Source organism: Odocoileus virginianus, chromosome 29 (genome assembly GCF_023699985.2).
Source record: "Odocoileus virginianus isolate 20LAN1187 ecotype Illinois chromosome 29, Ovbor_1.2, whole genome shotgun sequence".
In the NCBI taxonomy this organism is placed as follows: Eukaryota; Metazoa; Chordata; class Mammalia; order Artiodactyla; family Cervidae; genus Odocoileus; species Odocoileus virginianus.
This window is the reverse complement of record NC_069702.1, coordinates 26,048,034-26,192,212: the sequence shown is the minus strand read 5'-3', so window position 1 is coordinate 26,192,212 and position 144,179 is coordinate 26,048,034. Positions and strand designations below refer to the sequence as shown.

General features: G+C 40.5%; 1 protein-coding gene and 1 long non-coding RNA gene across 4 annotated transcripts; one reads left to right on the top strand and one right to left on the bottom strand.

Moving 5' to 3' along the window:
• Nucleotides 1-61,306: 61,306 nt before the first annotated feature.
• On the bottom strand, nucleotides 61,307-108,587 carry BTC (betacellulin). Of its 2 annotated transcripts, XM_020904118.2 has the most exons (6): nucleotides 108,196-108,587; nucleotides 84,525-84,623; nucleotides 71,785-71,902; nucleotides 65,840-65,986; nucleotides 63,698-63,808; nucleotides 61,307-61,651 (listed from the first exon to the last, which is right to left on the bottom strand). In XM_020904118.2, the coding sequence occupies exons 1-5, from the start codon at nucleotides 108,257-108,259 to the stop codon at nucleotides 63,700-63,702; spliced, it is 537 nt and encodes a 178-aa protein (XP_020759777.1). In that variant the 5' UTR covers nucleotides 108,260-108,587; the 3' UTR covers nucleotides 61,307-61,651; nucleotides 63,698-63,699. The 2 variants fall into 2 exon arrangements, with proteins under 2 accessions (XP_020759777.1, XP_070314396.1); XM_070458295.1 differs by lacking the exon at nucleotides 84,525-84,623 and having other exon boundaries at nucleotides 108,196-108,586.
• LOC139032046 (uncharacterized) lies at nucleotides 61,646-65,846 on the top strand. 2 transcript variants are annotated; one of them, XR_011484594.1, is made up of 3 exons: nucleotides 61,646-62,575; nucleotides 63,000-63,052; nucleotides 65,038-65,846. It is a non-coding gene; the product is annotated as an uncharacterized lncRNA (long non-coding RNA). The 2 variants fall into 2 exon arrangements; XR_011484595.1 differs by having other exon boundaries at nucleotides 62,971-63,052.
• Nucleotides 108,588-144,179: the final 35,592 nt, after the last annotated feature.

Here is a 144,179-nt window from a genome sequence, read left to right as displayed (position 1 = left end):
ATCTGGAGAATCGTCCAGACTGTTGTGTACACCAGTTTGTTCTTTTTCGTTGCTGCATAACATCCCATAGAATGACTGGACCACACTTTCCTCATCCATTTACTGATTGAAGGACACCTGATTTTTCCATTTTGGAGACATAAAAAATAAAGCTGCTATAAACATCCAGGTACAAATTTTTGTATGGAACGAAAATTTGTTATTTCTCTTGGATAAATGCCCAGGAGTACCATTGCTGGGTTGTATGGTAGGTACATGCTAAGCTTTTTAAGAAGCTACCAAACGGTTTTCCAAAGTGGCTATATTATCTTACACTCCCACAAGCAGTGTCTGAACCATCCAGTTTCTACACATAATTGGCAGCATTGTTGCTATTATTTTAGTTATTCTGATGGGTAGATATTAATATCACATTGTGGTTTAACTTGGCAATTAGCTGATGGCTATCAATGTCAAATATCTTTCCATGTGATTATTTGCCATTATCCACTTCAAAATTGTCTTAACATGTCTTTAGCCCATTTCTTAATTGGCTTGTTTTTAACTGTTGAGTTTTGAGAGTTTACATATTCTAGATACTAACTCTCTGTCAAAGATATGGTTTGTAAATATTTTCTTTCAGTCTATAGCTTGCTTTTAAGTTTTTCAATGTGGTCTTTACAAACAAAAAGTTTTAAATCTTGAGGAAGTCAAATTTATCAGTTCTGCCTTTGATGGATCATGTTTTTGGTATCAAGTCTAAGAGTTCTTTGCCTAGTCATAGATTCTAAATAACGCCTCTTGTTTTTTTTCCCCTTTTATGTTGCACATTTAAACATGTGATCCACTTTGAATTAAGTTTTGAATAACATCTTAGGTTGAGGTTCATTTTCTTTGGCACCTAAATATTGAATTACTCCAGCATCACCTGTTGAAAAGGCTCTCTTTCTCCCATTGAATTTTGCACCTTTGTCAAAATCAGCTGGGCAGGACACAGCAACAGTGAAAAGGCAACCCAGGGAATGGAAAAAAATACTTCCATATCTGATAAGAGGTTAGTTTCCAGAACATGTAAAGAGCTCCTACAACTGAATAGCAAATAAAAAACAAAAAGCAAGCATCTGGTTATAAAAATGGCCGAAAGACATGAATAAACATTTCTCCAAAGAAGATATAAAAATGACCAACAAGCACAAGAAAAGATGCCCAGCATCTTTTTTGTATTAGGGAAATACAAAGCAAAACCATACTGATATGCCACTTCACACTCATTGGTATAGTGTTTTTTCTTTTTTCAAGCTTTGGCAATTATGTGGAGAACTTGGAAGGTTTGTACACTGTTGGCACAAGATGGGAATGTAAAATGGTGCAACCACTATAGAAAACAATATGTAAGTTCCTCAAGAATTTTAAAAATACAATTACCATATGACCTAGAAATTCCACTTAGGGATGTGTACCCAGAAGGATTGAAAGCAGGAACTGAGACAGATATATGTGCACCTTAATCACAATACCAAATAGTAGAAGCAACTCAGATGCCCCCAAAGCAAGTGTATTCATCTAAATCTTTGAGGATTTCCACCAATATCTTTTCTCCTGGTTGTTTTTATTTCCATCTATTATATCTCATTTCTAGTCTGCCAAGCAAATTCAACCCCCATCCCTGATTTTAATCCCCCTATTAAAAGGAGTAACTTTAGAGAGTTTCTGCAAACAATTGGCAAATAATTTTCTGAAACTTATTCATAGTTGAGAAAAAACAGAGAACATATATCTTCATTTTATTTTTTCTTCCAGTTTTATTGAGATATAACTGACATACAATATTGTATAAGTTTAAGGCATAAAGCATAGTAATACATATATATCATACATATATCATGAAATGATGACCACAATAAGTGAATATTCATCATCTAATATAGACACAAAATTAAAGAAAAAGGAAAACTTATGTGTGGTAAAACTTTTGGATTTACCCTCTTAACAAATTTCATATATAATATAGAGCAATGTGAATTGAATTAATCATGTTATATATTTTATCCTTCATGTTTATTTATTTTATAACTGAAAATTTGCATCCTTTGACCATTTTCCACTAATTCTCCTTCTCCCTGGCCCACATTTCTGGGAACCACAAGTTTAATCACTTTGTCTAAGAGTTTGTTTGTTTTCCTTTGAAGCATAGATGACTACAACACTACATTAATTCCTGGCACGCAGTATACTGGTATTTCTATCCATGACCAAATGATCGCCACAATACTCCAGTTACCATCAGTCACCCGTTCAAAAATGTTACATCATTACTGACTATATTTTCCACACTGTACATTTTGTGCCTGTGACTAATTTATTTTGTAACTGTAGTTTTGTATTTCTTAATCTCCCTCACTTATTTTTCTCATTCTCCCGCCACCCTTCTCTCTAGCAACCACCTGTTTGTTTCCTGTATTTTTGACTCTGTTTCTGTTTTGTTATGGTTGTTCAATTGTTTTGGTCTTTAGATTTCACATACAAGTGAAATCACACAGTATTTATCTTTCTCTGTCTGAATTATTTCACTAATCATGATAATCTCTAGGTCCATCCACATTGTCAAAATAGCACGATCTCCTTTTTTGTGGCTGAGTAATATTCCACTGCATATACATACCACTTCTTTTTCCATTCATCTATTGATGTGCACTTCAGTTGCCACCATATCTTAGCAATTGTAAATAATGCTGCAATGAGCATAGGGGTGCAAACATCTTTTCAAATTAGTGTTTTCACTTTCTTCAGATAGATACCCAGGATTGGAACTGTTGAATCAAATAGTAGCTTTGTCTTTAATTTTTTGAGGAACTTCCATCCTGCTTTCCATAGTGGCTGCACCAATTTACGTTCACACCAGCAGTGCATGAGGGGTCCCTTTAGCCCACATCCTTGCCAACACTAGTTACTTGTTGTCTTTTGACAATAGTCACTGTGACAGACATCTGTTTGTGTTTTGCATTTCCCTGATGATAAGTGATATTGAGCATTTTTTAAATGGGCTTGTTGGACGTCTATATGTCTTCTTTGGGAAAAATGTCTCTTCTGGTTCTCTGAGAATTTTTTATTCAGGTTGTTTGTGTTTTTTTAATGTTAAGTTGCATAAGTTCTTTGTATATTTTAGATATGAACTCCTTATCAGATATATTATTTATAAATAACTTCTCCCATTTGGTAGGTGATCTTTTGTTTTTATAATATCTTCCTTTGTTGCGCAGAAGATTTTTAGTTTGATAGAGTCTTTTGTTTATTCGTGCTTTTGTTTCCCTTGCCTGAGGAGACATAGCCAAGGATATACAGTTAAGAATAATGTCAGAGCATCTTTGATGTTTTTTTCCAGGAATGTTATGGTTTCAGATATTACATTTAAGTCTTTAGTCCATTTGAGTTTATGGACATTATGAGAAACTAGTCCAATTTGATTCTTTTGCAATGTAGCTATCCAGCTTTTCCTTTTTTTAACTCTTGCCAAGGAGACTTTAAACCGATTTTGCAGCCACGTGTTATTTGCATGAGGATGCAAATGGACTTGGGAGGTGAGTTTTCTTTCCACACTAGACTCTGAACCTACCAGGGAACAAACAGAGCTAAGAAGTCCTCTAGCAGAGACTTCCTAAGATGGACAAAACTCCACACCCTTTAGAGACATGTGTACCTAAATTATTTATCATGACAGTCTTTAAGGCTCATTCTTATGACAGACTACACACCAAGCCTTTTAGGGAGTAGAAAGTTTCCTGGCAACAGTGAGGCCCAGGATTCAGGCAGCAATCCTGGCGGCAGGGGCAGCCAGTTAAAAAGGATTCTCCCAAAAAAAGGGACTTTTACAGGAGAGATGTGAGATTTCATATTCAACAAAAGCCATTCTGCTGCTGTCTCTTCTTTTGCTAACCATGGGCTAAAAATACCAAGTGAACATCAACAAACCTGCACACCTTATCCATCTCTGTCTTCAGAGGAATGCCAGAAACCCTGCAACCCCTCCAGGGAAAAGTCTGACCAGGCAGGAGAGCTCCAGGGAGTCAAGAAGACGGGAAGGAGGCTTGGAAATCAGCCCAGACAAAGATTTCCTCAACAATGTAAAAAATGCTTTTCTGGCTCAGCTGGTAAAGAATCCTCCTGCAATGCGGGAGACCTGGGTTTGATCCCTGGGTTAGGAAGATCCCCTGGAGAAGGGAAAGGCTGCCCACTCCAGAATTCGGGCCTGGAGAATTCCATGGACTGCATAGTCCATGGGGTCTCAAAGAGTTGGACACGACTGAGTGACTTTCACTGAAAATGCTATTGAAATCTCTGTGCCATCTCTTCATCAAAAATAGAAGAAACTTTGTGGGCAATTTCAGAAGCATTTTTACATCCAGAGTCTCACTTCACCAAGTGTAACAGTGGGGTTTTTTGGGTACTGACTTACACATAGTAAGAAACAGGCGAGAAAGCTTCATTAGACCTAGAACATCTAGGAACTCCGAAGACCTGGAAGATCTAGAAACTCAGAAGACCTGCAATGGATAAACCTCTAGTCATCCATCCTTCCAGTGTTTTTCAGTATTAAATGCTTATCACATGTGTCACACGCTTTCAGCAACTATCTATAGTCTTTTGGGGAGCTTCCCAGGTGGTTCAGTGGTAAAGAATCCACCCGCTAATGCAGGAGATTCAGGAGATGCAAGTTCAATCCCTGGGTTGGGAAGATGCTCTGGATAAGGAAATGGCAACCCACTTCAGTTTTATTGCCTGGGAGATCCCATGGACAGAGGAGCCTGGCAGGCTACAGTCTGTGGGGTCAAAAAGAGGGGGACACCACTGAGCCATTGAGCATCACACACAGATGCAGTCTTCTTTCTCTAGAACAGGGGATATACGTATGAACAATTTGTAATAATACACATTTGCATACATAATAGAAAAACACATTTGCATGTTATAATAGAAAAGCAGAAGGCATAGTTAATTCTACAGGGAATGGGCTTTGAGATGGTTGTCAAATAAAATTTTTTTTAAGCTGTCTTTTAAATACTGTTTTCTTTTGCAGGAAACTTTAGGACTTTATGTCCTTATTGAATTATCCTCATCTTTCATTCCCAGTTTATCTTTTGTTAATTCCCATCTACTAGGACCAGTTACCTCTCCTATTGAACAGACTAATACCAAGAATGTCCTCAATTTATCATGGCTTAGTTGATCTCACCAGACCATTTCTCCTGGGACTACTGCTCTGATTAATGTAAACGTGGATTTTCATCATCGCTCCTCTGTTGTTCTAAAAGATGCATCCCAAGTGTCAGATGGCTATAAAGGACTCCACCCTGCAAGAATCATCTTCTTTAAGAAGTAAATAAAGGAAGTAGGACAACTATTTCATACATGGTGAAAAATCTAGTGTCTTCAAAGTTTAGAAGGAGAAGGGGACTGAAATTTTTCCCAGTCACATTTTGTGCCCATCTGCCACTGAACGCTTGACACCCTGTCCCACTCCCACCCTACCCCCACCCCAGCATCCCATCTCTGTCCATACGCCCTTTCCCGCACCTGTTTACTCACAGACATTTCTCTGCTTATTGAAGTTCTCAAAGTACCAACAAAAGTGTGAGTACCAAAGGAATCTACATCTCCATGTAGCAGTTTTAGCCATCAGCCTATATCCGCATTAGCCTCATGCATATGTGCTAAATCATTTCAGTCATGTCTGACTCTTTTGTGACCCCATGAACTGTAACCCACCAGGTTCCTCTGCCCATGGCATTCCCAAGGTAAGAACATTGGAGTTGGTTGCCATTCCCTTCTCCAGGGGATCTTCCCAACCCAAGAATCAAACCCATGTCTCCTGCATTGCAGGTGGATTCTTTACCATCTGAGTCACCAGGGGGCCTACATTAGCCTCATTCTTTCTCAAACATTTCTTCTGCATTCTTGCCACTAGCAACCATTCTTTCCTCTCCCCTTCCTCCATGCCTCACCATTTCCTGGGAAAGAACTAGGTTGTCAGGAACCTGAAGCTTACAGTATCTCAAGGGCCCTTTTTAAGACAAGTGTTACAAAATTATGAATACAAAATTAGATTTGGGGCCTTAGAAAATACACACACCAATGAATCTAAGCTTTCATCATCCCCTGCTCATTTCCACATTGCTCTGACACCACGTTTCTTCCCGGTGTCCAGAAGACTGCCAGCCTCCAACACTTCAATCTGTGCTGTTTTTCTTATGAAGGACCAAGAGAGATCAGCTTTCAGAACTTGAAAATGTTAGACTGTATTTTGCTAAATAGCATAATTTTCTCTCCAAATATTTTAAAACCTGCAGCTTGTAAATGAACTTCAGTGTTTCACTTGCACTGCACTTAGCTAGCATATGAACTCTCAGTGCTGGATTCTCTCTGTCTACTTAAAAGTCACCCTTCCTCTCGACACGTGTCCACTTCCAAGACATATGACTTTAGGTTTCAGCTAGAATGTACCTTCCCTAGATTGAAAGATCTGGGATGTATAACTAGATGAAGTTTCACAGTTCCTGCTCATGGATGTGAATAAACTGAGCGACGGCTGATGTGCGCTCCAGTCTTTGGTTGAATTGGAAGGAGCAGTTAAGGAAAAGAAGCCAAATCCTCTTTTGAGAAATACAAAATTCAACATCAGGTTGGGGTGAGATATCATGACCTAATCAGTCAATTCTAAAACTGTCTTCCAATAGCCTATATTTCAGGGCAGAAGCTGAGCTTCAGTGATGAGGAGTGAATGGAGCTATCTGTGGGACTAAGCGGTAAGAAGCCTCTGAAGGAAATCTGTGCACAAAAGGCAGGTAAATTGCCCCCAGCAAGGCCAGGTCTCATAAAATCTCATGAGGAGGGTACCCTCATCTGTATCTTATTGATGATAATAAGAGCCATCACTAAAATAACTGCCAATTAGAACTTATTTCCAGCAGAAACTGTGTCAAGTTCTTTGGATAATCCATGGGCAGTGGACACTTGAACAACGTGGGTATCGACTGCATGGCTCTACAAACACAGATATTTTTCCAATAGTGGTTACTACAGGGCTGCATGACCCCTGACAGGTTGAATGTATGAATACAAACCCAAGGATATGGACTGCCAATTGTAAAGTAATACATGGATTTTGGACCAGGTGGGGATCGGTGCCCCTAACCTCCATGTTCCTCAAAGGTCAATTGTAATTTTCATCTCAGTTCTGAAAGAGAGATGTTACTATGCTCTTTGTTAACCAAGAAGTGGAGTCCCTTCTGGTTCAGACAGTCTACAATTCTTCGCCAATGGAATCTGGTATTTCCTGTGGGTCAGAGTGGCTGGGATTAGGTCATTCAGTGGTAAAGATCTACCTACCAATGCAGGAGACACAAGAGATGAGGGTTCAATCTCTGGGTTGAGAAGATCCCCTGAAGAAAGAAATGGCAACGCACTCCAGCATTCTTGCCTGAGAAATCCCACGGACAGGCAAAGAGTTGGACGCAACTGAGCAACTGAGCATGCGTAGTGCGTCAGAGACAATGGCTCTTTGTTTGGCATCTCCACCATTGCATGCCATGTGTATTGAAAACGGAAAATAGTCATGAGCTGCTATACACGTGCCTCACACCGAAGGGCCAGAATGGGAATGTGGGAGGTAAACTAGGGCATCGGGGGTAAGCCTGAGGGGTCACAATAGTCATCTCGGTGAACACTGCCTGCGTCAGGGAGTAACAGAAAACACCAGCAGTCCTATCACTACAGCTCCGGGCAGGTACCACTCTGCACCTTCTTCTTCTTGTTCTTTTTTTTTTTTTCCAATTCTTTCTTTCTTTACATTCACCCTGGAGAAGTAAAACTGTGCAGGGGATAGAGGGCAGAAAAAAAAAAAAGAGAGAGACTATGTTCCTCTTTCCCACAGAAGTCCCCAAACTAAAGGTCATTACTCAATTACTGGGGAGCAGGGAGGATTTTAATTGAATATGAGATTGAAGTTTTGATTGCTCTGCATTGCTAAGATCTGAAACTCAAAGTCACCAAAAATGACCATTTTTTAAGTGCTGAAGTCAACTGAAAATATGTGGGAGTTGTCAGAAATGTCATCTAAAGTATGAAAGGGAGATCAGAAACAGAATGTCTGAAGGAAGCGGTCAGGGCAAACTAAAATCACTTTCTGTCTGTGAGCTCACTGACTTTAGCACACTTAATAAGCTGGTTGCATTTGCTGTTATTATTAAGACTGGACATGGGCACATACTTGAAAGCAAAGAATAAAATGTGCAGAAACAGTAAGGGGATATTTTAACCAAGATGTGCCCAGGATGTAGGATAAATATGGGGTAAAGGGGAGGGCTGTGAGCTTGAGCAAGGGAAATATTTACTCACAAAGTTATGAAGACAGGTTGTGGACCTGCAGGAACACATGGAAAATGCCAGGCACAGCAACAGAGCCCCTTTCCCATACTGTCTTAAGGCAAAGGCTATATTAGCTAAAGGAGGAGGATGGACAGATGTCTGCTACTAGGAACTAGCTCTTTGGTTGTGATTTTTCACACATGGAGTTTACCCAGAGAAAATAGTGTGTGTGTGTGTGCTCAGTCCCATCCAGCTCTTTGCATCTCCATGGACTGTAGACCACCAGGCTCCTCTATCCATGGGATTTTTCCAGGCAAGAATACTGGAATGGGTTGCCATTCCATTCTCCAGGGGATCTTCCTGACCTAGGGTTCAAACCTGGGTTTCCTGCATTGCAGGCCAATTCTTTACCATCTGAGCCACCTGGGGAGGAGGACAATGAATAATAAGGATTCTCACTGGGAAAGACAGAGGGGCTTAGAGTCCTTTCTGGCTCACATAGGCTTTGCAATTCTTTACCAGTAGGATGTGGTACTTCCTATGGGTCAGAGATGGCTCTATGTTTGCCATCTCCATATTCATATATTTTGTATATTAAGACAGATCTTGTGTCTTCTGTTTTATGGGTCACCAGAGCATGAGCTACATTCAGACTTGATGGAGAGGACTATATATCCCACAAGGGTCCTGAACTTGGAGCTTGATTTGGTAACTAGAGGAGACAGTGGTGTGGTCATCACTGGAAGAGGGAGAATGTGTTCAATGATGAGGAGGAAAGGCTCTCAGGATGTTGGGTAGCCAAGGAATGGGCTGAAGCAAATATTTTAAAGATCTACCTAAGGCTATTTACCACATCCTTCTCCCTGACCCTCTCTAACACTAAGGCTGAAAAGTGAAATATCTACCTCCAAGACATGCTTGCAACTTGGAGCGACTGAATGATCTGGCATTGGCCACTGAGACATAAGCAGAAGTTACTCATTGAGACTTCTAGAAAATATGATTGATTTTTAAAGAATGGATTTAGCTGCCATTCTCTTTAGCCCTTCTTCCTTTTTAGCTGACCCTTTCTTTTTTTCTTCTTGTCTAGATTAGATGTGCAATACCCAGAGGCAGGAGAATGGGGTGACAGAGGATGAGATGGTTGGATGGCAGCATTGACTCAATGGACATGAGTTTGAGCAAACTCTGGAAGATAGAAATGAAGAGGGAAGCCTGGCGTGCTGTAGTCCATGAGTTTGCAAAGAGTTAGACATGACTGAGCGACTGAGCAATGTAACAACCTGGAGTCACAGCAGCCACTTTAAAATAATGAAGATGGAATTTTAAAATGGTGGAAAAGAAAGATAGAAGGAGCTCCTGTGACATTAATGAACAGCTACTCCAGATCCACATATCTTGTATGAGAAAAACAAACTTTCATCTGGAGAAACTACTGTGACTGAATTTTCTACCATTCTTATTTTAATAAATTCCTAACCAAAATAATGTGATGAAATGCCCTATAGCCATAAAACTATAGAAAGAAGAATGCTTATCAAAGTGCTAATAGATTTTTAATTTAAAAAAAAACACCTGTGATCAAATGATTTGGGAAACATCAAGTTAAACCTAATTAAACAGCTTGCTTTAACCAAGTAGATACAACATGCTGCTTTTACGAAACTAACCACAGAGTACCATTTCATTGTCTATTTTAATCCACTAATTTTCCTAGAATAAACTTTGTGAAATTCTGTTATATAAAGTATCAATAATATAGGAAATGGCTAATGACATTGCTAAACGGAAAAAAGCAATTTACAGATCAAATGTATTTCTTTTCACTAAGGTTAAGTCTAATGAGTAATTTTAATTATTGATCTACTTGTTTTCCTTTTCCTAACTCTCTAAGTAAGTTATAACTACTATACATTATTTCTATAATTAAAAAATAACAATTAATACTTTTTCCCAGTAGCATTCTGTTTACTTGTATGGAATGAGTAGAAGGGTGCTGAACTCTTAAACATCGTAATAAGTAACAGATCTGCATTCCTGCAATTTGCCCACCTGGATAGCATGGCTATTCTATTGCCTCACAGCTCAGCAAAATAGTCTGTTTGTTTAAAGCCTGCTGACTGAGCACATGACCAGTTGGGGAGACGGGAAAGTAAGGAATTTAAGGGGTAAGGCCCAGGTCAGACTATTTTATGGCATCAACAGAAGGCTTCTGAGAAGATGGAAATTCTTCAGTTTAAGGATAACCTTTTTTTTTTTTAATTAAACAAATTTCTTTCTTTATTTCTTTTTAATAGCCTTTATTGAATATGTTGAAATGTTCCTTCAGTTTTATGTTTCAGTTTTTTGGCTGAGAAGCATATGGGATCTTAGCTCCCCAACTAGGGATCAAACCTGCACCCCCTGCATTGGAAGGTGGACTCTTAACCATTACACCATGAGGGAAGACCACATAAATATAATCTAAAGAAGGTCCTCACAGGAGTTGCAATTGGATAAGCTCCCAGTGAGTATGGATGCTTCCAGTTCTGTCAAAATAGTGAACAAATATTAAAGAAGGAATTAAAGAAAACTAAAATCACCAATATATTACTCCTTCTGCATGTATTTAACCATAGAAATTAATTCAAAAATATCCTTCCACAAAAATAGCAGTTATTTATAATTTATTTGGATAATGATTGCTTTTCTGTCTCTTTTTGAGGGGGGGACAATTCCAAAAAGAATACAATTATCAATTATCAAATCATTTTGCTATGGGAGCCATTAAAAATTGAAATGGGATCCAAGAATTATTGGTGGCTCAGCCGGTAAAGAATCTGACTGCAATACGGGAGACCTGGGTTTGATCCTTAGGTTGGGAAGATCCTCTAGAGGAGGGAATGGCAACCCACTCCAGCATTCTTGCCTGGAGAATCCCCATGGGCAGAGGGGCCTAGTGGGCTGCAGTCCATGGGGTGACAAAGAGTCAGACACAACTATACACAGTACACAATGTACGTATATCAATTTCAATTCCCTCATTTTGATAGTTGTCTTGTAGTAACGTAGGAAATGTCCTTGTTAGGGCTTCTAATGGCCTAACATTAGTCAGGTGGCACTAATGGTAAAGAATGCACCTGCCAGTGCAGGAGACATAAGAGACGCAGGTTTCCATCCCTGGGTCTGGAAGATCCCCTGGAGGAGGGCATGGCAACCCACTCCAGCTTTCTTGACTGGAGGATCCCATGGACAGAGGAGCCTGGTGGGCTACAGTCCATAGAGTCACAAAGAGTTGGACTACAACTGAAGTGACTTAGCATGATCATAGGAACTATACCTTAACATATTAGGGAGTGACAGGGAATTGATTTGAAAACTTTCTCTCAAAAGATTCAGTGAAAAAAGTTCTTTTTTCTCTGAAAAGTATTGTCCTTGCAACTTTTCCATAAGCTTGTGACAATTTCAAAATATAAAATATGTATTTTTTAAAATGGCAAAAGAATCAAACATACTAAATTTCACTCTTCACTCTTTTACTCTGTGGAAAGGCATCCTTTACAATACAGTTCTTTCTCTATTTTAAAGTCTATTTTGTCTGGTATGAGTATTGCCACTCCAGTTTTCTTTTGATTTCCATTTGCATGGAATATGTTTTTTCATCCCCTCAATATAGTTCTTTCCAGTGAGCACCTTGACAGCATCGGTATTTCTCGGAGGCTAAAAACACTTTACTATCTAAATAACTATTCTCACCAATGAAAATACTATATACTCAAAAAATAGTGAAGATCGCTACTTTTATTTTTATACTTTTATGATATTTTTATATTTCCTTTATATTTTCCAAAATGCTTTCACAAATCTTATATCATAGGGTTTTTATCAGATTGGTAGGCAACTTGGAGGAGTTGAAAAGAACAGGCCCTCCACCGGGGATGATGTGCACTGTGATTTCAGCTCCATACATCCAAGCTATGTGACCTTGGGAACACCAACTAAACTCTTTGAAAAAAGAGTCCAAAATCCCAGTCCAAGATGAGATGTCCCACCTCAACCACTAGGCAAGGGGAAAAAAAGGCGAATTTCTGCTTCTTCCACCTTTCATTCTATTCCATTCCTCCAGGAAATGAATGAGGCTCACCCATATAGGGGTAGAGGGTTGTTGATATTGCTCAGTTGCTCAGTCATGTCTGACTCTTTGTGACCCCATGGATTGCAGCACGCCAGGCTTCCCCTTCCTTCACTATCTCCCGGAGTTTGCTCAAACTCAAGTCCATTGAGTCAGCAATGTCATCCAACCATTTCATCCTCTTTCGTCCCCTTCTTCTCCTGCCTTCAATCTTTCAGCACCAGGTTCTTTTCCAATGAGTCAGCTCTTCACATCAGGTGGCCAGAGTATTGAAGCTTCAGCTTCAGCTTCAGCATCAGTCCTCCCATTGAATATTTGAAGGTGTGGGCCGGCAGTGTCTTGCTTTGGGGACGGGGACACTGGAAGCAGCAGTCCTGGAAGGCGCCTGTTGGCGTAAGTTCTTCTGGAGGTCGCCTTTAGCCCTACCGTAGAGCCTGTAGATTTGGGACTAGGTCACCTCAAGCCAATCAGCTAACAGGGAGGGAGCACAGCCCACCCATCAGCAGACAATTGTGGGGAGAGGGGAGGCTGCAGTTTACCGAGTTCACCAATTCAGATGCTAATCCCATGTGGAAACCCCCTCACAGACACACCCAGACACAATGTTCAATCTGGGCACTCAAGGGCCCACTCATATTGACATATAAAATAAACCATCACATAGCTTGAAGCCTACTCTTGAGGTGGACGGTGTAGAAATCCCACCAGAGTGAATGAATGTACTCTAGTTTCTGTACCCCATCCTCTAAATCAAATAGAAGAGACTCAGCTAAGGCATACTCCTAGGCTTCTTGGGACTATTATCTTAACAATGAAAATCAATAGAAATTGTTTTAATACTGAGAAATGAATAGTGACACTTTTCCAGGTTATACTTACAGCAGTAATTTATTAAAACAAAAAGATCAATTTATGTTTGATCTTTCACTTGATGAAGGGAAGTGAGTAACTAAATCCACTGCTAATTTGGCAAAAATTATCATTAATGAAGATAATATAAAACTCAAAACACATGAACACACTAAGATATCAAAAAACACTGACTAAAGAGTGCTGTCAATTCAAAACTATTTGTGTTCAATCATGGAAGAAAAACACTTGAAACATTGGGGATATTTTTTAAAGCCAGTTTAGTGCTGTGTGTGTATGTGTGTGTGTGTAATACTGGGTTTTTTTTCATATGCTGTTTTATGAGAATATTACTTGTGAAACCGGCTGTTTCCTGCTCTCCTAACTCAAACATTACACTCCCATTTAAAGACTATATTAGGGCAATCATACCCAATTGTGATGAAATTGCTAAGAAAAATGCAAATGAAGTCCTTGTGGCAACACATAGGCAGACTGCACTACCCTTGAACTGCCATGACCCATGGAAGAAGCAAGGAGAAAAAGAAAGGAGAAGTTATTCCAACTCTAAAACCTACAGCTACCTACCCTGTCTGTCGTGAATTGTCCACAAATGTGGACTATTGGTTTTATTGCTACTTACTTTGAACATTCACAACAGGAAAAGTTTTATCACTTGATTAATGCTTCCAAATGGCTTAATTGAAAAAACTTTTCATGACTCAAAAATGGAAAACTCCTGAATTAGAAAGCCTCGTTTGCATTTATGTGTCTATTGGTGCTGTAAATGATTTCTCAAGTCGGCATTAACATTCCAAGCTAAGATTGCTCACAGAGAATTCTGAAATGCTTTCTATATTTGGCAGAACTGCATCAGAAACCAAAATATGCCCATTTAATTTTAAGAAAACATACCATGCTCTACACGTAATTCCAGCTCCCTCTTCCCTTTGCATTTTTCTTCCGTAGAAAAAATTGCTCTCAAGCTATTTGGTCTGTGGCCAGAAATCTCCCAAAGACCTGTGGCTTCCTAGGAAAATGAAGATCCCTCACCAAGGACCTGGTCCAGAAAACCAGGCATGCAGAGCATCCCTGAGGTTCTTATCCTCTCCCCCCTCACCTGATCTTCATCATGAAGAGGAAACAGACTCACAGATATAAAGGACAAATTACTGGTTGCCATTGGGAAGAGGGAAGGGGGAGAGGGGATGTGTGGCTAGAAGATTAAGAGGTACAAACTCTTAAGTATAAAATAAGCTATAAGATTTATTGTACAGCTTGAGGAGTGTAGCTAATATTCTTGCCTGGAACATTCCATAGACAGAGAAGCCTGGCAGGCTACAGTCCATGGGGTTGCAAAATAGTTGGACAGGACTTAGAGACTAAACAATATTTGGTCTTCCCAGGTGGTACAGTGATAAAGAATCCACCTGCCAATGCAGGAGACACAGGAGATTCAGGTTTGATCCCTGGGTCGGGCAGCTCCCCTGGAGAAGGAAATGGCAACCCGCTCCAGTATTCTTGTCTAGAAAATTCCACGGACAGAGGAGTCTGGTGGGCTACAGTCCATGGAATCACAAAGAATCAGACACAACTGAACCACCACCACCACCCCCATAAATAGAGTATAACCTTTAAAAATTGTGATTCACTATATTGTATACCTGTAACATGTATTATTACTGTGTACATCAACCACATCAACCATACTTCAGTTAAAAATAAGAAGCACTCAAATACACAGAGGTGTCAAGTAAACTTTCCAGAATTAACTGAATGTGCAATGACTGCTAATTGTCTCCCAATATCACCCCACCCCCTTTTCCTTTTTAATTCCTGAGTACTGGCTAAGTGAAAACCTAACCATGGGTGGACTTCTCCCATCTAGGTGGGGATCATGTAGCCAAGTGTTGGTAAGCAAATCATGAGTACGAGCTATTTTTCCAAAGAACTTTCCCACCTTAAAGAAGCTTAAAACCTAATGGGAAAAGATTTGTGCAGAAGGAACTCAAGGCAAGGGGGGACACACTAGTGCCTCGGGGAAGGCACTCTGCCCTACCCCCTCTCACGCTGGCAACCCACAGTGTTTCCGGAGCACCCACAACTGCGGAGTCACAACCATCCTCCCAAAAAGTAACAATGAAGCTTATTTTCACTCCTGTCTCCTGCCTGTTTCATAATCTTTCTTCCCGTACCAGTTACCCAGAGTCATCATTCTGCTACAAGCCTCATTTGCAAAGGTACCCCGTGTCCACATTCCCATCAAAATGTGTGTCAATGTCCTTGTTCCTCAGGTTCTTACTTCCTGAAAGACCTCAAAAGGTTAGTTTGAGACCAAGTGTTGACAGGATAGTAAGTTGCTTCTTTTCTAATGATAACAGCTAACACTGATTAAACATTTACTATGTACCAGGTCCTGTTCTAAGTTCTTTATATGTGACTCACTTAAGATTCACTGCAGTCCCATAGGAAGGTACTGTTAGTAAGGAGTGGTCAGTATTTGAACCTTGGTAATCGGATTCTTGAGCTTCCAGACTCTGTTCTCAGCCACCACGTTACACAACTTTTAGTATTTTGTCTGTCACCTTTGGAAATAAGAGTCTTGAATGCTAAGTGATATAATCATAGGAGTTAAAGATGCTTTGGCCAAACCATCAGGGAGAAGAATTTGGTGTAAAAAAGTCTCCCCACTTCAGACTTTGAAGACAAGAACCTTATCGGTTATGTGTCAAATAAGCCCGCTGTCCTCTTCATGAGGTTAAATGAAAATTCTTTAGGAGACAAAAGATAGCTTCTCTCATCTCAAGTGCTTACTACCTGAAAGACATCTGCAACAATTCCATCTGTTCTGGGATGGTCTGGTGATTCTTTCCGGGATGAGGGGGCCCCGTGATTAGGAAGAGAACCTGTCTGGTGCCATTCTATAGGATGGCAGTATTTCCTGAAGTGAGGAGTGCCATGATCGCCTCCTCTTCACCCTAGCGGTGAGAGAAGAATTCCTCCCTGGGAATACGGGGACGGTCGGATATACAACATCTAAGATTGGAGAGAAGAGACCTCAGCCTCCATAGCATTTCACTTGGGAACAGAATCAACAAGCAACGCTTGTGGGGGGCAGCCTCAGTGGGGAAAGATTTAAGGTGACCCCTGGTTCCTGTAAAAGATGTGACTGGCTTATTTTAACAATTCTAGAGGCTGAAGCCTGCCAGGGAGGCATAAGCAGGCTCTGTGCCTGGTCACTGTAATTAGGAGGGTTGTTTGGTCAGGGGACTTCTTCCACAGAGCAGGGGGCAGGGCATGTGGTTAGACCATCCAGTGCCTCCCAGTTTCATATGCCAACACAGCACAAACACAAAATCTGACTTTCAGACCTTAGACCACAAGAAGAGAAGGCAGTCATGGTAGATAGTAAGGTGGGCTCAGGGAATTCACATAATCACATTGAATCACCTGGCGAGAAAGTTACTGCCTTTCCAAGTCTCATTCAATCCTCAGACTGTCAAGGACAAAGTCTGGGGTTAATGCGAATATGTGTTTACCATCCCTCTAACACTTGTTAAATTCTTTTTTCAACAAGAATGAAGCAAGCGCAGTACCGGTTCCCTGGTGAGCTAACACTGTCTAGTCAGAAGTTGGAAATATTTCCTTTCCACTGCATTAATATTTGTTGTTTACCTTCTGCTTCTAGTGGGTGATACTGATTTTCCAATGATGTGATAGAAATCCATCTTAAAATGAATATAAATTCAAAATGCAAATATTAAAATGCCAATAATAATATTGAATAAATGAATCTACAAACAATAATACAGACAGAAGTAGAATTATTAAGCAAATTGTCAACATTTAGGAAATAATTCTTTATGTCTTGTGAGTTTCCTGGTCCATCGACTCTGGGCACAGTGTTAATGACCCTTGATTTAAAAAAAATTTTTAATTGATGTACAATGTTGTGTTAGTTTGTGATATACACTGAAGTGGTTCAATTTATATATATTTATATTTTTTTCCAAGATGGTTTATTATAAGATACTGAATTTAGTTCCCTGTGCTATAATGTAGGACTTTGCTGTTTATTTTATATATAGTAGTTTATATCTGCTAATCCCAAATTCCTATTTTATCCTTTATTCACTTTCCCCTTTGGTAACAATAAATTTGTTTTCTATGTCTGTAAGTTTGTTTCTATTTTATAAGTAAGTTCATTTGTATTATATTTTAGATTCCACATATAAGTGATATCATGTGATATCTGTCTTTCTGTCTGACTTGTTTCACTTAATATAATAGTCTCTAGGTCTATCCATGTTGCTGCAAATGACATTGTTTAATTCTTTTTCATGGCTGAGTAGTATTCCATCATGTTTATATACCTCATCTTCTTTATCCATTAACTGTTGTTGGACATTTGAGCTGCTCCCATGTTTTGCATGTTGTAAATAGTGCTATTATGAACATTTGGGTCCTTGAATCTTTTCAAATTATTACTTTTTCCAGACATATGCCAAGGAGTGGGATTTCAGGATCATTTGAAAGCTCTATTTTTATTTTTTTAAGGAACTGCCATACCATTCTTCATAGTGGCTGTACCAACTTACATTCCCACCAATAGCATGTATTTTCTCCACACCCTTTCCACCATTTATTTGTAGACTTTTTGATGATGATCTTTCTGATAGGTGTGAGGTGATACTTCATTGTAATTTTTGACTCACATTTGTCTAATAATCTGTGATGTTGAACATCTTTTCATGTGTCTACTGGCCATCTGTATGTATATAAGGGCAATATTAATTGAATCCATAAATGCTGGGCAATGACACTGTCTGAAGAAGTTCTTTTAATTCCAGACATTCAAGGTCTAAATATCACTAAAAAAAGTTTACTTGAAAAGACTAAACCCTCGCTATATGATTAGTTAACAGCAAATAAATACACACACACTTATTCTGTCTCTCTCTCACAACACATAGGAGAAGTTCAAGTACATGTCAGAATGGAAATAAAGATTAATTAGGAATAACAGGCATCAAGTCCCTGCCTTGGTTCTAAACCCAATGTTCTTAAGGCTATACTTTTTACTTCTTTGCCATAAGTTCTTTTTCCTTCCAGAAATAGAACTTCACAGCTAGACAGACGTAGGCTCAAAAATTCTGATGGTAGTAACCACTTGCCAGATAACCTGGGCAAATTACTCAGCCTCTCTGTGACTTATTTTCTCATCTATAAATGAAAGTTATTTGAAGAGATTCTAGAACTAATTCTTGAAAAGGGCCTAGCAGGGGCCCTAGCAGCAACACTAAGTCCTTGAGAGCTGGCAAATGCAGCCAATTGCTCAAAGTTCACATACTAAACTTATATTGCCTCTCTGCCTGGACTTTACATGACATCAAGTGTTTCACTCCTTATAGGTTTCATACTTGCTGCTGCGGTAACATGACATCCAAGGACCCTGTAGAAAGCTGTCTCCTCCCCTTTGCCAATGCTTCCCAGCAAAATTGCTGTTGTTTAGTTGCTAAGTTGTGTCCAACACTTTGCAACTTCATGGCCTGCAACACATCAGTCTCCTCTGTCCTCCACTGTCTCCTGGAGTTTACTCAAATTCATGTCCATTGAGTCGGTGATGCTATCTAACCATCTCGTCTTCTGCTTCTCCCTTCTCCTTTTGTCTTCAATCTTTCCCAGCATCAGGGTCTTTTCCAGTGAGTCGGCTCCTCTCATCAAGTGGCTGAAATATTGGAGCTTCAGCCTCAACATCAGTCCTTCCTATTCAGGGTTGTTTCCTTTAGGATTGACTGGTTTGATCTCCTTGATGTTCAAGGGACTCTCAAGAGTCTTCTCCAACACCACAATTCAAAAGAATTAATTCTTCAGGATTCAACCTTCCTTATGGTCCAGCTCTCACATCCATACATGACTACTTGGAAAACCATAGCTTTGACTATATCGATCTTCATCGCAAAGTGATGTCTCTGCTTTTTAATACACTGTCTAGGTTTGCCATAACTTTCCTTCCAAGGAGCAAGCACCTTTTAATTTCATGACTATCGTTACCAATCATAGTTATTTTGGAGCCCAAGAAAATAAAATCTGTCACTGTTTCCACTTTTTCCCCTTATATTTGCCATGAAGTGATGTGACTGGATGCCATTATTATTATTATTATTATTATTATTATTATTATTTATGCTGAATTGCAAACCAGCTTTTTCATTTTCTCTTTCACCCTCATCAAGAGGTTCTTTAGTTCCTCTTCACTTTCTGCCATTAAAGTGTATCATCTAATATCTGAGGTTGTTGATATTTCTCCCAGCAATCTTGATTCCAGCTTGTGATTCATCCAGCCTGGCATTTCACACTGATGTACTTTGCATATAAATTAAATAAACAGGGTGACAATATACAGCCTTGTCGTGCTCATTTCCCTATTTTGAACCAGTCTGTTGTTCCTTGTCCAGTTCTAACTGTTCCTTCTTGACCTGCATACAGGTTTCTCAGGAGGCAAGTTAGGTGGTCTGATACTCCCATCTCTTTAAGAATTTTCCACAGTTTGTTGTGACCTGTGCAGTCAAAGGCTTTAGTGTAGTCAATAAAACAGAAGCAGATGTTTTTCTGGAACTCCTTTGCTTTCTCTATGATCCAACGAATGCTGGCAATTTGACCTGTGTTTCCTCTGCCTCTTTAAAACCCAGTTTGTACATCTGGAATTTCTCTATTAATGTACTACTGAAGCCTAGCTTGAAGGATTTTGAGCATAACCTTGCTAGTATGTGAAATGAGTGCAATTGTGCTGTAGTATGAATATTCTTTAGCATTGCCCTTCTTTGAAATTGGGTGAAAACTGACCTTTTCGAGTCTAAAAGGTATTTTAGAAAAATGCTTGCTCCAATTACAGAGGCAATGAGAGGAATCTTGTCAATCTGGCTATAGATAGGACAAAGTCTCCCTCCTGAACTTTTATCCAGGATGAGCAATGTGACCAGAGCTAGAAGCTTCTCAAGGGTCCACAAGAAGTTTTGAGACTGGGAAAAATATATTGGTACCAACACAGAGAAATAAAAATCTTACTAAATCAAAATGGACAAAATTTAGTTGAATAACCACAGAACTTAATATTGTACTGTAGTGGGCTGAATAGTAGCCTCTGACATATCAAATCCTACTCTCCAGAAGTTTATAGATGTTAGCTTATTTCAAAAAAGGGTCTTTGTTGATAAGACTAACTTAAGGGTTTTGAGATGCAGGTATATTCCTATATTATCTGAGTGGGCCTTAAATGTCATCACTCTTGTCCTTCTAAGAAAGAGATAGAAGAGTATATACCCAGGGTCTTTCCTGGGTCAAGTGGTTAAGACTTCACTTTCCAAAATCCCATGTCTCAAAGCAAAAAACCAAAACAAAATAGAGAAGTAGTATTATAACAAATTCAATAAAGATTTTAAGTGTTCCACATTAAAAAAAAAAAGTACACCCATAGAAAAAAACAGGTGAAAGTGAGGGTAGTGATTAAAGTAACACAGCCACAAGCCAAGGAATGCTGGCAGCCTACAAAAGCTCCAAGTAGCAGAGTGGACTTCTCCCTGGAGTCTCACAAAGGGAGCGTGACCTTGCCAACACCTTGACTTTAACCCAACGAAACACATTTTGAACTTCTGGCCTCAGCAACTATAAGATAATATATTTCTAATATCTCAAGCCATCCAATTTGCTATGGCAACTCAAAGAAACCCATTCATATGCCAACATGTCATACACACCTCACTCTCCTATAAACAGTATAAAGTTTATATCATAAGACCATCAGTTCTTAATAACACTCAACTTTATAAAAACTTTTAAAATCAGTTTTATAGCCCAAAATACATCATTTGCAAAGTGGATATATTTTAATATAATTGGTATGGGAAAGAAAGGAACTTCCAAAAATGAGTTCCTAAGAATGTGAGCATCTGAAAATGTCCCTGGGTTTATGGGTCCTGAGATGCTCCCTAATTACTCAAAGATGTTCTAGTGGCATCTTCCAGGATAAGTAATTGGGATTAAAGTCCAATTTACTGTTCCTCCCACTCAAATATGAAAATAGGGAGATCAAACGCACATGGCTAGAGGAAAAGAAGTTAAAGTAATTTTGATTGAGAATAGCTTTTCTTGCCCAGGCTTATTGTTAATTAACAGTTTCATAAAGATGGTCCAAGTTATAAGATACATTTAGGTCACTACCACTAGAACAATCTGGGCTTTGTCTGTAGCTCAGAATGTGTGTTTCCTTTCCATAAGCTGTTGCTCTCTGGGAAATCTTGAGGATTGGAGGATTTAATGGTTTCTCTGGAATGGTTAGAAAATATAATTGAACACAAAAGGCAGAGTGATTTTTTTTTAATTAGAGTTAATCGCTTTACTATGTTGTATTCATTTCTCTGTGCAACAACATGAATCAGCTATCAGTTCTGGTCAGTTCAGTCACTCAATCGTGTCTGACTCTTTGAGACCCCATGGGCTGCAGCACACCAGGCTTTCCTGTCCATCACCAACTCCCAGAATCTACTCAAACTCATGTCCACCAAGTCAGTGATGCCATCCAACTATCTCATCCTTTGTCATCCCCTTCTCCTCCCGTCTTCAATCTTTCCCAGCATCAGAATCTTTTCCAATGAGTTGGTTCCTTGCCTCAGGTGGCAGAAGTATTGGAGTTTCAGCTGCAGCATCGGTCCTTCCAATGAATATTCAGGACTGATTTCCTTTAAGATTGACTGGTTGCATCTCCTTGCAGTCCAAGCAACTCTCAAGAGTCTTCTCCAACACCACAGTTTAAAGCATCAATTCTTCAGTGCTCAGCTTTCTTTATATTCCAACTCTCACATCCATACATGACTACTGGAAAAACCATAGTTTTGACGAGATGGACTTTGTTGGCAAAGTAATGTCTCTGCTTTTTAATATGCTGCCTAGGTTGGTCACAGCTTTTCTTCCAAGGAGCAAATATCTTTTAATTTCATGACTGCAGTCACCATCTGCAGTGATTTTGGAGCCCACAAAAATAAAGTCTGTCACTGTTTTCATTGTTTCCCCATCTATTTGTCATGAAGTGATGCGACCAGATGCCATGACCTTGGTTTTCTGAATGTTGAGTTTTAAGTCAACTTTTTCACTCTTGTCTTTCACTTTCATCAAGAAACTCTTTGGTTCTTCATTTTCTGCCCTAAGGGTGGTGTCATCCGCATATCTGAGGTTATTGGTATTTCTCCCTGCAATCTTGATTCCAGCTTGTGCTTCATCCAGCCCAGCATTTCTCATGATGTACCCTGCATGTAAGTTAAATAGCAGGGTGATAATATACAGCCTTGCTGTACTCCTTTCCCAATTTTCAACCAGTCCATTATTCCATGTCTGATTCTAATTGTTGCTTCTTGATCTGCATACAGATTTCTCAGGAGGCAGGTCAGGTGGTCTGGTATTCCCATGTCTTAAGGAATTTTCCACAGTTTATTGTGATCCACACAGTCAAAACTATTGGTGTAGTCAGTAAGGCAGAAGTAGATGTTTTTCTGGAACTCTCTAGCTTTTTTGATGATCCAACAGATGTTGGCAATTTGATCTCTGGTTCCTCTGCCTTTTCTAAATCCAGCTTGAAAATCTGGAATTTCATGGTTCGAGTACTGTTGAGGTCTGTCTTGGAAAATTTTGAGCATTACTTTGCTCGCGTATGAGATGAGTACAATTGTGCGATAGTTTGAATATTCTTTGGCACTGCCTTTCCTTGGAATTGGAATGAAAACTGACCTTTTCCTGTCCTGTGGCCACTGCTGTGTTTTCCAGATTTGGTGGCATGTTTAGTGCAGCACTTTCACAGCATCATCTTTCAGGATTTGAAATAGCTCAGCTGGAATTCCATCACCTCCACTAGCTTTGTTCATAGTGATGCTTTCTTTTTTCTTCTTTTTTTTTCATTTATTTTTATTAGTTGGAGGCTAATTACTTTACAATATTGTAGTGGTTTTTGTCATACATTGACATGAATCAGCCATGGATTTACATGTATTCCCCATCCCGATCCCCACTCCTGCCTCCCTCTCCACCCGATCCCTCTGGGTCTTCCCAGTGCACTAGCTCTGAGCACTTGTCTCATGCAACCAACTTGGGCTGGTGATCTTGATAGCCTGGTTTCATAAGGCTGGTTTCACCCTTGATAATATACATGTTTCGATGCTGTTCTCTTGAAACAACCCACCCTCGCCTTCTCCCTCAGAGTCCAAAAGTCTGTTCTGTACATCTGTGCCTCTTTTTCTGTTTTGTATATATGGTTATCATTACCATCTTTCTAAATTCCATATATATGCATTAGTATACTGTATTAGTCTTTATCTTTCTGGCTTACTTCACTCTGTATAATGGGCTCCAGTTTCATCCATCTCATTAGAACTGATTCAAATGAATTCTTTTTAATGGCTGAGTAATATTCCATGGTGTATATGTACAACATCTTCCTTATCCATTCGTCTGCTGATGGGCATCTAGGTTGCTTCCATGTCCTGGCTATTATAAACAGTGCTGTGATGAACATTGGGGTGCACGTGTCTCTTTCAGATCTGGTTTCTTTGGTGTGTATGCCCAGGAGTGGGATTGCTGGGTCATATGGCAGTTCTATTTCCAGTTTTTTAAGAAATCTCCACACTGTTCTCCATAGCAGCTGTACTAGTTTGCATTCCCACCAACAATGTAAGAGGGTTCCCTTTTCTCCACACCCTCTCCAGCATTTATTGCTTGTAGACTTTTGGATAACAGCCATCCTGACTGGTGTGTAATGGTATCTCATTGTGGTTTTGATTTGCATTTCTCTGATAATGAGTGATGTTGAGCATCTTTTCATGTGTTTGTTAGCCATCTGTATGTCTTCTTTGGAGAAATATCTGTTTAGTTCTTTGGCCCATTTTTTGATTGGGTCATTTATTTTTCTGAAATTGAGCTTCAGGAGTTGCTTGTATATTTTTGAGATTAATCCTTTGTCTGTTGCTTCGATTGCTATTATTTTCTCCCAATCTGAGGGCTGTCTTTTCACCTTGCTTATAGTTTCCTTTGTTGTGCAAAAGCTTTTAAGTTTCATTAGGTTCCATTTGTTTATTTTTGCTTTTTTCCCAATATTCTGGGAGGTGGGTCATAGAGGATCCTGCTGCGATTTATGTCAGAGAGTGTTTTGCCTATGTTCTCCTCTAGGAGTTTTACAGTTTCTAGTCTTATATTTAGATCTTTAATCCATTTTGAGTTTATTTTTGTGTATGGTGTTAGAAAGTGTTCTAGTTTCATTCTTTTACAAGTGGTTGACCAGTTTTCCCAGCACCACTTGTTAAAGAGGCTGTCTTTTTTCCATTGTATATTCTTGCCTCCTTTGTCGAAGATAAGGTGTCCATAGGCTTGTGGATTTATCTCTGGGCTTTCTATTCTGTTCCATTGATCTATATTTCTGTCTTTATGCCAGTACCGTACTGTCTTGATGACTGTGGCTTTGTAGTATAGTCTGAAGTCAGCAAGTTGATTCCTCCAGTTCCATTCTTCTTTCTCAAGATTACTTTGGCTATTCGAGGTTTTTTGTATTTTCATACAAATTGTGAAATTATTTGTTCTAGTTCTGTGAAAAATACCGTTGGTAGCTTGATAGGGATTGCATTGAATCTATAGATTGCTTTGGGTAGTATAGTCATTTTGACAATATTGATTCTTCCAATCCATGAACACAGTATATTTCTCCATCTGTTTTGTGTCCTCTTTGATTTCTTTCATCAGTGTTTTATAGTTTTCTATGTATAGGTCTTTTGTTTCTTTAGGTAGATATACTCCTAAGTATTCTATTCTTTTTGTTGCAATGGTGAATGGTATTGTTTCCTTAATTTCTCTTTCCGTTTTCTCATTGTTAGTGTATAGGAATGCAAGGGATTTCTATGTGCTAATTTTATATCCTACAACTTTACTATATTCGTTGTTTAGCTCTAGTAATTTTCTGGTAGAGTCTTTAGGGTTTTCTATGTAGAGGATCATGTCATCTGCAAACAGAGAGAGTTTCACTTCTTTTCCTATCTGGATTCCTTTTACTTCTTTTTCTGCTCTGATTGCTGTGGCCAAAACTTCCAACACTATGTTGAATAGTAGTGGTGAGAGTGGGCACTCTTGTCTTGTTCCTGATTTTAGGGGAAATGCTTTCAATTTTTCATCATTGAGAGTAATGCTTGCTGTGGGTTTGTCATTTATAGCTTTTATTATGTTAAGGTATGTTCCTTCTTTTCCTGCTTTCTGGAGAGTTTTAATCATAAATGGATGCTGAATTTTGTCAAAGGCTTTTTCTGCATCTATTGAGATAATCATATGGTTTTTATCTTTCAACTTTTTAATGTGGTGTATTACATTGATTGATTTGTGGATATTAAAGAATCCTTGCATTCCTGGGATAAAGCCCACTTGGTCATGATGTATGATTTTTTTAAATATGTTGTTGGATTCTGTTTGCTAGAATTTTGTTAAGGATTTTTGCATCTATGTTCATCAGTGATGTTGGCCTTGTAATTTTTTTTTTTTTTGTGGCATCTTTGTCTGGTTTTGGAATTAGGGTGATGGTGGCCTCATAGAATGAGTTTGGAAGTTTACCTTCTTCTGCAATTTTCTGGAAGAGTTTGAGTAAGATAGGTGTTAGCTCTTCTCTAAATTTTTGGTAGAATTCAGCTGTGAAGCCATCTGGTCCTGGGCTTTTGTTTGCTGGAAGATTTCTGATTACAGTTTCGATTTCCTTGCTTGTGACGGGTCTGTTAAGATCTTCTATTTCTTTCTGGTTCAGTTTTCAAAGTTATACTTTTCTAAGAATTTGTCCATTTCTTCCAAGTTGTCCATTTTATTGGCATAGAGCTGCTGGTAGTAGTCTCTTATGATCCTTTGTATTTCAGTGTTGTCTGTCGTGATTTCTCCATTTTCATTTCTAATTTTGTTAATTTGGTTCTTCTCCCTTTGTTTCTTAATGAGTCTTGCTAACGGTTAGTCAATTTTGTTTATTTTTTCAAAAAACCAGCTTTTAGCTTTGTTGATTTTTCCTGTGGTCTCTTTAATTTCTTTTGCATTTATTTCTACCCTAATTTTAAAGATTTCTTTCCTTCTACTAACCCTGGGGTTCTTCATTTCTTCCTTCTCTAGTTGCCTTAGGTGTAGAGTTAGGTTATTTGTTTGACTTTTTTCTTGTTTCTTGAGGTAAGCCTGTAATGCTATGAACCTTCCCCTTAGCACTGCTTTTACAGTGTCCCATGGGTTTTGGGTTGTTGTGTTTTCATTTTCATTCATTTCTATGCATATTTTGATTTCTTTTTTGATTTCTTCTATGATTTGTTGGTTATTCAGAAGCGTGTTTTTTAGCCTCCATATGTTTGAATTTTTAATAATTTTTTTCCTGTAATTGAGATCTAATCTTACTGCACTGTGATCAGAAAAGATGACTGGAATTATTTCAATTTTTTTTTAATTTCTCAAGGCTATATTTATGGCCCAGGATGTGATCTATTCTGGAGAAGGTTCCATGTGCACTTGAGAAAAAGGTGAAATTGATTGTTTGGGGATGAAATGTCCTATAGATATCAATTAGGTCTAGCTGGTCCATTGTGTCATTTAAAGTTTGTGTTTCCTTGTTAATTTTCTGTTTAGTTGATCTATCCATATTTGTGAGTGGGGTATTAAAGTCTCCCACTATTATTGTGTTACTATTAATTTCCTCTTTCATACTCGTTAGCATTTGTCTTACATATTGCGGTGCTCCTATGTTGGGTGCATATATATTTATAATTGTTATATCTTCTTCTTGGATTGATCCTTTGATCGTTATGTAGTGTCCTTCTTTGTCTCTTTTCACAGCCTTTATTTTAAAGTCTATTTTATCTGATATGAATATTGCAACTCCTGCTTTCTTTTGGTCTCCATTTGCGTGAAATATTTTTTTCCAGCTCTTCACTTTCAGTCTGTATGTGTCCCTTGTTTTGAGGTGGGTCTCTTGTAGACAGCATATATAGGGGTCTTGTTTTTGTATCCATTCAGCCAGTCTTTGTCTTTTGGTTGGGGCATTCAACCCATTTACATTTAAGGTAATTATTGATAGGTATGGTCCCATTGCCATTTACTTTGTTGTTTTGGGTTCACGTTTATACAGCCTTTCTGTGTTTCCTGTCTAGAGAAGATCCTTCAGCATTTGTTGAAGAGCTGGTTTGGTGGTGCTGAATTCTCTCAGCTTTTGCTTGTCTGTAAAGCTTTTGAATTCTCCTTCATATCTGAATGAGATCCTTGCTGGGTACAGTAATCTAGGTTTTAGGTTATTCTCTTTCATTACTTTAAGTATGTCCTGCCATTCCCTTCTGGCCTGAAGGGTTTCTATTGATAGATCAGCTGTTATCCTTATGGGAATCCCTTTGTGTGTTATTTGTTGTTTCTCCCTTGCTGCTTATAATATTTGTTCTTTGTGTTTGATCTTTGTTAATTTAATTAATATGTGTCTTGTGGTGTTTAGCCTTGGGTTCATCCTGTTTAGGACTCTCTGGGTTTCTTGGACCTGTGTAACTATTTCCTTCCCCATCTTAGGGACGTTTTCAGCTATTATCTCCTCGAGTATTTTCTCATGGTCTTTCTTTTTGTCTTCTTCTTCTGGGACTCCTATGATTCGAATGTTGGGGCGTTTCACATTGTCCCAGAGGCTCCTGAGGTTGTCCTCATTTCTTTTGATTCTTTTTTCTTTTTTCCTCTCTGCTTCATTTATTTCCACCATTTTATCTTCTACCTCACTTATCCTATCTTCTGTCTCCATTATTCTACTGTTGGTTCCCTCCAGAGTGTTTTTGATCTCATTTATTGCATTATTCATTTTTAATTGACTCTTTTTTATTTCTTCTAGGTCCTTATTAAACATTTCTTGCATCTTCTCAATCTTTGTCTCTGGGCTATTTATCTGTAACTCCATTTTGTTTTCAAGATTTTGGATCATTTTTATTATCATTATTCTAAATTCTTTTTCAGGTAGATTCCCTATCTCCTCCTCTTTTGTTTGACTTGGTGGGCATTTTTCATGTTCCTTTACCTGTTGGGTATTTCTCTGCCTTTTCATCTTGTTTAGATTGCTGTGTCTGGAGTGGGCTTTCTGTATTCTGGTGGTCTGTGGTTCCTTTTTATTGTGGAGGTTTCACCCAGTGGGTGGGGTTGGACGATTGGCTTGTCAAGGTTTCCTGGTTAGGGAAGCTTGCGTCGGTGTTCTGGTGCATGGAACTGGATTTCTTCTCTCTGGAGTGCAATGGAGTGTCCAGTAGTGAGTTTTGCGATGGGTCTTTGTGTTAGGTGTGACTTTGGGCAGCCTGTATGTTGATGCTCAGAGCTATGTTCCTGCATTGCTGGAGAAATTGCGTGGTATGTCTTGCTCTGGAACTTATTGTCTCTTAGGTGGTGGTTGGTTTCAGTGTAGGTATGGAGGCTTTTGGATGGTTTCTTATTACTTAATGTTCCCTGTAGTCAGGAGTTTTCTGGTGTTCTCAGGTTTTGGGCTTAAGTCTCCTGCCTCTGGATTTCAGTCTTATTCTTTCAGTAGTCTCCAGACTTCTCCAACTATACAGCACTGATAATAAAACTTCTAGGTTAATGGTGAAAAGATTCTCCACCATGAGGGACACCCAGAGAGGTTCACAGAGTTACATGAAGACGAGCAGAGGGAGGAGGGAGATAGAGATGAACAGGAGGAAAAAAGGGGGGACTCAAGAGGAGAGAGACAGATCTACGCAGTTCTCTGTTCCCAAAACGTTCTCCATAGCCCAGACACCCACAGAGATTTACAGAATTGGATTGGGAAGAGAAGGGGGAGGGAGGAAATAGAGGTGATCTGAGGGAGAAAATGGAGAGTTAAAAGTGGGAGAGAGTAATCAACACACTCCTGAGTAAAAATGGGTACTGAATATTGGATTCTTAAATGTCCAATATTGATATCAAATACTGAAAAACAAAGATTAGAAATCTAGAGTAGAGGTTAGACTCTTAAAAATACAATATTAAAAACAAAAACACAAAAAATTTTAGAAACATATATGAAGTTCGGTTTAAAAATAGGGCCTCTTTTTTTTTTTTGCAAGGTTATAGTGAAATGAAAATGAAAATTAAGGAGTAATAGAGGACTTTAAAAGAAAATAAGAGAAAAAAAGAAAAAAAAAGATTTTTTTTCTAATAAAATAATAGTAAAAATATATGAAAATGAAAGTTAAGGAGTAATGGAGGAGTAATAGGGAATTTTAAAAGAAAATAAAAGAGAAAAAAATTTTTAAAAAGAAAAGAAAAAAAATTTTTTTAATTAAAAAAAAAAGTAAAAATATATCTAGGAATTTCTCTGGAGCTGTTGCGGTCAGTGTGGGTTCAGTTCAGTTTCAGATAGCTCCTCGTTCCAGCTTACACTTCTCAATATCTATAGGCCCCTTCTGGTGTAGTCGGTGTTACCTACAGCGATTTTAATCTATTGCACTGGTCACTTCTGAAGCGGTTCCCTTTGTTTCTTTGGCTTCTGTTTGCCGGTCTCTTCAGTGTCTAATTTCTGCCCTGACACAGGCGGACGGAGGTGGTCTCTTGTTTAGGTTTGCTAGTTCAGTCCTGCTGTGGGGAGGGAGGGGCGCTGCAGACAGATATCGCTGTGTGTGGGTAGCGCTCACCATGTTCCGGCCACACTGGGTTTGCCCCACTCACGGGTGTGTGCTCTCCCCATCTACACTGTTGAGGCTCCCGCTGCTCTATATGGAGCGTGCCCTGCGTTGCATGCGGTTCCAGTTTTCGGGTCCTCCACAAAAGCGCGGACTCAGTTGGGCCTGCGTTTTGGGCCTTCCCTGCCGGAGCAACTCAGGCAGCCGGGAGCTTGACGGGCGCACTCTCCCCGGGTGCGGTGCGCCTTCTCCCCTCCATGACCCCAGCCTCAGTTTCCGCCCGTGCCTGTCAGGTGCGTGCGCCTTGTGTTTAGCCGCGACCCTCCCAGTGGATGTCGACCATCCAGAATCTCAGGAAGTCTTTGGTTAGAAACTGGGAGCCTGTTTGCCGTTTGGTAGGGATGCCGTCTCTGGGGCTGTGTTTGCCCCTTTCCCCTCCCCGCTGCCTCCTGCCTCCGGCGGGGATGAGCCGGTCCGCAGCCGGCTAGCTCTTCTCTGGGATCACTCAGTTCTTCCTTTGTTCTGCAAACGGGGCCCGCAGTGTGTTTGGGCCGGTTAATTTTCTCTCTCTCTTGCTATCCCACAGTTTAAGTTGCTATCTCACGTTAGCTCCCTCCGATTGCCCTCAGGGCATTCGGGCCTGGTCCTTACCCTAAGCAATGCCGCCTGCTCCTCTCTTTTCTGCCCCCACTTGCTGGTGGCAGATGCGGGTGTCTGGGGTACTTTTCTTCTGGGAGTTGCTTTTAGGCATGTAATCTGTGGGTTTTATTTATTTTTCCTCCCAGTTAGGTTGCCCCCTGAGATTCAAAAACTTCCCCCAGACCCGCCAGTGAGAGGGTTTCCTGGTGTTTGGAAACTTCCTCTGTTACGACTCCCTTCCCAGGACAGGTCTTCATCCCCATCTCTTTTGTCTCTCTTTTTATCTTTTATATTTTGTCCTACCTCCTTTTGAAGATGAAGGGCTGCTTTTCTGGGTACCTGATGTCTTCTGCTAGCGGTCAGAAGTTGTTTTGTGAAGTTTGCTCAGCATTCAAATGTTCTTTCAATGAATTTGTAGGGGAGAAAGTGGTCTCCCCATCCTATTTCTCCACCATCTTAGCTCTTCCTCATGGTGATGCTTTCTAAGGCCCACTTGACTTCACATTGCAGGATGTCTGGCTCTAGGTGAGTGATCACACCATCATGATGATCTGGGTCGTGAAGGTCTTTCTTGTACAGTTCTTCTGTGTACTCTTGCCACCTCTTCTTAATATCTTCTGCTTCTGTTAGGTCCATACCATTTCTGTCCTTTACTGAGCCCATTTTTGCATGAAATGTTTCCTTGGTATCACTAGTTTTCTTGAAGAGATCTCTAGTCTTTCCCATTCTGTTGTTTTCCTCTATTTTTTTGCATTGATCACTGAGGAATGCTTTCTTATCTCTCCTTGTTATTCTTTGGAACTCTGCATGCAGATGGGTATATCTTTCCTTTTCTCCTTTGCCTTTAGCTTCTCGTCTTTTCTCAGCTACTGTAAGGCCTCCTCCGACAACCATTTTGCCTTTTTGCATTTGTTTTTCTTGGGGATGTTGTTGATCACTGCCTCCTGTACAATGTCATGAACCTCCATTCATAGTTTTTCAGGACTCTATCAGTTCTAATCCCTTGAATCTACTTCTCAGGTCCACTGTATAATCTTAAGGGATTTGATTTAGGTCATACTTGAATGATCTAGTGGTTTTTCCTACTTTCTTCAAGTTAAGTCTAAATTTGGCAATAAGGAGTTCATGATGTGAGCCACAGTTAGTTTCCAGTCTAATTTTTGCTGACTATATAGGGCTTCTCCATCTTTGGTTGTACAGAATATAATCAATCTGATCTTGGTATTGCCCTTCTGGTGATATTCATGTGTAGGGTCTTCTCTTGTGCTGTTGGAAGAAGGTGTTTGCTATGACCAGTGCATTGTCTTGGTAAAACTCTATTAGCCTTTGCCCTGCTTCATTCTGTACTCCAAGGCCAAATTTGCCTGTTACTCCAGGTATCTCTTGACTTCCTACTTTTGCATTCCAGTCCTCTATAATGAAAAGGACCTATTTTTTGGGTGTTAGTTCTAGAAGGTCTTGTAGGTCTTCATAGAACCATTCAACTTCAGCTTCTTCAGCATTACTGGTTGGAGCATAGACTCAGATTACTGTGATATTGAATGGTTTGCCTTGGAAATGAACGGAGATCCTTCTGTCATTTTTAAGACTGCATCCAAGCACTGCATTCTGGACTCTTTTTTTGACTATGAGGGCTACTCCATTTCTTCTAAGGAGTAGATATGATGCCCAGAGTAGTAGATATAATGGTCATCTCTATTAAATTCACCCAATCCAGTCCATTTTAGTTCACTGACTCCTAAAATGTTGACATTAACTCTTGCCATCTCCTGTTTGACCATTTCTAACTTACCTTGATTCTTGGATCTAACATTCCAGGTTCCTATGCAATATTGCTCTTTACAGCATTGGACTTTACTTCCGTTTCCGGTCACATCCACAACTGGGCATTGTTTTCACTTTGGCTCCGTCTCTTCATTCTTTCTGGGGTTATTTCTCTAGTCTTCTCCAGTAGCACATTGGGTACTCACCGACCTGGGGAGTTTATATTTCAGTGTCATATCTTTTTGCCTTTTCATACTGTTCACATGCTGAATCATCTGTTTGTGTATACACATCTCCACTCTTGAACCTCCCTGCCACCCCTGCATCCCAACCAAGTCATCCCTTTCAAAATCAGAAAACAGTAAGAATAAAGGGGACGACTTAAATCACATTCAATTTGTATTTATGTTCTAAAATGAAAATCTGGGCCCTGGTTTCTTCTAATCAGTGCTTAAGTAAGGAAGTGAAGTCTCTCAGTCGTGTCTGACTCTTTGTGACCCCATGGACTGTAGCCTATTAGGCTCCTCATCCATGGGATTTTTCCAGGCAAGAATACTGGAGTGGGGTGCCATTGCCTTCTCCAAATCAGTGCTTACTTACCATCAAAGTTTCCTCCTTTACTTTGAGTCCCAGACTTTGTCCAAGGTTTGCTGGTGAAGAGCTTGGTGACATAAAGTTAGTTCCTTTAACTCTACATGACTCCTCTCTGGAATCCTGAGGGCTGTGAAGCGCACCTTACGTTATGGCTTATTAAGGTCTCCATCACAGTGAAACTGAGCAACGCAATTTCTAATGTAACTTGCCATTTTCACAGCAGCATTTTTTTAGCTGAGACTAATTTAATTTGTAGTCTCCCTTTGGCTTGCAAGATGACCCAAGGAACCTTGTTTTGGCTCAGGATGAATTCTAAGTAAGTGTAAATCTTTATTATTCTTATCAAGCCCTTGCACGTGGCCTCCTATTCAGGCAGAGAATAATCCACACAGTTTGGAAGCTTACATATGGTGAAATGGGATTTATCTTTCTAGAGTCTTTCAGTTTTATCATGCCAAGCACCCTTATGTTTACCACTGAATGTAATAAAGGTGAGGCTCATCCAGCAGAGAATTCAAAATACACAGACTCAGCCTTGTGTCCTTTCTAGTTCTTTCCTCTCACCTCCCTAGCTAGTTATGAAACACAACGCATCCCCCCTCCCCAAAAAAAAGTTTTCAAAATCTGTCACAGATCATTGTTGTAGAAAGTCCTCCAAAAAGTACTGTTGCCATGGAGATAGATTCCTATCATATCTTTCTTTTCAACTAAAGCATGACTGGAATATTTTTAGCTGTGGACAGTGAAGTCTGTTTATTAAAAGTTGTTATTAATTTGAGCAAACAAATTTCTGTGGGTTTAAAGCAACTGTGAATCACACATATCCATGTTGGCTAGAATCTTTTTTTTTTTAATTTGAGCTTCAAAATTTTTTCACTATGTGAGTTATCTCCTTCCAGAGCTAATTAGTAAAGGAAGTAAGACAGGATGAGAATAGAAATTTGAGCGAAGTGAGGGGGAAAAAAGGGGAAAACAAAAAGACAGGTTAAGTATTTTCCTTGGGATTGAGAGATCTCGATCACATAACAATGGTTTTTCACCCTGCTCTGAGGAAAAACAGCTTCACTGACTTAAGAGAGATGCTTAAGAAGAGAACTGGGTTTCTCAGTAAATCATGACTGGTACCCAGTCCTGCAGTTGTCAAAGGGGCCTTGGACCAGCTCGGTGAATTCTGTGATGCACTTGGAGGAGTTTGGAGGGTTCCAAGCATGGCCTTAGGAGCAGCCTGGGGTCCCCACCCCCCAGTTTTTAACTGGTATATATATGCATTCACCCACATAAGATTTTGCTACAGAGACATAGGATTTGGGGCAGGAGGTTATTGTTTTGTTTTTTAATTTGTTTAAAAAAATTGAAAAATGAGACTGGTTAATCTCAAATGAGATTCAAATGAAACTGCTTTAATAATAAAGTATATTGCATATATTGTATAAACTGTTGCTCTATCGACACTTTATTTCAACATTCATTACTTCTAGTCCTCACAATAATTCTGCCGGGGAAACAATGTTATTTCCTTTTTACCGATGAGATCAACAGCTACACATACTCCCCCTCCCTTCTCCAGGGGACCTTCCCAACTCAGGGATTGAACCCCGGTCTCCTGCATTCTAGGCAGATTCTTTACCATCTGAGCCACCATGGAAGTTCTGCCTTTTTACAGAGGAGATCAACAACTACACATATTCCCCCTCCTCTTCTTTTATTCACATGGTGATAAGCTATAGTTGAGTGAATTACAAGGAAGCTGCCTCCATGACCAGCGCTTCTACTTTCCCACATAGTTTCAATATTTTTCTCAGTTCTAAATTCTTTATATATTTACTGTTTCTTTCTCAGGAAACAGGATACAGAGAACCAGTCCTTAGATTAACTCCCCTCACTAAGGGTGAATCAGTGACCTAAGACGACCCTGCACACACAGACTCTCGTATTTCCTCAACGTTCATTCCTTCAAGCTTTCTGTGGATCAGGCCCTGGAGATACAGCAGCAATCAAAGTCAAAGCTGGCCCTGTTCTTGAGGGGTTTCTCATCTGTGCCCCATAGCACAACTCTAGTCTTTTCAAGATAGTATCAAGAGCTTCCATGCTGACTTCCAAGAGCAAAGTGATCACTTCCAAGGGTCTCCTCCATGTTTTCCTCAGTGAGTCCTTTGGTTCTCCTTGCAAAGAACTGCAACTATCATGACACTTACTAAGCCATTAGTTGAGTGAGTGGTTCAGTCACCAAGAAGCCTGCAATGCCATCTCTTTTCCAGCTTTAAGGCATTATCAGTCAGCTCTACAGTGCTGGGCAGTTCATTTATGAAATGGCCCCTATAAAATAAAATAATAGTTAAAATGTGAATGGCCTGAAACTCTTCCCCTGTTCTAACATCTAAGAATTTTGAAAGTCACATCAAAGTTCCAGAATGGCAAGAATTTTTTTTAAGATAAATTGATCCATTTTGGATTAATCTCCTATTTGTTGGAGATGGTCCAGACATAACAGATCTATTATTGCAGCATCTTCAAATCTGAAAGTGTTATTAATGATACTGAGAGCAGTCTCCTCAATTTACAGATAAGGAAAAGACCAGAGAAGTAAAGTGCCTTCCTTAAGGTCACAGCTCTAGTCAGGAAAAGCCAAGAAACAAACCTGATCCAGTGATCTTTTAACAACCACAAAATGTTACTTTGCAGCTCCAGGTTCATCTAGAATTAGTGTCACATTTAGTCCTGTAACACAGTCAAGCTAGGTAGTCTTTCTTCTGATAGTCAGTTGCATTGCATGAAGCATTTTAAAAAGGATATAAACTGTGTCTCATTATTATGTGTCATAGGCAATATTGCCTAAAATTAAAAAAATTTCCCAGAAACATACCTATCATGGGAGCTTGCCCACCCCCTTCACTTTCCAAGTCTGGATCCTTCTGTGTCTAAGGGCCTATATCATAGTAGAGGCTGATTTTACTAACTGTACTCAGATTCAGCTTGGCTAAGCCAAGAGCTAAGTGTTAAAAATATAATGTGTGTGGTCATTTGCTCAGTCATGTCCAATTCTTTGCAATCCCAGAGACTACAACCTGCCAGCCTCCTCTGTCTGTGGGGTTTCCCAGGCAAGAATAATGGAGTGGGTTGCCATTTCTACTCTAAGAGATCTTCCTGACCCAGGGACCAAACCTGCATCTCTAGTGTCTCCTACATCGGCAGGTGGATTCTTAACCACTGAGTCACCTTGGAAACAATATTTTTAATAGTCAGTTTAAATGTAGCTTAAACAAAAGATCTTCAATGGGAAACATATTATATAGCATCTACTTTTGTAACCAACAAAAGCTATAATCCTGAAAGTCAGATGCAATTGTAGCTTGATGTAAAAATTTGAAAACAGAAAGAGTAATCCAAAATTGTCTCTTTCACTAAAGTCTACTTAAACCGACTATGTTAAATCATGTCTGCCTCAATGGAACAATCCCCCACTAAGAAGACAATTTTTAGACCTAACTCCATCACTGATAATCATCTGAATTGGGGCAAATCAATCCTCTATGGTTCCCACTTTCTTTTCGGTACATGAAGAAAAAAGAGAACTAGAGTTGATCATCCCTCAGTTCCCTTCTAGCCCTAAAATGCTAAGCTCGGGGGGTGGGGGGGGGGGGGGGGGGATGGGGAGTGAGGCAGGTTACGTACTCAAATGCTAAAATGTGAAACCTAACTCTGAGCATAAATCCGGAATATATGAGGGTTTGTCCTATGAAAAAGTAGTTTTTGTGTTGTAAATTCCTGAAATCTATACCCCTTTAATCCCAGTCAGCATGTCTGTGCTGTCATTTCTGTTGTTTCTGGCTCTTTGTGACATATGGGCTATAGCCCACCAGGTTCTTCTGTCTATGGGATTCTCCAGGCATGAATACTAGAGTCAATTGCCATGTCCTCCTCCAGGGGATCTTCCTGACTCAGGGATCGAACCCACGTCTTTTACATCTCCTGCATTGGCAGGTGGGTTCTTTACCACCAGCACTACCTGGGAAACCCAAACAGTAGGCAATGTGTTGCCACTGATGCTTAGCCACTTCATATGTGTTCAAATTCTATAAGCTGCTGCTGCTGAGGCTAAGTCACTTCAGTCGTGTCCAACTCTGTGTGACCCAATAGACGGCAGCCCACCAGGTTCCCCCGTCCCTGGGATTCTCCAGGCAAGAACACTGGAGTGGGTTGCCATTTCCTTCTCCAATGCATGAAAGTGAAAAGTGAAAGTGAAGCCGCTCAGTCGTGTCCGACTCTCCACGACCCCATGGACTGCAGCCCACCAGGCTCTTCTGCCCATGGGATTTTCCAGGCAAGAGGACTGGAGTGGGGTGCCATTGCCTTCTCCAATAGTATAAGCTACCAGAAAACAAAAAATAACGACTGTATCAGAACAGCTATTTGCCCTGAGGAAAAAATGTAACAAATGTTCTTTGTCCACTGTTAGGTTCACTGCTTCTCAAGGCAAAGCCCTCAAAGGACTCCATCAGTATCTCCTGAAGTCCTCATTAACAAGCAGAATCCTTGCTTGCCCTTTCCTTCACCTAAAAATTAAAATGGTGACTATAGCAGGGGTGGGGGAGGCTCTGTTAGCTTGGCTTCCCAGGTGGCACTAGTGGTAAAGGTCCCACCTGCTAATGCAGGAGACAAAAGAGACTCAGGTTCGATCCCTGCGTTCGGAAGCTTCCCTGTAGAAGGGCACAGCAACCCACTCTGGTGATCCTCCTGGAGAAGCCTGTGGACAGAGGAGTCTGGTGGGCCACAGCCTGTAGGGCCACAAAGAGTCGTACACAACTGAAGAGACCCAAGCTGCCATAGTAAAATACCACATACCAGGTGTCTTAAGGAGTAGAGAGCTATATCCTCACAATTCTGAAGGCTGGGAAGTCCAGGATCAGTTTGGTTTCTAGCACAAGCTCGCTTTCTGGCTTGTAGACGACTGGCTTCTCACTGTGTCCTCACATGGCCTTTCCTCCATGTATGCAGGTAGATCTCTCTCTCTTTTCCTCTTTTTATAAAACTACCAATTCTATCAGATTAGGAATGTACCTTATGACTGCATTTACCCATAATTAGTTATCTCCTAAAAGCCCTATCTCCAAATAGAGTCACAGAGGAAGTTAAGGCTTCAACATATGAATTTGTGGAAGACATAATTAAGTTCAGTTCATAGCAGAGGAAGAATCTGCAATTTTAACAAACTCTCCAGATTATTCTTTTGCACACTAACATTTGAGAACCACCGGCTAGACATCAAGAAGAATTAACTTTCTGTCAAACAGCAAAATTTGAGATCATATATCCTTCCTTATTTAGAGATTATAATGAGTAGATGAAGGAAAAAAGAAGAAGAGAGAGAGAGAGGCAAAGACAAGACAGAAATAGAGAACCTGCCAAGTTAAAATGAGATTTATATAGTGCTTGTTATTCAAAAACTTATGAACTAACTAAAGACCCACAATGATGAGGATATGTCAAAGGGTCACAGGTGTCAAGTCAAAGAGCTACCACAGCCAAAGCTAGAACAACCTAAGCAACAAAATAAGCAGTAATATTGGATTATAACCCAAAGTATGAAATAAATATCCATGAATCCATACTAATATGGTTCAGTCTCTAAGTTGTGTCTGACTCTTTGCAACCCCATGGACTGCGGTGCAACAGGCTTCCCTGTCCGTCACTATCCCCTGCAGTTTGCTCAAATTCATGTCCACTGAATCGGCTGTCTAACCATCTCATCCTCTGCTGCCCCCTTCTCCTTTTGACTTCAGTATTTCCCAGCATCAGGGTCTTTTTCAATGAGTTGGCTCTTTGCATTACGTGGCCAAAGTATTGGAACTGCAGCTTCAGCAACAGTCCTTCCAACGAATATTCAAGGTTGATTTCCTTTGGGATTGACTGGTTTGATCTCCTTGCAGTCCAAGGAACTCTCAAGAGTCTTCTCTAGCCCCCTAATTTGTAAGTCTTCTTTATGGTCTGACTCTCCCATAAGTAAATAATTAAATAATTTAAAAATAATTAATAAGGGGAGAATAAAACAAATATTCCATGCAGAAGAACTGCAAATAATTTATGTAGATACTCCACCCTCAAGTTAGTGGAGTGTAACTTCTCACCCCTTACATGTAGAATACACATAGGACTTCCTTCCAAGAGTGTGGTATGGAAAACATGAAAAGAGAAGTGACTTTACCATGAAGCACCTGGGAAATATTACCTCAGCCAGATGATCAAGGTCAACATCAGCAGTGATAAGTCATGTTGATAGGATGTACTACTGATACAATGTGATGAAAATGGTGCTTTACTTCTATGTTTTTTTCCTCTGATAACACATGATCCTAGTCTAATCCTGAGAAAAATATCAAATATATCCCAACTGAGGGACATTCTATTACAAAATACCTTGCTCCTCCAGACTTCCCTGTTCATCAAAAACAAAGAAAGGCTGAAAAACTGTGATGACCAGAGAAGCCTAAGGAAACATGATGATACAATATAATGTGGTATCCTGGATAGGAAATTAGAACAGAGAAACCAAGAGAACACCAAGCAAAGGCTAAGGAAATTTGAATTAAATATGGATGTTAGTTACAGCAATATATTAATATTGGTTCATTGCTTATAATAATTGCATCATATTAATATGTTAATTAACTATGAGGAATAAAATGAGAATTTTCTGCACTATCTTCACAACTTCTTTGTAAATCTTTATTTCATTTTAAAAAAAGTTTATTTTTAAAAGTGATTTAAATAAATCAGACTGTAAATGTGAAGAAATTTTAAGAACATTTTAACTTATTAATTTTTATCTAATATTTAAAGAACTCTTTCAATAGGAGTAAAGCAAGAATTCTGCATCAAAAGGGAAAATAAAAGAACTTACAAATAACTGTAATACCTCTTCAATCTCAAAAGCAGAAAAGAATAGTAAGTTGCAAAAATCATATGAAAGTGTTTCCTCTATAATAGATGCCATGTTCCAAGTGCACTTAAAAATAGCAAGGCATAGCATTTATTCCCTTGACATCTGTCTTCCAAAGAGTTCAGTGTTTGAGTGTCAACTAAAAACGACTCGTGAAATTTTTAATTAAATCAAATTTACTGTGAAATTATTGCCCAGATGCAACTTTATTTTGATCTTATCAAGTTACTTCTTGATTATTGAGCCTTTAATTAGAGCCTCCAAATATAACAAATGCCTGAAAAAGTAAAATTTTAAATTGCAATTATAATCCACTAGTAGAATTATATATTGTTTTCCTTTGCCCAGTTACGGCACATGGTAAGCATCTAGTAAAATATTGATTGCATGAATGAAGTTATTTCTTACTGCTCATTCAGCACACTAAGTTTGTCCCTTGGCTATCACATGGGTGTAATCAACCGTTGGTTTGTTAGCTTAGATTTCTTCTAAACGCATCAACTCACAGCATAATACTAATCCTCTCTGGGATGCCTGATTTTTGCAGATAGAGATCTCTGTTCACTCTGGATTTGTGTAGTTGTGTGAGTGTCTGTTGGTGTGTTGGTTAAATTCAGAAGGTGGAGAGAAAAGCTGTTACAGCACATGAATTTCCTACATTGTCTTACAACTGCTACTTATTTTCTTTTTTTTTTTTTAATTTTTTTTTGGTCTTGTTTGACCTTATTTAATGCTATTATTGAAGATAGAAATGGAACTCCATCTATTCATGTACATTCAACCAACATCAATGAGTTTCTACTGCAAAACAGACCATCTCAGCATAATGGTTTAGTTCAGAAACCATTTTGTTTAGCTTGTGATTCTATGGGTTGTCAGAGATTAATGAGGATTTTCTTTGCATCAAATTTTATCCTAAAGGAAGGTAATCCAGTAATTTTGAGAAGAAGCAAATCACAAAACATAAGAGTTTTTCAAATCTCTGCATAACATTTTCTAGCACCCCATTGGCCAAAGCAAGTCCCTTAGGTAAATCTACATTTAAGGGTGGTGAAAAAAATTCCACCTCTTTATAGAAGAAACTGCTAGATGTTGTGGCCACTTTGTTTTCATCTACCACAGTCCATTCCCAATGCAAACTACACTGACCTCCCCATAATTTTTCCCGAAATCTGATCCAATTTGGTATCAGTTTCAAGATCTGATACCTTGCAATTTGTATCCTGTTCAAATGTGGATGAAATCCTCGAGTGTGGCATCTTGAGTGCACATTTTCGTCATTCAGAGACCTTTAAATTTATGAGAAGATAACTTCTTTTGAAACACCTAGCATGCAATGAAAATACAGGGACAAAATGACCATAACAGATACTCTCATTTAAAAGTGGAAGGAACACAACAACACATCAGTCACTTTTCCATAGCAATTCTGAAATCCATCTAAGAATATATTGTCAGATTTCCCTCCTATGGGGAAAAGGAATGATCCCTGGCTAGAAGGCAACTCTGTTCTCAGGGAGTGTTACTTTGTCCATTGTTTATGTCTCTTGCTTCCACTCCCTACACACTCCCCTACATCATCTGAGATGCCCTTCATTTTCCATATGAAATTACATATTTGCAACTAAGTAGCTTTCTCAGACTGCTTCCTTCCTACTTATAAAAATTTGGGAAGCTAGCTAATTTTTATTTTGATTTCGGACTATCATTGTCTCTTCACCTAATGTAGGGTTTCAGCAAAGACTACTCGAAGAAGCAATGTTTAAATGGAGACTTGAAGGATGATGACAATTATACTCGGCACAGAAAGGAGTAAGCAGTAAAAGGAGAAAATTATAAGCAAAAGAAATAGTTTCTGCCTGTGAATCATGCTTTTGAACTGTGGTGTTGGAGAAGACCCTTGAGAGTCCCTTGGACTGCAAGCCAGTCAATTCTAAAGGAAGTCAATCCTGAATATTCATTGGAAGGACTGATGCTGAAGCTCCAATACTTTGGCCACATTATGTGAAGAGCCAGCTCACTGGGAAAGACCCTGATGCTTGGAAAGATTGAAGGCAGGAGGAGAAGGGGACGACAGAGGATGAGATGGTTGGGTGGCATCACAGACTGAATTGACATGAGTTTGAGCAAGCTCTGGGAGGTTGTGAAGGACAGGGAAGCCTGGCATGCTGCAGTTCTTGGGGTCGCAAAGAGTCAGACATGACTGAATGACTGAACAGCAACAACAATGAATCAAAAGGCCACAGGCAAGTTCCTTGAGCTCAAATTCAGAACCTAATTCCTTCTACATGTGTGCATGTTCAGTTGCTTCAGTCCTGTCCAACTCTTTGCGACCCCATGGACTGCTGCTTGCCAGGCTCCATGGGATTATCCCAGCAAGAATACTGGAATGGGTTGCTATGCCCTCCTTCAGGGGATCTTCCCAACCCAGGGATCGAACCCTCATCTCCCGTGGCTCCTTCACTGGCAGGCAGATTCTTTACCACTGGGCCACCTGGGAAGCCCGATTCTTTCTCTACACCTAGGCAGTAGTACCTACACCATAGAATTCTCAAAGCTTTAAGAACAAACAGAAATAAATTAGATTTTATTTGTAAAGGGTTTGATACTATATGTAGGAAATTACTAGTAAGTACTTCACAAATATTTTCCAGTGATGGTAACAATCTGGAGCCTGACCTCCTGCATAAGAATTTGCTACTTAACTAGTTGTGTGATCTTGGCCAAGACATTCACCTTGCATCCGTCACCCTCCTCTGCAGGAAAACAGGAAGTACTTGCACATAGGAATGCTGGGAGCATCCCATGAGTTATAGACGAAGCATTCAAACAATTTCTAACATATGATATGCGTTATATGAATGTTAGCTTACATTAGGAATAAAGAAACCCTGAAAGAGTCCTATTAGGCATTTAGAAATTATTCTATGATTTATAAGAAAGTTGAGACTAGAAAAGTGTTAAGTACTTGCCCAAGTTCATTTAGCTAAAAAAATTCCATGGATTGAGATCCAAACACACAATTTTTGGTTCCAGCCTTGCTCCATGATGCTTCCCTAAGCTCCAGTAAGAATTGCCTTCTTGGAACCTCAAGAAACAGCCCTGGGCTAATTGAGATAATATTACCATTGGTAATATTGTCCCTTGGTCTTTTCAGTGAAGATTTTCCTGAGATGTTTCTGAGCTGTGGAGAAACAGGTGAGAATTCTAGGCACTCTGAATTACTTTGTGTCAGAATACTTTAACCATAGCACTAAGCAAATTATGCTTATTAACAGGAAAGAAGTCTCAGATTTGAGTATGAGAAATAAGATGTGTCGAGAAAAATGCACTGGTCCTTGAAGGACCCTTCATCTTTTTAAAACAAAATGAGCGCATTTCAACTTGAAGAATAAATTGTCAAGATACCCTTAGGTAGTAAGTCTCCAGTGTCAAAATGCTGATGGAAAAATATTGCCGCAATGTTGAGATGCATGCCCAAGTCTGTCTGACTCCAAATCCATTGTACCTCTCCCACCAACACTGCCAGCAGAGATCATTTGCAATTGCTCTTCCTATTGCTCCTGGGAAAAGGGAAAGGGAGGTGGAGGAAGGGCTGGCGTAAAAGAACTGAACTGCACAGAAACCAAGGTTAGGGATGGCTTTAGGATTCACCTGGTATATCTCTGAAAGGGAACTGTGAACTGTGGTTCACATATTCATAGCCCAGATAATTGAAAAAAAAAAAAAAAAAGAAAGAAAGAAATGTCACCTAGGCCAATCAAATCCTTAATATTCAGCCTTATCTCTCTATTCGCCTTTGGTTTGGTTTCCATGGCAACCTATATTTATTGGGCAAGTCTCCGTGTGTATTTGCTGAAGGCAGGTGATATATTTTGCTCAGCCTGGAGGGTGGGAAACAGTCTAGAGAGAGGTCATTTTAAAGAAAAAAAATCTTTTTTTTTTTTATTTTGTGGGAGTACGTTAGGCTAACGTCTTTAAAAATAGCTGATGTAAGTGTTTCAACTTTGTGGTAGGCATTATCTGAAAGATGAGTTAAATTCAAATCAATTATAAGAAGAGGAGGAAGAAGTGGGAGAAAGAGAGTAGATGAGAGGGAGGGTAGGAGGGAAGAAGGAGAGAATAAACACAAGAATGGTGTGGGGATCTTCTCTGAGGACTCTAGCCCAATTCTAATGATTTCCACTGCTTGCCTTCATATCAGGATGTCCCGTGTCCATCCACTCCTCTCTCCCTCTCTCTCATCCTTCTTTACCCCCAACTTCTACCCCTGTCACTGCAGTGAAACAGAAGAGAGAGGCTGGCAGGATTGCTGGAAAGTCATGTACCCAAGCCACCACCACCTGGACAATATTTCCATGGATCTAGAAACACTGCCTTCCCACATCACATGCCTCCAATTATCTGCTTCTCTGCCTGAAGGCTTTCTCCAGCAGCACAGGAGATTTCTTTACCTGTGAGCAGGACCACCCAAAAGTACAAGGGATTTAACCCTCAACCAAGGAGCAAAGATGTTTGTAGACAGAAACTCAACCCAAGTCTTCATGGGACTCTTCTGCGGGGCACTCCACATGGTTCCTTCATGGATCCAAATGGGATTAATCTCACTGTCCACAACAGAAATTCTCTCACCAACATGCCCTTCTGAAGCTTCTTTCATTTCTCTACCTCATTTTCTCCCACTTTCTCATTTGTATATTCTAGAACTATTAATAGTTCCCAAATAAACAGTTGTGGCCAAGTGCTCATCTTAAAGTCTTTTTAGGTGAAGGGAAAATAAAGCACTAAGTTATTCCTGTCTTGGCATTAACTTTCTGGGAAACAGTATTAATAATTTAATCCTATTGATATCAATAATTAAAGCAAAAGGAAGTTGATATTTTTGAGGATCATCACTGTCCCACTGGGCTTCACAGGTGGTACTAGTGGTAAAGAGCCTGCCTGCCAATGCAGGAGACATAAGAGACACAGGTTCAATCTCTAGGTCAGGAAGATCCCCCGGAGGAGGGCATGGCAACCCACTCCAGTATTCTTGCTTGGAGAATCCCATGGACAGAGGAGCCTGGTCAGCTATAGTCCGTAAGGTCACAAAGAGTCGGACAGGACTGAATGACTAAACTCACACACTAAGAGCTGACTCTTGCGAGCTTTACTCCTCTTGTCTGCAAAGGGGTAAAAATTACAACTTTCTATATTATCTAGAAAACAGATCAAAACCTCTGACTTTTTCTTAGTTTCATCCTTAAGCCTATGCCACCACAGGTCACCCGCTCCTGCTTATATCTTTCCTCTTTTCCTTTGGATTTCCTCCCAATGCACTTTCTTTGTTCTCTTCCCATCTCTGGCCTTTCTTTCTGTTTCAAGGCTGGACCTTTTTTCTTCTCAATTGGTTTTAAGATTTACCCAAACTTTTCCACCTTTATTGCTATGAAAGTTTTTAATACTTGATGGAGTAATAGGTCACTTTGAAGGTCTGATAAACCTAAAGACCTCCAATATAGGAAAATGCATGTGGGTATGTATGGGGGAGGGGTGTTCATTTTATTTTTCTCTTTCTGCCCCACTGAGAACACTAGCCTGCCCCATCTTCCCTGTCCATGAGAGTCAGCTACTACCAACCAGGAATCTCAGTTTCACTGCAGGCATCAGTTTCTTTGTGGTCTGGATGCTGAGTTGAGAGCTAGTCACTAAACCATGTGGCCTATTGCAGAAGAGTAGGTAACTCTATGGAGACTGTGATGGACCATCTGATCAGAGGCCAGGTGGAGGATAATGGGTAGAAGCCAAGAGATATGAGAAGTCAAATCATCATTAACAGGATGGTTGCTGCTCCCTGGGATCACATCAGGGCCATTAAATAGGAACATGTGGTCGCCTTCATAGGAATACAGCATCCAAGGCTGGTAGAATATATCACAGTCAGGCCAGGGAACATGCCCCCAACAGCCCTGGATATTTCTCCCAGAACAACCCAAGGATCTATGTGGGGCCAAAGTTCCTTTCCTTGCCCACTGCACACCACCTTTGTGAAAGAAACAAGAAGAGATGGCAATTCTCTGAAAGCCTGTTTTGTATTCCAAGCGATGCAGAAAATTTCTGGAAGAAACTGTTTACATTATACAGTTGGACTAAGTTTAAACCAGATTGGATGTTTCATTAGCTTGTTTTCCCACTTCCTAACATATGAGTGCTCAAGAGAGAAAAAAATCATCAGTAATGGACTGAATTAATTTGTGAGATTTTTTTTTTCCTGGAACAGCCAATTTGGAGTGTGAATTGCATTTTTTTTTTGTACTGTAGCACACAAATTTTAATTCCTTTTCAAAGATTTCATAATGTCTCTGAGGGCTATGATTCCTGCTCTACATTTATGGTGAAATACCATCCACTTACAGAAATTCCACCCCCTTGCAAAATCTTTATTTTCAACCCTTGTGTATGATTTAAATATTGCAACCACTAGCAAGACATCTTAACTTGGATGTTCTATAGACAACGTGGAACCCAATCAGTGTATACCGGATCTTGCCTTTTCTCCCTAAAATCAGCTCCCACCTCACCTGGCTCTTGCTGTCATGCACATACATGGCATTTTTTGTGTTCCAACCTCCCTTGTTCACAGCATAAACTGCACCTGTCTCCTCCTTTTCTCATTTGTTCCCAACTGTATTTAATGTCAGGCATTAATTGTTTTCTTTTGAAGTATGATCTGAGTTTTACCCCTTGCTGCTCCACTTTTACAATATTACTGCATATTAATATACTGCAAATCCTCCCATCTTCCCCTCCTGACCTTGGCATCTGTGCTCCTTTATCCATCTCCAGTGCTTATAGATGCTTTTCCTTGAGATTATAACTTCATTATCTCCAGTGCCTATAGATGCTTTTTCTTGAGACTATAACTTCATTATGTCTTTTCCCTGCTCAAGGCTCATCTTTTTCTTGACCTAGACTTTCCTTGACATCCAACATTGCTTGCTGAGTTCTCTACAAAGATGCTCCCAGAGTCCTCAAAATACCATTTTTGGAAACTGAATTCATTATGTTTACCTACCTCACCAAACCTCCCCCACTCCTTGCCCCTCCTCCGATCCATATCCCAATCATACCAAGAGCTGCCAGGTCATCAGTGAAGAGCTATGATACCATTCTTCACTCTCACTCTCTACTCTTACACATCTCCAAATTCAACAGGTCACAAAGACCATGTTCATTCTCTCACCGAAATGTCCTAAGTATTTCACAGGCTTTATATTTATGCCTCCCACTTCTAGCTCCTGTCATTTCTTCTGCCTTATGTCGCTCAGGTTTCCAATTTATTGCTCACAACCCTACAGAATTCTCTCTCTAAATGATATGTATTTTCTTATCACTTGTCTGCTCAAAGCCTTTTGTCTTCCCCATCCAGTGAAATCCAATAATACTTAGCATGACATATCAGGCCACCGTGATCTTGCCCTTCCCCTGTCTGACAGCCTCATCTTCAAGTATATTTCCCTCAACACCCCATATCCACTCTTCATTCTAGGGTGGCCAGATTTAGAAAACAAAAAATACAGGATTCTCAGTTAAATGGCAATGTTTGGAACATACTTACATGAAAACGTTATTTGCTGATCATCTGAAATTCACATTTGACTGAATGGCTTCCTCTTATCTGGCAATCTTGTCCACATAGCCTTTTCCAATTGTGCACCACTTTTATTTTTGTGATCTATGTGATCTTATCTGTAATTGTTGTCACCTTCAAGAGCAATCCTTCCCCCTTCCCTCTCACATGTTGATTTTTCCATCCATGAAATATACCTCCTGAAATATGAACCTTACCTATAGCCCTGTAGTGAAGTGGACTCCACCTCCCCAGCTCCTTTCCCCAGATACTCTTTATTTAAGAGAAAAGGCTTTGTGATATAACTAAGGGGATGGGAATGGGAGGCAGAAATGTTTGCTCAGCAAAATAGTGCCATGTTATGAGTCTTCAAGAAATGGAGTGATAAACTTATTAATAAAAGGGATACTCTCTTGGAGGGGCCTGGTGGAGGGGCATTGCTTCTAGTGGCAAGGTCTGCTTTGTTAGAAGTTTAACAGGGGAATGTTGGAAGCCCTTCATATTTCTCCTCCTTGTCTAAGGAGGAGGCAGGAAAGAAGCCAACAGGCACCAAGGCAAAGCCCAGAAGTTTTTTCTTGTGTAAAGACACAGGCATTCAGTGGATAAGACTGCTAAACTTGTGAGACTGCAGAGGGACCTGAGGAGACTGAAATTTTTTGTTTGTTTTTTGTTTTGTTATGTACATATATGGGATTTTTGGTCTTTTTTTGATGTATAGTTGATGCATAAGACTACGTAAGTTCCAGGTGTACATCACAGCAATTCACAACTTTCAAAGGTTGCATTCCACCTACAGTGACCACAAAATGTTGGTTACATACCCCGTGCTGCAGAACACACCCTGTAGCTTATTTATTCCATACATAATAGTCTGCCCCTCCCAATCCCCCTTTCCTGAGCCTCCCTTCTTCCTTCCCCATCTTGGCAACCACTAACATGCTCCTCACATTGGTGAGTCTGTTTCTCTTTTGGTATATTCACCATTTTGCTTCACCCTTTAGAGTCCACGTATAAGTGATATCCCACTGCATTTGTCTTTCTCTGTCTGACCCGTTTCACCCAGCATACTGCCTTCCCAGTCTATCCTTGTTGCTGCAAATGGCAAAATTTCATTCTTTTTTAGAGCTGAGTGTGTGCATGTTCAGTTGCTCAATTTGTCAGATTCTTTGTGGCCCAAAGGACTATAGTCCACCAGGATCCTCGGTCCACGGGATTTCCTAGGCAAGAAAAATGGAGTGGGTTACCATTTCCTTCTCCAGGGGATCAAACCCACATCTCCTGCATTGCCAGGTGGATTTTTTACCACTGAGCCACCAGGGAAGCCCTTTATAGCTGAGTAGTATTCCATTATATATTATACATCACATTGTCTGTATCGACTCATCTGTTGATGGATACACATTGCTCCCATATCTTGGCTATTGTAAATAGTGCTGCTATGAACATTGGGGTACATGTATCCCTTCAAATTAGCATTCTTATTTTCTTTGCATATATACCCAGGAGTTGAACCACTGGGTCACATGACAGTTCCATTCTTAGTTTTTGAGAAACTTTTATACTGTTTCCCACAGTGGCTGCACCAAGTTACATTCTCATCAACATTTGTTATTTTTGCTCTCTTTGATGATCTGACAGGTGTGAAGTGATATCTTATTGTGGTTTAACTTTGCATTTCTCTGATTATTAATGATGTTGAGCATTTTTTCCTGTGCCTACTTCTGCATTTCTTCCTTGGAAAACTGTCTCTTTGGGTCCTCTGCCCATGTTTTAATTGAATTGTTTGTTTTCTTGATGTTGAGCTGTATAAGTTGCTTATAAATTTTGTATATTAACCCTTTATCAGGCATATTATTTATTAGTATTTTCTTCCATTCAGCAATTCATCTTTTTGTTTTTCCTATGGTTCTCTTTATTGTGAAAAGTTTAAGTTTAATTAGGCCTCATTTGTTTATTTTTACTTTTATTTCCTTTGGACACAAATCAAAAAAATCATTGCTATAATTAATGTCAAAGATAATTCTGCCTATGTTTTCTTCCAGAAATTTTATAATTTCAAGTTTTATATCTAGGTCTTTAATCCATTTTTTAGTTCATATTTGTATGTGGTTAGAGAATGCTCCAACTTCATCCTTTTACATGTAGCTACCCAGTTTTCCCAGCATCACTTATTAAAGAGACTGACTTATCTCCATTGTATAGTCTTGCCTCCTTTGTCACAGATTAATTGACCATAAATGTGTGGGTTTATTTCTGGGCTCCCTAGTCTGTTCCATTGATCTGTGGGTCTGTTTTTCTGCCAGCACCATGCTGCTTTGATTACTGTATCTTTGTAGTATAGTCCAAAACCAGGGACAATGACGCCTGCAGTTCTGTTCTTCTTTCTCAAGACTGCCTTGGTTATTCATGGTCCTTTATGCCTCTACACAAATTTTAAAATCATTTGCTCTAGTTTTGTGAAAAATTCCCTTGGTATTTTTAAAAGAATTACAATGATTCTGTAAATTGCCCTGGGTTTTGATTAGAAAAGAGGAATTATATCCCCGAAAACAGGGAAGGGAGAGGGTACTTGAAAGGAGAATACTGTGAGGTGGGGAGGGGAGTGGAAAGAAAGAATTAGGGGATAGGAGTTCCTCTGAAGGCCCAGCATGACACTGATTGGGTCCAAATTCCTCCCTACCTGTTCTTAACCTGAATAGTTTCAGAATAATCACAAAAATCTCTTCAGAGATGAAATGCGTACACCACAGAGGGTGTTCAGCACAGATTGCTTTGGGGAAAAGGCAGCACTTGGAACTGGAAGAGAATGAGTAACCCTATATCTTCTGGTCACAGGCTGACTGGTCTCCTCTTCAAGGTGGGCTACTGAGGTCACTCCAGAACATCTCCACACGGTGACCCAGAAGGAAAAGAGTTAGTTTGATCTCAGCCTGAACCATTCTACAGGAAGCTAAAGACACACTCCAAAGATACAAAAATATTAGAAAATAAAAAATGGCTAAAGGTGGTCAAAGACAGAAACTTCCAATTATAAGATAAATAAGTCCTGGGAGTGTAATATTCAGCAAGGTGACTATAGTTAATAATACTGTATTATATTTTTGAAAATTGCTTAGAGAGTAGAATTTAAAAGTTCTAATCACAAGAAAAATGTTTCTGTAACTACGTGAGATGATGGATGTTAACTAAACTTACTGTGGTAATCATTTTGCAATATAGAGATAAATCATTTTACTGTATACCTAAGACTAATTCAATGTCATATATCAATTACAGCTATAACTTTTTAAAAACCTTCCACATAATAGCTCTTTACACGGTACTTAATGCCCTGTGCCTCATCTACGGGGAAGAATGACTTATTGAGGATGGCACTGGGTGACCCATTGGGAAGTAAAATTACATTATTAACCCAGAGTGAATGAGTGTGCTGCTAGAAATTGCTCAAATATATTTCTCTTCCCTCCCAGGAATAGGCAGGACTTTGTGATCCTAAACCTCTGGACTTTTTGGCTCAGAAGATTATCAGCTTTTGTTTGACCACTGAAAAAAGTTGCTAGAGGAATGAAAGATCAAACCAATGAAATCATCAGCCAGACTTTGTGTCTCTATTCCATTCAATTTTATTGCTTAATAAAAATAAAAAAAGAAACAGACCTTTCATATGAAGGTGTTGAAATGGTGGAAGCAGCCCAGTTGCTGGGGAAAGTTTATGGAGAAGGGGATAATCATGAAACACGACCCCCTTGGTGATTCAGATACTCCAGGAAATGCTGACAAACGGATACCTGTAAGGACAGGACATGATCTGAGAGCTATAGAAGGTTGTCCATGACTAAGGCATGGAGGTGCTGAAGGAGATACTTGCCTTAGAGCAGACCAATCTAACCTGGGCAGGGAAGACCCCGCTTCTGATGGATGACAATATAACTCTGAGGGACTGGGGACCTCCTTCCTGGACTGGGTATGTATCCAGTGTTGATGAACAATTCAAAAAGAGGGAGGGAAGTTTGTTTTCTCCAAAGTACAATTGCATTTCAAGTCACCATCAGTGAAACCTCCTAATTGTCTTTTGTATCCTTCCATTCCATTCTGGCTTTCCTAAACAGGAGATAAAGGCCATAACTAACAAAGTTTTTTCTTTAAACCGTCATATCCTCGTGGGCTGAGCACAGGGCAAGAATCATTAAATATGCGTGTGTGCATAAATCAGGGCTTTCCTGACGGCTCAGCAGGTAAAGAATCCTCTTGCAGTGCAGGAGGCAGGAAGGTTCAAAACCTGGGTAGAGAAGATCCCCTGGAGAAGGAAATGCAATCCACTCCAGTGTTCTTGCCTGGGAAATCCCGTGGGCACGGGAGCTTAGCAGGCTACAGTGTGTGGGATGGCAAAGGGTCGGACATGACTGAGCACACACACACATGTCCACAAATCAACTGCAATATAGCAAGATCCATCATGGCTTTCTGAGTGCCTACTCTGCCGTGACTATGACCAGCTACATGATTTGTGGGTTCTGGTGCCCAATGAAAGTACCAAGCACCTGTGTGGAGCCATTCTGAGAACAAGGTCCAGCGTGTTGCACAGGTCAAATGCCCATAGAGCCAGCTCTGGCCAGGAGTTTTCATGAGCAGTGTTTCAGTTATGTTTGCCACCAACATGTGGTGCAGTGGGTATTACTGTATCAAATGTACAGATTAAGAACTGTGAGCATGCGTGCTCAGTTGCTTAGCCACGTCTGACTCTTTGTGACCCCATGGACTCCAGCCCACCAGGCTCCTCTGCCCACGGGATTTCCCAGACATGAGTACTGGAGTGGGTTTCCATTTCCTCCTCCAGGGGATCTTCCCCAACCTGGGGACTGAACCCGGGTCTCCTGTGTCTCCTGCATTGCAAGTGTATTCTTTACTACTGAGCCACCGGGAAGCCCAGGTAATGTATGTGTTTTGTCCAAACACCTTTCACTAGCAAGGAATAGAGTTCACATTTAAACTCAGTCTAAAGATCTTATTAAATCTCTAGAATGATATTGGGAATAATGAAATGTAAAATTCAGTAAGTTGTAATGGAGATTTTGTAGTTGCTTGTTTATGGAAAGTTGCATGGAGAGCTGCTGAATTTAGTTTCTTCCTCTTCCTTTTGTCAATAACCAGCTCTGGGATTAGGGTGAGGGGAGTGAGCCTAACACTTGCTCTAGACCAAAATTAAAGGAGGTGCTAATGAACACAGGATCGAAGATAAATAATGTGCAATGCGATTTTTTTTAATCAAAATCCGTGATGAATAAACTATCTAAATTAGAATTAAAGACCAACTAACAGTGGTTATTTATTTTACAACCTTGCATTATTATGCAACAGAAACACCCTGCCTTCAGTCAGCCTGCAGTTCCAGGCCTGCTGCCATCAGATCCCCAGCAGGACAAGCTCATGAGCACTGAGAGGGGCCTGTGAACAGAGTGGGCAATGCAGACCTTTATCGATTAGTAATGTGTATTCACATGAATAGTCATGCTTTGTTATTACAGTTTTCATTATATTTTTTTTCTTGATTCGAAATGTAAAAGGATGTTTTGATAAGTGTATATAGGGACTCACATTTTTCTTTTTGCCCCAAGCCTCAATATGTCACTGTCAATAATCTAGTATATAACTGCTGAAAACTCACTGTACTCTTGACAGTTTACACAGTGCCTCTGATTTATGGTATACCCCATACAGTATGAAATGAGTACCACACACCCACTGACCATAGACATTATAAAGAACATTTGGCCCATTGGGAAGCATCCATTCCATTTGGAAGCAAACATTCCTTCTAGTTGGATGTACACTTGTCCTGTTCATCACCATCATCCATACAAACATTATGTCAGAACATTTAAAGAAGCATATTCTCCCCTCCTTAATCAATCATGGATTCCCCGATGCTCTCATCTGCACTAAGCCAGGCACTCGAATTTCTGTCTTCTGCATCCCACTCATTCTTCTAGCCCTAGATAAATACCACCTCTTCTGAGAAGTCTTCCCTAGTCCCTAAATCCCTAGTCCATACTGGCAAGGCATTGTTTGTATGTATAAAACTTTCATCTTTGCTGCTATAGAGTAAAATTCTGTGGGACGGGCTAAGTCTAGTTCATTCTTTTATCCTGATCTCTTGGCACCATGCTATGCATAGAGCTGTGTTGAATATTCACTGGATGAAGAAATGGAACTTATTTGGCTTTTTATTATAACTTTGTGAATATGTCTTTTCTCCTATTTGAAAGAAATATACTGTATGTTGTTCTCCTTTCTACTCTCCCTGCACTTAACAACACTTTTATGCATATTCCTGTTGTCAGCTTCTGGCAATATTTAATCAGTTGGATTAGGATCTGAAGGTAGTTTACAAAAATGACAAGTTTGATTTTAAACATGTACTGATTCACATGAGGTGATGATATTGCTATGAAAAAAAGTTTTGTTGCTGAAATAACATTTTCAGTGTACTGGAAAGTTTTATAACATTGACATCTACCGAATGTTGTTTTAAAATGACTATTTCTTCATTTTCATGAAGGTAAATTTCTGCCCAGTCCATGCCTAAATAGTGACAAATTCCAGATAGGTGAGGTTTAAATTAATTAAGTTCCATTGATTCAATGCACTCGAGCAATGTGGAGTCAATCTGGGGTATCAGAAAAATATTCTTAAATTAAAACTATTTGTATTATGTTTCATTATTTGCAAAAGCTTTTGGAATAGCCAAGTACTTTACAGGGTGTTTATTTCCTCATATATTTTGTGGCTCAAAGAATTATTTTATCCCATCAAGTTAATTACTGTCCAGTAAGAGTATTACGTGCGTGCCTTGAGTTAGTATGCATGTCCTGTTGCTCAATCTATCCATGTTTTAGTCAATGTCCTTTCTTATTTCCAGATATTTTAACAGGTTTACGAAAAGTCAGCTGAGCCTGTTTGACCTGGCTGAGACGCTGAATTTTAAAAACAAGTAAACATATTCAGCTGGTTGTTGTAGAACCCTCTTATTTTATTCCTGTTCACTTTTCACTTTTTAAAATGTCTCAAAGTTTTGTCAGCCACATAGTCTTAGGGGGAATTTATTGAGCTAATTGGCAGACTCTAGAACACATTTCTGTTTCTTTCCTTTTGGAAGGTAGATAATTTCAGTTGTACTTTTATTGCGAAGTCTGAGATACCAAGATAGTGCCAGCAAAATGTTTAGTCTAGCGACTGGAATATTTTAAGCATTCTCTAGGTAAAGGTTCAGGATTCCCTGGTGGCTCAGTGATAAAGAATGCTTCTGCAATGCAGGAGCCGCAGGACACACGGTTCAGTAACTGAATTGGAAAGATCCCCTGGAGGAGGGCATGGCAATCCACTTCAGTATTCTTGCCTGGAGAATTTCATGGACAGAGGAGCCTGTCAGGCTATAGTCCCTAGAGTCTAACGAGTTGGACACAACTGAAGCAATTTAGCACACATACATGCAGGTAAAATTTCAAGTAATATTAGTTATTATTAAAAAGATCAATATTAAGGATGATAGTGGTGATGATTCTGGTGTTTTCTGACCACTCTATGGAAAGCAAGGAATATACCTAAGAGGCAAGTGACAGTGATTTACTAGTAATGTGGTCTGGCAGGGGACTAAAGCTTCCTGAGCCTTAAGTTCATACTTGTATAAATGTAAAATATCATGCATATAATGTGCATGATAACTCTTACTGTGCAAAAACATGGTGAGTAATCAATAGGAGAGGTTATTCCCAGGCCCGGACTCAAACTATACTCAATTCAAGTAATGTTGAGCTCACAAGTAGTAAAAGTCCAAACCCACTTTCAAAAATAACAAGCTTAACTCAGCATAGTTTAAAAATTATTAGCCCTTTCATTACTTTCAGTAGCATTGTAATAATTCTTCCTTAATTCTTCTCATGGGGTACTTTCAAGGAAGAATACAGGGAGAGAAATGAGCAGTTGCATATGGCCAGTCACTGAGTTGGAATCTTTAGCTAAACATGGCTTGTTCAGACAAGAGTAGATTGACATTCCTGGGGATCATGAGCTCTTGAAAATACAGAGAGCTTTTATTGTATCAGTGCAGCAATGTAAGTTCAGAAAAGAACTCCTTGTTTTCCATAAGGGTGATCAGAGAACATCGGTATCATTACCACCATCATCCTTAGTATTGTTGATCTTTCTAATAATAACTAATATTACTTGAACCTTACCTAGAGAATACTAAAAATATTCCAGGTGCTAGGCTAAGCATGTTACTGGCACGGTCTCATCTAATCCTCTCAGCCTACCTTATTTATTATTTATTTTCACATTGATGATGAAAAAATTAGTAAGGTTAAGTAACTTGCCCAGGGGTTCATAGTCAGTTACCTGGGATTGAAGCCCAAATCTGTCTGAATTATGATCTTGTGCTCAGAACCTTTATAATAGCTCAGAAGCAAGTTTCTCCCAACCCTACGCCATTTACAGAGTGATCAGGACCACTGGTTTGATTAGAGTTCAGATACTGTGGTGTGCAGCTGAAGCTATGAGACAGAGTGACTGTACACAATACAAGATCAGGTTATCTTCAAGAGTAAAACAAGACCAACCAACAAACAAAAAGCACTGTGCAAATTATTTTTTAGAGTTGCTAGTTCTGGATCATTGGGTAAACAAATATTCCTAGGGTATTAAAAAAAGAATATGCTAGAAACAGCTTATTAAGATTAGTTTACACATGGCAGTAATATAAAAATGGTTTTATAGAGTAAGTCAGAAAAATGTTCTCTCTCACTTCTTTCTAAAACCAGCATATAACAAAGTTGTCATCCAGCTTGGATCACAGAGCTTCAAAATATTTTATTATTCTGCACACAGCATGCAAGAATAATTATACTTTCTGCAGCAAGTAACACTGAGTTCTGTATCTGTGAAGTTCTGTTTTGTTTTTTTTTTTTTTTTTACTTAAATAAGCTGAAAAAGGAGAAAAGGGAAAACACCTACTGAAGTACTCCTGTTGCATTTTTTCCCTGGTAACTGAAACTCGAGTAAGAAAAAGAAAAAGTGGAGGAAAATATCCTTGGAAACACGTTTAACTAACATTTCCTTTATAATACAAGTACTGGCTGTAATTGTTGCATAAACGTTCCTAGATACCCACATTTTGAAATTTCTAATAGTGCAAACATAATTTCTCTCTTGAAAAATAATTACTGATTTTTAGAGTTATATCATTTATTTAGTTTTCTAATACAGAATTTCAGACTACTTCAGACACCCAAAGTTGACAGGTCCCAAGGTTGAATGGACTTGCAAAAGTACAAACTAGCTGTTATTATAAGACACACACTCTCAGGATCCAGTCACATTAACAAAGAGACAGGAATAAACTATTCGCACAGTATGTTCCAGTGTCAGTGTTCAATTGCCAAAGTAGGTCACATGGGAACAGGTTTCTTTGCAGAAAAATACTTTGAGGCATAGAAGAGTCTTTTAAGAACAGATGTCCGAATATAGCACCCATATTCATCAAACATAACAAAAAAGATTGTATAAACCAAGATTCTTGCACTGAAGAAACATAAACTTTTTTTTTACTTTTTTTTTTATAATAATAACTGTCAGGAGCAAAAACATACATAATTTACTTGGGGGTGAAAAGAAACCTGTTTCTCTCACCATATACTGAGTTCTGGGAATGCTCATCTTGAGTTTTCATGCTCCAAGACAGTGGTATAGGTTGAAAGTCTAATGATAAGTCCTCTAGATAATGTAACTTCTTGGGTAAGTCCTGTTTTAAATTCAGTGCTGTGAAGGATTATATCCGCTACAACATAAACTAGTGACCCTGAGGTCACTATTTGTCCACTGATGAGGTCCCAGGATCTAAGGTACTTGGGATTTAGTAAGTACTTAACAAATATTTTTGAATGAATGAATGATAGCAATGCCCCAATATACTTAGGTTCTCATAATGTAGTGTATGCTGACTATATTAAAATGAAGGTTTCATTAAGGCAATAGCTAGGTCTTAAAACCATGGGCACTAAAATGTGTCCTAGACTTCCTTCATAAAATTTGGCACAAACCAGGGCCTTTTCCAAATAGCAGATTATCTGACGCAGAACATTTTACTCTACTCTCTATGTAACAATAATATAGAGTGGAAATAATCCACTTCAGGAAGCAAATCAAAAGCTCTCCATCTCAGCTCATTGCTACAACAGTATTGGAAGCAGAAACATCTCACCTCTCAGCACACACGCCCATATACTTTACCCTGTCACATACAGGACATTTTGAAACAAGGCATGAAGCCTTCGTTCTTTCTCTTCTCATATTCCCTCATAGCAACACCCACTAGTCCCTCCACTGCTAAGGCTTTCCAAGAAATTCTGTAGAATTTGTTAAGAATCCAAGAACTATTTGGCCTTACCTGGGATATGGGGTAAAGAGCTTTATTCTCAGAGCCAGTCATCAGTTCAGATGTAATTTCCCTCCAGAATCTTCCATGATTCCTTCTCAACTGGCTAAGTCATCCTCCTCTCTGATCCCATAATACCTGAGCCTCTCTTAGACCGCCAACTGTATTGAAATTATTGCTGAGTAGCTGTTTCCTCCCACTAAATTGTAGACTGTCCAAGGGCCCATGTCCTATTCCTCCTTACATTTGTCACAGTGGGTGGTGCAGTACCTAGAATACAGGAGATGCCCCATCAGTGCTTGCTGGACTGTCTACTCAGTCTCCACGCTCCCCTGCAATCATTATCCCGAATGGCTATACAGTGACAAATGGAATATCTCTGCTAGAAATGCTTCTTTAATTGAAGGCATTATTTGATAGTACCATCTCATAAAGGACGTCATGTCTGCTTTAAGAAACTGTCATCCGGGATCTCACGATACACTGGAGTTAGTCAAGATCTTGGTTCCAAGTCATAGAAATCCAAATAGCACTAGCTTAAGCCAAAGGAGGAATTCATTACAAAGATACTGACAGGTCTCATGGAGGCTACACACAGGAACTGAACAAAGCTAAACTCCGAGATGGCATGGGACAGGAACTCAGACTGTCAGGAAACTCGCCTCTCACCTCGGTTCCTCTTTCACCAGGTTCTTTGCTTTTCTGGTCCTCACGGAACAAAACATGACTGTCAATAGCTTTGAATTGCACATCTGTATACTCCAAGAACCCAAAGAAGGATAACTTTATTTCAAGTTCCCAATTTCCCTGGAAATGACTCCAATTGGCCCAATTCCATTAATTGCCCACCTTAGATCAACCAAATACAGCTGTTGCTCATGATCAATTGTGTCCAACTCTTTGCAACCCCATGGACTGTAGCTTACCAGGCTGCCCTGTCCATGAGGTTCTCCAGGCAAGGATCCTGGAGTGGGCTGCCATTCCCTTCTCCAGGGGATTCTCCAACCCAGGGATCAAACCCACGTCTCTTTTGTCTCCTGCATTGGCAGGCGGGTTCTTTACCACTAGCACCACGGAGGTGAGGTTAAAAATATGGCCAGGCTGCTGAGTAGCCAGTCTCATAAGTGTCTGCCACATTTTCAAATTCTTCAGTTTCCAAGGAAAAAATATGGTCAGAGTAAACTATTTCAAAGGTATTCATGATAGTTGCTATAAAACACAAGGTTTTGTAAGGCAATAATGCTCAATTTTATTTCTATTAAAAATGTGTGGTAACAATAGAAAATTCCTAAGCAAATATATATTTGCTTTGTTTTAAAAATAAATTTATTTTATTACACGATAATACTGACAGTTTACATAAATGAGGTCATTCAGTATAGGCAAAAAAAAATTATAAAATACATTTTAAAAACATAGGAAAATCTTTGAAGTTCTTTCTTGGTAGTTCAGATCTACCAAATTTCAATAGACACATTTTAGCATCAAAACAAAATTTCCAAGCTTGAATTTCCTTGAGAGATTCCATTGGTCAACCAACCTCGGTTAAGGAAAGAAGAAACATTTAGCATTTTAAAAAATTTTAAATGCTCTAATGAACATTTGTTTCAAGCACTCTTAGTAAAGACTGAGAAAGAGAAAGCATGAAGAAACTCAGAAGCAGCTTTTGAAAAGAGTGTATACAACATGAATCAGGTGAAATTGATCCTATTTCAAGGATGGTCATTGTTTGACCTAGTTCTTACTGATATTTGAGCTGTTTCTGTGTTATACTTAAGCACGGCCTCATTCTCACTTGAAATACGGCATGTTATAAAAAAGTAATACAGAACTTCACCTTTTCTCTGAATTCTCTGCTTCATTTCAGGCATGAAGTCTACACTGCAAATTAGAATTTACAAAGATTCTGGAAAAGCTGCTTTGCCGACAGGCACAACAGCCAAATTGTAGTAATTTGAGGACATCTGCCATCAGTTTTTATAAATGATCCACCCAGTCAAGGTAGGAAATTCCATATTCTATGGAATTTTGACTAAATGTGCATTCTGCTTTTTCAGATTTAAAAAGAATCTTTATTAAATGTAATATGGAGTTGAAGGAGCATTTGGCAAGATGGTCCCAAGTAACAGCTGACTATGGTCATAATTTGATTGCACTAAAATTCATCTGAGAGCAATCACAGGTACTGGTTTCTTGTGTACTAAGTTACTTCAGTTGTGTCTGACTCTTTGTGACCCTACAGACCATAGCCCACAAGGCTCCTCTATCCATGGGACTCTCTAGGCAAGAGTGCTAGAGTGGGTTGCCATGCCCTCCTCCAGGGGATCTTCCCAACCCAGGGATCGAACCTGTGTCTCTTAAGTATTCTGCATTAGCAGGTGAGTTCTTTACCACTAGTGCCACCTGGGAAGCCCCAGAAGAACAAAAATGAGGATATGCCTCATACATCTCTGCCTGGGCTCTGCTGTGCTGTCCCTGACCATTTACCCCAGGATGAATAGCCTCTTCCAGTGCTTTATCTATCCTTTAGCAAGCATAAACATTTATCTGGAGCTTAAAGATGGTCATGCAATTACTTTCCATCTCTGTCATTTTCCTAACTGTGGGACAAATCTGTTTGCTTTATTTTTTTTTTCATTTATTTTTATTAGTTGGAGGCTAATTACTTTGCATCATTGCAGTGGTTTTTGTCATACATCTGTTTGCTTTAGAAATGTAAAAATGTATGTATATCACTGAGAATTTACAAAGGAGCAAAGAAACATAATGAAAGTCAAGCCCATAGAAAGCATGATGGTAACAGTATCGTATATCCAGGACTATGCAACCTGAGTTTCTGCAGGAAAATGTACCAGTGCCTCAGTCATTGCACACACAGTTTAGTGTAATGTCTTGGGTTATATTGTGCATTAGGTTGCAACAACTCCAGTGAACAAAAATGATGGTTAAGAGCAAACTTTGAACTTGGCTAAAGATTGGTTCCAATTTCAGCTCCACCAATTCCTAACTCTATAAATCAGGGTTAGATTATGTAACTTCTTGTGTTGTGTTAGTCACTCAGTCGTGTCTGACTCTTTGCGACCCCGTGGATTGTGGCCTGCCAGGCTTTTCTGTCCGTGGGATTCTCCAGGCAAGAATACTGGAGTGGATTGCCATTCCCTTCTCCAGAATATCTTCAAGACCCAGGGATCAAATCCGGGTTTCCTGCATTGCAGGCAGATTCTTTACCGTCTAAGCCATCAGGGAATGTCCTTTAGCTTCTTAAGGTCTGTTTCTGTATGTGAGAAATGAGGATCATAGGTTTTTGAAAGAATTAAAGGAAATAATGTATTTCAAACTCTTAGCACATAGTAAGTGTTGGATAAATGGTAATTTTATTATTAATGCAATTCCTAAGATCTAAACTCCTTCCTACTCTTTTTTTGTTTGGCTAGTAATTTTGGTGACAAAACTTAACTGGAAGTTTATTAAAATGTCCCTGCTTAACTGGGTGCTTTTCCCAAATACTATATAATAATAAAATTACTCATTATTATTATAAAAACATAGTAAACAACACAAATTAACATTACCGACAAAAAGTAAATACATTATTTAAAATTCATTTTGCTAGCTGTTTCCTGAGACACACTCTGTCCATTTTCAAATGAGTAAGAAGATACTTTGTAACTTGTCATCAGCCTGGAGTAATCTTCAGAGACTATAGGAAAAAGGAAAGAAAAGAAAAAAAAGAAAAAAGCAAGTCATTAAAAAGAAACTTATTATGTAATAAAAAGAAAAACAGACACACACACAAACTCAAGCAGGAAACCGTGGGTACTCTGTGGGTACCACTGTCAAGTTTATTATTAACCTATCTGAACCTGTATTCATTTTGTTCTTCAAAACTTGTCCTCCTCAAGATTGAGGAATATACAAGAAAAGGGGGGAATTGTAACCGAGCAAGACCCTATGGGGCCTTCCTGAGATCTGCCTTCACCCATATCCTCTGCTTCATGTACTCTCTCAAGTACCTAATTAACAGTATTTGAGGCAAATTTCCTGACTTATTTTGGCGATGGGAAAACCTCCCACCAAATGGAAGAAGTTACCTACCTGATGACCCTGAACACATAGCCCCAAGTCTCCTGGAACCTTAAAACTGATAATGTTAATCCCTATGACACCACCCTGCTGCCTCATCATCAGCCATTCAGAGAACTGCCAAGTTGATCACGTACCCAGCCATTCCACCTCCCACTTGCCCTTTAAAAAGGCTTTGCCGAAACCCTTAGGGAGCTCCAGGTTTTTCAGGGCATGAGCCACCTATTCTCCTTGCTATCTCATAAAACATACACACACACCAAAAATAAAACAAAACCCTCCAGAATCAGTATTTTTGTTTTCAATTCATTCATGTCATTCTGATAATAAGCAAGAAGAACATTATAATTTCTCGATAATCATTTACTGTATTCTATTGTTCTGCTGAGCGATTCTGGAAAAGGAGACTTTGCTGGGCAAGCTACGGAAAGCCACCATTTTCTCCTGTTGGATGAACAAGGCAGCGTGTGGCCACGGTTGCTGCTAGCTTCTTCTATGACCTAAAAGGACTTAGCCAAGGATGAAGCCAACTCTTAGAATGGTAAGCAGAAAGGCAGAAATAATAGTTCTCTGCATGAGAACTCTGGTACAAGCAAACGTGAACGTTCTCTTTCCTCTGGACTGCCAGTGCATGTGAGGCAATACATCGCCTTTATTTGAAGCCAGCTTGGTGGGGTTTGATGCCATTATAGACCAGATTACCCTGCCTGACTCAGCCAGCTATGTTCCATCTGCCCCCTGGAGCCTTCCCCTGCTCAGTTCTCCAAGGGGAGCCCAGACTGCAGCCTGACCTATGGACTGCTTCACATGGGCTCCCCTGCCCCCCTGAGTTCCTGTTGGGTTTGGCTAGTGAAAGGTACTTGCTGAAGATCTGAAGGCAAGAGGACAGAGGTTTGGGGATATTCTTCTCCCGCTCCTGCCTCCTTCCTTGTTCAGGTGCTGACCATGGCTATTCCCATCCATAGCTACAGCTCCTGCCTGGTGGGCCCGAGAGCACAGCCAGCTTCTCAATGGCAAGGTAAGTGTTTTTCAGCCCTTTCAGGCCTAGGTGGGGGACAGCCTCCAGCAGTTGCTAGACTCTGGGAGACTCAATATTCCTATGGGTTCCCTCAACCCTGCCCTCCCAGCCGCTTCATCAAAATGCCTTTGTTGGATCATCTGAGAGAATTTGTGACTCCTGCTGGGATCTCAAATGATGGAGCATTTAAAAGAGCCTTGAACAGTGCTTGGAATGTGGTAAATGCTCTGTAAATGTGGTTATTATTAAAACACTGCTTTTGCTATTTCCTTTCAAAGTGAGATGTCTAAACTAAAATTTTTATTTGTGTCCCCCAGTGAAAAATATATCAAATATCTTATAATATTTTATAAGAATATAAAATCACCACCACAACCATGCAGAACTAGAAACCAGAATGATCTAAGTGCATCAGAAAAACTGTGTAAAAGTCTATATCCTATCTCTGTGGTACCATGCAAAAGAAAGATATGATAAAGTCTTTTATTTGGCTTCAGATTCAATGAAAAAAATGTCAATTTATTTTTAGATGATTTTAAACATAATCAAATTCCAATCAATGATTTACTGGATGCCATGAAACCCCACTTCACTAGGCAAATGTCATCTAAAGAGCTCCCCATCTACTAAGTTTATCATACTTACCATTAAGCAATACTAGTCTCTTGAATATCATCATTTATAGGAGTTATATCTTTACCCAGAGTTCCCATTTCTTCTTCCTTCTTTCTTCTTTTCCGACGTTTCCGAAGAGGACTTGGAAAACAAAGTGTTAGAAATTAGCATGGTCCTTTTAGTTAATGAAGTCACAAAATTAAACATCAAGAAAGCCTATGATCTTATTTCCAGACTGGTAAAAATGTACAGGTTCATTAAAAAAAAAATTTAGGTTCTCTCTTAACCCATCCCTTTCTCTAGGCTCAAATAGCTACAATAGCAAAAGTACAGAGAAAATGTAGTTATAGCTACATAGGAGGAATATAGTACTTGATTGTGGATAGAGCTTGTTGAGCACAAGAAAACTTTTCAGGCCAAGTCATTTTATAGAATAGACTGATAAGCATTATTTAGTATGTAAATAAAAGATAGTACAAAATGGAAACTGACATAAAACTAAGAGAATGAGGGTAATCTCTGAATATGTTAATTAAGTTTCTAGATAAATTATTTAAGAAATGTATTAGATATTCTGTAGTGCAGTTCAGTTTGCTTAAAATATGATACAAAATGAATGCAATAAAATAGAGCATTTCCCCACTCTGCCGCAAACTTGGCATTCGAAAATTCCTTTTTGCCATAAAGGAAGTAAAATGTTACAAATATCTTTCAATTTTATATCTAGAAGGAATCCTACAGATTATTTGTAAACGAGAGTTTAATCCTCTCATTTTACAGAAAATAAAATTAAAGTTTGAAGAGATTAAGAAGTTTGTCCAAGTTTTCAAAAGTGTTTGATGGCACAGCTGGGACGAAAATCTCTGTAGACAGCTGGTAGCTGTGTTAACGCTTTTCTACCAAGAATGCTTAAAGAAAGGAATCATGTAACACCCTCCTGTAATGAGAACCACGGTCCAAAGTACAGTTTAGGAGGCTTCTCAAGACATGAAGGTAGCATTTTAAGAAAATGCTTTTTTAGCATGCTTTGCGGGAGTCCTGGCCTGATAAAAAATTTGATGAGTTTCCAAAACTAAAGCATTGTACTAAGCCATTCTGTCTCACAGAAAAAAAACAAGGATTTTCTTGATTAACAAAGTTGAGGTATATAATGAAAAATAGAGACAGGAGAAACAGTGCAGGCACCTTAATAATAAAATTCATTATTTTAATGTGACTAATAAAAAATACTTTTGTTTCTGTCTTTCAAAGTTTTTGTGCCATGGTACAGTTTAAGAAAAGTATTGTTTAAACTATTAACAAACTTACATCAAAGGTGATGGACTCTAGGGCTAAATAATTGACTTTTTTTAATTTCCTTGGACTACAAGGAGATTAAACCTGCCAATCCTAAAGAAAATCAACCCTGAATATTCATTGGAAGGACTGATGCTGAAGCTGAAGCACCAATCCTTTGGCCACCTGACGTGAAGAGCTGATTCACTGGAAAAGACCCTGATGCTGGGAAAGATTGAAGGAAGGAGGAGAAGGGGACAACAGCTCAAACTCTCCTTGATAGTGAAGGACCAGGAGGCCGGGCGTGCTGCAGTTCATGGGGTTGCAGAGAGTTGGACCTGACTTGGCAACTGAACAACAAAACTGACATTTTTAATTGATATATAATTGATGTATAACATTTTATTCATTTCAGGTATGACTTGATATTTGTTTATATTGAAAATGATCACCACAATAAGTTTAGTATTTAATATCCATCTCCACATTTACAAAATTTTTCATTCTTGTGATGAGAACTTTCCAGATCTCCTCTCTAAGAAACTTTCAAATATTCAAGACTGTATTATTAACTATAATCACTATGTGTACATTACATCCCATGACCTGTTTATCTTATAAGTTTATACGTTTGGGTCGCCTTCATCCATCTTGCCCACTTCCTCTTTCTCAGAGGCTTTATATAAATTTTAATTATAATTACGCTTAGAAAAATGACAAAAATCATGTTATGTATTTATTATAAATGCTTCAGAATAAATGATGGGGAACTGTAAAAAGTAATTTAAATTTTTAAAAAGGGAAAGAGAAAAGGCAGGAAGGAGGGTAGGAAATAAGACAGGAAAGGAAAGATAAAAGTTCTTAGACTTCCTTAAAATTAAATTTAAAAATACTTACTGACAGCATGTGCAGATACTGACCACCAAAATGATAAAAATTACCATAACTGCTATCAAACAAATCACCAAAATCTGCCCTCTGTCTCCTCTTAGGTAAAACAAGTCAATTCTCTCACATCTGGCCCCAGCATAGCCTTTATCACAGCTATAAAAATAGAACAAAAACAGGACAACAAGGTCAAAAAGTAAAAGACTTTTAAGAATCTCTACTATTTCTTTGTTGAAGAAGTTAACACTTTTTTCATTACTTGGAATTAACAAAGGGTACAATTCCTTTAAAAAAAATGTGTTTAAGCTGTACAATCACTGTGTTCATGAGAAATTTCATTCTTTGCTGAAAACCTGTTATCCTTTGAACGTCATTAACAATATGTCTAAGATAAATAAATGGGGAGGGTAACACTAAAATCGACCTTGAAATTTTAGATTCTGAGTTTGAAAGGGAGGGGGTGATAAAATCCCCTATACAGCACTCGCAAGTGCTTAAATATCCCTGGACAGGGAATTCAAAAATCCCCAGGATTTCCCATTTCATCAGAGGGTGATACAAAGAGTTTCACTGTGCCTGAGTTCTCCTATTATAAATTATATTTAAAGGATACAGTTTTATATGATCAAACATGGAAGGTACAAAAAGCTCTGTAAATGTTATTTTATAGGATTTCTCTCCACATACCTTCCCCCACCCCCTGGCCTCTCTTTTGATCTTCCATGCATCAGTTCTGGTTCTAATGTTTGTAGGAGTCGCAGATTAGGTAAGTCTCTTCCATTCACCACCTCCCCAGCTGCATTTCCCCTCAAAACACAATAGATGTCCTCTCCAGTTCCTTTATCTGATTCTCTAAAGCCACAGTTTCAGATCTGTGCACCATTCCCTATGTGCTTAGGAGCGCGGTCGTGTCTGACTCTTTTGGGAACGCCATAGACTGTAGCCCACCAGGCTCCTCTGTCCATAGGATTTTTCAGCCAAGAATACTGGTGTGGGTTGCCATTTCCTCCTCCAGGGTATCTTCCCCACCCAAGGATCAAACCTGTGCCTACTACATTGCAGGGAGACTCTTTACCCTCTGAGTCATCGGGAAGACCCACCTTTCCCTCTGCTCTCTAAAGGCCCCGCTGCTGCATGCATGGTCATGGTAAAGTGAAGGCATCAGAAATCAGCAAGCTCTCCAAATGCCCCAATCCCCCCTCTCATTCTCTCGTCAACTTCATCAATACAATCCCGAGTTGACCTCAACGTAGCAGATGCCCCCTGTCTGAAGTTACAGAGCCATTTGACCAAGCACCACCTAAAATTCAGTAATCTGGGGACTGTCCATGGCAGTCATTGACTTGTGTCAGATGCCTAAAGGATGCATAAAAAGTTTGTCTGAAGATATTTGAAAACCAAAATGATATGTTGTAACATCACTACTTTTGGCTATCAAATATCTTCTCTTTTTTTCTCCTCAGGCTCATTCCAAACACAAAGAGATACTGGTCGTATACATAATTATTTAAATCTCAGAAAGATGAAGCTCTGCTTCTTAAAAAGATGGCTGTGTAATTTCATTTTTTGTTGTCTTTGTTTGTTTAAGAAGGTATCTATTGCCAAGCCACTCTAGAGTCTATATCTGAAAAAAGACAAGGCAGCTTTATTTCTCAAATAAGGAGGTCCCTGACTGATGATATTGTAGCTGCTACAATGATTAAAAAAAAAAGAAAAGAAAAACTAGCTTGGTCACAGCCATCAGTTGAAAGATGAGGCTCTATGTAAGCAAAGGAGAAAAAAACCACCTGAGGCCATCTATTGTAAAATGACCCCAGGATGTATGAGGGAAAATTGCTTCCTGCAAGATAGCTAGGCTCTTCATCGCAAGGTCAAAATAACAGGAAGAGAGCTTAGAAATATCTGAAATATCAAAAAATCTCTTGCACATAGAACTGGAAATGGGGGGGAAATCACTTTTAATTGCAAGTGTGGGAGGGAGGTTTTAATGGGTTTTTTTAAGGTTATAATTAAAATCTACAAACATAGTCTCATCTAATTAGCTGGAATGTTTCTCTAACAAATTTACTAAATATGGCATTTTTAAACAATAACTTTGCCCATAAAGTACATGGCAATTACTTGCTACTCTTTTAGAATGCTTTCCTAATTATAAGCTCTGGGTTCAGTTACTCACCCATGCTTTAAATGAATTTCTCAGTAAGCAGTCCTTCCTATAAGTTTTAACCCAGTGAAGCTATGTAGAAGGTCAAACCCTTACACAGCTAGTTACAATGACTCATGTTATTTCATTGCTCATCTAATTAATAACGTATCAGCTAATGATCATTTCAGTGGGAAAGGAAGAGGAAAAGGGTGAAAGATGCTAGCAAATGTTTAATAAATGCTGAGCAGATGAACGAGTTTTTATTTAATAAACATTTCATAAATTAAAAATAACATTTAAAGATGCTATGACCCTTGAGGACTCTGGGATCTCTGTTCTGAAATAATCACTAGGCACTATTGTAAGAACTTTATAAGTATCAACTAATTGATCCTTATAACAACCTTTGAAATAGTATTATTAACCCCTTTTGGAAGATGGAGAAGTTGAGATATAAAGAAAGTAGGTGAGTGGGGGCTAGGATTCAAACACAGGAAGTCTGGCTCCCAAGTTGTCCAACCACATGTAACACTGCCCAGGGATCAAACTCTCATTTCCTGAGGCTCCTGCCTGGCAGGCAGATTCTTTACCAAATGAGCCACTGGGCTTCCAAGGTGGCTCAGGGATAAAGAATTCACCTGTCTCCTGCAAAAGACTTGGGTTCGAGGGTTCAGTCCCAAGGTTGGGAAGATCCACTGGAGAAGGAAATGGCAATCCACTCCAGTATCTCATCTAGGAAATCCCATGGACAGAGAAGCCTGGCTGGCTACAGTCCATGGGGTGGCAAAGAATCGGACATGACTTAATGACTAAAGAATAAGTGAGCTGTGCCATCTAAAATAAAAGTTATGTATCTGGAAACAAATCATCCCCATCCCCCCTCCCCCTCCCCCAAAATACTGAGAAGACTAAGAAGGGATTGAGTTATTTGAAACACACACTTTGGTTTTTTATATAAAGACAGGAGTCCACAACTCCCGTGATCCCAAACAAAAGGAGAAATTTCTGGTTTCCTAAGACGGCATAATTGCCAGTGGCAAGACAGTTTTGCCTGAATCTGTGCTACACCAAATCGCCTAAAAGGTGAAGCCTAGTTGAATAGCTCCCATTCAATTCAATAGTACATTTATGGAACATTTACTCTCTGCTGGGTACCACAGTAAATATTTTTGCTTGAAGTATTATTTTGCTTAATTTTCAACACTTGAAAGAAGGATATTATTATCTTCTTTTATAGATAATTAAACACCCAGGAAAGGTAACCAACTCATTGCTAATGCTGCTCATAGTTGGTTGAAACAAAATCTTAGGTGTATTTTACTCCAAAGACGCCAATGTTCTTCCTCCCCACCACCCCACTGCCCTCCTTGGTTTTATACCATTTCACCACTAAGAAGGTGTTCCTGGTTCAGATTAAAGCCTTGGAATTGACATTCAGCACAGCACTAGATCAAACCCGGATCTCTTGCTTTGCGGGCAAATTCTTTACCTCTTTATTGTCTGAGCCCCCAGAGAAGCCCCCAGTGGTAAAGAACCCATCTGCCAATGCAGGAGATGTAAGAGATGCCATTTCGATCCCTGGGTCAGGAAGAGCCCCCGGAAGAGGAAATGGCAACCCCACTCAGTATTCTTACTGAGAGAATCCCATGGACAGAGTAGCCTGGCAGACTGCAATCTATAGGGTCTCAAAGAGTGGGACATGACTGAAGCGACTTAGCATGCACGCAGGCACAGCACTAGATGAACTGTGACAGAGTGACTTGTTCATTTATGCATCAGATGTTTCTTGAGCACCTAGTAAATTCTAGGCCCTGTGCTTGGCACTGGAATATGAGAATGAATAAGCCATCATCCCTGCCCTCTAGGAGTTCAGTCACAGAAGCGAGGTTCAGAGAAACCAACAGTGATACTCCAGGGGGAAAGACCTTTTCATTGAAACGTGACGAGATCACTGAGGAAGAACATCCAACTCAAGTCAGTGCAGGGATCCAGGAGGAGCTCATGTTTGAGCTGTATTTTAAAGCTTCAGTAAGAATAAACTTTCCAGACTATGAGAATAGCTTGTCTAATAAACCCTGCAAAGGAATGTAGGATTTCATAAGAACATTTGAGAATGTGGTGAGAAATATGGCTGGAAAGTCAAGCCATTCAACTATACTTCAGTGAAAACATATATATATATAACCAAAAAGGTCAGTGAGAGGAGTGATTCAAGATGATATTAGAGAGGAGACTAGAGACCAGATAATCTACTGAAAGGTATGATTATTCTGGAAACAAGTAAGAAGAGACACTTATGGTTCAAAGTATGACCATGACTTCCTTTACATATGAAAATGTCAGCTCTCCCTGAATTAGTCTGTTAATTCAATATAATCCTAATAAAAGAAAAACAAAATAAAACAACCAAAAAGGTTAAGGCAGCATCAGAGGCGCTTTAACAAAACTCTGACTGAGGGAGACAGGCTGGGTAATTCTGCTGTTGTTTAGTTGCTAAGCCATGTCCAACTCTTGGTAACCCACAGGCTGCCAGGCTCCTCTGTCCATGGAATTTTCCAGGCAAGAATACTGGAGTGGGTTGCCACTTCCTCCTCTAGGGGATCTTCCCAACCCAGGGATTGAACCCTAGTCTCCTGCATTACATTTAGATTCTATACCACTGAGCCACCTGGGAACACCAGCAGGTAGATTACACCTGTGGTTTTCGTTCTAGAAAGCCACAATATTAAAGAACAATACATGTACAGACATAGGGACCAGCAGGAGAAATGTACTGGATTAAGAGGCATTAATCTTTTAAAAATTCATTAAATTCTCCAAAGCCAGTAAGCAAATAAATAAAATCTTTAAAAATCAGCTCTATCTTTCCTAACACATGTAAGCACATTTTCCTTATTTCCTTACATTAGGTTTTTTTCTTATTCCCCTCTAAGTATTACCTATGTATATTGTTTTCTTAATTGAATTAAATTATAATCAAACTTTGAAGAAGTCCACAACTCTTCAATTTCCCCACTATAGCAGGGCTTGGAATCACTGTCCTGAGATACTTGTAGGGGCGGGGTGGGGGGAAGAATACTGGGGCAACTACACAGAAGAACATAAGCATTCTATGAACTTTAGGTCAAAATTATATTTTAAAAAAAGTCACCTTGTTCTTTTACGAGGTAAGGTCTCAGCACTTTAGCAAGACATCTTTAGCAGAAAATAAATATTTAAGATATGCAGAAAATTTGTTTGTGCCTGAGTAAAATTAAACTTGGACTCAATCTAGCAAGAGTTGGAAAGAGAACTCTCCTCCCAGTCTTCTGCTGTACTAAACAGACTTTATGGATCTCTAAAAATAGGACTGATTTCCATGCACTTAATTGACACCTGCAAAAGTAGCTTTGAATTTGGCAGAAATTTCCTTCATATTTACATTCACAATGAACCACCTAACAAATGCCAGAAGAATGTGTTCGAGTTTGAACCACACCAGGGTTTATTTGAGCTGAAAAGCACCCTTAACACTAGACAGACACAGTTTTGCTTGCTCAAAACAGCAGAGGAACATGAGCCCACCCCTGCAGGCGATCTGGACTCCCGCATGCTCAGATTTCAGCAAGAAAGTGTGCGTCAGTTTCTCCGTAAGTCACCGCCCCTAAACAAGTGGGGCGGGGTTTGGGGGGGGTTGGGTAGGGCCAGGGAGAACTGTGACCTGACAGATGGCTGGGTTAGCTCAGACTTTCCGCTCCTGTCACCTCCCCCCACCCCAAGCCAGCTCCAGTCTGTACCCCTTGGCTTGTAAGCGCCGTGCTCCACTTACACGCAGGAGGGCGTCTGCTCGGCCAGCACGAAGCGACATCTCCCTTTAATGCAGTAATGCTTGTATTGTTTGGGGCACCGAGAGAAGTGGCCTCTTCTCTTTGGTTGGGTGGTGGTAACTGGAGAAGGAGAAATGACTCAGTAATCAGCTCACTTCAAATGCACATTTGTAAATGTAATAGAATTACATTCCTACCGGTGTCGCCAGTGTTTCTGCAGAATATACTCCAATTTCTCATCGCTCCTTCCCTCCACACTGGGATATGTCAGGCTTTGGGGACCAGAAACTTGCCCTAGAGATTGGCTATTGGGGAATGTGATGGGAATGTTTCAGATTTTAACTAAGATTTCTGTTCAAATGACCTCTCAGTAACTGCCGCGGTGTTTAAAGGGTAAACATAATTGTGATAGAAGAGAAGATTGGGAAGATTGTCAGAGGTGTGGGGCTGATGGCACTGAAAAGAGAGGAGGGTTTTTGTTTGTTTGTTTGTTTTTACTTTCTTCTTTTCCTTTTTTAAAACTTAAACACAGCACTTACTGAGTGCCAGATGCTGGTCAATATGCTTTTTTTATATAGATAGTCACCCCTTGGTATCTGAGGAGACTGATTCCAGGACCCCAGCTGATACCAAAATCCAGAGATGCTGAGGACCCTTATATAAAGTGGCATTTACAGTCAGCCCTCGGTATCGCCTGGTTGGATCTGTGGTTGCCCGCATCTTAGGATGCTAACCGGAACCCGCAGATTGGGGTGGGGGTGGGGGGGCTGTATCAGCTCATTTAATACTCATAACAGCCTTGTGAGGGAAGCACCATTCTAACTCCTATTTATGCATGGGCGCAGCACAACACTGGGAAAGACTGAAGGCAGGAGGAGAAGGGGCCAACAGAGGACAAGACGGTTGGATGGCATCACCGACTCAGTGGACGTGAGTTTGAGCAAGCTCCGGGAGGTGGTGAAGGCCAGCGAGGCCTGGCGTGCTGCAGTCCACGGGGCCGCAAAGAGCCAGACACGACTGAGTGACTGAGCAACGACAAAGCACCGCACATAGAGGCTAAGTTACTTTCCCAGATCCCGCAGCTAGCGCGTGGCAGAGCTGGGACGCGAACCCAGGCAGGCTGTGCATTTGACTGCTCCACTCTGCCAGGCAGGCCGCAGTCACCTGCCCTCTGCCTGAGGCACCCTCAGGTCCTGCTTCTCTGAATCGAGATTATCCCTCTCATCGGACCCCTGCAGGGCTCTTCCCGTCTGAACGAGGGAAAGACTGGAAGCTTCATATCCAGGATTTCATTCCCTATACTGACTTTTTTCTGACCTCTTAGAATCTTAATTGCCTAATTTTTCAATTAGGGAAATAGCGGGGGATAATATGGAGCAACTTCTCCATCATTTACCTGTAGAAAGTTTCCATAAACAAGGGCTGTCAAGAGAAACACTAAAAAATGCTAACTAGCTGTTTCATGGGTTGATTCACAACAAACGCCTGCCCACACCCAGAGAAAACAGCTAACTAGCCAGCTGACCCAGGGTCGGACATTCGATTGTCATGGTATGACCAACAGCTCGCAGGACTCAGATACCTGTGAAATCAGAAAGTCTATGGTGGTCACGACAGAAGGGCATTGCACATTAGGTTTGGTATGGCACCTGTCACCTCGATGACGTTAAACAATCCTTTTAGAGATAGCAATGACCACTGAACTTTTAATTAATATTGTGAAATGAGTAAATATATAGCCACCCAGGGTCACCACAAAGGACACTCGCAAAGGACTCTGGCTGATGGATACAGACGAAATTCCTGGGATGCCAGGCCACAGAGTTTCAGAGGGTGGAAGAACATTGCAGAGGAACTGGCTGACCTGGTTTTGGTCGGTGACTTGATTACCAGTCATGCTGACTGCTTGTATGTGCCAGACATTTGCTCCCATGCCTGCCAGTCAATGGACTCTGATTGAAATTTCTCCCATAAATAACTGCAAAATATCTCAAAGGCAAAGATCTGTGTATTTTGGCAAATAAATTGATCAAATGAAAATCAACTTCCATTCATTGAGTATTTCCTCTTTCCAGAGGCCTGTAGTAAGCGTTAGAAAACATCAAAGAAATAAGAGATACCCTATCTAACTAGCTACATTGGCATGATAGAACAAATTTAATTCAATAATAAGCAACAAACCAGTGAAAACAACCATAGTAACCATGTAAACAGTGTGGTACACTGGAAATAGTGGAAGAAACGCTGGCTTAAGAGGAAGGAAATCAGTGTTTCATTTTCAGCTCTGCCTTACATGAGCCATATAGGTCCAGGCAAGCTAATTAAGCTGTCTGAGCCTCAGTTCCATGATCTGGAAATTGAAGATGACAACATCTACCTTGCAGTACTTGGATGCAATCTCAAAAACAACAGAATGATCTCTGTTCATTTCCAAGGCAAATCATTCAATATCACGGTAATCCAAGCTTATGCCCCAACCAGTAACGCTGAAGAAGCTGAAGTTGAACGGTTCTATGAAGACTTACAAGACCTTTTAGAACTAACACCCAAAAAAGATGTCCTTTTCATTATAGGGGACTGGAATGCAAAAGTAGGAAGTCAAGAAACACCTGGAGTAACAGGCAAATTTGGCCTTGGAGTACGGAATGAAGCAGGGTAATGGCTAACAGAGTTTTGCCAAGAGAACGCACTGGTCATAGCAAACACCCTCCTCCAACAACACAAGAGGAGACTCTACACATGGACATCACCAGATGGTCAACACCAAAATCAGATTGATTATATTCTTTACAGCCAAAGATGGAGAAGCTCTATACAGTCAACAAAAACAAGACAGGGAGCTGACTGTGGCTCAGATCATGAACTCCTTATTGCCAAATTCAGACTTAAACCAAAGAAAGTAGGGAAAACCACTAGACCATTCAGACCTAAATCAAATCCCTTATGACTATACAGTGGAAGTGAGAAATAGATTTAAGAAACTAGATCTGATAGACAGAGAGCCTGATGAACTATGAACGGAAATTCGTGGCATTGTACAGGAGACAGGGATCAAGACCATCCCCATGGAAAAAAAATGAAAAAGGCAAAATGGTTGTCTGAGGAGGCCTTACAAATAGCTGTGAAAAGAAGCAAAGGAGAAAAGGAAAGATATACCCATTTGAATACAGAGTTCCAAAGAATAGCCAGGAGAGATGAGAAAGACTTCCTCAGCGATCAATGCAAAGAAATAGAGGAAAACAACAGAACAAGAAAGACTAGAGATCTCTCCAAGAAAATTAGAGATACCAAGGGAACATTTCAGGCAAAGATGGGCTCAATAAAGGACAGAAATGGTATGGACCTAACATAAGCAGAAGATATTAAGAAGAGGTGGCAAGAATACACAGAAGAACTGTACAAAAAAGATCTTCACGACCCAGATAGTCACGATGGTGTGATCACTCACCTAGAGACGGACATCCTGGAATGTGAAGTCAAGTGGGCCTTAGAAAGCATTACTACAAACAAACCTAGTGGATGTGATGGAATTCCAGTTGAGCTATTTCAAATCCTAAAAGATGATGCTGTGAAAGTTCTATACTCAATATGCCAGCAAATTTGGAAAACTGAACAGTGGCCGCAGGACTGGAGGAGGTCAGTTTTCATTCCAATCCCTAAGAAAGGCAGTCCCAAAGAATGCTCAAACTACTGCACATTTGCACTCATCTCACACGCTAGTAAAGTAATGCTCAAAATTCTCCAAGCCAGCCTTCAGCAATATGTGAACCGTGAACTTCCAGATGTTCAAGATGGTTTTAGAAAAGGCAGAGGAACCAGAGATCAAATTGCCAACATCCGCTGGATCATCAAAAAAGCAAGAGAGTTCCAGAAAAACATCTATTTCTGCTTTATTGACTACGCGAAAGCCTTCGACTGTGTGGATCACAATAAACTGTGGAAAATTCTGAAGGAGATGGGAATACTAGACCACCTGACCTGCCTCTTGAGAAACCTGTATGCAGGTCAGGAAGCAACAGTTAGAACTGGACATGGAACAACAGACTGATTCCAAATAGGAAAAGGAGTACGTCAAGGCTGTATATTGTCACCCTGCTTATTTCACTTATATGCAGATTACATCATGAGAAACGCTGGGCTGGATGAAGCACAAGCTGAAATCAAGATTGCCGGGAGAAATATCAATAACCTCAGATATGCAGATGACACCACCCTTATGGCAGAAAGTGAAGAGGAACTGAAGAGCTTCTTGATGAAAGTGAAAGATGAGAGTGAAAAAGTTGGCTTAAAGCTTAACATTCAGAAAACTAAGATCATGGCATCTGGTCCCATCACCTCATGGGAAATAGATGAGGAGACAGTGGAAACAGTGTCAGACTTTATTTTTGGGGGCTCCAGAATCACTGCAGATGGTGACTGCAGGCATGAAATTAAAAGACGCTTACTCCTTGGAAGGAAAGTTATGACCAACCTAGATAGCATATTAAAGAGCAGAGGCATTACTTTGCCAACAAAGGTCCATCTGGTCAAGGCTATGGTTTTTCCAGTGGTCATGTATGGATGTAAGAGTTGGACTGTGAAGAAAGCTGAGTGCCAAAAAATTGATGCTTTTGAACTGTGGTGTTGGAGAAGACTCTTGAGAGTCCCTTGGACTGCTAGGAGATCCAACCAGTCCATCCTAAAGGAGATCAGTCCTGGGTGTTCATTGGAAGGACTGATGCTGAAGCTGAAACTCCAGTACTTTGGCCACCTCATGTGAAGAGTTGACTCATTGGAAAAGACCCTGATGCTGGGACGGATTGGGGGCAGGAGGATAAGGGGACGACAGAGGCTGAGGTGGCTGGATGGCATCACCGACTTGATGGGCATGGGTTTGGGTAGACTCCAGGAGTTGGTGATGGACAGGGAGGCCTGGCGTGCTGCGATTCATGGGGTCGCAAAGAGTCGGACACGACTGAGTGAGTGAACTGAACTGAACTGAACTGAACTGAAAGGGCTGTTGAGAGGCTCAAGTAAAAGAACACATGTGGAAATTCTTAACTTCCCAGGTGGCACTATTACTAAAGAAACTGCCTGCAATCCAGGTTCAATCCCTGGGTCGGGAAGAAGTGGAGAAGGAAATGACAACCCACTCCAGTATTCTTGCCTGGAGAATTCCATGGCCAGAGGAGGCTTGTGGGCTACAGTTCATGGGGTCTCATAAGAGTCAGACACAACTGAGCAACTTTCACTTCACTTTGTGTGCAAATTCCTAGCAAAGTGCATGGGACAATAAAGTCCTTGGTCAATGAGTTGATTCTAGAATCTTGAAAATCTTGACAATTCTAAGAGAAGTCTTGCAGCAGTACAAAGAGCGCTTATCTAATTAAAAAAAAATTCTTGAAAATGCATATTTTTTTAAAGAGATGAAAGCACGCATGCTCAGTCGTGTTGGACTTTTTGTGACCCATGGGCTACAGCCAGGCTCCTCTGTCCATGGGTTTCTCCAGGCAAGCATACTGGAGTGGGTTGCCATTTCCTCCTCAAGGGGATCTTCCCTTACCCAGGGATCGAGCCAGAGTCTCCTGCATTTCCTGCCTTGGCAGGCAGATTCTTTACCACTGAGCCACCTGGAAAACACTTTTAGGAGACGGTGAGCAAGCAACAGAGTTGTGGAGAATTTCAAGAGTGAAAACTCAGTCGTCAGGAATACGCCAGCCTTATGCAGGAGGAGGGAGGCAGATTTAATGGACATGGAAGAGACCTGAAGGAGAGCAGCCAAGGATGACTGTGAATGGAAGTCAGAGACCTCAAGTGTCAGCAGGCTGAAGTTTTACCCTTGAATGAGGTGGGAGAGCGTTGAAGAAGGTTCTTCCGGGTTAAATTAAATGGTATGTGTGAAAACTAAACTGTGGAGCATTTTACCAATGTATTAGACATTAAAGCGCGGAATGGATTAAAGTAAGAAGATGCCAAGGGGGAAACGAGGAAGCTAAGGCATATCTGAGCCATGCAGACATACATGATACAGGCCTGGGGCAGGGGAATGGAGGGCAAGGAGATGAACAAAAGAATAGAGAATCATTAGTACCATTTCCATCATAAAATACAGAAAATTTAAAACATGACTAATACAATAAAATAAAAGAACAGGTAAGAACAAGGACCCACTGTATAGCTCAGGGAACTCTACTCAATACTGCATAATAATCTATATGGGAAATGAATCTGAAAAAGAATAGGTATATGTATAACTTCATCACTTTGCTATACAACTAAAACTAATATATCACTGTAAATCCACTACACTCCAATAAAGAAGCAGTGAGACTTACTGACGGATCTGCTGGGCTCCAGAAAGGTCTTTTCTACTTTGTAAAGCACACCTGACTTTAAACATAAGCTATATGGCTCTGTATCCTGAACTTCACTAATTCCTCTGGCTGCCATGCCCTGCTAAACATAGCCAGCCTTTTTAATAAACACCATACAGAACAAGATACCAGAGAGCGCCTTAACCAGCAGCTGCTGGATGCAGTGATTTGATCAGCCTTGGTTCATCCAAGCAACACAAATCCATGCCAGGGAAAGGGTTGCCAAGTCCTGTTTTGATTGCTCACAGAGTTCCCTCCTTTGCCAAATAAGCATGCCCTTAAATATTCCCAGCATTATTTGGATTTAAAATCCCTTCCATGTCACCAAGCAGAAAATGTCCTGTGATTTCTCTATGGAACTTTAAAACCTGGAAGAAAAATTAATCACGCATATTGCCCTCCCCATTCCACATCCCCTCCCCCCAAAAAAACTAAATGTGAGCCCCTCTGTCTCTCTCTTGCATGGAAATGAGAAGGCTTATCAGCATTTCCTCCTTTGAAATGCACCTAAAATTCCAGTTGCTTTCATCTAATATTCATCAAGGTCACATTTTCAGAAAATTGAACAGCTGTGAAATCCAACATTTTCTGCCTATCATGAGACCTGATGACATAGGTAAAGTCTATCCTTCCACTCCAGAGATATTTATCAAGAAAAAGGAAAAGTTAATCTTATGACAAAAGAATGATTTGTTCTACATATTGTGTTTCTCTGTTGAGAAGTGAATGGCATGGTCTTAAAAATGTAACAGCCGTGAAGATTCCTGTTGATACTGAGGTTTGTTTGCTGTTATTTAGTCATTAAGTCGTGTCTGATTCTTTTTCAACCCCATGGACTGTAGCCTGCCAGGCTCCTTTGTCCATGGGATTTCCCAGGCAAGAATACTGGAGTGGGGTGCCATTTCCTATTCCAAATACTAGGGGTGGTGGAACTTAATTGCTTTTTTCCCCTCCTACTTGCTCTTTTCCAACTCACACTCCCCGAACCAAATCATTTCTCTGGGAATGAGTTTGTTCCACAAAATTACATGGGAAAATTGCATGTACCAGATCACAGCACAATCTTTTAAGTGGATGGGCACCGCAGGTAACATATCAGAAACTCTTCCTGAGACACTGTATTCCAAAGATTCTACAGCCAATTAAATAAGAAACCACCAGGGCTACTGGAGGTCAAGGATGTCAAATTCTGATTCCAAGAGTTAGCAGAAGGGGTCAGAAGTAAGAATATTTTTCTTCGATAGTATGGGCAGGTAGATAGAAAGTGGTCACATTTTTGGGGTCATAAGAATGATTAGATGAGATGTGATGGATTCTCTTGAGCCAAACTAAAGTGGAGGAATACAGCAGACACCCAGATAACCTAGTTTAAATACAGAATTTTCCTCATTTTGATGGATGCTTTGATCAAGCAGTGTGGTTCTTTAGTCTTTCTATGTGTATGTGCTAAGTTGCTTCAGTCGTGTCTAACTCCTTGTGACGCTATGGACTATAGCCCCCCAGGATCCTCTGTCCATGGAATTCTCCAGGCAAAAATACTGGAATGGGTTGCCATGCCCTTCTCCAGGGGATCTTCCCAACCCAGGGATCGAACCCATGTCTCTTATGTCTCCTGCATTGGCAGGCAGGTTGTTTTCTACTAGCCCCACCTAGGAAGCCCTAGTCTTTCTGTACATGATTCTTATTCTCCAGCCAAGCAGGCTTTGTCATGCCTGAGTGATTAAAACTCTTCACAATTAATACATTAGGCTTATTTTCATAAAATCATCCCTTACCTATCCCGATAATGCTCATGAAAAATCTATTTAATGATTTTTTTCAAATGATATCAATATCAGCAACTCTTCTGAAATCAACTCTAAGGGTAATATACAATTACTGGGAAAATGCTTTTTTGGTAAATTAACTCATTACAATGTTTATAACTTCTTGTATCTCTAAACCTTTAGTTAGATACATAGTTAAATCTCTGTGTAAGAGATTTAAAAGGGGAGAACTAAATTCAGGCTTCCCTGCTGGCTCAGATCGTAAAGAATCTGCCTGCAATGCAGGAGACCTGGGTTTGATCCCTGGGTCAGGAAGATATCCTGGAGAAGAGAATGGCTACTTACTCCAGTATTCTTGCCTGAAGAATTCCAGGGACAGAGAACCCTAGCAAGCTACAGTCCATGGGGTCACAAAGAGTCAAAGACGACCGAGCAACTAACACTTTAAACTTCTTAACTTTTTTAAATTTTAGGATAGGAGTCCCACAAGTGTTAACAAAGAGAGAGAGGAAGGGGGAAAAAATCCCTATAAATTGACCTCCCCACACAGATAACCAGCCTAAAAAGTGGGGGAAGCAACCAGTGCACCGAAGAGTTCAAATGGTCACAGCAGAATCTGGAGAAAAGTTTCCTCCTAGACCATGAAGTAAAGCCTGAGACTTTAATATTTTAGACATCTTCCCAGTAGGGACGTCTTCATTTTACAACCTTCTTAAACCAAGAGGGGAGGAAGGAGATTTTATATTTTTTAAGTTAATTTTTCTTCTTATCTTGCCAACTATCTCTGTGGGACAGAGGAATGTAAATTCAGGATGCTCTTGAAAAAGTGCAGCATCAGAAAATTTATTGTAATTGAGGATTCCCATTTGTCCTACATTCAATGCCATTTCTTGTCAAAATGTGAATTGGTCTATTTCTCCAGGAAAAGAAAAAATAAATCTCACAGATGTACTTGTCACCATCCTGGGCTTCTAGAATATGTTTATACAGAGGGCCAATCAGGCCTTATCAGCAAGTCTTTTACCCAGAAGGACTGCGTCAACCATTTGTGAGCTAACAGGAGTGGACATTCACTTATAGCTGTGCTTTTCATTCTAGCCCTTTAAAAGGAAGAAGACAGAATCCAGTATTGAGATTTGAGTGTATTTCATATATTTAAAATTATTCTTGGCTAGGAGATAAATAAGAATTGACAGGAAAAAAAAAAACTGCATTTCTTTTTGTTTTTCAAGAGTGCATGTGATGCCTCCTTTGCTCATTTTCCCTGGCTGGTTTGACTTCAACTCTCTCAACTCCTTCTAAATTTTGCAATGCATGGAGGTGCAACACTTTCTCAGCTTTTCTCCTCAGTCCTCTTCCTCTCTGGGTGTTTCCTGGCTTCAAACAGCTTAATGATAACAATGCCCAAATTTGTTTCCATCCCAGATCTCTTCCTTCCATGCTAACTGCCTCATTAACATATGTCTAACTGGCATTTCAACTTGACACTTCCAAAATGGAACCTAGGATTTCCACCCCCTCAAATCTTGTCCTTCCTCATCTCAGTAAATGGCATCTGCCTCTTTTTTCCTATTACCTTTGTGACCTCATCTTTGACCATTTTGTTCATTTCTGCATCCTTGGCACTCTGAACAGGGCCTCCTGTATAGTCGGTAGCTCATAAGTACCGACAAACAGAATAAATGTTTCATTCAAGATAGAAAATGACAGACTAAAAATGGAATGCTTAAAGACTGGGGCTGTTGGCAAGTAAAATCCTGAAATCATTTAGAAACAAGAAGGACTCCTAAAAATCATTTAATTCAGGGGTCCCCAGCCTCCAGGGTGTAGACCAGTACTTCCCGACAGATGAGCGGTATTAGATCACAAATAAAGTGCACGACCAGCTTCCCTGGTGGCTCCGACGGTAAAGAATCTGCCTGCAACACTGGAGACCTGGGTTCAATCCCTGGGTCAGGAAGATCCCCTGGAGAAGGGAATGGCAACGCATTCTAGGATTCTTGCCTGGAGAATTCCAAGGACAGAGGAGCCTGGCAAGCTACAGTCCATGGGGTCGCAAGAGTCAGACATGACTGACTGACTAACACTTTCACTTTTTCACTTTCAAAGTGCACAATACATGGAATGCAATTGAATCATCCCAAAACAACACCCCCACCCCCAGTCTGTGGGAAAACTGTCTTCCATGAAATCAATCCCTAGTGCCAAAAAGGTTGGGGACCACTGAAAGTCACTTCTTTATTTTACAGGTTACAAATTAAGTCTTTGAAAGCTTAAGCAATGTGCTCAAGGTCACAGTTACTCAACAGAGACAATCTGCTCCTGTTTTACATTAATTTCTCTTTCAAGAAACTACAGTCATTTGCACTTTCAAGCAATTGTTTTTTTCAGAATTTTTCTCATGTATTGAGCATTCTGGTCTTCTAAAGTGATTCTAGAATATTACCATGGGAATTAACAATACACATTCTAGAGCCAGTCTTTCCAAGTTCACATCAGGCTACTCTGCTTACCTGTGACCTTAAACAAACTAGGAAACAAACAATTTATAGACTGGAAGGGCAATCTACAGCCTCTATAGAAAATAGCAAGGAGTTTATTAAAAAATTTTAAGTGGGACAGCCATATGATCCAACAATACCACTCCTGGATATTTATACAAAAATCAGGATCTCAAAAAAGAAGGTGCACTACCATGTTAATTATAGCATTATTCACAATAGCCAAGATGTGGAAACAACCAAAATATTTATCTAGAGATGAATTGATAAAGGAAATACAATATATACAGACAATGGAGTATTAATCAATCTTGAAAAAGAAGAAAATTTTGCAATATGCAGCAACATGGATGAACCTCAAGGGCATTATGCTAAGAGAAATAAACCAGTCACCAAAGGACAAGTAATACATGATTCAACCTATATGAGGTTATCTAAACAGCCAAATCCACCGAAACAGAGTAGAATGGTGGTTGCCAGGGGTTGCAGGGAGAGGCCTTGTTTATTGTTCAAGGGCTGTAAAGCTTCAGTTCTGTAAGATAAATAACTCCTAGAGATCTGCTATCCAATATCAGATTCCATAGCTAATAATATTATATGTTAAGTCGCTTCAGTTGTCTCTCTTTATAACACTATGGTCTGTAGCCTGCTAGGTTCCTCTGTCCATAGGATTTCCCAGGCAAGAACACTGGAGTGGGCCGCCATGCCCTCCTACAGGGGATCTTCCCAACTCAGGGATCAAACCCAGGCCTCTTAGTCTCCTGCATTGGCAGGCAGGTTCTTAACCACTAGCGCCACCTGGGAAGCCCCAGTAATATTGTATTGTACACTTAAAATGTTGTTAAAAGGATGGATCCCATGTTATACGTTCTCATGACAATAACAAAATTTAAAAATACATTTAGGAAGATAATGAGGAAGATTTTTTAACCCTATCAATCATCAATTACAGAGTAATCTCCCAAAGGAAATGTGAAAATGTCATTTAAGACATTTGAAACCAGACTGAAGGAAAGCACACACATAAAGTAGGCTTTGTCCTTCTCACTACACAGGTGACAAGACCCACACCATCATGACCTAAGACAGCGATGGACTCACAGCCCACGGGCACTCTCCAGACCACCCACTAATGGGAGGGAGGAAAGAGGAAAGCTGGGCTAGAACTGATGACTCACTTCAGGACGACTTGCTCAGCGTGTTCCTGGCTCAGTTACAACATCCCCAGGACACGAGGAAAGGAGCACTTACACCGGGTCACCATTCTGCAGCTCAGAGAAGTTTCCAGAGGCTTTTCTCCACTCTGCCCTACTTTCAGAATTGGCCTATGTTGGGTTGTGTTTTGAAATAAGAAACAGCCTCTGTAGAAGATCTGACCATACACTGTATAAATGACAGACAGACCTTAGACCAGAAGTCAGTCAACTGTGACCCAAAAAACAAATCTGGTTCACAGCTTGTTACTCTAAAAAAAAGTTTTACTGGAAGACATCCAAAGCCATTCATTTGCATAGTGTCTATGGCTGATTTCAATGGCAGAGCAGAGTAGTTACAAAAAAGACCACAAGTACCACAAAACTTCAGGTTTTACTATCTGACTCTACTAAAGCTGACCCCTGCCTCAGACTAATAACTTTGAGAATACTAATTCAAGCATCTGTAAGGTAAAACATGTTATAAAAATTGATGCCTTCTTCCCTTCTTTTAAGTTATAAAATAGAAAATAAAATTTGAATTTGAATAGAATGTGCCAACTTTCTATGAATCTAGTCCAAGATATCGATGCTAGAGGCTGGAAATCACATCTATGATGGAATGAGAAAGACTTGAGTGTGAATCCCAGATTTGCAGTATACCAGCAGTGTGACCTTTGGCAACTACATATTCTTTCTAGCTTCACCTTGAAATAAAGCAAAAAGTGTTACTAGCTCATAGAGTTCTTGCAAGGAGTGAATGCACTACTATATGCAAAGCCCAGTGCCTGGTACATTAGCAAGTGCTCAAAAAACTATCTGGTTTTATGATTACTATATTATCAACAACTTAAAATGTAGGAAAGTCAGCTTTCTGAGATTGAATACAAAGCTGATGAAATACAAAGACATCACTAGTTATGCATTACCTGGGCAGTTTTCTGCATGATCTCCACAGAGAAGGCCATCATTTTCAGGACTTCTGGTTGAATTCCCATCTGCCAGAACACAGTGGAGGATCACTAGACCTTCAAGTTCAAAACAGAACCAAAACAAACATGAAACCTTGAAAACATGCTCAAGACAAAAGATCCTATCAAAGTCTCGACCATTTATGAAAATAACAAGCCTGTGGCTCCCATTTCCAAGTTATTCTCTTGCAGCATCGAAGGAGTACCTGGGCCAGCATGTCTCCTTTTTTTAAGCTCAAGGCTCAAGACAGAATTTTCAAGCCAGTATCACTTACTGGGCTTCCCCGGTGGCTCAGACATTAAAGAATCTGCCTACAATGTGGGAGACCTGGGTTCGATCCCTGGGTTTGGGAAGATCCCCTGGAGAAGGGAATGGCAACCCACTCCAGAATTCTTGCCTGGGAAATCCCATGGACAGAGGAGCTGGGAGGGCTACAGTCCATGGGGTTGCAAAGAGTCAGACACGACTGAACAAACAACACACACACAACACTTCTATCTGATGAGACCTGGCCCTATAAGTGAGAAGACTTAGCCATAGCTGCGATGAAGCCTTATCCTATGAACAGAAGAACAAAGGGAGTTCTCAGCCACCTGGTGAACTTCGGGGAGGAGGGATAATGAACCCATGTGGCAATGTATTTTCTCCCCTGGTCTTCACATACCCAGTGCTTCTCAAGTTTTAACTACTGAGTGTGCTTCCTTCTGGGGAGATGCAAACTAGATATTCAATTCATAGGAACTATTTTAAAATTTGAAGTTCCTCCAGCTTAGTAACTCGGTCTCTGAGAATGACAGGCCTCATGGAAAAGCAAGGGAAGGAAAGGAACACCGTGCTGAGGTTAGGAAAGTTTAGAATACAAAGGGTAGTCCTTGCAGGGATTCGGATTCAAACACACCAACAGTAAAAATCACAGTAAAGGTAATCAGGGAAATCTGACAATCTTAAGAAATTGTTAGAGTGTCAAGTGTGATAGGAGAAGGAAATGGCAACCCACTCCAGTATTCTTGCTTAGAGAATCCTATGTACAGAGGAGCCTGGTGGGCTGCTGTCCATAGGGTCGCATAGAGTCGGACATGACTGAAGCGACTTAGCATGCATGCATGCATTGGAGAAGGAAATGGCAACCCACTCCAGTAATCTTGCCTGGAGAATCCCAGGGACAGAGGAGCCTGGTGGGCTGCTGTCTATGGGGTCAACAGAGTCGGACACGACTGAAGCGACAGCAGCAGCAGCAAGTATGATAATGATTTTTGTGGTTTAGATGTTAAAACCAGAATCTATATCTCTTAGAGATATGTATTTAAATACTTATTAAGGAAATTAATGTATCTCTGATTTGCTTTAAAATAATCCAAAAAGGGAAGACAGGTGTGTGGCAGTGAGGGAAAGGCATAGATGAAACAAGATTGTTCACATGTTGACCATTGTTGAAGCTGGGTGGTATATTTGCCAAGGTTCACTCTGCTGTTGTCTCTACTTTTACATATACTTTTAAATATCTGTAATAAGAAGCTGGAGAGGAGAGGGGAGAGGAGGAATGATTAAACTGCTTGGGAGCTGGATGATCCTGAGTTTATAACCTGTTTTTGCCACCTTACAGCCATGTACCATGGGCAAGTTTCATAACCTCTCAGTTTCCTTATTGGCAAGATGGAGATAATTATTATGTCTTCTTCAGAGAGCTGTCGTGAGGCTCCAACCAGCTAAGTATACAAAGCACTTAATGCAGTGCTAACACTTAATCAGTACTCAGTTAAATTACTCATTATTATGTAACTAGTAGGAACAGAGTGACTTGCCCACTGGTTGTGTTGACAAGGTTCTAAACTGCACATGTCCTTCAAGTACAATTAAACTCAACAAACATCCACAAGCACCCCCAAAACACACCTGTGGACAGGAAATGATCCCTCAAACTCTTCCAAAGCTGCTAAGGCAGGTAATCAGCCAACCAAGTGATCAAAATACAAAGTGATAGTATTGTACCAGATAACAATAGAATCCAGAAAGTTCAAAGGCTGAAAGAGTTTCAAAAAGAGTTTTACAAAACAGAGAGCTTTTTCTATCTCTATCAAATTGGGGGGAAAAAAATTTTTTTTAAAGAGGTGGTATCTAGCATTGGAAACAATGAAGAGAAATAGAAACTCATATCCATTGATAAGAGGAAAATTACTACTACTCTTCCACAGGACAATTTACCAGGACTTTCAGCTTTTAGCTAAAAGCTTAAAAATTGTCCAAGTGCTTCAATCCAGTAATCTCATTTCTAGCAATTTTTCCCAAGGAAATAAATTAAAATACATAAAAAGGTACAAAATTTCTACATGTGACATGGCTTATAAACAAATTAGAAATTGGCCTAAATATCTAACAATAGAGAACTGAGTAAAGATATAGGAAATATTTCCATGTAATAAAATGCTCTTCAGCCATAAAAAATTATTTTTAAACATTTCAAAATATCCCTCAGTAAGAAAGCAGTTTATAGAATAGTAATTAGTGAGATTTGAGTGTTTTTTTCTGCATGTGTTTGTGATAAATATGAAAATAACCACATAGATAAATAGTTAAAAAAAAGATGGGTAAGTAAGTAGATAGAGTTGCCCACAGGGTTAGAAGAATTTTTCCTTAATTATCCTAATTTTCACTTTCTAATTTTTCTACTTGACTATTCTGTTTGTTGAAACAAGAAAAAAGGAGCAGCTCAAATTTAAAAACAAAACAAAACACAATTTGGATACCAAATTTCTATATATTTTTCTGCCTTTATCCCTATTACCTGGCTCCTCCTTTCACACTTAGAACAAACCAGAAACAGTCATTTAAGACTTCTCAAGCACAGGAATTGTATATTTCCCAGCTCTGAAATCCTGTTATTTAACACAGAGCACAAGGGATATTCAACAAATGTTGATAGATGAACGATCTTAGATTAATTTATGAACATGCAAAACAAACATTAAGTTCAAAGATCCCAATGTCAATGTCCAGTGGAAAATTTTATCCTTTTTTATTATAAAACAGGTTTAAATCATTTTTAAAATCCCACATATGGGCTTTCTTCATGGGCAGAATCAGAGGCATTAATTCTTCAGTTAATCTATTCTGATGATGGAAATTGAAAAAAAAACAAAACTAAATCTCACAGAGATTTAACATCTGCAAACTAAGGATGACAATCTCTTCATCTTAGGAGTATTATAAAAACACAAATTAACATAAGAAAAGATACACACATGGCTTGGCAGATAGTGTACAACTTTGAGTCTTCTTGAGCTCCTTCCCTTATCACTTCATAATTTAATACAACATTCTTTATTCCCACACGACAGAGGGAGTCCTGATTCCATGGAAATCCTGCCAGAGTCTCCGAACACTCTGGCAGGCTGTGCCCAGACTGTCTTCTGCTAAGGCTCACCCTACATGCTGGCATCAGCTGGCAAAGAAATTCCACTGGAGAGAGCCCCTGGGAGGACCCCTTGGGTTAGACATTCTCAGCCCAATCAGACACCAAGTTCAAGGCTCTGGGATGAGGTACATAGTTCCTCCTACTCCCATGCAATAATCTTCATCAGCTTATGGTCCTGAACCAAATCAAGCTTGATTTTGAAGAGCAATTTACTTGGTCTGCATAGTTTTTTAAAACTGAATCATGATGGTTCATATCAAGCCTGGATTTTTCTGCTTCTATTTAAAAAGTGGAAGGCCTGGCAACACAGATCTGAAACACCTTCATAGCAACAACTAGCTGGAACCTAGCAGCACGTGACCTCTTTAAATGCCACAGACTCCACCAGGCTTGCTGAGCTCATTGATTTTAACTTCCTAGACCCTGACAGGAATCTGAGTGTGTGATCCATATGGAGAGACTCAGAAATCAGAGAAGTGCTCACAAAAGCATCTACTCAATATTGAAGGCTGCTTCAAAGAGAAAGGATGCTCCTGTTTCATCCATAATTCAACAGATATTTATTAAATATTTTGGGTTTGGCACTGATGCAAGACATTGAATGTTCAAAAATAACAGATACCATCACTACCTTCAAGGAACTCATATTCTCATAAGGAAGATAGACACACAAACCTATAAAATATAATGTGATAAGCAAAACAGAGGTAGCATGGGAATAACAACAGGGTGGAGAATCAACTTGCATACCAGCAAAAACTTCACAGAGAAGGTGGGAATTACAGTGACTTTTTAATAGGTAACAAATGCTTTTTTAAAACATCAATAACTTCTAGAAAACAAATACTGAGTTATCAAGATAACATGGTTATATTATATTGTTTCAGCAGTTGACAATATTTATGTGGTAATGATAAAGTAAATACTGAGGGAGGTGAAAGTCACTCAGTCATGTCCGACTCTTGCAACCCCATGGACTATACAGTCCATGGAATTCTCCAGGCCAGAATACTGGAGTAGGTAGTCTTTCCCTTCTCCAGGGGACCCAGGGACTGAACCCAGGTCTCCTGCATTTCAGGTGGATTCCTTACCAGCTGAACCACAAGGGAAGGCCAAGAATACTGGAGTGGGTAGCCTATCCCTTCTCCAGCAGATCTTCCCAACCCAGGAATCGAACCATGGTCTCCTGCATTGCAGGTAGATTCTTTACCAACTGGGCTATCAAATGTGTCATAGAATCAAGACCAATAATTAGCCAACATAGACCATGTACATAGACCATGTAGAGTTGTGATTAATCATTATCTATGCAGTGCTCATCATTAAGTGTTTTGAGTATTACCCTTATAGTAACTATACTGGAATGAGAAGAGAAACTCAACAAGGCTAAACTTGACAAGTCAAGAAATAATATTACAAACAAATGGTTTAGCAATACAGAGGTAAATACAGAAGAAGCACCTTAAAGAGTCAAAAGTGGTTGATTCTAGCAAGGTGAAGAGCCAGGAAGGCAGGAACAAAGATCTCTTATTCAATATTATGATCTTTTTAGCATTATTTGATTTTTTAAAAATTTGTGTACATGTATTACTTTATTTTAAAACATTAATTTTTAAGAAAAAGACCAAAAAATTGTAACTAACCAGGGCATTCTCAATTAAAAAGCCAACTTATAAAAAGGCATGGCATGAATAATACAACTTGTCCAGTTCTTTGGAGGGTGGGTGGGGATTGTGATGGAAGAAAAGATTGGAGGGCCGTAGGTCACAAATGTCTAACAGCCATGTTAATTACTTTGGATCTGCTTCCCTGGTGGTTCAGACAGTAAAAAAATAAATCTGCCTGCAATGAGGGACACCCAGATTCCATCCCTGGGTCAGGAAGATCCCCTGGAGAAGGAAATAGCAACCCATTCCAGTATTCTTGCCTGGAAAATCCCATGGGCAGAGGAGCTTGGAGGGCTACAGTCCAAGAAGTCGCAAAGAGTTGGACACGACTGAGCAGCTAACACTTTCACTTTCATGTAGTTAAAATGGGGTCATTGAAAAGTTTCAAGTGAGAACCACTGTGATCATCTTTTTTTTCACTTTGAAAAGGTTCCTTTAATACCAGTACAGGTGATTCAGACATACCTAAATGAAGGTGGTGGCAACATAACCGTATGGAGAAGAAGAAATGAACATGAGAGATATTCACAAAGTGAAATATAAACAAAAAAAGACTTGGTGACTAATAAGCTAGAGTAGGAGGTAGGATAAAAGGAGTCTAGGATGACTCCAGAGTTTGTGACTAGAGTGACTGGCTGGATTGTGGTACCAACCACAGGTGTAAGTATACAAGAAAACAAACAGGTTGAGGATTACTTGGGACTGTTTTGTTGAAACCTAATCTCTAATGTGATGTGACTAGTTCGTGAGGGTGGAGCCCTCATGTTTGGGATCAGACCTTATGAAAGACACCTCACAGAGCTCCCTTGCCATGTGAGGACACGGTAGAAAGATGGCTGTCTATGAACCAGGAAGCAGGCTCTCTCCAGACACTGAATCTGCTAGAGATCTTCATTTGGGACGGAGCAGCCTCCAGAACTGTGAAAAATAAATGTTTGTTGTTTACAAGCCACCAAGTCTATGTTATTTTATTATAGCAGCCCAAACTGAATAAAATAGGCATGAAAAAAATTTCAGTTTTAGACATTCTGAATCTGACAAGACTGTGTCTCATTTACAAATAGTAGATGGATATTAGATCTGGAACCTTGGAGTGAAGTCAAAGCTACAGGTTCTAAATTTTGGAGTCATGAAAAATAAACTGGTATTTAATGCCATTGATATGGATCTGTTAGAAAGACCTATGTGAAAAGAAAAAAAGCTGATTAAGCATACAATCCTGAAAAAAAAAAAAAAAAAACAGTATCATAGAGGAACAGAAAGAGAAGAGCCCTCAAGGGATCAAGAAAGAACAGCCACAGAAGAGAAGTTTTCTAGAAGAATTTGATCAACTGTATATGGTGACCCAGCAGTAAAGAACCACCTGCAGTACAGGAGACTTTGGTTGGATCCCTGGGTCAGGAAGATTCCCTAGAGGAGGAAATGGTGACCCATTCCAATATTCTTGCCTTGAAAATCCCATGAACAGAGGAGCCTGGCAGGCTATAGTCCCTAGGGTTGCAAAGAGTTGGACATGACTGAGCAAAAGCAGAGATAAGGACTGATGGAGAATTAAAAATAAAAACTGAAATATATGCATTAGATTTGAAAACCAAAAAGCACTAACAATATCTTGCTAGATAAATAGAAATGGCATAAACATGTGCAAATAACTGTAGATTACTCTTCAAAGATTAGAAAGGGAAGGGTACCATTAGTCAATATGTACAGAAAAGAGTTATTTTGCTTTCATCTTTATTATGGAAGATAATTGACAGGAAGCTGCCAAAGGTACAGGGGAGAGTCAAAGGATGAATTAATAACAGAGGCAGAGAGTTTGGAAAGTTTAACCCAAAAAGCAGGGCCACTGCAATTGCAAGGCAGTCCTTTTGCAGTCAAAGTTAGCAGTTCTGGAGTCTATACAGGTATAACTGTATTTCAAGTGAATGAAAAGTCCTTGGTGAATAAAAGCTTTAAGATATCTTATATTCCATATATTTTACCTCATTGATCAAAGAAACACACGTTCTAGTTAAAATGAGTGGGAAATGTCTAATGGGTTTCTCCACTTTCACACTACTAGCATCTGGGGGCTGGATAATTCTTTGTTTCAGGATGCTATGCACTGTATTATGACTGGCAGTATACCTGGCTTTTGCCCACAAGATGCCAGTGTCACCCCCTCCCTTCCTCCATCCAACCCTAAGATGTCACAATCAAAACTATCTCCAGACTTTGTCAAATGTTTCCTTGGGTGAGAACTTACATTGGTTGAGAACCACTGAAATTCTCTTCAAACCATTTTAATTTTATTTTTATCCAAAACATAGCTTTCATTTTTTAAAATTTATTCCTTTAATCTAAGTCAACTGCATAGCTTCAAAGGCTCAAATTTTGACTTAAAAAATTTCTTAGGGAAAATGCCATTATCTTATGGAAAGATCACCAGACACAGTCATTAATTTACCACTTGACCTTGAGTTAATTAACACACTATCCTGACCTTTTTCCTCAAGAAAAAGTACAATCAAAGGCTCTGCCTATCCCATGATCTAGTTCACAAAAATCAAGTGAAATAATTTAGCAAAAGAATTTTTAAAAGAAGACACATTATTAAAATTATCTTTATCAGAGAACCTATGGATTGTATTTTAGAGAAAATGAAAGAAAGCATGATACTAGATGTGGAAAACATAAGATTTTCATTCAAGAGTCACAAATTATATTAAATTTCAGAATTAGTAAGAACCTCAAAGGTATTCAAATCTCCTACCAACCAACTCTCATGGCTAAGTTGCCTCAGTCATGTCTGACTCCTTTGCAACCCTATGGACTGTAGCCTGCCAGGCTTCTCTGTCCATGAGAGAGGCAGGCAATACTCCAGGCAGGATACTGGAGTGGGTTGCCGTGGCCTCCTCTCTGGGATCGTCCTGATCCAGGGATTGAACCCGTGTCTCTTATGTCTACTGCATTGGCAGGTGGGTTCCCACTAGCTCCATCTGGAAAGCCCCCAACCAACTCTCAGCTTCTCTATAAAACATCCCCTAAGAGAGAGTTTATTAAGCCCACCTTTAAAATTTTGGCACAGAGACTTCACTCTCTTCTAAGGCATCCCATTTCAATGAGACCATTCATTCAGTCTTTCGATCAGTCATTCATTCAAAATAAATATTAAGCATCTATTTCTAAACCTCTACAAATGCTTCTTTATGTTGAACTAGTTTTTTCCTTCCCATAATTTTACTCTGCTAGTTGGAATCACATAGGATAAGTCTAAACTCTCTTTCTCATGACAGATCCTCATATGTTTGAAGCCAGAAATCAAGCTTTCCTGAAAGAATTTCTCTTCCTTGGGCTAAACATCCTGGTGACTTCAATCATATTTTACCTGAAATCACAAGACCTCTCATAAACCTTACATGCTCCTTAAATACAAGGTTAAAATAAAGCACTATTTTACATGGTTTGGCAAAGACAGAATGGGGCTCTCAGCCACCACACTGAAGGCGCCATATGCAGCCCCATAGCATATCAGCCCTTTAAAATTATTCCATTAATTTCAGGGGTTTTATGCTGCTTAGAATAAAAAGAAACCCCTAAATTTCTTATACTGCTGGAATGCAGCATATTGATGGATTTTTTGTTATGTTGTTTTGTTTTTTTGTTTTGTTTCAATTTTCACCTAAACTTAAGTTTGCACTTGTCCCTTTTAAATGTTACTGCATTAAATTTTAGATGTCATCCAAATATTTCACAATCTCTTTGCTTTCTTATTCTTTCATTCAATCTATTATCCATGTCTCCCTGCTGCACATGACCTGTAGAATTCTCAGATGCATTCAAGCAATAAAAACAAAATAACACAAAAAAAAGTTAAATTAGCTGCATTTACTAAGTGACTGGATATTGAGTCTGTATTTCTGGGGTTGGTGTTTAAATGGCGAATCTACTCATAAAGACAAAAAGGAAAAGAAACCTAATTCTACTTTAGTGAGTCAAAGCTCCATTTACTTTTCTGCACTTTGAGATTCTCAAATTAAAAGTTATGGAATGTATTAACAGCACTATCCCCGTCAGCCAGCATAGAGAATGAAGTCATTGGCAACAATACAAGCATTCAAAGAGACATAGTTTGACAAGGAGTATGACCTGTCGTCTCAAAGTTACCGCTAATGCTGAGGTAAGGCATACACCAGCTGGGTCAACTATTTAAAAAGATCAAATGTGACCAAGTCAAACAGTCATACATGTTGTATTTGCCTCATCTCTGAGCTGAACTTTCCATTTTTAGACCTAAATGCATTTTATAGTTTTAAAATAAATATATTTTATCACAAAATGTCCATATGTCCATATTCTGATAACTTAGGACATCTATTTGTGCCTACTAAACCCTGTGATTTCCTGTGATATCATATCAATCTTATTTTAGGATTCAAACCACACTCCATGTCCCATTAGGCAATCCAACTTTAAATCAACAGAGAATATATCAATTTACAAATACAAGCAGAAATCAGAAGAATATTTCATAGTCAAATTCCCAAAAGTTCATTTATATTAGAGGGAGTAATAAGAAAAGGATATGTTTGGAGTCAAATGGAACTGTATTTGAATCCTGAATATACCTTTTAATTTACCAACTTTGTGATATGATTAAGTTACTCAGCATTGAACTATAGGGTGTCCATCTACAAACTGAGGCCCATAATACATGACTTACAAGGTAACAATTTAGCTAGCTGCTTAAAGAAACTGGAAAAAGTAGTAAATTATGATTACTAACCTTGGCAATACCTGTCAAAATATAGGACTCAACAGAATGGCAGCTATGAGACCAAAAGCAAAAAAATTCCTATTACTCTAGTAGAATATAGATTCTCATTCTTGTTAATGGATACTGACATTTCTACATTTATGGTGTGATTTGCCTTGTGTATAAAGTATTCCTATGAAACAAACTACAAAAGATAAATAAATGTACATATACCTTATTACACTTCTAAAGTGCAAGATGAAATGTGTTCAGTGAGAAAAACCTATATGTTGGTCTTTTCATGTGCTGGTTTTTCTCCAGTGTTTTTAAAAATATAATTAACATGAACACACTTCAACCAATTAATAGAAATACATCATCTTCTGCATTTATGTTTCCTTGTATTTTCAGTACAGTCTGTCAGTGACTCAGCATGGTGTTTATGTCAGATGGGTGCTACTAATACAGTTGGTTTGTTAAATAAGTCAATGATACAAATATAACAGATAAATTCAGATCTTAGATGATACTATTTAGCAATCAAATGTATTATATATCTAATTTTTAATTTCTGGAAAATAAAATTAATAAAGTTTTTTTTCCATTTATTTTTATTAGTTGGAGGCTAATTACTTTACAGTATTGTAGTGGTTTTTGCCATACATTGACATGAATCAGCCACGGATTTACATGTATTCCCCCGATCCCCCCTCCCACCTCCCCCTCCACCCGATTCCTCTGGGTCTTCCCAGTGCACCAGGCCCAAGCACTTGTCTTATGCATCCACCTGGGCTGGTGATCTGTTTCACCCTAGATAACATACATGTTTCGATGCTGTTCTCTCGAAACATCCCACCCTTGCCTTCTCCCACAGAGTCCAAAAGTCTGTTCTGTACATCTGTGTCTCTTTTTCTGTTTTGCATATAGGGTTATCGTTTCCATTTTAAAACTTTGAAATCAATGTTCGAATTTAAGCAGCTGGGAAATTTCCCCAATGTATCTCTATTGTCAAAAAGAAAAACAGAATCCTAAGTATGCATACTATACACAAAAAGTATTTTCTGCATCCAAAAAGAGGACATATCTAAAATGGATTTGAAGAAAATATTCAGGGGTAGAAATCCTTTTTCCATTGAGCTTGTGGGTGGCTGAGTAAAAAACTGTGAAATAGATTTAAGTTTGACATTGATGTTCTCCTCCATCTTTTGGTGACTCTCTTTCCTATTCTTTTTCATTGTTGTCTTTTCCCCTTCTATAAACCAGTATCCTCCTATTGCTTTAACATTTCCCCTAATAGAACATAATTTCTTCCTAGATTTCCCTTTCTAAATGCATTTGCTTTCAAAGCATACCTTCAAAGAAAGAAATTATTTAATTCAACAGAATACTCTAGAATCGAGTGCCTCAACTGGGTCTTCTGGGGAGCCTGAGATACAGATTAAGGGGTTATCACTTTGCTGGGGATGTACAAGCTCTGGGCCATGAGAATGAGAAAAAGGAAAGGAAGCCGAGAAGGAGACGATGCAATGTCACGAGTGTGCCCATCACTCTGGGTGCAGCTCCAGAGTGAGTCACAAAGACAGAAATGAGTGACACGCTCACTCATCCACGGTCTGTGTAAAAAGTCGGTAAAGGAACTGCATCTTGAAGTAGCCCAACAGAAGAAAGAATGCAGGAAGAATTTCTCTATCCCAGTCACTTCCATCACCCATTTCCCAGTGAATGAAATGTACCCCACTGGATGCTGCCTGCTCCTTTCTCTGGCCCCTTGGGGAGTGAAAGGCTGGAATTCCTGCCCTGGGACATGGCCTTGTATCTAAGTCCTGAAAGAGGGGCAAGCTGGTATGAGTAGAGAGTGGATCAAGGGACAAGGGAGGTAGTTGAAGTGCCCTTAAGAAATGCCTGACTTTGTGTCCCATATAGTGGAGTATTTGGTGGCATCAGACCCTCTCAGAGGGAGCCTTATTCCAGGACAAGGAGAGATTTTTCTAATATCTCTCAAATCACACACACCGGAAGGACTATCTATTCTTATAAAACTGAAAGACAGGTTCTGGATTTTCAGGGCCAGGAGAGGAGCCCTAGAAAAGGGTAGAGAAAAAAAAAAATGAGAGTCTTCACAAATAGTTTATGTCCATTCAAAATAAGGAAATTAGAATACGAACTCCTTCCTCCTTCAACACAAAATTTTATTCAAAATGGTAGAAACAATATCTCAGTGTTTAGGAAGGACTTAGAATGATGGATAGTGTATATTTAACTCATAAAAGAACCCCACAATAATATTTTTAAAGCTCAGAAAGGGAAGCAATGTAACAACCTGTCATACATAAACTAACTCATATATCTGAAAGCTGTCAACACAATAATGCCTTTGCCAGTAAATCAACCTTTCTATTTTGGCCATTGACCATTATTAAATCTATGACAACTATGACTAAATTGAAAAAGAACCCTATAGTAACCTAGAGCTAGTTTCTTAGAAATCATCAGTTGTCAAAACTTGACTTTTTGAATCCTATTCCTTTATGATAAGGCCAGGCAAGACAGTCAGACATTGTAGCACTTTAAATGAAAAGCTCGGGGCTTACTGAATTTCCATAATAGTTCAATGAGAGGAAGCAAAAGGAACCAAGGAAATGGAAAAATTTGTTATCAAGGATGATTATCCGAGTGCAAAGTGAGGAGGAATAGCAAAGTTGGCCTCTCGATCCAGCGATAACATAGCCTCTGACCCATGAGGAAACAATCATCAAACTTTAATAATGGTAAACAAAAGAAAACCCTATGTTTCAGAGTAGATAGGGTTTTAGAGTAGATGCTCACCCAACCTAAAAACATCCCAGAATTTAGGCCCTTAAAATAAGTTATGGTAAGTTAACCCAACTTAACATTAACCCATTATTATCTTTATTGATCAAACCATTTGCAGAGATCAGAAATATCAGTCAATCAATATCAGACAGTATATTTATAAGTGTCAGGGCTTCCCTAGTGGCTCAGATGGTAAAGAAACTGCCTACAGTGCAGGAGTCCTGGGTCTGATCCCTGGATCAAGAAGATCCCTTGGAGAAGAGAATGGATACCTACTCCAGTAGTCTTGCCTGGAGAATTCCATAGACTCAGGAGACTGGTAGACGACAGTCCATGTTGTCACAAAGAGCTGGACACAACTGAGTGACTAACGGTAAATAACTATAAAGAAAATAAATTCTAATAGAATTCCAAAAAGAGGCAAGGTGTCGAGCTGAAGAAATCACTGGGGAAAGTTTCACAAAAGAAGTTGGAAACGAAACTGAACCAAAGGTAATGACATAGAAAGGAGCTGGGTATGCTCTAGGGGAAAATGCATAAAGATGCCCAATTGGAGTGAAGAATTATACACAGAACTATTAAGAAACAAGGGCCTTCTTGATGTGTGGGGTGTGACTGTGAAATAATTCAATTGATTTTCTTGTGTGACCTATGAAAATAAGACTCATTAAGAAATCGTCACACCACATATTTCTAATTGAAACTTTGCAGCCTCTGTTCACCACATCCTGAATAAAGCATCTGACTAATCTAGAAAACCACTCAAGAAGTTATTTAATAGGGGTGGATGCTGTTGGGTAGAAATCGGTAAGAAAGAACAGAGTGCATTTTGTTTGTTATGCTTCTGTCAAGGCCAATGAAAAGTGTATTCATTTCATCTGGCATCTAAGTCACATTTTTGTCCTTCTTGCCCTCTCTTACAGGGTAGTTTTCATTTATTTAAAAGTGAGTAGAGAATCTTCTCATGGAAGTTTCCTATCACAGGATGGCAATTTTAGAAATGTGTCTCCTGAAATAATAACATTTGAAATTTTAGTCAACAGAATTTATCAATTATAAATCAATTATAGTTATGTCAGGGTTTTTTCCCATCACAATAGGATCCCAGGTGATAATTAGTATCCCAACAGATGGTAAAATATAGAGTGTAGAGTCTTTAAGGCAAAACTGAGCCTACGGCACGGGATTGATACCATATCCCAGGATATACTCTCATCACATCATATGAGGGGTACATGATACTGTATGGGCATTGTCGGTTGTGTTAACCTTGATAATTTTAGTTGTGGAAAGACATGGTTACTTAATACAGTTTGGGGCAGGGAGAGTGGGGGAACAAGTGATTTTCTTTTTCAAATTCTTTACCGTTGACCCCCAAGGCCTCCCAATGTCCTGCCTCTTCTCCTCTCAGGGAAGTCAGTCGGCAGTGTCTTAGCTTGAAACTCTTATCTATCAACCTCCAAAGTATCCCCAAAGTGAAGTAGCATCATAGTAACATCCATCATTCAGAGAGACATAAGAACCCTCAGTGATCATTTGGTCCAAGTCTTACCTCACCTGGGAATCTCCTCTATACAACGTTCCTAAAAGCCACCCAAACCACAGACATATCCAGGCTCGTGAAGCTCACCACATCCCAAGGCAGCTGATGCTATTTTTTTCAGAGCCCTATTGGGAGAAATTTTCCTAAATTGAGGTGAGAGTATCTACTATGTACAGGAATCCTCTATTCTACTGGGAACATAGCGCTGTGAACAAATCAGATAAAAACCCCTGACATCATGAGCGGCATTTACATTCTAATGGAACTGTTGAAAACATGGTTATAATGAGACAGATTTCTGCTTCATTTTTTTTCCTTTCCATGCTTCCAGTGGTGAATATGATAGCAATTTCCTTTGATCAAAGTACAAACACACTCCCATAGGCTTAATGAACACAATGATTCTATTTTTCTTTTTAGACACACCTATGAAATAATTTAAAAGTTATCTACATATTCATAAAGTTAAGAATATTAATTAATTTTGAGCAATTTTTAGCCGATTATTCTGCTAAAATCTTTTCCTGCATTATCCTATTTTATCCTCAATACACTCCCACGTCTCTAGATGATAAGTACTACTATCATTATTGTCAATCTATAGATAAGAAAATGCAGCACAGAGAGACTAAGTAACTTTCTCAATGTTATAAGACAATTATTATGGAACAACTTAATATTTATGCAGGGCTCTTGGCTCTTTAAAATCTGAGGAAGTTATTTTGTCAAAAGAAAACTTTTCTAAAACAACCAGGTTATTTTCCATTTGTCTGACATTTAGAAATGAATTTTGACATTGCATCATGATTCATTCTTCAAAAATGACAGTTTATCCTTTTTATACAAGGTAATTATTTGCATAACTCCCAATAAATGAGACAACCTCATTTTGATAAGATTAAAAGTATCAAAATTATCTTGTAAATATTTTATTTTCTCTGCTAGTGGAGAATGACTTTTTATCTGATTCACCTTAAGATGCTGGGTTTGGGGGTCAATGTCAGGCAAATGCTGGAAAGTTTTTCATTGCACAAAACTAGTATCAAAATTGGCAGTTGAAGAAGAGTCCATTGAGACTTTTTATTTTTAGAAAGCAGATAAGCATTTTTCAGCACCATTTCTTACATTTGTCCCTTCCTATAAAACCAGCCAAAATAGAACTCTTTTTGAGAATTCGTTATCTATTGCCTATTTCATAATTAGTGGGAGGGGGAATTTGAGAAATAAAGGCAAGGGAAAGCTTTCCCACCAGTTGGTAGGTGCTGATCGTATTTTAGAAATACCCAGAATCAAAATATCTATAATTTTTAAAATTAATAATTTCATCTATGTTTTCCAATTATCCATTATAACAACCCGTGTTAATCTAGAACTAACTATATTGCAGGCACAGCTTAAAAGTGCTTTATGCAGTAACTCACTCAGTCCACTAAGAGTCTCAGTTCTGTTGCTATCAGCTTTTACAGATGAAGAAACTGATGTCAAGAGGGTTTAAGAGATTTGACCAGGATGAAGGAGTTGTTAAACCACAGTGCCAGGGGAGTCATGCCTAGATGGTCCGGCTCAGAATCTATACTTTTGCCCACAGCATCACATTGGCTCAGAATATGCTCTTCCTACTCTTTCTCAGTAACAGGCCGATGGATGCAATCAGGGGGGATCCAAAGCGAGATCAACCCCCCTCCATCTGCACTAACGAGTGTTTCCCAAGTGTCACAGTGCTGCAAGTATTCCAGGAAAGAGCAGGCGTCACCCCACAGGTTCAGATTTGTTGGAGGACAGGATCAGACTAGGATGGTCAAAGTGATTCTAGGCACAGACCAAAGGAAAACACCTGGCCTGACCAATGCCAACTGTTCACTACCAGCTGGAATGGCCTGGGCCTGGGATATGAGTGGGCAGGTTTCCTGGCTGGGAGGAAGAGCCAAGAGTCCAAGAACCTGAGGCGTAGACCAAGCCAAGGATGCCACAGATGTGCGGGTAGGCAGACGGGAAAGCAAAGATGGTAGGAAAATAAACTTAAATGCTTTTTAAATAAGAAGAACTGAGTTCCTCTTAAATACAGTGATACATATTGCACTTTAGTGTTCTATCCTCTGCTCTCTTTCTCATTCACCCACAAATATTTATCTACTGTGATCCAGGCATTCTCACTTCATCCTCATTGTTCAGGCTCATAAAGCCAGAACAAGTTATTTAATGCCTCCATGCCTCATATCCTTCAACATAAATGGGAATCATCATTATGTCTAGCTTGTGTGTTCAGGGGATAGTGTTATGTGGATGAAACCAGATATTACACCCTTAGAATAGTGCCCAACCTGCCCTACATAATTGCTCTGCTATTATTTTTCGTGTAAAGATCAGTGAGGTAATGGTATTAATATGAAATCACTTTATCAATTGTGAAGTTCTCCAGAGTGTATTATGTTGAGATTTCATATCCAAGGTTAAGCAGATATCTGAGTACATAGCAATGTCCTGTGTCAATCAATCTAGGAGAGTGGACTAGTCAAACCCAACAGGAAGGTGGTCATGAACAAGTCAAGTCTTGCTAGGTCATTTCAGTCATCTCTGACTCTTTGTGACCCTCTGGATGGTAGCCCACCAGTCTCCTCTGTCCATGGGATTCTCCAGGCAAGAATACAGGAGTAGGTTGCCATTCCCTTCTCCAGGGAATCTTTCTGAGCCAGGGATTGAACCAGTGTCTCTTACATTGACAGGCGGGTTCTTCACCACTAGCACCACCTGGGAACCCCCAAGTCAAGTCTGGGTCTCCTCAAATGGCCTCATTCAGCTCTGATGATAATTCTGTCTTTTCTACTAGGCTGTCTGCATTAGAGGAAGAAATAAGCCTTCCTCTCCTACTCTGGACAGGCCTGAGCCATCGGCTCACAATACTAACATCTAATCATTAAGGAAGCCAGACAGTGGATAGTTATGAAATACTTCAACATAACACTAGATAAGTCAGAGAATCCCTCAATACTAACAAGTCAGACTGCATTCAGCCTCCGCAGCAAATTTATCTCAACTTCTGTGGGAACCATCAGAGGTTTTCATACATTTAACACTAAGCAGAAACCCATAAATAACCAAGTTGTTTCTCCCAGTTAATGAAACACACATGTGTTAGGAAAAGTTCTAATCATATAGGAGAGCAAGTCACCTCACACCTCACAAAATCCAAAGGGCATTTTCTTTAATGAACCAATGGAGAATGCCCTGGGTCCAATGCATTTCCCTCCCTGCTTTAAACACCTGCTCTAAAAGCCTATATTTTGACTGATGAGATCTGCCCTTGAACCAAACCTGTGAGAGACAAGTAGCAGTTCTGAACCTAAAACAGAAGTAAACTTACTATTTGCCAGATAAAGTCCCTTTGTAAAGGCATCTCTAGCACCGCCGGAGGCAAGTCCCAAGTAAGAAGAGATGAAGAAGTGTGTCCTTCTACATCATCTCTGAGCTGTGAGCATCTTTTGGCAACAAGAAACAGCTGTTTTCTTTACTGAATCTACTCTTCCCTTCATGCCTGGGCACTGTCACCAATAGTCACTTGCACTCCTTCATTCATTCATTCATTCATTTAACTAGCATGTTTTCAGGTCCTACTATGTGCCATGCACTTTTTATACATCTCAAAGGTAAGGTTAAATTAATGAATAAATCCATAATTTTGCAGAGCTGTTGTTTAGTCACAAAGTCATGTCTGATTCCTTTGGGACCCCATAGCCTACAGCCCACCAGGTTCCTCTGTCCATGGGCTTTCCCAGGCAAGAATACAGGAGCGAGTTGCCATTTCCTTCTCCAGGGGATATTTTTGACTCAGGAATTGAACCTGCATCTCTTGCACTGTAGGCAGATTCTTTACCGCTGACCCACTGGGGAAGATCTTTGCAAAGAGAAATGCTATATTAGTAACTCATCCTGTTATACAACCAATTTGGGCACTTTGAAATAAGAAGCCTGGACACAAACACTATCATACTTTCTGTCACTGTTTTGGAATCAATGATTCTGGTCTAAAGGTCAGGTAAATACTATACTGTGTGTGCTCAATTGCTTCACTCATGTCCAACTCTTTGCAACCCTAATGACTATAGCCCACCCAGCTCCTCTGTCCATGGGATTCTCCAGGCAAGAATACTGGAGTGGGTTGCCATGCCCTCCTCGAGGGGATCTTCCGCACCCAGGGATTGAACCAGCATTTCCTGCGGCTCTTGTGTTGCAGTGGATTCTTTACCACTGAGCCACGGGGAAGCCCAAATACTATACTACATATCCTTTAAAAACAAACATAAAGAATGAATAAAAGTATTTCTTGGCTATTTGACTTGGTGTTGCTGATCATCAATGTAGGTTATTGCCTAACTGAAACTAATTAAGATGAAATACCCCATCTCTCTCCAGCCATCTAAAAAATCTACTTTAAAAAAAAAAAGCAGGTAGAGATTCATGTGAGCTACCAAAATTCCTTTTTTAAGATATAAATATGCCTGAGCAAGTTAGCAATCATTAGCAACACAAAGTACAGCCATTTTAATCAGATTGCTTTCCTCTTAAATTTTATTTTGGAAGACTCTTGACCAACTAGAATATGGATTCTTTATGGATCCAAGGGTTTGTCTACAAATTTGGAAGTGTATGGCTTAAGTCTAAACTGCCTGCAGCTCAGATTCTGGCTAATCTATTTGGACTGCCCTGGGAAGACACTAATTCTAACAGCGTGCTATGCCCCATTGCTCAGTCAAGTCTGACTCTCTGGGATCCCATGGACTGTATGTACCCCAGCCAGGCTCCTCTGTCTGTGGAATTTTCCAGGCAAGAATACTGGAGTGGGTTGCCATTTCCTATTCCAGGGGATCTTCCCAGCCCAGGAGTTGAACCTGTGTCTCTTGAGTGTCCTGCACTAGCAGGCAGATTCCTTACCACTGCCAAAGCTGATAATCATGGTTTAGATGGATGACTCAGGCTTCAGTTTGGTACCTGTTTCACTGACTCACCCCTAACCTAGGCTCCCAGTGGTATTCATGCCTGTGTCGTGACATGAGCTGACTATTACTAGTATGTGTATTAGTCACTTAGTTACGTCCAGCTCTTTGAGACCCCATGGACTGCAGCCCGCCGGGCTCCTCTGTCCATGAGGATTCTCCAGGCAAGAATACTGGAGTGGGTTGCCATTTCCTTTTCCAGGGGATCTTCCCGACCCAGGGATTGAACCCCCATCTCCTGCATTGCAGGCAGATTCTTTACCATCTGAGCTACAGGGAGGGTGAGAAAACAAGGGGAGGCTTTCCCACTGGACTCTCCACAGATGTCAAGAGCACATGGAACTGGGGTGAGCAGTCTCAGCAGAGATGGAGCAATGCCAAGGGTGTGGACAGACACAGGTACTCTCTTTCCTGAGCACCTTTGACTTTAGCACAGAAATTTGCAGGCCAAGCTTTGGCGGAGCCACTTTCAATGGGCACAACAAAGCCTGTCTGCAATACTGGGGTCTTTCTAGCAGTATTATTTGGGAGTTTCCACACAATAACTGAGAATGCAGCAATAGCAAAATCTGATTTGTAACACTTGTTAATATGCAAGTGTGGCCTATGAAACCTGGAATTTTTGAAAAGGAAAAAAAAAAAAACTCCCAAGGCTTTTCTAAGCCAAAAAGCATAACTGAAGAGGCAAATCCTAAAATCCTTACTGTGGGCCTTCAGCTACTTCCTTTCCATAATGAGAATTTTACTTGCTGCCACTTACCTGCTTTACAACTTGAAAGTCAGATATTACATCATGAATACATTCATATCTTCAAGAAGGAAAAAACAACTTACATATATTAATGGTGTAGATGTTATAAGGAGCAGAACATATTTTTTACCTTAAAACCCATTCATTGTTCTTTATAAAGCATTTTTCCCTTTTTCACTGGTTAGGATTATAGCTTAGTTTGTTACAGCCATGGCTGAGAAGGAGAAATTCATAAGGAATCCAACTTCTTCAAAATTTAAAAAACACTTTAAACAAAGTTCTTGCCTTTTTACCATATTTATCAAAGAAAGGAGCATGTATGATTCTTTCTGTAAAGATAAAGTTTATAGGAAACAAAGATCCATTACAAGTAAATGGAAATTAAATGTTATTGTAGAAAGAATTTCTTTTAAATTCTTAGGAGAAATGTTGGTTAAAGATCAGGAGAGTGTTGGAACATCCCTGGTGGTCCAGTGGCTAAGATTTCACACTCCCAGTGCAGGAGGCCCAGGTTTGATCCCTAGTCAGAGAACTAGGTCCCACGTGCCTCAACTAAGAGTCCACATGTCACAACTAAAGACCCTACATGTCTAACAAAGATCAAAGATCCCAAGTGCTGCAGCTAAGACCCAGTGCAGCCAAATAAATAAGTATTTTTTTAAAAAGATCAGCAAAGTGTCAAGTGGATAAGGACCTTATTCTCATCCAAAGCAACCCCTTTACTTTACAGAATGAGAAAAACAATGCCCAGAAAATTGTCATTTACAGACATCTCAGAGTCATGGAATGGCAGAGCTGGAACCAGGTCTCAAGTCTGTTCACTGCCAGCTCTCAAGGCACTTTTGCTGTGAGACACACACACACACACACACACACACACACACCCTAGGACATCACACAAGCCATTGCTCACATTCTTTTCAAGAAGTAAATAAAATAACATGTGACTTAAATTAGGAATGAGACTTAAAAATTAAGTATGTGTGAGAGAAATAGGACCACTTAATGGAAACACTGAGGTCAACAAATTACATCCTTTGGCATTTTTCAAGGAGTGGAGCCTCTTAGGGAATCTAGAGACTGAATTCAATTCGCTAAGCCAAACATTCAACAAGGCAGTTGCACACTTAGCTTACCCTCAGTTACAACAGCACTGGATTAGAGCTCTGTTTGGTTTTGCTTTTTCATTTCTGCCTTTTGACAAGTTTTGAGGAAAAAAAAAAACCACCATGTGATAGTTAATAGGGAAGAAGGCCCATCAGCCTGGAACAGTCATTTCTACTATGGCCATTTCTGCTGGCACACCACCCTAATCTTGTCCCGAATCAGCTCTTGCCTGGATTATATCTATGAGACAATCACGTACTCTGGCCCCCTCTCCTCTCACACTGCACCCCGCTGCCAGGCTTGTCTCCTTAAATCATTGTTTGCATTATATCACTCTGTATTCAAGACCTATGATGGTGTATGTTTAACTGTTTATTGACTCGTCAAAATATTTTAATCTGGCTTCTTTTGGCTCTTCATAATCTATCTGCCTCTCATCAATTCTACTGTCTGGCAGGCAGACTGCCTGTCTCTCCAGGAAATAAATCTCATTCCTATCACCAACCCTTTGGTAAATACTTTTCCCCGTTCTCCTGCCCTTCTCTCCACTATTTCAAATCATGTGTGTGTGTGTGTATGTCTGTGTCTGTGTGCATGCACACTAAGTCATGTCCAACTCTTTGCAACCCCATGGACTGTAGCCCACCAGGCTCCTCTGTCCATGGGATTTTCCAGGCAAGAATACTGGGGCAGGTTGCCATTTCCTTCTCCAGGGGATCCTGCCGACCCAAGTACCAAACCTGTGTCTCTTGGGTCTCCTGCATTGGCAGGTGGATCCTTCACTAGCTGAGCCATCAGGAAGCCCCCCCTCTCTCTTAACTGTTTCAAACCCAGCCAAGCTCCAATCCAACCCCCTCAAGTCCTCCATGCAGCCTCCCCACTATTCCAATCCTCCATATTGAGTTCTCTTTTCTCTGGTTTCATGACATTTTCTCCTATTGCTTCATATCTGTTAGTCCTGCATTCCTAAACTTAACACATATCTTTTAGGACAAGAATGATGTTTTAAGACTCTCTTGAGCCCTCTTCCCACCCCCACTCTCATAAGCTCTAGCATCTTGCTCACTGTAGCAGATTCTCAATAAACACTTTGACAGTAGGACAGAGCAGATAAAACAGAGGAAGAGAATGCCAGTTTCACCCCAGTGATGCTGGTAAAAGCAGAGTACTGTCTCCAGCCCTACCTCTCAGGCTCACTGCCCTTCTTCAGGCTCCACATCACTCCATCTCTAAATTGTTTCTGACTTCTCCCTCTGCAGGCTCTGAAAATCAGTTCTTTCTCTCTAACCATGGTCTAAGTCTGATCTACTTCCAACCAAGGCCATGACACCTTTCAGGCACCAATCTTACTCCAAGAACACAGCCAAATGGAAGTTTTCATTTAGACCCCACCTCTTTTCCTCCGTAACAGAAAGCCCAGCCCTTTCCAGGCTGGAAGATAAGTGTCCTCATCACATAGACACTTCAGCTGTCACATTGGTGCCCCAAGTCCAGATGTCCCTCCTCCTCGTCCCAGCCAGGACTATAGAATATTGACAGTTGCCCATCCCTCTGCCTGCACCCCTCACCTCCAATGATCAACATGCAGAGGGGACACCTTGAAGGAGTAGGATCTTCCCACCTGGGTATCTTCCTGCTACTTTCCCATACTGGAGGGCGAGGGGAGCCTTGTGTCCAGCTGTATAAAGTCACCAGCATCCCAAGTTGCAGCTCACTCTCTGCCAGCCCTGACTCCAAAGGAGGTGAGGAGAGCCCCCAGGGAGACCCAGGCACCCTGCCGCTCCTTCCACGAATCACTCTTCCCTCCGAGCAGGTGACCACACCCAGAGGTCCCTAACCTACCCACTCAGGTTTCACCTTCAAGGTGAAGAAAAGTCTTCTCCCTGCAATTTCTCCTTAAAATAGGAAATCATATATTCCAAGTGGAGCACCTATGTGTTTCATCAGTAGTACTAGCCCTCAGTGAAATACCTCACCTCCCTCTCCTTTGCTTCCCTATCAGCAACAGAAGACCCAGAAGATCTCAAAAGTTGAGTCTTTTTTTTTTTTTACTTCTCCTGTTCCCCCTAACTTGGCCAGCAAGAAGGCAACGTAATAATTCTTCTCCGGGCCCACTTTAGCTCTCTCTGCCTCCCAGGTCCTCCCCCTCTGACCTCTAGTACCCGCCCAGGGCGCACACACAGGCAAATAGCTCTCCACCAGGCTCCACACTCCCCAAGGCCTGCATCGCCAGCCAAGGAGTTCCTTTTCCTCCTCCTCCCTGGGATGTCTCCTCGGTCTAGTCCCCCGCTCCCACTTTAGTGGATTTCACTGCCACCACTCCTCGCTGGCGGGCACCTGCGCCCCTGCCCTCCGCTCGGCGCCCGCCAGCGGGATCCCTACCGCCCTCGGGCCGCCCCCTGGGCCCAGGGCCGCTGCAGCAGGTGCAGCCCCAGGTGCCCAATTGCCGGATCCTCGAGCTACCCAACATCGTGCACGTTCTTCGACCCGCCCCTGCCAGCCCCAGGGCTCCCTCGGAGTCCAAACACCAGCGCGGAAGATTCGCCCTCCTTGCGACTCCACCCGAGACTCTCCTCCCGGGTCTCCAGTGCCGAGTGCGGCCACTTACCCAGGGCGAGGGCCGGGAGTAGGGGCAGTGGGCCGGCGCCGCTGCCCGGGGCGACCCGGGCCATCAACTGCGCTGCGGGGCCGGGCAGCTCCCAGACGAGTCTCCCGCCTCCTCCTGCGCCCTCTTGTCGAGCCGCGGGCGCCCGACCGGGTGCCTGGAAACGAACGCCCGGAGCCAGCAGGAACCGAAACTACTCCCCAGGCTGGCACCCGGGCTACCACCGGGCGGGCAAACACCCAGGGCAGGCGGCTGGGAGGTTCGGCGAGTGTCGCCGGGAGGAGGGAGCCTCCTATTTATCCTCGCTTCCGTGGCACACACCCCACCGACCGGGCGCAGGACTTCGCGGCGGTGACCTCCACGCCGTTCCCACCCAAGTTACCCCACACCCACACCCACGCTCCGGGACACTTTCGGGCTGCCCTGGGGCCGGCTCACCCACTCCCCCTACTGGGTCGCACCTGGCGGTTCATTTCCCTCCCCCGGGGAAGTCGAGGAGGTGGGGAGGGAACCGAGAGAGGGCACCTGGAGAGATCCGAGACGTGGGGCCTGCGGGCGGCCCTGGGGGAGGCCGGCTCTAAACGCTTGGAGCCCACGGGGCGAGAATTAGAGCCCCGGACCGCTCTGGAATTCCAGCTTCTCTTATTTCAGCCTATTGTTGGCGTCTTGGACGGACTAGAGCCAACACTCGCTGTGGTTAACCTCAGGCATCTGCCAATTTACAAAGCTTCTCTTTTCCGTATATAATTAGTTGAATATCTGGGAGTTTGGCCTCACCAGGAGCTACTTTAAGAACGTCACATATTTTTATATATATATATCTCCATTTACTCATCTATTCATTGCATTTTCATTTATTTATTTAATTCACGAACTCTCCTGGATCCCTGGGTCTGGATGATCCCTTGGAGAAGGAAATGGCAACCCACTCAGGTATTCTTGCCTGGGAAATCCCATGGACAGAGGAACCTGGCAGGCTCCATGAACTGTAGTTCATGGGAGATGCAAAAGAGTCCAACACAACTTAGTGGCTGAACAACAACAACAAAATGGATCTGTTAGAATAAGGAGAAAGCCTCCGGCTTGCCAAGCACTATCTCTACCTCAACACTCCTATTCTTGAAAGAGAGGTGGGATTTGATGGTTCAGCATGAGCATCCTCTGGAACACAAAGGCACCCTCATAGCTTTCAAAGACAAAAACAGCATTCAGTTTTACCTTACATGATTAATATGTTCGTCTTCGAAATAACTAAAGGGTACAGCAGTTTTCATACTGATCTATGCTCCTCCTGTAAGATCAATATGTGCAATCACGCCCCTTCAATACAGAAGTTTATTTCTATAGCATCCAAAAGCCCAAAAAACATTCATTTACATAAAAAATGCAGTTCAGATGTCTTCCCCTTCCTCCCCACTGTTTAAATTAAATAAATTATTATGTGCTTTTCTTCCACAAGTGACATTTCATTTCAAAACCAATTCACGTTGCTTTAGTATAGCAGGCAACCAATATATCCAGAGGAATAAAAATCAGTTGTTCATTTCCAGAATCCCATTCTAGCCCCCACATGACAGCTCATAAAGCATCTTTGGGAGGACAGGCATGCGGTTCAGAAAATTGAAGGTTGTGAGACAGACAATTACTGCACCCCAGATCAAAAGGGCAAGAGCACAGGAAGCTTAGGGTTCACATCATCTCCCTTCTTTCTGTTTCCATCCTTCGCTTTTCCTATCTAATATTCTCTCCTTCCCTCTGGATCAGGGCCCTAGATTAAGGCACCTTTCAGTCTGAGATGGCACTTTAGCCAACAATTGTCATGGTATCCTCAACCGAACCTTACTGTTTTATTTTCCTTCTCCATAGATACTAATAAAAAATAAAACAAACCTGAGCAAAAAATACCAAATGTTTGTTGACTGTTGAAAAGTGACAAGACTTGGCATAGATGGTCACCATTCATGCCATTCAGATGGTATGAAATTAACTTTTTCAGGCCAGTGGAGTATGAAATTGTGTACTTTAGTATATTAACTAGACCAGATAAATTAATAACCTTTCCTAAGGGCTTTATTTACTGCCAGAAGTAAAATAAGTACTCCGGACAGTAGGCCTTCCAAATTTCCTGGCACCAAAGATTCAGTCTCTTCAAGATCAAGGAACTTTCCCTTTCTTTTCATTCCTCTTGCCTGCCTTCCTTTTGGACTTCCTCCTTTCTCTCCCTTCTTCCCTTCCTCTTTCCCCTTCTTCTCCTTCCTTTCCTCTTCCTCCTTCTTTTTCTCTCTCAATTCACCCACCATGGGGGAAAGTATATCTGGGTTCCAACCACTAACTTTGGAAGAGTAGGAGGTAGGAACTGACCTTCATGAGGCCTCATTTGTGTAACTGAGGTGTGTCTCAATGCTTTAGATTATAAACTGAGCTGTTACTAAGAGAAGTGAGAAGGTAACAGGCAGGAAGGCCAGGGGTCTCCAAACAGAGGAAATAGGCTGCAAGTGTCAGACATTTTTATCTCTCTCTTAAGCGGCAGGAGGAAACAAACGAGTGATATATTATTTTTTTTCTTTCCCTTCTCTATACCAATTTTAAGAGAAACTTAAAATACTGTATTGCTATAATGACACTTAAAATACTGTATTGCTATAATGACACCAGGTTCCATCTGAAGTTAACTATTCTCAAACCTTGAGTTAACTCTTTTTACGGAAATGTTTGTCTTAAGCTATGTTAATGTACTATGCATTTACCCCAGACTCTGTCTTTAAGTTGGTTCAGCCTAATGGCTCAGAACCAACTTGACAAACCAGTATGTTATACTCAGACATTGTTCTCCTGATCTATGTAAATGAAACTATTTGTATGGTAATCTGGTTTCCGCAAGATTCAAGTCAATCATTTTATGACCCAGGATGAACCTGGTGCCAAGATTATCCCAAAATACATCTTTTGGATGAGGGGCCTTGTGCCATTCTGAGTTTTAGGACATTCCTTTCTTTCATTAACAGACTGCTAGTGACTATATAACATCCAGATGAAGACTAGCAGAGGGGTACTCTTTCTGCCCCCTTCTGATGCCTATGTCAGAAGCTTTCTCTAGCTCCTTTATACTTTAATTAAACTTTATTACACAAAAGCTCTGAGCTATCAAGCCTCGTCTCTGGCCCCAGATTGAATTCTTCTCCTCTGGAGGCCAAGAATCCCGACATCTTTTCACAGTTTAGCAACAACCTTTCAGAAGAATGGGTCAAATCTACAACAGAGTTATAAGGTAGAACTTGTGTCCTCAGAATCCTCAAGCCAGGGATTTCTTGAAAGGTGTCTTTCCTCTGCCAGCTTTAAGCTGGTCTAACCAGCCCTCCAGAATCTTAGCTGGGTGCCTTTGAATTCCTTTAAGCATCAGTTTCTCTCTTTCCATACAGAGTGGCCTTCAGTGGGGACTCTCCTTCCTCTCCTCTGGACAGGACAAAATAAGCTGGTGGTTATTTTGGGTATTTGTGGTTATCGTGGTTATTATGGGACACAATACCTAAATAGACACAGCAGTGGTGGTAGACAGGAAAATCACTCAAGATCAGCATGTATCCTCCAAATTATAACTTTAAGGTATTCAGGGTATAGGAAGATTTCCTAGTGGTCATTAACATTGTTTAATTCAATAAGAGTAGGTAAATAAAAAGAAATATTAATGATGAATATAATGTTTTTATAGTAATGATAAACATTATGCATTGTAGATTATTAAAAATTTGTAGCATAATCTATGTGCTCAGTCGTGTCCAGCTCTTTGTAAACCTATGGACTGTATTCCACCAGGCTCCTCCGTCCATGGGCTCCCAGGCAAGAAATACTGGAGTAGGTTGCCATTTCCTCTTCCAGGGGATCTTCCTGACCCAGAAGTAGAAGCTACACCTCCTGCATTAGCAGGTGGATTCTTTATCACTACCACAACCAGTGCGCTAATGCTAAGTCGCTTCAGTAGTGTCTGACTATTTGTGATCCTATGGGCCATAGCCTGCCAGGCTCCCCTGTCCATGGGATTCTCCAGGAAAGAATACTGGAGTGGGTTGCCATTTCCTTCTCCAGGGGATCTTCCTGACCCAGGGATCAAATTTGTGTCTCTTAGACTCCTGCAATTGCAGGCAGGTTCTTTACCACTAACTCCACCTGGGAAGCTGAGGTTTTCAAATATTCTTGAAACTATTGACTAAGTCTCTAAGGAAAACCAGTGAAAAATCATGCCTAAAAACTGTCTTCAGGTGATCTTATTTTACAATCTAGTTTTTTTTTTTCCCCCCCTGGGGAAAGGAGATTATTACTTTTTTTTCTATAATTTTCTATTTTCTATTATTACTTTTTTCTATCTCATACTTTCTTCTTCAGTCCTTCAGGCATTCAGTTTTTATATATATGCCTCAATCTGACTTTCTCTCTTTTTAAAATGGCAACTTAATGGAAGTTTCAGTTCAATTCCGTTGCTCAGTTGTGTGACTCTTTGCGACCCTATGGACTGCAGCATGCCATCCAACCATCTCATCCTCTGTCTTCCCCTTCTCCTCCTGCCTTTAATCTTTCCCAACATCAGGGTCTTTTCAAATGAGTCAGTTCTTCTCATCAGGTGGCCAAAGTACTGGAGTTTCAGCTTCACATCAGTCCTTCCAATGAACACTCAGGACTGATCTCCTTTAGGATGGACTGGTTGGATCTCCTTGCAGTCCAAGGGACTCTCAAGAGTCTTCTCCAACACCACATAAATCTCTAATATAATTGTCTCTGTGATATCAGTTTCAGCTCTCAGTTATGACCTTTTCCTCTGACCATATTCATAAACACTGAAAAAGATACTCCTGCTTAAAAAAAAAAAAATCTAGGCTTTTGCACAGTCCCTAGTTTAGACTAAGTAGGCAAGCACCTAAGTGACATAATTTTAATGCTGTAATATGGCCAGGTCCTAGAGAACCCTTCCTAATACACCTGGCAAAGTGGCTTCATCCCTTCCTACATGGTCATATTTTCCCATTAGTGTCAACACTCCTCTATGTGGGACGAAAGAGTGGAATACTCCGTACAATTGGTTTTGGAGTTTGTTAGTCCGTTCACATGGGACTCTGTCACTGAATGCCTGGATCACAGTTTACTCATTTCTCTGAGTTTAAGTTTTCTAATCTATAAAATGTGATGGTAATGACTGGCATAGTTTTTATGAGATCACAATGATATATATCTCTAAGGCAAAAATCTGGCATATTAGAAATTATTCAGTGTATTAGTTATATTATTTTGCAATCTATGTATTGGTTACATAGGGGAGAAGAGTAGGAGCTGGCTTCCTTCACTAACCCTCTCTTACACAGTCCTAGGGGAGGGAAGGAAAGAGCACAGAGCCTAAAATTACTCACTGGGAAAGTAACAGTGAGCCTGAAATTCCATGAACTGGGGGACTATTTGTGCCTCTGGAGCTCCCTCAGTCCCTCTAACCTTCTTTCATTTGGTAGCTTCAAACTTACCCCAGGATTTGGTGCCATTGTAGCAATCATTGGAACAGAATATTAGAAAGAAGCAGAGTTATTAGAAGGGAATGCGGAAACACATCTGTGGGAATCTCAAGTCCTAAAGGCAGACATTAGGAGGCATAGTGGAAAGTATTAGGGGTAAAAAGAAGAAAGTGGGATAAAGAAATAGAAGTAACATTATTGTGAGAAAACTTGAAAATAACTGGTCAGGTAGAGACCATTCTCCTGACCCATACAGTGGCAGAACTGTCCCCCTACACACACACATTGTTTTTCCACTCTTGTTCCTCTCTTCTAGTTCATCAAACATTGAATACCTTACCTTGCACCATGCATTGTATTAGGAGGTGCTGCTGCTGCTAAGTCGCTTCAGTCGTGTCCAACTCTTTGTGACCCCATAGATGCAGCCCACCAGGCTCTCCCATCCTTGGGATTCTCCAGGCAAGAACACTGGAGTGGATTTCCATTTCCTTCTTCAATGCATGAACGTGAAAAGGGAAAATGAAGTTGTTCAGTCGTGTCCGACTCGTAGCAACCCCATGGACTGCAGCCTACCAGGCTCCTCCATCCATGGGATTTTCCAGGCAAGGGTACTGGAGTGGGGTGCCATTGCCTTCTCCGAGGAGGTGATGGTATTACCCAAATGAATACAGCTAATGTGAAGATATTTTTCTTGTAGCACATTTCACCCTATTGTGAACACACTTACTGTGGACAAAGTGAGTATTTCTGAATCCTCCAGGCTATAAGCCCCCCTCACAGGGAGGGGAGGAATTTTTTCAGCTAAGGTTACATGAGTTTATCAACCCACTGCTAGAATAATAATAACAAAAACAACAACAAAAAACTTATTGATGCTTATTGTGTGGCAGGTACCATTTTCAGCACTTTACACGCACCAACTTTTTAAATGACAGATGGGGTTGTCTAGTGGTAAAGAAACCACCTGCCAATGCAAGAGGCATAATAAACATGGGTTTGATCCCTGCATCAGGAATATGCCCTAGACGAGGGCATGGCAACCCACTCCCGTATTCTTGCCTAAGATAATCCCATGGACAGAGGAGCCTGGTGGGCTACAATCCATAGATTCCAAAATAGGGGAAGGAGTGTGTCAAGACTGTATATTGTCACTCTGTTTATTTAACTTATATTCAGAGTACGTCATGCAAAGTGCTGGACTAGGTGAATCACAAGCTGGGATCAAGATTGCCAGGAGAAATATCAAAAACCTCAGGTATGCAGATGATACCACTCTAATCTGAAGAAGGGAATGGCAACCCACCCCAATATTCTTGCCTGGAGAATTCCATGGACAGAGGAGCGTGGCGGGCTACAGTCCATGGGTCACAAAGAGTGAGTGAGACACAACTGAGCAACTAACACACAACTCTCATAGAAGAAAGCAGAGAAGAACTGAAGAACTTCTTTGATGAGGTTGAAAGAAGAAAGTGAAAAAGCTGACTTAAAATTCAACTTTCAAAAAACTAAGATCATTACCTACTGTCCCATCACTTCATGGCAAATAGAAGGGGGGAAAATAGAAGCAGTAACAAATTTTCTTTTCTTGGGTTCCAAAGTGACTGTGGATGGTGACTGCAGCCATGAAATCCAAAGACACTTGCTCCTTGGAAGGAAAGTTATGACAAAATTAGACAGCATATTAAAAAGCAGAAAGATCACTTTGTTGACAAAGGTCCATATAGTCAAAGCTATGGTTTTTCCAGTAGTCATGTATGGATGTGAGAGTTGAATGATAAAGAAGGAAGGGTGCCGAAGAGTTGACACTTTTAAGTTGTGGTACTGGAAAAGACTCCTGAGACTCCCTTGGACAGCAAGGAGATCAAACCAATCAACTCTAAAGGAAATAAACCCTGAATATACCTTGGAAGGACTGATGCTGAAGCTCTAATACTTTGGCCACCTGATGGGAAGAGCCAACTCATTGAAAAAGACCCTGATGCTGGGAAAGATTGAGGGCAGGAGGAAAACGAGGCTACAGAGGATGAGGGGGTTAGATGGCATCATCGACTCAATGGACATGAGTTTGAGCAAACTCCAAGAGATAGTGAAGGACAGGGAAGCATGGAGTGTTGCAGTCCATGGGGTTGCAAAGAGCTGGACATGACTGAGTGACTGAACAACAACTTTTCAAATGCTCATCAAATACACTGTGAATTATGTACTTTTGTTATTCTCATTTCACAGTGAGAACATTAAAACAACAAAGTTAAATAAGTTGCCCAAAGTCACATAGCTGATATATGGCAGAGCTTTGCTGCATAAGCTCAGGTTCTGAATCTTGAATACACTCTTCACACCCAGTGACCTAGTAGTAGTAAATCATTGCCCCTGACTTTGAGCAGCTCAAATACTTGTGGAGAGTGAGGTCGATCCTCTAGCTACCTGCTGGAAGTCTCACATGGGAAAAACAGTGGGTCTGATGAGTTCTTCACTTGACTTCCTGAAAAATTGCATCTTTTCAAAATATAGAGAAAAAGATGGGGAATTTGCTGAATTGGATGTAATTCTAACTCACAAGGTAAGATTGGCTGTAAAGTTAAGAGCAAAATAAAACATAGGAGAAAAATGACTATGCAACCCTAGAATTAGTCATAGCCACTTAAAGGAAGACTAGCATCAGCTACACAACATCAATTGAAAGAAAGCAGGCTTCCAAATGCAGCCCAGAGAAAAACAGTCATGGGAAGAGGACTTGAGAAGCTAAAAAGGACAAATGTTTCAACAGAGTTAAAAGCTCTCAAAAAAAGTGATTCCTATTATGTAATTATTAACAATTTCAGTTAAAATTAATCTAAAATCTGGAGGGGAAGTCACATATTCATGTGCAGACAAGAGTGACTGTCACAGAGCTATGAAAATAGCCTCTGAAGAGGCTGAGATGTGTGAAAGTGACTTGGGACCACAGAGCTCTCATTATGTTCATAATGAAAATTTCAAAGAGGGGCATGGCCAATTGTTCAATATGGTGCAATGTACATGAATCTCTCACAGATGTGTGCGTGCGTGCACGCACACACATGGGTTATTTTTTCCACTTTTATTGGAATTTAATTTTCTTCTGCAAAGCAGACTTTTTTAAAAAAGAGCATTTGAACATATATAAATATTCACAATTTTCTTTTTTTTAAAGGCTGACTAGTATTTCACTGTATACACATACCACATTTTCTTTATTCACCCATTTCTGTATGGACATTTAGGTTGTTTTCACATCTTGGCTACTGTGAATAGTTAAGCAATGAACATGTTAGGAGTGCCAAAGTCTCTTCAAGATCCTGATTTCAGTTTTGGGGGATAAATACCTCAAGCAGGATTGCTAGTTCATATGGTAGTTCTATTTTTAATTTTTTGAAGAAATTTTGTATTGTCTTCCATAGTAACTGCCCTATTTTACATTCCCATCAGCAATGAGCAAGAAGTTCTAATCTCTCATCGTTACAGAAACTGTTATCGTTTTTGTAATAACAGTCATTTAGCAGGTGAACCCTGCAAAAAAATGCCTCACCAGGGATGAATCTGGAAGACATTATACTAAGTGAAATAAGCCAGTCCCAGGAGGAAAAATATTGCGTGATTCCATTTATATAAGGTATCTAAAGTAGTCAGATTCATAGAGTCAAAGTGTGGAGCAGTGTTTTCCAGGAGCTGGGCAGACAGAGAAAAGTGGAGTTACTAATCAACTGGCATGAAGTGTCAGTTAAACAAGATGAAAAATGCTATAGACCTGCTGTCCATTGAACCCACAGTCAACAATAACATCATGGACACTAACAATTGTGTTAGGATGAGGCTGGATTTCAAGTTGTGTTCTTGCTACAATAAAACAAAACATAAAAATAAGAAGACCAAAATGAATGTAGACATTTTGAGAGAGTTTGCAAATCCTTTGATGAATTCAAGTGTTTTGATTCATATGAGTTATATTCCAAGACACTGGGGAGGAGGAGGAGGTATTAGAATTCTAGGTGAAATCAGTTCCAAAAGACTGAAGATAAGGAAATATATTTTTAGTGTTCCCCAAAGGGAAGAATGTGTATCTCCTCAATGATAAGTTGCTAAACTTAATCTGACTGGTGAGGGTTCTTGCCTCTATTTCACAAATAACAGTTATTTCTAGGTTGTTTAGCTTTAAGCAGAGAAGACAGAGGCAAGAAGGGAGGGTGGGAAGGTGGCTTGCATGATAGATTTTTTCAAATATTTGAAGAGCTGTCACATGGAAAATGAATTCTATTCATACGGTTTAGTCCCAGTGGTTGCAATAAGGACCTAAGGGTTAGAGGGAGATGAATCTGGATTCAATATAAAGAATATCTGTCTAAAATTCTAAAGAGAGAATAGATTCCCTCAGGAAATAATAAGTTCCTTGGCACTGAAAATACACATACTATGAACTGTAGAGGCAATTCAAATAATTTCATCTCATTTCTAACCTGGAGATGCTCAGATGCTAAGGCTAGATGACTTTAAATGGGCCTTTTCAACCATAAAATGTTAATATAACATTGCAAGTTTTCTTCCTTCAATACTCGTTTAAAGTGACCAGATGGACGCTAAGAAACCATTTCTGTTCAAATCTGCCATGAAACTAGGCACTTAAAAAATAATTTTGAAAACTAATTAGCATACAAATGGCTATGAATTCTACATATGCTAGACTATCTTCTAAATTTAAATTGCAACTTAATTTAAAATTTAATTTAAAACTAGTACTTTTAGTTTATGGTCCATAATATTTATGTGATCACCAGCTGCCAAAGAAATAAGAAATAAGTAGTAAAATGTACTTATTACAAATCATGGTCTATTGGTCTCACAGATTATACAGTTTAACAATTTCTGCTTTCTTAGCCTATCAACAAGTACAAGATGATGTCAATTATCAAATAATTTAAATGTAAGTTGCAGGAGGTTACATTTTGACACAGTTCAGATCACCATCTTCAAGCTATCTAGATTATAGATTATACTTTTTTAATGTACTCCCAGAAGCACAAAATGGAGATTTAATTTAGGGGTATAACATAAAATTGCATTTAAATAGAGTAAATACTCCCATGAACAAAGAAATCTAAAGGAAAGATTCTTTTTAACTACAGTTGATTCCCAAGAAGATGAAGGCTAAGACTTGCAATGTAGTCTAGACTGAAAAGCTGTTATGGAGACTTCCAGCTGTGATGACAAATGACGTTTGTAAATCATAATAACTTCTAACTGCTGTATCCCTTTCTTTGGGCAAAGTGTCAAAATGGCAAATTCAAGAGAAAAATTCCCTAGAGTGAGTAAATAACCTTAACTTTCTCCCTTCAAATGTTCCTAATTTGAGATTTTAGATTTTTATGAAGTGTCTTTCATCATGTACCTCCTTCATCCTCAGAAAGCCTTGGAAGCATCCATTCTAAGCTATCGCTTATGGCCTTTGTTTTATAAATAAGATATAAAGAAGTTTTATAAAGCAAGCTTCAGCATTAGAACTAGAATCAAGGTCTTTTATAACTGAATCCAATAGATAATCTAGTACACTGGACCCTTCTGCCACCCTAATGCTGACAACTTCATTAATAAAAGCTATTTCAAGTAATTCCAAACTTGCAAATGTCATTGCCTGTCATCCCACAGGTAAGATCGAAATTATGCCCCTATTTTAGAAATTTGCTTAGCAGAAGATGGTGAGGCAAAGAAGCTAAGACATTTATTATACAAACCCACCCTCAACTCTCTCAATTTTTATATTTTCACCATCTCTCTTGGTTTAAGGATATATTTTCATGGCAGTTATTTTCAACTATATCGTTTATTATCGTCTGAAAAACTTTCCTTCATGAATCAAAATGATAACTCTGAAAAAAACCAGTGTCTCTTGGAGTTTTATAAAGAAAACATTATCAAAAACACTTCTGCCTGGAGAAGAGACTCAAGCTCTCTGCACCATCTTAATGGCCACTTATGCAATGCCCGGCTCAGAAAGAAGGAAATAAAATAACTAAAGATGGAAAATATTATCTTCTCTGCCCCGCCACTTCTCGGCCTGATTTTCTGCTTCATTTCCAATACTATTGCATTAACTCGGACCCTTATCATCTCATGCCTGGAATAAGTTTCTGGCTTTCCCAACCCCAATATTATTTCTCTGCTTCAGTTCCCTCATGTGTAAAGTGGAGAATAATAATGATTCTTCTTTCAATTGGATTGTTGTGGGAAATAAATGAGTAGATTCATAGAAAGTGTTTGGACTACTATCTGGCACACAGGTAAGCACTCAGTAAATGTTAAGTAAAAATTTACTCTCTACAAGGCAAGACTGGTAATTCCACAAGGAAAATCTGAATATATCCAGAATCTACGCTTCTTATTTCTTCTATTGCTACAACTCTGGTTCAAACCACCATCATTTCTTACTTAGATGATTCTAAGATCCTCCTCACTGGCTTTTTTGCTCCTACTCTGGACAGGCTGTGCTGAGCTCAGTAGGCGAATGACTCTATTTTTAAAGTGATGTGTCAGATCGATTATTCCTGTTTCTCTCTCTTTATCTCTCCCCCAATGGCTGTTCATCTCTCTACAATATAAACCAAAGTCCTTAAAAGGTCTGCAGAGCCCTGCTCAGCCCCAAGTCCCCTTTCCATTACTTTTTTGACCTCATCCAGTCCTCCTACTTGATTTAACTCCAGCCCTCAGGCCTCTTCCAGATTCTGCATACTGACCTTTCCTGCTCCCACTTCTAGTCTTCAGACCAGAGCTTCCTTCTGCCTGAGGCATCTTCCTTCTCCCCACACAATGCATTATTCACTCCTATGCTCCTTCCGATCTCGATCACCCTCTTTCAAACTGTATCTCTTCCTCCTCCTCCCAACCCCACCCTTAATCTGCACTATATTTTTACATGGCACATTTGGCCTATCAACATACTGTATATTAAGTAACTTAATGATACTATATGTTGTTTCCCATCAGTGGAAAGTAAATTCCAGTTTTTTGTTTTTTGTTTTTTTTTTAAGATTCCAGCCTTTTTTTTCAAATTAATTTCGGTTGCACGCGGTCTTTGTTGCTTTGAGGTCTTTCTCTAGTTGCAGTAACTTGGGGCTACTCTTTGCTACACTGAAGGGCTTCTCATTGCGGTGACTTATCTTGTGGAGCACAGGCTCTAGGGCACGTAGACTCAGAAGTTGCTGCACACAGGCTCAGAAGTCGTGGTGCACTGGCTTAGTTACTCCGCAGCATGTGGAATCTTTCTGTACCAGGGATCAAACCCATGTCCCCTGCACTGGCAAGCAGATTCCTATCCACTGCACCACCAGGAAAGTCCAGGACAAAGATTTGTATCTCTTAGTACACTGATATGACCCTAATTCTTGGAAGTATGCCTGGCATGAAATACCTTATTTGGTAAAAGTGAAAGTCGCTCAGTCGTGTCCGACTCCTTGCGACCCCATGGACTGTATAGTCCATGGAATTCTCCAGGCCAGAAAATTGGAGTGGTTAGCCATTCCCTTCTCCAGGGAATCTCCCCAACCCAGGGATCGAACCCAGGTCTCCCACACTGCAGGCAGATTCTTCTCCAGCTGAGCCACCAGGGAAGCCCAGACTGAACATATGGATAAATGTGTTGCCACCCTGCTGGATACCCTTCAATACTTCCCCATGGCTGAGGGGTCAGTCCAGACTCCTCCACCAGCATATAAATAGCTGGCCATCTGACTATCTGGCCTCTTACTATTCTTTCAACCCGATGGGTGCCTCCCCCATGCTACAATCCCAATGAAGTATTTGAATAAATGCAGCTTCCTGGCCAAAAGCTTGTCAACTTAAAAAAAAAAAAAAAAAAAGCACAATGCGAGTTAAGTTGTATTTGGGGCAATATGAAGACTGCTGCCCAGAAGACAGCACTTCAGATAGCTCTGAGAGACTGCTCCAAAGAGGCAGTAGGGAAGGGAAGTATAGATGTGATTTTGATACAGAAGGAGCACATGCAATCAAGCACATATTTTTTTTTTTTTTTAGAAAATTTCTGCTATTCCCCTGAAGCTTCTGCTAGTCACAAGAAACAATCATCATCATGAAGGATGTTAGTGTTTTTCAAGATGTGAGAAGATACAGGAATTGGGCTCTAAAATCAGCTCCTGAGAATACCTAACTATCTAAAGACCTGTCCTGCCAGTTTCCCAGAGCACAGAGTGCCTCTATGCTGCTCTCCACATTGAACTTCTTCAGAGGGTGTTGGAGGTCAGCAGCTTCAGCAGCACATTAATCCTTGTAGAAGTGGATGGCAAGCATCCGTGGCAAGTGCCAATTTGTGGTTGACAAGCTGAACATCTTTTGCTGATCTGAATGTCTGTGCTTTCCTGTCTACCTGGCAAACACTTCTCACTTTTCAGGATGTCAACCTTGACTGTGAGGCTCTTTTTCTACCTTCCTGTCCCTGGTAGAATATATCTGCCTCTCTTCTGTGCCCATAGTATAACCTGAAGAGAGTACTAGCTCAGCAGGAAAGTCACCATAATGGCTTTCTTTGTTTCCATACCTGTCTTCTTTGACCACATCATAGGCCTCCTAAGGGCAGAGACCCTATTCAGACACCCAGCATCTTACACAGTACCAACCAGGTCATGTGGGTCACAGAAACTCAATATATATATTGTTGCATGGTCACAGGAATGAGTGAAAGATGTCAAGCGGATTCAGCTAGTTCTGATTCTAATACCAGTGGCTACGCAAGATAGTAAATCTCCTCCAGGTCAAAGATTCTGCCCGTGTCTCGTTCAAAGGAACTCAAGACATATGCTAATGCCATCAAGGAAGATAACAGAGGTGAAACAGGAACTAGCGAATGTGGAGAAAGGGCAGAGGTCTGACCACCAGCACACAGAGATCTGGGGTTCTGTCTTCACACGTGTCAGCGGAGGCATGTCTGTCAAGGGAGGGTCCTATATGGACCACCTGGATCTCTGGATCTTTCCTCAATGACATTAACTCTAAGGGAGACTCTATTGAGGTGTGAAGTCCGGGGGAAGGGCAACCACATATGGGAAGATGATTCCAAGGAGATTCCAGTAATGGAAGGTAATTAAAATGTTGAGACAGGAAAAGGCAGAGAAACTGGAGAGAAGAAGATGAAGGAGAAAGAGAGAAGAAAGGAAGGAAGAAAGAAAGAAATTGCTACTTTTTTCTCCAACAAAATTGCCGTTGCAATGCCCTATCTGTCATTAGCCCAAATTTCAGCCCACATCCCTTCTATGGGGATAGTCCCTGAGGACCAGTCTCATAAAGCTTTTATTTATCACTGTCCTTGAAGCTTGGCTTCCAAGTATCCTCTTGTTTTCCCACTGATCATAAACCAGCTTCTCGGTCCAGGCATTTTTCCTTGTTTTGTTATCAGTTCTTTGGGACAGGGTCACATAGCATGCCGACTAAGGTTAATTACTTCACTAATTCATCCACTTTCCTGATGCACAGTGTTACTTTTATTACCTTCTGTTCAAAAGTGAGTTGAATTAATTACTAGGATTTTGTGCATGAAGGTCAGTTGAACTTCAAATTGTAGGCCAAGACATGAGGAATAAAAAAAGCCTGCCGTACTCGTGCTGAAAGTTGTCCCCAGATGTACAGCTGTGCCCTCAGTCCTCTGGAAATATCACAACACAGCCTGGGCTCAGATCCATTTCCTCCACAAAATTTCCAGCAGGATACACATCTATGGCTTCCCTGGTGGCTGCTAAAGAATCAGCTGGCAAAAAATCCATCCTCCTACAATGTGGGAAACCTGTGTTTGAGCCCTGGGTTGGGAAGATCCCCTGGAGAAGGAACAGGCTACCCACTCCAGTATTTTGGCCTGGAGAATTACACGGACTGTATAGTCCACGGGGTGGCAAAAAATCACACACGACTGAGTGACTTTCACTTTACTTCACACGTCTATGACATAAAGAGGCCAGAGAGTCTCTGTCATCTCTTCCCAAAATACCTCCTTCACGCTCACATCCATTCAGTTCATTCATTTAATAATCAGGGGAGAAGCCCCACTCTGTGTTAGGTACATCAAAAGTCTTAAGGCATATCAGATCCCATAAGACGAGTCTATGCTTTCGGTATGTGCAGTGCAATTAAAGAACAGAAAACCAAATCAAAAGTTGTTGTAAAGTATGATAAATCAAGTATCAGTGACAATAACAAGTGTAATAATAGTTGCTGAAATTTATTGAACTTTTACTGTGTGCTGGCTGCACATTACTTTTCAGGTACTAATTCATGTAGCTAATTCATTCACTTATTAAGTCAAACAATCCCATAGAGACAGATACTATTATTAGTCTCTAGTCTGTAGGTGAGAAAAATGCAAGATGGAGAGGTTAAGTAATTTGTCCAACTGGTTGATAAAGGGCCAAGCCTTGATTGTACCCCAGACACATGCCCTGAAGCATTTATAATTTTAAGCATCCTTCCCCACAAAAAAAAAAAAAAAAAAGCTTTTAAAAGTGCATTGAAGAACTTGCCAGGTGGCTCAGTGAATAAGAATATACCTTCCAGGGCTGGGGAGACAGTTTCGACTCCTCATCTGAGAAGGTTCCCCATGACGTGGAGCAACTAAGCCCATCTCCCCAACTGAAGTGTGCTCGCTCTAGGGCCTGAGAGCCACAATTAATGAATGAGCCTCTGTGCCGCAACTACTGAAGCCAGAGCACCTAAAGCCTATGCTCAACAACAAAGGAAGTCACGACAATGAGAAACCCAGGCACCACAACTAGAGAATAGCCCCCACTCTCTGGGACTTCCCTCGTGGTCCAGTGGTTAAGACTTCACTTCCCCGGTGGCTCAGACAGTAAAGTATCTGCCTGCAAAGCAGGGGACCCAGGTTTGATCCCTGGGTTGGAAGATCCCCTGGAGAAGGAAATGGCAACACACTCCAGTACTTTTGCCTGGGAAATCCCATGGACAGAGAAGCCTGGTAGGCTACAGTCCATGGGGTCACAGAGTCGGACACGACTGAGCGACTTCAGCTCAGTTCAGTTCTGCAGCTAAAGTCCACACACAGCAACCAAGACCCAGAGCAGCCAAAAATAAATAAATAAATAATTTTTTTTAAAAGGCTACCTTTTAAAAAAAGTGCATTGAAAAATGTTTCATTATATTGTATTCTAAGACAGTGGTTTACGTGTAAATGACCAGGTAAGTAAGTAAGTGAAAGTCCCTCGGTTGTATCTGACTCTTTGTGACCCCATGGACTATACAGTCCGTGGAGTTCTCTAGGCCAGAATACTGGAGTGGGTATTCTTTCCCTTTTCCTGGGCATCTTCCCACCCAGGGATCGAACCCAGGTCTCCCTCATTGGAGGTGGGTTCTTTACCAGCTGAGCCACAAGGGAAGCCCAAGAATACTGGAGTGGTTAGCCTATCCCTTCTTCAGTGGATCTTCCCAACCAAGATCTTCCAAACCCAGATCTTCCTGACTCAGAAATTGAACAAGGGTCTCCTGCATTGCAGGTAGATTCTTTACCAACTGAGCTATCAGGGAAACCCAAATGACCAAGTGGATACCCAGAAATTTAAATACCATTTTGGTACAATTTAAATGGTTTAAAGCTACATATATATTTAAATTTGCAACATTCAGTTCAGTTCAGTCTCTCAGTTGTGTCTGACTCTTTGCGACCCCATGAACAGTAGCATGCCAGGCCTCCCCGTCCATCACCAACTCCCAGAGTCCACCCAAACCCATGTCCATTGAGTTGGTGATGCCATCCAACCATCTCAGCTTCTGTCGTCTCCTTCTCCTCCTGCCCTCAATCTTTCTCAGCATCAGGGTCTTTTCCAATGAGTCAGCTCTTCACATCAGGTGGCCAAAGTACTGGAGTTTCAGCTTCAACATCAGTCCTTCCAATGAATACCCAGGACTGATCTCCTTTAGGATGGACTGGTTGGATCTCCTAGCAGTCCAAGGGACTCTCAAGAGTCTTCTCCAACACCATAGTTCAGAAGCATCAATTCTTCGGCACTCAACATTAGGCAGTGTAATTTTAACTCCAATTAGAATATGGTGAAGGGAGAGATAAAGTAACTATATAAGTAATAACACATCTAATTAAAATATCTTTTCTCCACTAATGCCCTGAAGCATTCAAATCAAACCAACTGACCCAAGACCCCATGCCTTAACTCCCTAGCTATGCATATCTATCTGTAATCTCTGTATCTGACTTGTCTGTTAGAAACACTATCACTTTCCTGACAGTAATAACTATTCCCATGGAGATACTCCTGCATCCTAGCATCTGCATACTTGATGTGCTAAACAAAGACATACCTACGCCAAGGAAATATAGGAGAAAAAGGTGATCGGAATAAAATTGTCAGTGTCTAGCTTCTCCAGAGATACAGAACCAATCGTATTTACTATCAGCAGTGGGCTGACCTGATTACATAATTGCTCAAATTCCAGATTAGGTAAGATGATGTCAGTCAGCATGTTGAACCAACCCTCCACACTGGCAGCTAGCTCATTCAGTGACATGCAAAGAAAGCAAGCTTCTGTTTTACAGAGATTTTCTGAGTTGGCCCTGAATTCTGCAGGGTCACTTCACTTCCCATCAGTCAAGACACAAGTTAAGACAATGGATAAAGGAAAAGTATGTTCTCAGCCTCTAAGCCAGTGATTCTCAAACTTCATTGTGTATATGAACCTCTTGCGAAGTTTTTCTTTTTTTTTTTTTCTTTTTAAATGTGTATCCCCAGGCTCTAACCTCAGAGCTTCTGCTTCAGTGAATTTCAGGTGAGATCCAAGAATCAGGATATGACAAGCAACCACATGACTCTAATACAAGTGTTTGATTTTCAGACCATCCTAGGTGAAAAGATTTTAATTCATTCTCATCTTTTCCTTTCCTAGGCAGGAACTTCAGATTATGATTTGATTACGCTTTGTAGCACAATCATCCTATTACATTTTCTCCAGACTCAGGAATGGTCTCCCCTTGTGTTCCAAATGGCCCTTTACCAGAATCACCACCTCTAGGGGGACAATGTAGTGAGGCTTTCCCAACCCTCTGCTTTGTAGTTCATTTCTTGATTCTGTTATTCTCCTGAACTCTTTTTCTTACCTTACTTTATCTCCCTCCTGCTTATTTCTTCTTATGAAGTAAACAGGACTGCATCTATTAAGGAGAGAGCGTAGAGATTTTGTTTTATCTTTAATTGCCTTTCATTCCTATCATTCCTATTGATACATTTCTGAACACTTGAGCTATTTCCCAGAACTGCCTGTTAGCAGTTATCAAATGCTCATGAGGCAAAAGCTAGCTTGACCAATTGATCTAGAGTGTTTCACCTCATCAGGAAGTTTAGCCTGAAGTAGACAGAAGAGAGAGCCAAATGCGGTCAGAGTTTCATAAAGCAGTGAAAAAATCCTCATAATGAATCTGACTAAGCTTTGGCTAAAAAATTTAGTAAAATGCTGACTTGTCCATTGAAGTTAATTGGCTCACATTTGCCCTTGAAGTTAAAGAAATTCTGACTCTGAGCATCTGCAGTTTTCAAAGTGAGCTTCCCACAACTACTGAGGACAGATCATCCTCTCTTTTATTATCCTCAGAACCCTATGCCCACCATCATTTGTCTCTTGTTGAAATTTTAAGACCAACACCCATCAATTGTCATTTATGGGGTGACAAAGATTCAGACATAACTTAGCGAGTGAATAACAAGAAGAAGAATCGCTTGACCAGCAAGGAGCTCAAACCAGTCAATCCTAAGGGAAACCAACCCTGACTACTCATTGGAAGGACTGATGCTGAAGCTGAAGCTTCAGTACTTTGGCCATCTGATGTGAAGAGCCGAATTGTTGGAAAAGACCCTGAATGCTGGGAAAGACTGAAGGCAGGAGGAGAAGAGGGTGATAGAGAATGAGATGGTTGGATGGCATCACCGACTCAATGGCCATGAGTCTGAGCAAACTCTGGGAGATGGTGAAGAACAGGGAAGCCCAGCGTGCTCCATTCCATAGGGTCGCAAAGAGTCGGACACGACTGAGCAACAGCAACCAAAGGAACAACTGTTCACCTTATTTCCACTTATTCCTTCAAGATATCTGCTCTTCATTTTCGTTTCTTTATTCCTAGCATTTTTTGCACACTCATCCATCCCAACACAAGCACACACATACAAACACATACACATACACAGTGGCCCCAACTTAATCCTCTTGGGCCTCAGCCCTCTGAAATGAAGCCTTGCACCTCTGCAGCAGGCAGCAGGGCTCATGTGTATTTAACATTTAATTTTAATTTTTTGAAAAAGAAAATCTAATATAAGTTTAATTTGTGACTTTTGTAAGTAGGAGTTACAGGGTTTATAGTTTGGCCAGAATAATTATATCATTGGGCTTCCCCTGTAGCTCAGCTGGTAAAGAATCTTCCTGCAATGCAGGTTCGATTCCTGGATCAGAAAGATACCCTGGAGAAGGGATCAGCTACCCACTTTGGCATTCTTGAGCTTTCCTGGCGGCTCAGACAGTAAAGAATCCTCTTGCAATGCAGGAGACCTGGGTTTGATCCCTGGATTGGGAAGACCCCTGAAGAATGAAATGGCTACCCACTCCAGTATTCTGGCCTGGAGAATCCCATGAACAGAGGAGCCTAGCAGGCTACAGTCCATGGTGGGTCACAAAAAGTCAGACACAACTTTCATTTTCGGTTTCACTTTTGTAGGAAGTGTTGGAGAAGCATTTTCTTTGCCTTTTGCCTTCTTTGTAGCTGCTAGAACCTGCCCTGATTCCATGAATAAAGCTGGAATTGAGTCAAACAGTGATGCCATCACCTGCTGCCTAGCAGTCTCATCACCGCTCACAGCAGTTTGTATGCCATGGATTTAGGAAGAGAGAACTCACAGAGCGTTTCCTGCCCATGCCCCTGTGAATGTGTTCTATCCATAAACCAGTCCACTATCTCTGACACTTCATCAGAGGTGAGACTGTGTGCTATGTACTGAATGTTTGTGTGCCCCCAGATTTTAATGTTGAAACCCCAGCTTGCACTGTGATAGTATCTGGAGATGGGGCCTTTAGAGATATTTAAGGTTGGATGAGATCATGAGAATAACCACTCGTGATGGAATGAGTGCCCTTTTAAGAAGAGACACAAGACCTCTCTCTCTCCTTCTCCCTACCTTTTTCTCTCTTTTCCTCTCTCTCTCCCATGGGAGGACATAATGGAGAACAGCTCTTGCTGTTGTTGTTTAGCCACTAAGTCGTATCCGACACTTTTGTGACCCCAGGGACTGTAGCCTCCCAGGCTCCTTGGTCCATGGGATTTCTCAGGCAAGAAAACTGGAGTGGGTTGCCATTTCTTTCTCTAGCGAATCTACCAAATCAGCCAGATCGTCACTTTGAACTTTCTCTAGGACTGTGAGAAAATGAATTTCTGCTGTGTAAGCCTTGTAGTCTGTGATATTTTGTTAAGGCAGCTCAAGCTGACTGGCACATTATAAAATCATTATTTACTTAACAGAAAGGGAACATGTAGCAGTAAGTTATATCACAAGATTCATAGTCCTGAACATATATGTAAATCCTCCCTCAACAAAAAAGATAGCTTTCAGCAATAAAGTTGTGATAGCATTTTTGTTATATTTCACATGTAGGCATCCTCATTTGGAGTAAAATGCAGCAGTAACATGCACGGCATGATTTCTGAAATCTCAGCCTCTCCTCCAGCTCTGACATAGTGCCGGAAATTCTCTCCCCTTTAGGCTCACTCTTATGAAACATCAGGAAAATAGGCATTTTTAACTGGGCCATTTTCAAGGAATAATTAAAAAAAAAAAAAACTTGTAACGTATTCAGAGGCATGATCAGATGTTTCCATTTTCACATCTGATTCTCACAGCAGAAATTTGAAATACTATTACTTTTGTTGGAGAAATAAGTGTCATGGAGAATGGATAAGGGGCTTGCCCTTATGTTGTGTAGACAGGGTGGCAGATCCAAAACAGTAGAAATGCATCACCATCACTTGGAATAAGGGAAGAAATTAGGAAGCTACTTACCAAGCTGAGATCAGAGCAAAGGGGCTGAAGAATCCATGGTATTTTGTTCAAACCATGAGACCTGATGCCATGAACCAAACCCGCCCCCTCCCCCCACCCCCCGTCATCCCCTGTCCATTAGAGCAGACAGCTCACTGAGGGAAAGTGTTTCTCTACCTGAATGATGCAGAATTACCACATGTTCATTCCTGGCCCTGATCTCCAGGCTGGCCCTGGCCAAACCCCTTCTTTTTGCTCTAATAACACCTGTTTCTGTGATCAGAGCTCTATGTAATAAATATGCATATTAAAAAAAAAAAAACCAAAAGTTAATTTACAAAGGCAACAGTAGGTTTTGTGTTAGGATGTATAGGTGATCTTTCTACAAGGCCATTATATCAATTTTATACAATAAAATACTATCCAAAAGATTTTTATCTGGGAATTTCTATCTTAAACTAATAGATTTAGCTAATACTTTGGTTTTGTTGCACCAAGTATGCTGCTGCTGTTGCTGCTTAGTTGTGTGACCCTATGGCTTGCAGCCCGCCAGGCCCCTCTGTCCATGGAACTCTCCAGGCAAGAATACTGGAGTGGGTTGCCATGCCCTCCTCCAGGGGGATCTCCCCAACCCAGGGATCAACCACAGGTCTCCTGCATTGCAGGCAGATCCTTTACCACTGAGCCACCAGGAAAGCCCCCTGTACCAATATACTCTCTCTTTTTATAGCCATGGAGTCATCCTTCTGATGCTCTCCAGCTATGTCTACTTACCATCTCTGAGCCTGAGTTTTCTCATCTATAGAACTGCAATAATAATCCGTACCTTGGGAGACTGTGATTAAGGTCAAGAGGCAATCCATGTAAAGCAGGTAGTACAGTTCCTGACACAGAGTCAGCATATGACACATGGTAATTCTCATTTCACCACGAGCACTTTCACAGCCAGAAGCACACAGTCCATCTCAAACCCCATGGTGCCCAGCCAAGGCCCCAGCACAAGTAAGGTACTCAAAAAATGTTTGTAGAACGAATAAATCAGCCGATGAACAAACACAGGATACACAGTAACTGCACTGGTAACTTATTTGCTGAACTACCAGGATCAATGTCCTCTAGCTAAAAACACACTTGGAGTTGAACAAATTAAGTTTATTATCTTCACAGCCAGGAAGAAATTACACCATGGGTAACTATGGGGCATCTCAGTGAGACTGTTAAAGAAGACTTGCTGGATTCAGGCTTCATGTTAAGAGACTTTGGGATGAAGGTTTAAGGAAAACAAGGCTTGATCTTGATTAAGTGCAGTCAGGAAGTGGATTTAAATCGATGAGTGGGTTTTTTCATAAATCTTATCTATAGAGGCGACAAACAAGAGTGAGCTTAATGCTGTACTTGGTAAAGAGTCAGCAGCCACTCATTTTAGGCAGGACAGCTAGGTGCTTTTGTGGTTTGAACAATGTTCATGATTCTGCAAGTGTTCAGACATGATAACAGAGTGGTCTGGTTATCTTCTCACCCTCTGCCTCCCTCTTCTCCTTTTGCTTTCAATCAATGAGGTGGTTGGATAGCATCACCGACTCAATTCACATGAACTTGAGCAAACTCGGGGAGATAGTGAGGGGCAGGGAGGCCTGGTGTGCTATAGTCCATGGGGTTGCAAAGAGTCAGGCATGCCTTAGCAACTGAACAACAACTGGTTGTCTTGGTCCATCACAGCACAGAGTGACCTTGTCTGATGCTGGTGTACTGTGAAATTATCCAGCAGAACACTAAAGCCTAGTTGTGAGTTTCAGAACTTTCCCTGATACTGGGGCAGTGTTTCTTTTTCTCACTCTGAAGCAGCTTCTTGGTAACAGGATATAGTTCTTGAAAATATATCTCTAAGGATGAGGATCTATTTCTCTATAGGACATTTCTCTACTTTTCATTGATTATAAACCAAATCTATATTTAATCTGGTGAGTGTTGGTTTAATTTTCACCAAAAAACTACACTTGATAATTCCTGTGCCTCCTGCATTGCCGGCAGATTAGTAATAGACATATATATTGCTTTTTAAATCTCTTAACATTATAAATTATATTACCCTCATTTTAGAGATGATGGAAACTGAGGCTCAAAGATGTAAGTAACTCTCCAATACTAGGTGGTAAAACTGCGATCAGAACTCACGACCGCACCACTGCCAGGACCACAACACTACTTCCCTCTCCTCCTTCCTGGAGTGACTATTGGCAAGTCATTGATAATATTAACAAGAGAGCAAGATGAATTGCAAAAAGCAATGTAAAATTATAGGTAAAAAACACATAATTTTGAGAATTGTCACTTATGAGAAAACTATATTAAAATGAAGATAATGTTGCCAAGACAATTGCAAAAATAAAGTACAGAACCACATGGGAAAAGCATTTGAGTTTGTTTTTGGTTGTTTCAGCTGTTTTTTGTTTGCTTGTTTGTTTTAGGTGTTGGTGCTGAGGCAGCAAGGAACCGTGGAGAGAGACATGAAATCCAATAGATGTGTCAGTTAGTAACTAGAAAGGAACGTCAGCTGACTCTGAGACAGATTTAGACATGTAAGAGGTTTATTGGAAAGATGTCTTAGTCCACTAGGGCTGCAATAGCGAAAACACTATAAACTGGCTGGCTTATTAAAAACAGAAATGTCTTTCTCACCATTGTAGAGGCTGAGGAGAAGTCAATGGCATTCTCCCCCTCCCTTACCTTTATGATTACCCACTACAAAAGACAAAGAGGAAAGAAGACGCTGCTTGGGCAGGAAGAGCCTTTCAACCACAAGGGTGACTTGTCACCTGCACAAGGAAAAGGAGAAGGAAGCAGATTGGACAGGGAAAGCGTCCAGCTGCAATGGGGCTCTAACAGGCCTCTGCCAACTTAGTGAGTCATTCCAAACCCACTGGGTACAAATGACAAGGCCCTAGGAATCTCAGCCTGCCCACTCGCTGACTGGGAGTTGCCCAGAAAGAGCCTGGCTTTAGCTTGCGAGCTTTGGTAGGTGCTGAGAGGGCTTCAGCTAGAGATTGTGAGCTAATTACCCTCCCTGCAGCTGGAAGGCAAATTCTTTCCTGAAGAGAGGTCAGAGTGGTCCATCTCCATGGCTCTCTCAGGATGTACATTCTATTAAGAAGTAGGGGGTCTTCCTCAAGATCTGCTGAAGCCAAGATGAAATATCTCCAAGTACATTCTTTTCTTTTGTCTTGGGTTCATGCTCATCAGGCAGTATTCAGTCACTTGGATTAGTGGGTATTCCAATCCTGCAAAAGAAGCAATTGAGAAAGCCAACTCAAAGTATGATAACTACTAGGAAGAGAAGTTACCCATTAAAATGAATGCACAAACCATCAAAACAACATGGCTACTGGCCCACTTCTTGATTTTACAGATGGGGAAACCAGCCCACAGCAAGGTTAACTCACCTGCCTACAATCCTAGAATGATGGAATGAAGTAGAGCTCAGATCCTCTCCACCCACTCACTTTTGTTAAGAAGCATCAGTACACATTAGACCCATCATTTCTGCATAGCAGGTAGAGATTCTGTGTCTAAATATGAAAAGCTAAGTACCTGGTTTGGATACTGTTAATCATATCAATGCTTAACAATCCGTGGGATTTCTTCAGAAACAGTCTGTTAAATATTATTCTCACACATCACACATTGTGTTGTAGCAGGCATTTTTAATATCTTTGGATTTTCAGTCCATTAATGCTGCTGGCAGGTGAAACAATCACACGTACCAAGATAAAATTCTTTCAAGGATCTTCTTTATGAAGTTTCCTAACTTTCACGGGCTTTTTATTTTTGAAACTTAGTAGAAGATTTTGTACTCCTAAATGAAGTATTAGTGTCTTGTATGTCTTAGTGAAGTGAAGTGAAGTTGCTCAGTCATGTTCGACTCTTTGAGACCCCATGGACTGTAGCCTACCATGCTCCTCCATCCATGGGATTTTCCAGGCAAGAGTACTTGAGTGGGTTGCCATTTCCTTCTCCAGGGGATCTTCCCAACCCAGGGATCAAACCCAGGTTGCCTGCATTGTAGGCAGATCCTTTACCGTCTGAGCCACGAAGGAAGTCTTTGTATGTCTTAGTACCTGACTCTATTTTCAGATCATAGCCAAAGATCATGTACATTTTACAGCAAAAATCCACAAGGATATAGCATATATAGTATATAGAAGAGATAGGAAAATATTTAACTTCTAAATCAGTCCTCATGTTTAATATTTTATAGAAACTTCTAAGTTCTCAAACTTGCTTTTATGTGAATAGTAATCCATATTTAATATTATCAAATAGTTCTTAAATGTACTGGAAACTCCTGATTATTTTTGATGAAGTGTTCCCTAAGCAATTTTTAAACAGTTCACTGTGTTTATCAGGCTCAGCCATGAGACAAAGGAGAGATAATCTTCACTTAAATAAAATGGTATTTTCTATTTCTTCCTGCCTCAGTTTTGGAAGGTTATACCTTTCTAACAATTTGTCTTTTTCTTCCAGACTGTCCATTTTATTGGCATATAGTTATTTGTAGTAGTCTTTTATGATCCTTTCCCCCTTCATGGATCACATTCTTGTCATTGAGAAGGTGCTTGCATAATTCAATGAAGCTATGAGCCATGCCACACAGGGCCACCTGAGATGGACAGGTCATAGTGGAGAGTTCTGACCAAACATAGCAGAAAGTGAAGAGGAACTAAAGAGCCTCTTGATGAAGGTGAAAAAGGAGAATGAAAAAGCTGGCTTAAACCTCAAGAAACTAAGATCATGGCATCCGGTCCCATCACTTCATGGCAAATTGAAGGGTAAAAAGTGGAAACAGTGACAGATTTTATTTTCTTGGGCTCCAAAATCACTGCAGATGGTAACTGAAGCCATGAAATAAAAGACACGGGCTTCTTGGAAGAAAAGTTATGACAAACCTAGACACTATATTAAAAAGCAGGGACATTACTTTGCCTATAAAGGTCCATATAATCAAAGCTATGGTTTCTCCAGTAGTCATTTATGGAAGTGAGAGCTGGATTATAAAAAAAAGTCTGAGGGCTGAAGAATTGATACTTTCAAACTGTGGTGCTAGAGAAGGTTCTTGAGAGTCCCTTGGACAGCAAGGAGATAAAACCAGTCAATTCTAAAGGAAATCAACCCTGACTATTCATTGAAAGGACTGATGCTGAAGCTGAAGCTCCAATACTTTGGCCACCTGATGCAAAGAGCCAACTCATTGGAAAATACCCTGTTTCTGGGAAAGACTGAAGGCAAGAGGAGAAGGGGATGACAAAAGATGAGATGGTTGGATGGAATCCAGCAACTCAATGGATGTGAGTTTGAGCAAACTCCAGGAGGTGGTGAAGGATGGCAAAGCCTGGTGTACTGCAGTCCATGGAGTGACAAAGAGTCAGATATGACTGAATGAGTGAACAGCAACAACAAATTATTTCATTCTATCACAGCAAACCCAGGACCTGCGCCCTGCCCAAAGTATATATTCAATAAATATAGATTGAATGAATGAATAAGGTTTCTGATTAGCTGACTATCTGTAAATAAGAACCAATTTATTGTCAACCAGAGAAAGAATTTTCTTCATTTGAAGACTTTATAAATCGACTTATATTGTTTCTACATATCCACATTACTAAATCAGACTCTTCGATTTTTCAAGGCAGGGATTTTAAATGATGAAACCATACAAGGAAACACTAGATATCATAGCTTTGGTCAAAATTAATTTTTCTTCTTCTTCCATTTCATTTTTTCATATATAAGTTTCAACCAAAAAGCAAAACTCTGTACAGAGTATTTGATAATTCTTATTAAGCAAGCCAATTAAATTATAATTAAAATCTGGACACAAATAAAGAAAACACTTTGGACTTCCGATAATTAACTGGATACCAAGGAAGCTGTTATAACTCTAGGAAATGTAGGTGAGATAGAATGCATGTGTTATGTTCTGCCTTGTGAGACATTAATGCAAATATTATAAAAGTTGTATCACATTTTTATAACACACAGATATATACTTTTGTGTGCACACCTGCAAAAGCTCTCCCATTAAAGTTCACTTGGTTGTTGCATGTATATACCAGGGGATAAGACTTTTAGAGATCTTAATTAGTACAACTTGTATTCAAAAGCCTGTGAATGCCAGGTTACAAGGGCCTGGTGAAAGGAACTGCAGAGTTCCCCTGAGAATCCCTAAATTCCCACACCCTCTGAGTTATGGAGGTCACCATAGCAACATCTGTGTACATCACTGCTTCCATGTGGATGGGCCACAGCTGCTAAGGCCTACTGGGGATCCATCACACCCTGTCTGGCTGCATATTAAGTCACAGTCTCATTCCAAGATTTCTGAGCCTCTCTGAGTCCTTGAGCTCATCCCAGGAGAAATAATTAAAGTCACACTAACTTGAGTAGCATAAGGGATAACAGTATGTCATTAGCTATTTTACAGTTCTAGGGTGACAGTCATTTCAGAAGACAGCTGACTGCACCTGAGAGGTGTGGCCCCTCTGAGTGGCTCAAAGAAAAATGCACTCAGCAACGGTGTCCCAAACTGAGTTATCTCAGTCAACGAGGCTGGACAAAGCTCTGTGGTACCGGATCATTAACCACACTGTCTCTTAAGGGTCATAGGTCTTTTCTGATTGCTGTGACTTCAGTTAAGAAGTCTGTAGTGCAGACTATTCCTCAGGTGCCTGGGTAAATATCTCTGGGATTGTCAAGTTCTGAAAATGTCTAAACACAACTAGGAGATCTGCAGTATAGAGATATCCAAGTGGGAGGAAAGAACATCAGATATGCTTTTCACAGGCTTCCAGATCTAATCCACCAATGCTGTCACTAAAGAGATAGATAGTATGTAAGTTTTTATTTCTCAAGTATGGCCCTCTAAGCATCAGACCTAGTATATGCAGAGGCTTACTTGTTAAGACCCCTGGTTGAATGTGTTGAAAAACCAGCGACTCCTTCCTTTCCTCATCTTTAGTTTGTGTGCTGCACAATTAAGACTCATCTAAGGGGCCACGGTTCACATTATGTACACATATTTGAGAGCACATGGGTCAATGTAGAGATCCAGCCTATGAAGACCCCCATCTACATAAACCCACACTGGAACCCATGGTCATGCATACACTTGGGAAAGCGTGGGTTACCCAGTCCAAGACCACACTACTCACTGCACAACACTGAGAGATGAGTTGTTGGGACAAGGACTATTGACTTCATTCAGAAAGCCAGCAGACCAAGAAGATGGTGGACTAGTGTCCCAAAGAACCATATTTTCCAGGTCTGTATGCTAGTTTCTTTTATAGAACAGAGTTGGGAGGTGGGGGAGTGAGGAGGTAAAGTAAAAAAGGATATGCTGCTAATAAGTCACTTCAGTCGTGTCCGACTCTGTGCAACCCCACAGACAGAAGCCCACCGGCTCCCCCGTCCCTGGGATTCTCCAGGCAAGAACACTGGAGTGGGTTGCCATTGCCTTCTCCAATGCATGAAAGTGAAAAGTGAAAGGGAAGTCGCTCAGTCGTGTCTGACTCCTAGCGACCCCATGGACAGCCTACCAGGCTCCTCCATCCATGGGATTTTCCAGGCAAGAGTACTGAAGTGGGATGCCATTGCCTTCTCCGAGAAAAGAATACAAGTTGTTGCAAATGTTTCCTGGTGCCAACCAGACCCCAGAGGGGATGTGTTAATTTCTTCTTTCCTGCAGCTGTTCACAAGTGAGCCTGGTCAGATGTTTCCTGTGAGCTAAACAAAGGTACTTTAGCTTAACACTCAGACATGGATGGCAGGGCTCCCAGAAGTGACCCATTATGTATACTTTGAGCTATAGGCAACATGCCTTTAGTGATTAACCTGTAGCAAAAGCAACAGAATACAAAGGTTAAAATAAAACTGATCGAATATGGAATTATATTTGTTCTCCTCTATTACATTTGCACATACACACCCATCACCACACATATATGTGCACATCTGTGCCCTACCACGAGGGTATTCCCTAAAGTCATATTTGGGTGTTCCCTGAAGTCACACTTCTTGTCCCCCTTGCCCACGGCTCTCAGAGACTTTGTCCCCTACCACACACCATCCCGACCTGACCTAGCCCTCTCGCCTGTGGTGAGGAAGAAGCAAGCAAGCTGCTAGTGCCTACCAGTGTCCACGGACACATGAGCATTCCAGAGAGTGAGAGCATGTGCATGCAGCCAGGACTGCAGGCCTCTGGGATTCTGGAGGGCACATATCAACAAGGTCAAAAAAAATGAAAGAAAAGAGACCAGATATTCTAGCGTGCAGCATCAGAAATGCAGTTCTGAGGATTTATTACAATAAATAATTACAAGGAATCCTTATGAAGAAAGAAAGGGAAAGCTTTGTAATAAACCCACGTGACCCTGACTGCATGTCAGTGAGTCTTGATTTAAATAAAGAAGAGGTATGATGGGTGCTCAGGATGGGGGAGAATATGGAACAATAGCAAGAGCTTGTACCAACAGCATCAGGAATGCAGATCAAGGCTGGTAAAGACCAGGAAAGGAAACAAGGAAATGACACTCCATAGAGACGTATAAAGGTAAGTTAATTGCTTAAGGTAGCACAGACCCAGGTAGCAAGCGGCAGAACCAGGATTTGAACCCAAGCCCACCGCACACTGCTGCAATACTGCTCTCCACACACAGGGAGGCAGCAAGTTCTCCTCATGGTTTGCTCTCTGCTTTTGCTCAGACTCTCATCCAGGTAATATTTCCCAACCCATCTCTGCTCCTCATTTTGCCCAACTGAAATGCACTCCCTAGGATTCACCTAGATTAAAGCCATCCTCTTAAAATCTGGCCATGTCGTTCTTCTTCCAAAACCCTTCCAGGGGCTTCTTCTCACTCTGGAAATGGCGTCCACGGGGTCACAGAGAGTTGGACATGATTGAGCGGCTGAACTGACTGAACTGTCTGGGTGTCCTTGATTTGACCCCAAAGCATCTGGAGCCACATCTCATGAGCCGTCTCCATGACAGAAGGGAAACACAAGTACTGAACATGGAAAGAGTCTTCAAATTCCATCATGTTTTCTGCTCTATGTTCACACCATTCCCTCGGCCCACCGCCTATGACACTGTCCTTCAGAGCGGAGAACAGGCTCCACTTCCCACCTCAGGACCCTTTGCGGACCTCCCGGCAAGCCCTGCTCAGAGTGGCCCTGGTGCCTTGTCCTCTCACCCCACTTAGCTGTGGAACCTTCCTCAGCTGTTTATGAGCCTGTCTCCCTAGAGTTTGAGCTTCTTATAAAAGGGAACATGGCTGACCCATTTTTTCCTCCCCAGTATCTATATATTGCCTCCTCCAGATATGTCTGCTGAACTCTAAATTACATCAAGTATAAATTCTTCAGATGGGCTATGGGGCTTTCCATTATTTGGTCATTGAATCTATGCAAAGTTATCCGCTCCCCACACCTTCCTAAGGGATGCAGTCTTCACAGCAAGACTAACTAGGCTCCTCACTGTCCCAAATGCACACCTTTTCATATATATGGTCCCCTCAGCCTGAAACACCCCCTATTATTGGTTTTGGAGATACTGGCTCTCCTTGGTAATCCAGGTTATGGATAAACATTTGCATGAAGCCATTCCCCACAGCCCTGGTCCTCTTTGTTCCTGCCTATGCAGCAAAGCCCCTAAGTACAAACCAGGTAGAAACTCACGGTGCAGGCCGGGCTTCATGACCACTCACTTCACTCTAGGGCATTTAGACAGTGAGCCAGCTTGTTTGTCAGGACCCCCCAGCAACACTAGTTATAGGTCTTTTTCTTGGACAGTGGAGGTTCTTCCTGACACTAATCCTTCACACTTCATGTTGGGGCTATACCTCTGACTGCAGCTTTTTAGGAGAAAAAATAGTATGGGGTTCACCCTTCACCATGTAGATACTCATTTAATTTCTAGTTTTCACTCCTGCTTCCTGTTGCATCCAGTGTCCTTAGTCTCTTCCATGTTTCTCTGAGGAGCAAACCCATGCTTTCTTCTGGGAGTGAAGAAAGGATGCAGGCATCCATCTGCTCATATAGTCTTTCAGGCAACGTCCACTCTTTTCAACCTTCCTTTCCATAACCTTCTGAAGTAACGGGTCCCTCCAACTTGTGAGCCCCTCTGGGGTTCTATAGAGTGAGCAGGCTTCCTGGTATTTATCCTCCTCAACAAGATGATACATTTCAAGAACTATGTTAAGTTGCAATGTCTTTTTTTTTTTAAAGATCACTTTAAAGATTTATTTTCCAGCTTTCATCAAAGTATAAGTTGATGAAAGCAGGAACTCTGTTGTGTTCACTTTAAAGAAAAAAGCCAAGCAGCATTGCTATATCTGCTACACACACACACACACACACACACACACACAGACAAATATCTAGACTGCTGAAATGGTCTCGCTCCTTTTCTCTCTCTTTCTTTATGAATTTAAAATTGTTTTACTTATATACTGCAATTTTAGTCGAATTTCAAGAGAAATATGAGATAAATACACATATTCAACCCACTGGATTTAAGGAGAAGTCCTATATATATATATATCTACATATATATGTTTATACACACACACACACACACACATATACACATGTGCATGCATGCTAAGTCACTTCAGTCGTGTCCAACTCTTTGTGACCTTTTGGACTGTAGCTCTCCAGGCTCCTCTATTTATGGGATTACCCAGGCAAGAATACTGGAGTGGGATGCTATGCCCTCCTCCAGGGAATCTTCCCAACCCAGGGATTGAACCCATGTCTCTTATGTCTCCTGTGTGTCTCCAGACACAACACTAGTGCTGGCTGGAGTGCAGGTATATATGTATATATGTGTATATATTTTATCCTATTCCAGTCTATTGTGGTCCTGTTGAAATTTAAGACAAATTATATTTTTTCTGTGCTCAGATCCCCCATCCACTGTGAGTAAAATCTGAAGTCCCTCTTTGCTTACACAGGCCTACAGCCTGACTCCCTAGGACCTCCCCACAACCTCTTTACACTCCTCTCCCACTTCCCATCCTCCTCTCACTCTGTTCCAGCCACCCAGGCTCCTTGCTCTTCCCAGATCACACAAAGCACATTCACATCACAAGGCAAATATTTTCTCTGTTCCCCTCTGCCTGGAATGCCCTTTCCCCAGAAGTTGCAATACTAGCTTCCTTCACCCCTCAGGCTTTTCACAAAGTATGTCCTCAACAAGTCCTGCACTAACAATTCTATCTAAAATAACAGTTACCTCAATACCCCCATCTCTTGCTCCATCACCGCCTTATTATTCTCCATAGAATTATGACAATCTGACATTCTATGCATTGAATCTATTATTCCATTTAGTTTCCACCTTTGTTTCAAAACATAAGTCAATGAAGACAGTGACTTTATTTTGTTCACTGATAAGAACAGTACTACACACAAAGTAGGGGCACAATAATCGCCTGTTGCCTGGATGAAAGAACAACCCCACGCCCCGAGAATTCAAGGAAAAATCTGTCATGTAGCAAAGGGTGACCCTGACCAAGGCCTGCTGGTAGCTGGAGAACCAATGAGATGTGTGGAGAACTTGCCAGGATGGAGGGGCGAGTCCGGCCTGGTGATCCAGCATCAACAGAAGACCCTAAGGCTTTTGGCAGGGGCTGCCTCCAGCACAGCATGTGGCTGGTTCAGGATGCCTCTCCAAATCTAGCCTTCCTGGCATGGTACTGTTAACCTAAAGAACATGGGCCAACTATGTGAGTGTGGGCCGAGCCCTCTAGACCAAGCGTGGGCAAGACCACAGGCTGACCACACTCTGAGTCAACAAGAGCTTGGCCACAGAATGGATGCCTACGTGTGTGCCCACTCAAAGCCTATGGTCAACAAGGTAAGCACCATGGGGTTTGAATGAAAACAAGGCTTGGCAATTTCCTCTTTCTGCTTGACCTCCTGTTACTGAACCAAACTTGGGTCCATTTACCCACACACAGTAAAGCCAATCTACTGATATCAGGGTGTGGTGAAGGAAAGTGTAGCATTTATTACAGGACACCAAGCAAGGAGTCCAGGCAGCTAGTGCTTAAAAGACCCTGAACTCCCTATGGCTTTCAGGGAAAGGTTTTTAAAGACAGGGTGAGGGAGGGGAGTTGCGAGATGTGTAATCAGCTTGTGGACAGTCTTCTGACTGGCTGGTGGTGAGGTAATCAGGAATCAACATCATCAGTCTTCTGGTCCCGGGGATGTGGCATCTGCTTGCTTGTGGGTCTCACACAGTTAGCTTTTTTCACCTAGCAGGGGTTTCAGTATCTGCAAAACAGCTCAAAGCATGTGGCTCAGAATATCATCTACAGCCCTCAAGGAGAAACTAAAGGTCCTTGGCTTTGTTTAATGGTTAAACTATTACTATTTTCTTTTGCTTGACTGTTTTCCTTTCTTTATGTGTTTTCTCACTTTGATTTAATTTACTCTTTGGAACTCAGGGAAGTCTTAGGAGGTTACGGGTTTCTCTACAGACAAGAGACAGGGGAGGACATGTTGGAGGGGGGTGGTCTCTTCCAGAAAGGCCCCATAGCATCCTGCTTGGTTTCATTATGATGACTGGACTGCCCTTTTTCACTTAAATAAGCCCTTGGGATTCTGGAACAATTGTAAGGAGGAGTGGGGATAGAGAACAAGGCCATGGGGACAGAGTATAATAGGAACAAAAGTGAGCTTCTCAATGCCTGGGTGCTACAGTGATTCATTTGGGAAATAAGAGATAATTTACTTATTATTTCTATGAAGCTGGTGAAATGACCATCCTGACTAAAGTACCTAGCATTTAATGGGACAGTGATAAGTATTATCTGTCCTTTAGACTTAATCTGATTATTCCTTTTAAAGTACACAGCAGCATCTAGCACAAGAAAGTGCTCAAAAAATGGATACCAATGCCATTACCGGACAAGTAGGAGAGCACCCCAAAAATTTACTTCCATTTGAATGTCCATACTGCTAAAAATTAGGTCAGTATAATTTTCTCAGTTATTCCTCATTGACAAATTTAAAAGTTGGACATCCTCCCTCTAGGCACTGAAGCTGTGTCACTAGCATTCTACAGGGGAAAGGTTACATCAACTGCAAGGAAATTAATATTCGTCACTTAATTGCCTTGCTTTGCAAAATAATGTAGGCTTTTATTCCAGTGACTTTTTAACTGCATTTCTCCCATTTTTATTTCAATTCCCTCCCCTATAAAAAGGAAGTAATGCCTACCTCACAAACGTTTTATGAGGATCAAATGAGATCATGTTTGTCAGCAACATATAAGCGTAAGGCTTTGTCATTATTGTCATTGTCACCCATGCCCTTCTGAGCACACACTCACTTTATGCTTTGAAAAGGTACCCTTTACACAGTCCATGAAGCAATGTGCTTGGAAGCTTCTGAGGGGATAGCTTAGGCCAAATGTCTATGCTCCCCTTCTGACACCCTGGGCCCTCTGCCACATGCAAAATAGGAATGATTTATGTGAATGTTCCATTCATAACATCCTGAAAGATTTAATATGAAATACACCATGTGATGGCATTAGGACACTTTACTTATTTTACTTATTCTTGGAATTAAGGGTTTCCCAGGTGGCACAGTGGTAAAGAACCCTCTGCCAATGCAGGAGATGCAAGAGGTGCGGGTTCGATCCCTGGGTCAGGAAGATCCCCTGGAGAAAGAAATGGCAACCAGCCCCAGTATCCTTGCCTGGAAAATTTCATGGACAAAGGAGCCTGGTGGGCTACAGTCCCTGGGGTCATAAAGAGTCAGACACAACTGAGTGACTGAGCATACATTACTAAATCTGATGTAATTCTACAAAGCTGACAATGTAACCACCAATATTTCCATGGTATGTTACTCAGATGTATAGTAACCAAAATTTGCTATGTATGTAATTCCATAAGGTGAATGTGAAGGCAATGATAGATAATTCAGAAATCAGATAATCTTGGGCCCTCGAGGGTGGGATTTTTATGATAGATTTGAATGGATTCTTTTGTTATTCTAGTGTATTTGCTTTTTATTTTTATTTATGTATTTATTTTTGCAGATTCTTAAAGGGTTTCCCACTCTGGACTTCAAGGTAGAGTTGCCAGATATGACAAACAAAAAATTATAGGACAAACCCAATTAAATTTGAATTGCAGACAAATAATAAGTAATCTGCAGCTTTTTTGAAATGTTACCACTTATTTTTGTTTTAATCCAAAGCAAATCATTTTTTAAAGTTATTTAGGGTAAAAAGGAATGACATATTTTAAAGCAGCAAGAAACTTACATTTTCATCTTAGAATTTTTTCTTAATATAGCCTGCAACTAGAAGAAACTGAATGTTTTTAAACATGGGCGTCAGATAATCAGAACTTCACTTTAGGATGAGAGTTCTAGC

What these genes read in the sequence shown, in the direction of transcription:
- BTC (XM_020904118.2), bottom strand. Translation starts at nt 108,259, where the DNA reads ATGGCCCGGGTCGCCCCGGGCAGCGGCGCCGGCCCACTGCCCCTACTC. An exon ending in ACTCCCGGCCCTCGCCCTGG is followed by an intron (nt 84,624 to 108,195) that starts GTAAGTGGCCGC and finishes TTGAACTTGAAG; the next exon opens with GTCTAGTGATCCTCCACTGT. An exon ending in TCATGCAGAAAACTGCCCAG is followed by an intron (nt 71,903 to 84,524) that starts GTAATGCATAAC and finishes CTCCTTCTCCAG; the next exon opens with TTACCACCACCCAACCAAAG.